Genomic DNA, 144,179 nt, shown 5'->3' with positions numbered 1-144,179 from the left:
TGAAGTCTTAAAGTTGCCAATGTTGGACACTTCTGTTTTATAGGATCATGAGTTAGTTGACCAATCAGAGGGTTAATGGACACTGTTACCCCCAGGAAGAGACCCTCCCAAGTTGGCTGGTGCTTCTGGATCCAGATGTAATGGGACAGCAATTCCAAGCCATCTTCTGGCCCACACATCTGGATGACTGCAAGTTAGGGAAGACCACAGTTGCTTTCCCTTGCCCAGATGGCCTTTCCAAACTACTCTCTTTGAGTCTTTTTAATCTGCCTTTCTCATTTTGCTCTGTGGGTGTGATGAGCTTCATCTATTACATAAGGCAAATCTAAGAGTGTTGAAATGCTGGGCCTCATAGCTGATGGGGAGGGATTAAACCATCTCTACAGACACCTTGGAAACAGGTGTTTGCTTCTATGCAGTTAGCCAATAAGCTGGCAAGGGCCAGGTTGATCCATAGCACAACCCTAAATCCTGAGTGCCCTGGAGCTCTTTGTGGAGTGATGTTGGATCAAGAGGGCAAGAACTGCCAGGGGGTGTTGAACTGTCTCCAGGGAAGTAGCATGGAAATGTAATCATGTTCTCTTTTGTAATTGACACCACACACTGTTTTCTTTCCAGCACGGTAGTCACCGAAGCTGGTTGGATCCAAGACATCTTCACATGGCACCATTCTTCTGCATCTTGTCTTTGGCCTCCTCCAGTGGTCTCTAGGAATGCAGTTGACCTTGGTTTCTTTGCCAAGCTAGGTTGGCCCTTGCAGAATTTTGCTCTGCGATTTTTGAACCATACCTGTGATGGGGCCAAGAAGGGTTGGGGGAAAAAATGATACCTGGATTAAGAACTATGGAAATTCTCCATTGTAAGAAAAAGTTATTTGCAGTTACGGAATTGTAATGTGTGAACACGGAAAGTGGAATTAAATCAAAGGAAATTCCTGCCTTGTAGAAAGAAACTTAGCAGCAGAGGTGAAAACATTCTGGATCAACTATTTCATTATTATTTTTCGAAGTGTATACAGATAGTCCTCAACGTACAATCACAATTGGACCAGAATCTCCATTACTAAGAAAGTGGTTGTTAAGTGTGCCCAATTCTACAAATGTTTTTGCCATGGTTGTTAAGTGAATCATATGGTCATTACGTAAAGTCAACCTCCCCCATTGCTTTTGTTTTTGGAAGCCAACAGGGAAGGTCATGAATGGTGATCCTATAACCCTAGAACATGGCAACCATTGGCAGCCAATTGCCAAGAACTACATTGTGATCATGTAACTATGGGGCTGCTGTGACAGTCATAAGTATGAGGACTGGTTGTAAGTCATTTTGTTCTGTGCTGTTGTAACTTCAAATGGTCAATAAAGGAATGGCTGTATGTCAAGGACTACCACTATATCACTGCTGTCTATAAGGATTTGTCTTGATGATAAAAATGATTAGGGGAGTGGAGGATAAAACATATAAAGAACGGATGGTGGAACTGGGTATGTCTAATCTGATGAAGAGAAGGACTAGGGGAGACATGAGAGGAGTGTTCCAATGTCTCAGGGGCTGCCACAAAGAAGAGGCAGTCAAGCTATTCTCCAAAGCTCCTGAGGGAAGGACAAGAAGCAATGAGTGGAAACTAATCAAGGAGAGAAGCAACTTAGAACTAAGGACGAATTTCCTGGCAGAACAATTAACCTGTGGAACAACTTGCCTCCAGAAGTTGTGAATGCTCCAACACTGGAAGTTTTTAAGAAGAGATTGGATAACCATTTATCTGAAGTGGTGTAGGGTTTCCTGCCTAAGCAGGGGGTTGGACTAGAAGACCTCCAAGGTCCCTTCCAACTGTTATTCTATTCTGTTCTGTTCTGTTCTGCTATGCTATGCTATGCTATGCTCTACTCTATTCTACTGTTCTACGTGTTTCTTTCTCTCCTCTTTGACTACATGACAGTACAAGGAGCTTGCCCCACACTACCCACATAATCAAATAGTTAAAATAGGTGAGGAAAGCAGAAATACACCCAGATGCAATGTATTTCTTTATTACCCAAGAAAAACAGACACACCTTAAATAGGTTGGAAAGAATCTGTATTTTATGGGTGGTGTAGGACAGTGTTTCCCCACCTTGGCCACTTCCAGATAGGTAAACCTCAAATCCCAGAATTCCACAGCCAGTGTAGCCAGTGATGAGAATTCTGGGTGTAGCAGACATCACCTCTTAAATTTGCCATTGTTGGGAAATGCTAGTGTGGGACTTTGGGAAACAAGGTAACTCTTAATGCAATAGTGTACTTTTTCCTTTCTTATTAAGAAAACATGTCTCTAACATGCTCGTTTCTTTTAATTATGCAAATTATGCCAAATATACTTTCCAATGCACAACTCTTTATAAAATTTACACTTTAAATGCAGTTACCCATAATGGACAGTTGCTAATGCCCAATTTTACTAGTCATGTTTCATCACCTAATTCAATGTTTCTCAACTTCAGCAACATTAAGAAGTGTGGACTTCAACTCCCAGAATTCCACACCCAGAATTTGAGGAACTGAAGTCCACAGCTGTTAAAGTTATTAAGGTTGAGAAACACTGCCCTAATTTATACTACAGTACTCTATATTAGGGGTCTCCAACCTTGGCAACTTTAAGCCTGGAGGACTTCAACTCCCAGAATCCCTGCTCTATATGAAAGTTTGAAGATAGGAAAGCAGACACTAGGGGGCGCTGTACGCTGCAGACTGCTACCTAAAACACTGAGGGTCCTTGGGGCTGTCTGAGCTTGGTTTTCTTGCACACGTTTCACTACCCAAACTAGTTTTTGGGTAATGCAACATCTGCAAGAACACAATCAAGCTCTCAGAACCCCAAGGACCCCTTCATTTCAATCCAGAGCTACAAATGAAGTATTAGTATTATTAGCACTAGTGAAGTATTAGTACCACTCTTGGGCACCATATTACAAAAAAGATGTTGAGACTTTGGAAAAAGTCCAGAGAAGAGCAGCTAAGATGCTCAAAAGCCTGAATACCAAAACATGGAGAACGATTGCAGGATTTGGGTTTGGCGAGGCTAAAGAATTAGGGGTGACACGATAGCAGTCTTCCAGTATTGGAGGGACTGCCATAAAGAAGAAGGGGTGAAATTATTCTCCAAAGCACCAGAGAGGGCAGGACAAGAAACAGTGGTTGGAAACTAATCAAAGAAGAAGCAACCTGGAATTCAGGAGAAACTTCCTAACAGTGAGGACAATTGACCAGTGGAACAGCTTGCCACCAGAAATCGTGGGCGCTCCAACACTGGAGGTTTTTAAGAAAAGACTAGACGGACACTTATATAAAATAGTATAGGTTCTCCTAGTTGAGCAGTGGGGTGGACTAGAAGACCTCCAAGGTCCTTTCCAACTCTATTCTATAAATATTCTTCTTTATCAGTATCTACAACATTGTCTTAGCAGATGTTATTATGTCATCCTTTAAAGAGCATTCATAGACTTCTTTTCACATTCCTAATTAAAATGTGACCAAAGGTGGATTATTGTTCTAATACACATGCATGGAAATACATACATGGTTATGTGGGACGGTATGTGTCCATTGCTAATCACACATGCCCAACAGGGAAGTATAGCCAAGTGGTTTTGTATGGCACTGGAGTGCAATCAAATTAATTGAGATTAAACTTTCCTGAGTGTGCAATGAATATTAACACACGCAGGAAAGTTGTTAAACTCTCCAGTTGTTAAGCTGAACAGCCAGTTGTTAAACTCTCTTCCCTGGGTACAAGAAAACATATTACACCATAAAGAAGAGCAAAATTGCAGGTAATAAAATAAGGGTACATAGCATGTCCATGGATAAGAGTATTACGAAAGATAAGGGTATTACGAAAGATAAGGGTATTATGAAACATCCAAGAATGGTCTCTGTCATAAATTGTGAAAACTTGAAAAATATGACGCCAACACTAGAGAGTGTAAAAAGTCAAACCATTAATTAAGTGGTTTCTACATTTCCATTTATGAGGATGGGCAAATCCACTCGGTCTCTGGCAAAACTGGTGCCCAAATTGTGACAAAGATAATTCAAAATAATGGAATGGGATGGATAAGTTCCATTCGAATCATGACCACTTCTCATTAGGGGTGCAGGAGAAATTTTACTTAAATTTACATTCAGCTGCCAAGATTTGAATTCTGTGGTTTTGGGGTAAACATGAACTGAAATTTAGTTACTTGTTGAAGTTATGTTTTCTCCAAATTTTGTTCTGCAATTCGTTTTACAATCAAAAGATAACATATCTTGGGAAATGTCTTCCCCCAAAATCAAAGAAATCCTTAGCCAAAAATTATTTAACTCATAGGAAGGGCAAGAGGCAAAACAAGAGTCAAACCCAAGTGTTCAGCAGGTTCTGACCAGTTCTGGAGAACTGGTAGCGAAAATTTTGAGTAGTTTGGAGAACCAGCAAATACCACCTCTGACTGGCCCCGCCCCCATTTATTCTCTGCCTCCCACTGAGTCCCAGCTGATCGGCTGGGTCTTCTTTGGTTGCCCTGCACAAAAGAATGGAGCTGGAAAGCAGGGTAGTGGGGTGGGGTGGGAATGGGATTTTGCAGTAACTTTCCCCCAGGAGTGGGGTGGGAATGGAAATTTTACAGTATCCTTCCCCTGCCACGCCCATCAAGCCATGCCCACCAAGCCACACCCACCAAACCACACCCTGTCCACCAAGCCATGCCCACAGAACCGTTATTTAAAATTTTTGAATTCCACCACTGGTCAAACCCGCATGTTGGGAAATTTCTCCTTAGTTCTAGGTTAGTTCTCCCCTTGATTAATTTCCATCCATCGCTTGTCCTGCTTTCAGGTGCTTTGCAGATTGTAATCCATTGGAGCACATTGTACCAGGAGATCTATGCTTGTCAGCTGAATCTTTGTTAGGGAAATTTGATAACAGCAATAACAAAATGAAATCCACAAAAACCTTTGCAATAAAAATCTGTTACCTTGAAAAGCTTATGGTGACTCGAAACAGAAGCAATACCGTATAGCAGTGTTTTTCAACCTTGGCAGCTTGAAGATGTGTGGACTTCAGCTGCCAGAATTCAAGGCTGGCTGGCTGGGGAATTCTAGGAGTTGAAGTCCTCACACCTTCAAGCTGCCAAGGTTGAAAAACACTGCGTGTAGAGGCTGGAGAGAAATGAGAATCTATTCTACAACATCCATCTGGAAGGGTTACAAAGGCTCACCTGAATCCGTGCTTCAGGTAGATTGGCAACCATGGCCAGGCGCTCCCTAGTGTTCACATCTGGGTAATGGGTTTCTTTGAAAGTGTTCTCCAGCGCTTCCAGCTGTTCTTCAGTGAAAGCTGTACGGCTCCTCCGCCGTTTCTGGGGGACTCCATAGGGCAGGCCCAGCAACAGGGCTGTGTGTTTGGAGAACAGAGGAAGGGAAGGGTCATCATAGGTGACTTTTTGTTGGAATATATTGTTGGACTGTATTTTTGTGCAACAACTACAGTAATATTCAGTCAGTAGATGGCAGTGTTTACAAGTTTGGATCTATACTCTATTCTTCTAAGAAGAGCTTCCTATTTCAAAAGATCCAAAACAGTTAAGCAGTAAAGCACATGGTGACTGTACACTTTGTTTGATCTGTGGTTCTATATATAAACATTTCTAACACTTGTATCTCCCCAATTCATTCAAAGTCAAACCTAAAGCCAAAATAGGGAACCTTCTCTTCAGATCTGAAAGTATTCTGTCAGTTTTGCTGGCAAATACCTGTAGCTCTGGTGTAGGCTGAGGATGAAGGTTTGTTCTCTGAGCTTGTTGGTTGGTTTACGAACATTCCATTATCAGGCTAGATAACATCTTCAGTGGACTTTAATTTAAACTCTGCTGAAGATGTTATCTAGCCTGATAACAAAATGGAGTTTAGTTTAAATTACCTAGCCTGGTAACAAAATGTTAGGAACCCAACCCACAAGCTCGGAGAACAAACCTTCACCTTTATTCTGTCAGTGCCAAACGAGGAGCAAGATAAGATTTGATAAACAGCCACCCCTTTTCTGCTCATCCCCTCCAAAGAGGCATCCACCAAGGGGTCAAAGACATCAAAATAGCAGATATAACTGAACAATAAAAGCATTGCCTCTTTTTGACGTCTGTTATGTGCATCACGCATATGTAAAAAGAGGCGGGGCTTTGATCACCCAGTTGTGCTCAATGTTTTGACATCATTCACACCTTTATTTATTTAAAACATTGATGCAGCCGCCCATCTTTTAATCAACTCTCTGTGGCTCCCCATCAAAATACATAAAATCACATTAAACTATACTAGTAGTCCTTGACTTACAACCGTTTGTTTAGTGACTGTTCCAAGTTACAACAACACTGAAAAAAAGTGACTTACTACCGTTTTTCACACTTAGTACCACTGTGATTCCCTTAACAACTGTAGCAAGAAGATGGTAAAAGGGAGCAAGATACGGTTAACTATTGTCTCTCTTAGCAACAGAAATTTTGGGTTCAATTGTAGTCGTAAGTCAAGGACTACTATAAAACAATCTAAATGTGGGAAAAGAAGAGGTGGAGGCTGGGACTGAAGTCAAGAATTAGCCTGCAGTCATTACATTCCCATTAGCAATCCAAGGGAGGGAAGGAGGGAGGGAGGGAGGGAGGGAGGGAGGGAGGAAGGAAGGAAGGAAGGAAGGAAGGAAGGAAGGAAGGAAGGAAGGAAGGAAGGAAGGAAGGAACGAAGGAAGGAAGGAAGGAAGGAAGGAAGGAAGGAAGGAAGGAAGGAAGGAAAATGGTGCCAAATCAAAGGGAGACTATCCTTGTGAAATTTGTGAAGTGCTGGCAGGGGAGAGGAAAGACTGAACCTTTGTCATTCCTGTTTTAAGAAAACTATTCATTATGTTAGAAATTAAACTTAAATTATAGATAAGGACAGAGAGGTGGTATTCAGCAGGTTCTGACCAGTTCTGGAGAACCGATAGCGGAAATTTTGAGTAGTTTGGAGAATTGGCCAATACCACCTCTTCCTGGCCCCGCCCCCATCTATTCTCTGCCTCCCGAGTCCCAGCTGATTGGCTGGGTCTTCTTTGGTTGCCCTGCACAGGACAACGGAGCTGGAAAGCAGGTTAGTGGGGTGGGGAGGGAATGGGGATTTTGCAGTATGCTTCCCCTGCCATGCCCACAAAGCCATGCCCACAAAGCCATGCCACCCCCACCAAGCCACCCCCACAGAACCAGTAGTAAAAAAAATTGAATCCCACCACTGTAAGGACAGTGATGGTTGAACAAGGTATGAAGGGCAGTAATTGGACAGTAGCTGTGTGATCCTCTCCTGGCCAGCCTGACAGACAGAATCTCTCACCTGATAAATGGTCTGACACGAGGACCTCACGGAAAGCAGAAGGCTGTGTTCCAGCCACCAAAGTCAAGGCACAACCCTCTGATGTTGGTGGAGGGTGCTGCAAGATGCATCCCAGGGATGGGAAGGCAAGAAGTGGGTGAGCAATGGCTCCACAAAGGTAGTGCATCGTGTCTGCTCTCTTTGCTTGGAGGAGGTAAAAAAGAGAAGACAAGAAAGAGGTGAAAAAGACCCCCAAGGTCCCTTCCATCTCATTCATTCGAAGAAAGTTTCTAAGAAAATATATTGTCCCAAAGGTGCTTTTTCAAAAGTCAACCGGACTTCCTTTGCTTTTTCATGAAGATGTTTCACTTCTCATCCAAGAAGCTTCTTCAGTTCTTCAGATGTTCTTCAGAACTGAAGAAGCTTCTTGAACGAGAAGGAAAAACCAAGAGAGTCCAGTTGCCTTTTGAAAAAGCACCTTTGGGACAACCATGACCTGGATGACTGAGAATCTCCATAGATACATGAAAATATATTGTTACAAGTTGATCAACACTCTTTCTTACGTCATTCTCGGGGCTGGGGGCCAGGGGAGACCTGGAGAGAGGATGGTGGACATAACTAAGCAATATACTGTACATTTTTAAAAGTCCACAGACACGCAAAATAATGGTGCACGATCTGAGGGACAAAACAAATCAGGAAGAACTGAATAATGTATGTACAACCCAAAGGACAGAGGGGAAGGGGGGCATGATTAAAACCTTTAAATATATTAAAGGTGTGAATAAAGTTCTAGAAGTCAGTATTTCTAATGTTAAGGAAAAATAAAGAACACAGGGGCGTAATCTCAAACTGACAGGAAGGAGGTTCAAAAGTAACGTTAGAAAATGGTATTCAGCAGGTTCTGTCCAGTTCTGGAGAACCGGTAGCGGAAATTTTGAGTAGTGTGGAGAACCGGACAAATACCACTTCTGACTGGCTCCGCTCCCATCTATTCGCTGCCTCCCGAATCCCAGCTGATCGGCTGGGTCTTCTTTTGTTGCCTTGCACAGGAGAATGGAGCTGGAAAGCAGGTTAGTGGGGTGGGAAGGGAATGGAGATTTTACAGTATCCTCCTTCCCCTGCCACACTCACCAAGCCACGCCCAAAGAACCGGTAGTAAAATTTTTGAATCCCACCACTGATTACTTCACAGAAAAAAGTAGTGGAAGCTTGGAACCGACTTCCAGCGGAGGCAGTGGGTCAATCATCAGTAACTGAGTTTAAACATGCTAGGGATAAACACATATCTATCATCCAACAAAAAAAAATAAAAATAAATAAACCATAAATATAATAATTAAAAATAAAAACTAATAAATTAAAAAAGAAAAAAACAAAACCCTCAAAGGGCAGACTCAATGGACTTCTAGGTCTTCTTCTGCCATCAGTTGTTTATATTTTATTTATTTTATTTTATTTATTTATTTATTTTTGTCAATTGCTTACAAGATAATAGGTATAAGTAAAAACATAGTTATAAATACATGGATACATATAAGAAAAATAAAAGAAACAATAGGACAGGGACGGTAGGCACGTTGGTGCGCTTATGCACGCACCCTACAGATCTCTTAGGAAAGGGGTGAGGTCAATAGTAGACAGTCTAAGGTTAAAGTTTTTGGGGTTTGGAGAAGAAACCACAGAGTCAGGTAGAGTATTCCAGACATTGAACACTCTGTTGCTGAAGTCGTATTTCCTGCAATCAAGTTTGGTGCGATTAACCTTGAGTTTGTATCTATTGTGTGCTCTTGTGTATGGCACCTTTTTTAATCCCTTGTGGGTTGTTTCTGTGTGACTTTTTTGACCCTTTTGCAGATCCTTCTGCTGTAGGCCTTTCTCGACTGCCAGGTTGAACTGCTCTTCTGCATTGCAACCCTCCCAAGTTAAGACTGTCAGAAAGCCGTCCCACCATGCAGTCAGCTGTCGCGCAAGTCAATGCAAGCCAAATCAATTTTGCATTCTGTCTTTCGACGATATTGGAATCCAGGAAGCATACATCACTTTAACGCTGCTACAACTGAGGGCGAACTTAAACCTGTGTGACTCATGCCTAGGGACAAAAATGACAGCAGGTTGTTTGATCGCAGGTAATGTGTTAGTGTTATCAACTCCATAAGTTATTGATTGATTTTCTTTGATTGCACCTTGTCACAATCAATTTGATTCTCGGCATTTGCACAATGCAGGTAGTCTTCAACTTATGACCACAATTGGGCCCTAACTGACAGGACCCACAACATACCTTCAGAGGTGGTATTCAGCAGATTCTGACCAGTTCTGGAGAACCGGTTAGCGGAAATTTTGAATAGTTCGGAGAACCGGCAAATAGCACCTCTGACTGGAGATTTTACAGTATCCTTCCCCTGCCATGCCCACCATGCCACACCCACAGAACCGGTAGTAAAAAAAAAAATGCATCCCATCACTGCATACCCTGCCTTCTCACCCTGTGGATGTAATGGGATGGATGTATTAGTGGAGAAACTGTCCTTCAAACAAACCATATTATCTTCTTCTATATATAAAAAAGCGAAATACCACTCACGCATCATCACAAAAACTGCAGAACTGTAAAGCCTACAAACTTGAAATTTGGCATGTATGTTCCTCTTGCCTTCTAAGTGGTCACTAAGAAAGGATTTTTCGAAATGACCATCAGAGCATTAGTATTTCATATATTATTATTAACACGCTCTGATGCTAAGGTGTTTTACTCCCCTTCCCCACCTGAAAAGAAATCTGTTCCAAATGCAAAACACAAGCAGAGGAGTTTCAGTTTTTTTTCACAGCACCAAGCAGCTTTAGTACAGAATAGTTGAGCTGAGCCACGCCCAGGCTTCTTGCTGTCTCCTTCTTGTTCACACAGCATATATTTTTCAGTTTCCAAACAGCCCTCAACTCTCTCACACACTGACAGGACACTAGCAGATGAATACCGATGGATGCTGGTAGGCAGAGGCAGAATTTTTCCCCCCTTATTTTCCTCCCCAAAAACTAAGCCCGACCACATAGTTTCGTAGTGAAGCACGGGTATCAAGCTAGCAGTTTAATATAATGCCCTAACTCACCCAACACATTAAAATAACAGCTGGCTTCCTACATCTTAGTTAACTAAACCGAGTCAGCCTCACATTAGCTCAGTTGAGCCTGTTGCCTGAACATCCCCCCAGAGACATCTCACATTTGACATGGTACATTCTCACTAGTAATGTAAGATATCTGGCTTTCACTAAGCCAGCACACCCCTAAAGAAAACAGCCCTGATATCCCATATCAATGGCCAGGGGATGTTCTAAGGATGCTCAAAATGAGTAGGGAGAAAATGGCCAAACCACATTTATTATAGCCAAGGAAATTTTCTTCCAAACTTTGACCTCATCATAATGTAGCATAATTTCCATTATTATTATTAGTTTATACAAAGTCCAAGCTAGGAAGGTTTGTCTACAAATTGGGCACAATGTGGAAAGCGCAGGATAAATCCAAGCAGTGCCATGGGGAAAGGGCTGTTAAGATAAAAGCAGAATAAACAGAAGGTGCCCTTAAATAAAGCAGGCGTGAAAAATGGGAAGAAATGTAACATAGTTTGCTTTGTATAATACAGGGGTCCCCAAACTTGACAACTTTAAGACTTGTGGACTTCAACTCCCAGAATTCTATGCTTCAGCTCCCAGAAAGCTCTGCTGGCTGGAGAATTCTGGGAGTTGAAGTCCACAAGTCTTAAAGTTGCCAAGTTTGGAGACCCCTGTATAATACAAGACAGTTCTTGACTTACGACCACAATTGACCCCAAAATTTATGTTGCTAAGTTAGGCAGTTGTTAAGTGAATTTGTCCCATTTTAAGACCTTCCTTGCAATGGTTGTTAAGTGAATCCTCACAGTTCTTAAGTTAGTAACACGGTTGTTAAATGAATCTGGCTTCCCAATGGACTTTGCTTGTCAGAAGGTCGCAAAAGCTGATCCCAGGACCCTGGGACTCTGTAACTGTCATAAATAAGAGTCAGTTGACAAGCATCTGAATTTTAACCACATGACCATGGGGATGCTGCAGTGGTCATAAGTGTCAAATGGCCATTACACGAACTGTTGTAAGTAAAGGACTGCTTGTATTCTTAACCCAAATTTTGAGCTGGTACAAGGTACTACATCATTAACTACTTGCTTAGCTTTACAAAACATCCCAAACCCTAAGTTCTCACCAAGATTAGCACTAGCCAAACGCAACATACATGTGAATGCATCTGCTAGATTTATATTTAAATGATTCCCTGTGTTGTGCAGGGAATACAACCAATGCTATCAGTTTGGGGCGTAGGAGGAAAGGAAGACCATTTCACCTCTTATGCTAAGAAAACTTTGTGTGTTCAGGCAAATTAGTGCGTCAAGCCCATCTGCAAAAGTCTAGAGTCTAAAATCAACAAACTGCACCACTAAACAAATCAAATTTCTCTGAATTTGGCAAGTTGTGCTTATATAGAATAGAATAGAATAGAATAGAATAGAATAGAATAGAACAGAACAGAACAGAACAGAACAGAACAGAATAGAATAGAATAGAATAGAATAGAATAGAATAGAATAGAATAGAATAGAATTCTTTATTGGCCAAGTGTGATTGGACACACAAGGAATTTGTCTTGGTGCAAATGCTCTCAGTGTCCATAAAAGAAAAGATACATTCATCAAGAGTCAAGAATCATCAGGCACAGCACTTAATAATAGTCATAGGGTACAATAAATTCAGAAGTCTTACCCTTGTCACACCCATATTACCTACCAGCTCCAAGATCTCTTCTTTACTCTTTCAGCTTTGTAGACCTGATGGCAATTCCTCTTCTCTTCTGCTATTTAACCACTTTGGGATGGAGGAAAACAATATATGTCCATCTACGGCCCCCACCCCCCACCCCCCACCTCCCACTACAATCTCATTCCCCACCTGCTCAGGCCACATCCAAGAGGAACATAACCAAAGCCGGATTAAAAAGTGTATTTTTGTTTTCCTCCCTGGGAGTGGGGTTGGGAGGGTGTGGGGATTTGAGGAAGCTTAAGTGGAGCTCAGGGACATGTGTGCCTGTGTCCATGGGTCCATTTTGTTCACCATTCACAAAGTGGATTAATTTTTCAGGGTGTGTGTGTAAAAAGATGTCCAGAGTTGAAAGGCTGTGGCTTCCCTGCTCTCTTTGACCCTCCAAGCGAGCCTTGGCTTCTGGCTTCTCTACTAAGCGATCATTAATTTCCAAACAAAATAGAATGGAAAAACCAAGGCACCTTTCAATGATATGAAAAAAGGTTTCTCAAGGTTGAAATCTTAATTTGCCTAACCCAGAAACTTTTAACATTTTGAAGACAAAGCTGGAAAAACCTTTAAGGAAAGGTAGCCAACCAATTAAGAGAGCCAGAAGATGAAAGACTGAAATGACCCAAGGGAGGTCCTTTCTTAAGCCGAACAGGACAACACACTGGGGCCAACTAGCCACAGACAATTCACCTCTCTTAAGTGCCTTCGAGTTGTGAGTCACTCCAAAAATGGTCTTCTTTCCTTCCTCATTCCTTCATTCACCCAGTTTTGGTTGCCACGGTATAAAAAAGATGTTGAGACTCTAGAAAAGAGTGCAGAGAAGATCAACAAAGATGATTAGGAGACTAGAGTCTACGAAGAACAGTTGCTGGAATTGGGTATGCCTGGTTTAATGAAGAGAAGGACTAGGAGTGATATGATAGCAGTGTTCCGATTTCTCAGGGGCTGCCAGAAAGAAGAGGGGGGTCAAGCTATTCTCCAAAGCACCTGAGGGCAGGACAAGAAGCAATGGGTGGAAACTAATCAAGGAGAGAAGCAACTTAAAACTAAGAAGAAACTTCTGATGGTTAGAACAATGAATTAGTGGAATGACTTGATTCCAGAATTTGTGGGTGCTCCAACTTTGGAGGTTTTTAAGAAGATACTGGACAACCATTTGTCTGAAATAGTATGTCATGCCCCTGTTGGAATCTGATTCTGAGGGGGAGGTAGAACAACTGACAGGGAGTGGGACTGTGGCTCTGGTGGCTGTGGAAGAAACTGGGGAAGGGTGAAGTCCAGCTGGGCAGAGCAGGGGACAGGTAGAGCAAGGCAGAAGGAATTCAGAGGAAGACCCAGGCCCACCCCCTGTCATGCCTCTGGTGGAGACTGACTCTGAGGAGGAACAGCCAACAGGGAGTGGGAGTGTGGCTCCAGAGGTGGTGGAGGAGGCTGGGGAAGGGCAGAGGCCAGCTGAGCAGTCAGAAGAGGATCCAGGCCCATCCCCTATCCATCCTAGGGCACATAGGGAGGAGAGGATCAGGGAAAAGCAAGGTCTACTTGGGAGGAGATTACCATGATCCTTCTCATGGCTTGCAGCTGGGAGCTATGTGTATAAGTTTGTAACTGCGTAGTCAGAATTGCTGGAGTCAAATTTAGTGCTTCCTTTGAATGAGGTTTATCTTTGCTGGCGTTCTTCCCATGGACTCTCCCCAGTTATCTTCCTGGAATGTATGATTAATTATCTTGGCTTGCTTCGGAACTCAATGCGGTTTGTTTTTGGTTTCCTTTTGCCTCATTATTTACTTTTATGACTTTAAACTGTGCCTAATAAAACAGTGAAGTTAAGTTGAAGGCATTACCGGACTTTAATGTATGTTTTGGGTTTTGGGTTATTTTGGGAGACTATGGGTCATCACACCCCCTCTCCATCCTAGGGCACACAGGGAGGAACGGAGAAGGGAGCAACATGAGTTACGTGGCTTACTGGGGAGGAAAGGGCCCTGGTTCCCTTCATTAGCTGCAGCTGGGAACACAGTGTTTAAAAAGGCAAGCTACACACAGCAAAGTTGCTGGAAGCAAACTGTGAGTTATCTTGGCTTGTCGAGGCTTATCTGGGTTCCTGGCATCTTCCCAACTGTGTGTGTTTTGTTGGCCTTCAAAGTCTGCAATTCCTTATCCTGCCCTGTCCAGTTAATTGCTGCAGCATGGTTTGTGTGGATTTTTATTTACAGTTTATATGTACTTTGTTGCAGTGGTCCCCAACCTTTTTTGTACCAGGGACCGGTTTCAAGCAGAAAATTTTTTCAAGGACCGGGGAGAAGAGAAGGAGGCTTCGCTCTCTCGCTGCTCCACCATCCAAGGAAGAAACTGCTTCAAAGAAGCGGGGGCTTTCCTGTCGCCGCAGCTATTCGGCGCCTGCTTTCACCCACTCCCACCCCGCCTGCGCGCTGCATGCTTCAATCCACAGTGTCCTCTGCCTGCCTGCCTGCCTGCCTTAGTTTCTGGTTGTTTGGGAGCAGCTTCGCTGAGAATAATAACTATTCGCCTCTTTTACTCAGCCGAAGCTGTTCCGATTCAACCATTAACGAAGGCAGGCAGGCAGAACGGAGCACTGCGGGCGGGCGGACGGACGGGGTGGGGTGGGGAGAAACGGGCGCTCGGGAAGCTGCGGCGACAGGAAAAGCCCCCCCGCTGCTTCTTTGAAGCAGTTTCTTCCTGGGCTGGTGGAGGAGCGAGAGAGCGACTGAGAGAGCTGACCCAGAGAGAAGGACAGGCTCGGTTGCTTCCTCCTCCCCTTCTTTCATTTGTGTCCTTGATCCCCGATCCCAGCAGCATTCACCGAAGGTGAAGAAAGCCGCCATTTTTTTAAAAAAAAAATTCTTTTGCGGCCCAGTAGAGAGTGCTCCACGGCCCGGCCGGTCCGCGGCCCGGTGGTTGAGGACCCCTGCTTTGTTGGACTGAATTTCCTCCACTTAAAGACTGTTCTTGGTACCTGGACACTGGGGGCAAAGTTGGAGGTATTACTTATGTGACTATGTTGCCTTTGTGTCATGCCCCGGAACATCTCATAGTATAGGATCTCCTGCTTGAGCAGAAGGATGGACTAGAAGACATCCACAGTCCCTTCCAACTCTGTTATTCTGATTATTTTCAGGTCAGCCATTCATCAATCAAGCAACAACGCTATTTCCTCCACCGCCATTCAATTAACCAGTTTATGATCAACCTTATCTCTTGCAGTCTCGTTCTACTTCCCTCATCTTTGCCATTACAACTGCATTTGCTCACAACAAATACCCCCACTGTGTGAGTTTTTGCTTGCTGATCATCGCTTTGAGGGATCAGTCAATTTTTATTTGGTTCAGGGCTGACTGATTGATTCTGCAGTCCATGGAATTCTTAGTAACCACCTCCAAATCCATAATTGGAAGAGGTTTATCTTCTTTCTCTTGCTGTTTTTCAATGACCAATTTTCACAGCCAGGGGTTACTATTGGAAAGGCCATTGCTTTAACTATTCTGATCTGTGTTGTTATTGCCTTCTTCAATAGTGCTAATCTCCTATTTATTTCTCCAAGACGCCATCCGTCTTCATTCTACAGCAGAAGAAAATTAAACTTCAGGTAGTCCTCCACTTACAACCGCAACTGAGCCCAGAATTTCTGTTGCTAAGCGAGACGGTTGTTAAGAGAGTTTTGCCCCCATTTTATGTCCTTTCTTGCCACAGTTGTTAAGTAAATCACTGCAGCTGTTAAGTTAGTAATATGATTGTTAATTGAATCTGGCTTCCTCGTTGACTTTGCTGGTCAGGAAGTTCCAAAAATTGATCACAGGACCTTGGGACACAGCAACCTTCATAAAGATAAGTTGGTTGGCTCAGCCAATCTCATCGTACACATATTGTACTCTGACAATACAGGTTGATTGACTGGTTGGTTGCCAAGCATCTGAATTTTGATCACATCACCCTGGGGAAGCTGCAAGGATCATAAGTGTGAAAAATGGCCATAAGTCATTCTTTTCAGTGCCATTGTAACTTCAAACAGTCACTAATCAAATGGTTATAAGTCAAGGACTGCCTTTATCTGCCATTGTCCCAAAGGGACATTTTTCAAGAGGCAACTGGACTTTCTGTTTTTTCTTTGAAGACATTTCGCTTCTCATCCAAGAAGCTTCTTCAGCTCTGGTTTCAGCAACCCCCCTGTACCCCGTTTTGGTTGCCATAGGCACCATGGGCTGGTCCTTTGCTATTTCCAGGCTGGCCCTGTGGGCCGGATTTGGCCCATGGGCCTTGAGTTTGACACCCCTGGTCTAGTTGTTAGGGCACCAGCTTAGAAACCAGAAATTGTGAATTCTAGTATCGTCTTAGGGATGACCGAGAATCTCCACAGATAGGAGATGGTGAGTTTTAGTCCCCTCTTAGGATACGAAAGCTGGCTGGGTGGCTTTGGGCCACCTACACTATCTATATGGTAAAATACAGAACCCAATACTCCTTAGAAATTGGAAAGTTGAATGAATAATTTCCAAATATTTGATAGCTGGATGTAATTATGATTTATGATTTATTGATGAAATCATCATATAAATCATACTTGCAATGTCCTACCTGTCAATGAATACTTCACTTCAACCATAAAACACAAGAGCACACAATAGATACAAACTCAAGTTAACCGCACCAAACTTGATTGCAGGAATCTCAGCAATAGAGTGGTCAATGTCTGAATACTACACTCGTAGTTTCTTCCCAAACCCCAAAACTTTAACCTAGACTGCTACTTGACCTCCCCTTTCCTAAGAGGTCGACGGCAAGCACACGTGCCACCGCCCTGTCCTATTGTTTCTCTTATTCTTCTTTATTTTCTTATATGTACCATTTCATGTATTCACAACTATGTTACACTTATACTTATTATCTTGAACATCAAATCAAAAATAAATAAATAAATAAATAAATAAAAAATAAATAAATAAATAATAAAAAAAAAATAACCCAGCAATATTCAGGTTTTCCCCAAATTAGAAGCAAACTTTTTCCTACTCATTCCCTCAGGTCCTTAATCTTCCTTATCCCATTGGCCAAGGGAATATTGCATTTAGAGGGAATAGTTACTGGGGAGGGGGAAATGAGTTATTTGCTGTGTTAAGAGGATGCGACAAGCAGACAAAGGGTTTAAGGAGAAGACTTGAGCTGAGCTGGAATGACCCAAGTGCAAACCTTTTTTTGCAGGGGAGCTCCCCCCTCCCCCACACACACACCAGATGTCACACACAGCTGTGAAGTCCCATCTGAGATCTGGAGACCGAGAACTATTAATTATCTAAAGCCTTTTTCAAACAGATGCCCTCCGTGTGTATGGCTGGGGTGATGGAAATGATAGCCCAATTGATCTGGAAGCCCTTTGCTTCAGAAAGGATGAGTGAGTGGACCAGAAGTCTCCTTGTTTACAAGGCAAAATAGTTGCAAGATTGAAGAATGCTTCGGAGGCTTTGCATATGGGCATCTGTCTAAATCCACTCCCCAGAGTGTAAAAGTCAGGTAATACTCAATTTCAAGTTTGTAACCCAGAGTTGAAGTTAATAGAAGCTCTTCGGCTTGTAATATATGAAAGCTGGCTGTGTGATGACCCGGAGTGTATCAGAAATATAACAAAAAACAAAACATAAATAAAGGTCCCTTAATGCCTTCAACTTGGTTTCACTGTTTAATTGTTCATAGTTGAAGATTAAACTATTTTCAAAATAATATTCCAAACGAAAGAAACACAGTTCAAATTCAAAGAGCCGATAACGAAGCAAAAACCAAAAACATAAAGTTCCACGACAGACCAGGATAAATAATTGCCAAGTTCAGGAAGATAACCAGGTACAGTCCATTGGAAGAACGCCAAACAAGATAAACCTCCTCTAGGAATAAAACACTAATTTGTCTCCAGCATTTCTTAGCACGCAAGTCCAGACTCTTATTCAGTTGTCACACCTGCAGCCCATAAGGAGGATCAAGGCCCTCTCCTCCCCAGTAGACCACGTCTCTCCCTTATCCTCTCCTCCCTGTGTGCCCTAGGATGGATAGGGGATGGGCCTGGGTCCTCCTCTGACTGCCCAGCTAGCCTCTGCCCTTCCCCAGCCTCCTCCACAACCTTCGGAGCCACACTTCCACTCCCTGATGGCTGTTCCTCTTCTTCCTCAGAGTCAGTCTCCACCAGGGGCATGACAGGCTGGGTGACTTTGGGCCACCTAAGAAGAACTAAAAGCCCTGCAAGCCCTAAGGAACGACAGCAGCATAATCATACTTCCACCTATATGGTGAAATACAATATCCAATATTCCTTGTAATATATGTGGTGGGGTGATAGTTCTCAAGTTACAACCTTCTCTCCTCCTCACTTTTCTTTCCCTCTCCGTCCTATTCTTTCCCATTGCGTCCTACTATTTGTTTTTGTACTTTTGTATTTTATTCTATAATCTAATCATCTAATAAAATATTATTAAAAAACCCCACGATCATTTGAAGTTACAATGTCACCCCAAAAAGTGACTTTTGACCCGTCATCAAACTTACAACCATCGCAGCATCCCCTTGGTCACGTAAGTGCAACTCAGTCGCCTGGCAACTGGTATGTACAGGTTATCCTTGATTTACAACACTTCGTTTAGTGACCACCCGAAGTTGCAATGGCGCTGAAAAAAGTGGCTTATAACCGTTTTTCACAGTTACATACATTGCAGCATCCCCATGGTCACGTGATCAAAATTCAGAGAATAGAATAGGAATAGGAATAGGAATAGGAATAGGAACAGGAACAGGAACAGGAACAGGAACAAGAACAAGAACAAGAACAAGAACAAGAACAATAGAATAGAATAGAATAGAATAGAATAGAATAGAATAGAATAGAATAGAATAGAATAGAATAGAATAGAATAGAATAGAATAGAATAGGAATAGGAATACAATAGAATAGAATAGATTAGAATAGAATAGATTAGAATAGAATAGAATAGAATAGAATAGAATAGAATAGAATAGAATAGAATAGAATAGAATAGGAATGAGAATAGAATAGAATAGAATAGAATAGAATAGAATAGAATAGAATAGAATAGGAATGAGAATAGAATAGAATAGAATAGGATAGGATAGGATAGGATAGGATAGGATAGGATAGGAATAAGAATAGGAATAGGAATAGGAATAGGAATAGGAATAGGAATGAGAATAGAATAGAGTAGAATAGAATAGAATAGAATAGAATAGAATAGAATAGAATAGAATAGAATAGAATAGAATAGAATAGAATAGAATAGAACAGAACAGAACAGGAACAGGAACAGGAACAGGAACAGGAATAGGAATAGGAATAGGAATAGAATAGGAATAGGAATGAGAATAGAATAGAATAGAATAGGAATGAGAATAGAATAGAATAGAATAGGATAGGATAGGATAGGAATAAGAATAGGAATAGGAATAGGAATAGGAATGAGAATAGAATAGAATAGAATAGAATAGAATAGAATAGAATAGAATAGAATAGAATAGAATAGAATAGAACAGAACAGGAATAGGAATAGGAATAGGAATAGGAATAGGAATAGAATAGGAATAGGAATAGAATAGGAATAGGAATAGAAATGAGAATAGAATAGAATAGGAATAGGAATAGGAATAGGAATAGGAATGAGAATAGGATAGGATAGGATAGGATAGGAATAGGAATAGGAATAGGAATAGGAATGAGAATAGAATAGAGTAGAGTAGAGTAGAGTAGAGTAGAGTAGAGTAGAATAGAATAGAATAGAATAGAATAGAATAGAATAGAATAGGAATAGGAATAGGAATGAAGAATAGAATAGAATAGAATAGAATAGAATAGAATAGAATAGAATAGAATAGGACAGGACAGGACAGGACAGGAATAGGAATAGGAATAGGAATAGGAATAGGAATAGAATAGGAATAGGAATAGGAATAGGAATAGGAATAGGAATAGGAATAGGAATAGGAATAGGAATAGGAATAGAATAGGAATAGGAATAGAGTAGGGTAGAATAGAATAGAATAGAACAGAACAGAACAGAACAGAACAGAACAGAACAGAACAGAATAGAATAGAATAGAATAGAATAGAATAGAATAGAATAGGAATAGGAATAGGAATAGAATAGAATAGGAATAGGAATAGAATAGGAATAGAATAGGAATAGGAATAGGAATAGGAATAGAATAGGAATAGAATAGGAATAGAATAGGAATAGGAATAGGAATAGGAATGAGAATAGGATAGGATAGGATAGGATAGGACAGGACAGGACAGGACAGGACAGGACAGGAATAGGAATAGGAATAGGAATAGGAATAGGAATAGGAATAGGAATAGGAATAGGAATAGGAATAGGAATAGGAATAGGAATAGGAATAGAAGGAATAAGAATAGAATAGAATAGGAATAGGAATAGGAATAGAGTAGGGTAGAATAGAACAGAACAGAACAGAACAGAACAGAAAGGAATAGGAATAGGAATAGGAATAGGAATAGAATAGGAATAGGAATAGGAATAGGAATAGAAATAGGATAGAATTTTTTTATTGGCCAAGTGTGATTGGACACACAAGGAATTTGTCTTTGGTGCAACTCACAGATTTGTGACGGTTGCAGAGTCCCAGGGGGTCATGTGATCAACTTTTGCAACCTTCAGATAAGCAAAGTCAGTGGGGAAGCCAGATTCACTTAGCAATCATTTCACTAATTTAACAACTGCAGTGATTCACTTAACAATGGTGGCAAGAAAGGTCGTAAAATGGGGGGAAACTCACTTAACAACTGTCTCACTTATCAACAGAAATTTGGGGCTCAGTTGTAGTCATAAGTCAAGGACTGTATTTACTCCACTTGTAGTATCCTGGGGTTATCCGATTGCCAATTGTGAGTTTCCACATTAGCTTCCAACAGGCAAAGTCAGTGGGGGGAAGCTGGAGTCGCTTAACAACCAAATGATTCACTTAACAGCTGCAATTATTTGCTTACCCATCATGGGCAAAAAGGTCGTAAAAAAATCAGACATTTCACTTAACAACTGTCTGTCAGCATTCCAAGTAATGCACCCATAGAAAGCAGAACTCCAAGGCAGGTAGATTCCTCAAGGAACAATTTATTGAATACATCATATTGGCACAACTGATGAAAACCGACTCTGAAAGTTCCCGCTGTTTTCACCAGATTATAAAGTGAAAGTTTCCCCTTCCCCCAAGTCATCAATCACATTGTCCAATAGAGATGCTGGCCGGTTGCTTGGTTACTCCACTCCTCCTCTCCTCAGCACCTGTTGGAATGTCCTTGGTTCCCACAGGAAAACTTTTTGACTCCCAACCCTGCAGCTATCTATCTCCCCTGTCCCTGTCCCTTCTTCTTCCTTATGGCAACCCTGAAGCCTCCAAGATGGCTTCCACCAGATTCGCTTCAGGGTTGACACCGTCTTCTTTAGCAAACAAAATTCTAGGCCCAATTGTGATTGTAAGTTGAGGACAACCTCTATATAAAATTAGCCAAGCTGATAGAATAAGACACCAAGTTACTAACATCCTATGCACAAGCAAACCACCCAAAAGCAACTTGCACAAAGAAGAACTAAAAGCCCTACAAGCCCTAAGGAACGACAGCAGCATAATCATACTTCCAGCAGATAAAGGTAATGCCACAGTAGTAATGGATAGAAAAGACTACAAAACAAAATTGACAGACCTACTCCAAGACTCCACATACAAACCCATAAACACGGACCCAACCACATATCTGGAAAAAATAACCAAGAAGAAAATTATAACCAGCCACATGAGCAAAGAGATTCAACAGACGATCATCGCAAGAGAAAAATCTTCCAGATGCCCCAAACTATACGGCCTCCCAAAAATACACAAAGAAGGCATACCTCTCAGACCCATAGTCAGCTCCAGAGGAGCACCACTACAAAACCTAGCTAAACACTTAGCAAAGCAGCTACAGCCCCATGCTGAAGCAACAGCTTCACACGTACAAAACTCATACCACCTCTTGGAAATGATCAAAGTTCTACACATGGAACAAGAAGATCTGCTTGTAAGTTTCAACGTGGTTTCACTATTCACTCAAGTCCTGATAAAAGAAACTCTTGAAATCATAAAAAATAAATACCAACCAGCTAAACACCTCATGGAACTAGCAGAACACTGCTTAACCAACACATATTTCATATACAAAGGACAAAGATACAAACAAATTGAAGGAGCCCCTATGGGATCACCACTGTCACCCGTCATTGCAAACCTGTTCATGGAAGAATTTGAATCCAGAGCCCTAGCCAATGCCACCCACAAACCCAAACTATGGTTAAGATACATCGATGATACATTTGTTATTTGGCCCCATGGAAAAGAAAACCTAAACAATTTCCTAACACACCTAAACAGCACAAACCCCAAAATCAAATTCACCATGGAAACGGAAACAAACGAACAACTACCATTCCTGGATGTACTAATCTACAAAAAAATAGATGGCACACTAGGACACACCATATACTAGAAGAAAACACACACCAACTGCTACCTCAACGCCCAATCCCACCACCACCCAGCACAGATAAACTCCGTGGCCAAAACACTAATTGCTAGAACCAAACGCCTGGCAGACAAGACACACATAAAGACTGAACTATGCACCCTGACTAAAGTACTGACAGCCAACGGCTTCCACAAAAGCAAAATCACCGGCTTGATTCACAAAAACACACTGAGACATAATGGAGACCTAGAAGATGAACAAGACCTATGGAACAGCTGTCCTGCCCTACATAAGAGGTACTACAGACAAAATCAGTAAGATACTACACAGGCATCACATCAAGACTGCCTTCAAAACAGACAGAAAAATAGCAGCCATCCTAAGAAACCCCAAAGATAAAATTGACCTGGAAAACCAAGGCATACATGAAGTCCCCTGTGCATCATGCCCTGCCACATACATTGGACAGACCAATAGAAGAATAAGTACCTGCCTGGATGAACACAAAAATTCAGTAAAAAAGCTGGAACACACTTCCTCACTAGTCCAACACATGAAAGCAACAGGTCATAGCATCGACTTCAATGGCACCAAAACCCTAACCACTATAGAAAACCCCAGCCACAGAATTATTAGAGAAGCCATAGAGATTGAAAAAAGACCTGAAAGCATGAATAGAAGAGATGACTCCACCAGACTGTCAATTATCTGGAAGCCTGCACTCTCAAACAAAAAAATCTCCACACCACAAGCCAGGCAAACACCTGGGCACAAACAGACCCCCCCTGATACCTCCAGCTCAAACACACCCCAACAAGGCACCCAGATGAAACCTAGCTTCCTAATAAATGATAGCCGTCCATTTACTCGGAGCCAAGTCGCACTAAAAGCCTCCAATATAGGAAACACAATGTTGCCAGCCAATCAAGACAAAAAAAAAAAAAAAGCCACAAAACAGACAGATTATATTAGAAACACCAATCAAGCAGAACACAGCAAACTGCAAGACCAATTAAACACAGACCAAGACTCCCAACCAATCAGGATGAAGAAAAAACCATTCTGGCACAGCAGTAGGCTAGCCCCAAATTTAAAACAGAAACGGCTGTGAAAGTCTGACTCACAGACGAACACAATACAGAAGCCTGATGATGGCAGATGAGATTCTGCCGAAACGTTGCTACAACTTTAAAAGCACAACTATAATGACATGGAAAAATACCCGAACAAAGCTGAATACCATACATGTAAGTACCCGCGAAAACTTAAGAAAACAATTAGCCAATTGTATCCACCACCCAAGAACCATCCAATTTTGGGTAACTAATAGAAAGAAATTTTAAAACATGGGTGCAAATTTGCAATACATAGGAGGGAAAACAAAAACAGACTGCAGATGTTCAAAGGCCTTCTTTTTGCAGATCTTACACTGTTTATTTTATTTAGTTTAGTAGGCATGCATGAGAAAACAAGCATAAGTATGAACATAACATATAAACATATAAGTATAAACAGGTATAAGTATATACATAATAAATGAATAGGAATAAATGGGAACAGTAGGACAGGGACAGTAGGCACGCTGGTGTGCTAATACACGCCCCCTTACAGACCTCTTAGGAATGGAGTGATGTCCACGGTAGACAGTTTAAGGTTAAAGTTTTGGGGGTTTGAGGATGTAACAACAAGCGTCGGGTAGTAAGTTCCAGGCATTGACCACTCTGTTGCTGAAGTCATATTTTCTGCAATTGAGTTTGGAGCGGTTTACTTTGAGTTTGTATCTGTTGTTTGCCCGTGTATTATTGTGGTTGAAGCTGAAGTAGTCATTGACATGTACGATGTTGTAGCAGACAATTTTGTATACTAAACTTAAATCAGACCGTAAGTGGCGTAGTTCTAAGTTGTCTATGTCCAACATTTCAAGCCTAGTGGCATAAGGTACTCTATATATGGTTCTGGAGCAGAGGTGGTATTCAGCAGGTTCCGACCAGTTCTGGAGAACCAGTAGCAGAAATTTTGAGTAGTTCAGAGAACTGGCAAATTCCACCTCTGACTGGCGCCGCCCCCATTTATTCTCTGCCTCCCGAGTCCCAGCTGATTGGCTGGGTCTTTTTTTTGTTGCCCTGCACAGGAGAATGGAGCTGGAAAGAAGGTTAGTGGGATAGGGGATTTTACAGATACAGATAATCAGAGTTGGAAGGGACCTTGTAGGTCATCTAATCCAACCCCCCGCCCAAGCGGGAGGCCTACACCATTTCTGACAAATGGCAGTCCAATCTCTTCTTGAAAGTCTCAACTGATGGCGCTCCCACAATTTCCGAGGGCAAGCTGTTCCATTGGTTGATTGTTCTCACTGTCAGAAAGTTTCTCCTTGTTTCCAGGTTAAATCTCTCCTTGTTCAGTTTCCATCCATTATTCCTTGTCTGGCCTACAGGCACTTTAGAAAATAGCTTGACCCCTTCCTCCCTGTGGCAGCCCCTCAAATATTGGAAGACTGCTATCATGTCTCCCCTGGTCCTTCTCTTTCCTAGACTAGCCAAGCCCAGTTCCTGCAACTGTTCATTGTATGTTTTAGCCTCCAGTCCCCTAATCATCCTGGTTGCTCTTCTCTGTACTTTTTCTAGAGTCTCAACATCTTTTTATAATGTGGTGAACAAAACTGGATGCAGTACTCTAGGTGTGGTCTTACTAAGGCTTTATAGAGTGGTATTAGTACTTCCTTGATTTTGACTGTATCCCTCTGTTAATGCAATTTAGGATTGCATTAGCTTTTGGCGGCTGCACACTGCTGGCTCATATTTAGCTGGTTGTCCACTAAGACTCCAAGATCCCTCTCACATTACTGCTATTGAGCCTGGTTTCACCCAGTCTATATGTGTACTTTTGGTTTTCTTGCCTAAGTGTAAGACTTTACTTTTCTCTATATTGAATTTCATTTTATAAGATATGGCCCAGTGTTCTAGTCTGTCAAGATCCATCTGGATCTTGAGCCTATCTTCTTGGGTGTTAGCGATTCCTGCCAGCTTAGTATCATCTGCAAATTTGGTAAGTTGCCCTTCTATTCCCTCATCTAAGTCGTTAATGAAGATATTGAAGAGTACTGGGCCTAAGACGGAACCTTGTGGCACTCCACTGCTTACTTCCCTCCATGTAGACTTAGACCCATCAAGGACTACTCGTTGAGTACGGTTTGCCAGCCAGTTGCGAATCCATCTAGTGGTGGTGCTATCTATTCCACTTTTTTCTAGCTTACTAAGAAGTAGGTTGTGGTCTACTTTATCGAATGCCTTGCTGAAATCTAAATATATTATGTCCACAGTATTTTGCTGGTCTACTAATTTTGTCACTGTGTTGAAGAATGAAATAAAATTGGTTTGGCATGATCTGCTTTTAACAAACCCATGGTAGTTATTACTTTACTTGTTTCTAGATGTTGGCAGATCTGTATTTTTATTATCTTTTCCAGTATCTTCCCGGGTATTGATGTTAGGATTGGTCTATAGTTTCCTGGATCTGTTTTTTTCCCCTTTTTTGAAGATGGGAACCACATCAGCTCTTTTCCAGTCCTCTGGTAGTTCCCCAGTGCTCCAGGATATTTGAAAGATATGGTGCAGTAGTTCTGAGATGACCTCTGCTAGCTCCTTTAAAACTCTGGGATATAATCCATCAGGCCCCGGTGATTTGTTTTCATCAAGATCAGACAGGTGTTCGCTTACTATTTTTTTGTTTATTTTAACTTTTATTTCTGGTCTGTCTTTTACAGTTATGTTTTTGGTGGGTTGAACTATAGTTTCTTTTTGTGTGAAGACAGATGCAAAGAATGAGTTAAGCAGTTCTGCTTGCTCTCTGTTGCCTGTTAGTTCCTTGCCATCTTCTCTCTTTAGTGGACTGACTGTTTCCTTGATTTTTTTCTTGTTATTTATATGTTGGAAGAAACTTTTTGACTTTTGTTGCAAGTCTTTGTTCGTTCTGAGCCTTTGCTATCCTGACTTCATCTTTGCAGATTCTGGCTATCTGCTGATATTCTGCCTTAGTTGTATGTCCTTCTTTCCATTTTTTGTACTTGTCCTTTTTTTCTTTCAATTTGCCAAAGAGATCTTTGTGTACCATGCTGGTTTCTTCTTGGATTTCTTGTTTTTCTTTCTCAGTGGTATGGTGCTGGTCTGGGCTTCTATGATCATACTTTTTAGAGTTTCCCAAGATTCTTGAGTTGTTTTCCCCTTTAGGATTTTCATCCATGGAATCTTTCCCAAGTTCTCTCTGAGTTTATTGAAGTCAGCTCTTTTAAAATCCAAGATTCTGGTGTCATTATGTTCTGTTGCTTGTGTTTGTGTTATGTTGAATTCTAGTATGACATGGTCACTCTCACCCAAGGTTCCTGCAGTTTCAACTCCCTTTATCACTTCTTCTCTGTTTGTAAGAATTAAGTCCAGTATGGCTGTCCCTCTAGTTTCACCCTCTACCTTTTGGACAACAAAGTTGTCAGCTAGGTTGGTTAGGAACTTATTTGATTTCTCACTTGGTGCAGAGTTAGTTTTCCAATTGATATCAGGATAATTGAAGTCTCCCATTACTATTGTTGTGTTTCCTGCATATGTTTGTTAGTTGGCTGGCAAAAAGGACCTCTATTTTTTCTGCTTGATTGGGTGACCTATAATATACGCCTATGGCCATGTCATTCTTTTTTTCTTTTATATTGACCCATATGCATTCTAGGAGGTTTTCATCTTTGGTTTCATGCATTTTTGTAGCAATATAGTGGTCCTTTACATACAGTGCAACTCCACCTCCTCTTTTATGGGGTCTGGTTTTTGTTTTTTAATAGTTTGTATCCTTCTACCAGTATATTCCAGTTATGGGTTTCATCCCACCAAGTTTCTGTTATTCCAACTATATCATATTTACCTTCATGTATTCGTAGTTCGAGTTCACCCTGCTTGTTCCCCAGACTTTGTGCATTTGTATATAGGCACTTGAGATCTTTATGTCTGACAATGTGTTTCCTGTCTACATAACCTGTGTTGTGCCTGCCTGCCCCTACTTTCTTGCCACCTGTTTGATTAGTGCACATGGTATGGTACTCACTATTAAGTGCTTTGTTTTGGTTGGCATCAAGGTTGATAACCTTACCTGCACAAACATCTATTTTGCATGCACTGGTATCCTTATCAGTTTTAGGTTGCTGGGGACAGAGATGTTCTGAATCCATTAATTCTCTATCCCCGTTGTTCAGTTTAAATGTTTATCCAGGAAATCTGTGAATTTAATGCCAAGTAACTCAGTCCCTTTCTTTGATGGATGCAAACCATCTCTTTTGTACAGTTTTTCATTGGACCAGCTGCAGACATCATGACTAATAAAACCAAAGCCTTCCCTTTTACACCACTCCTTTAGCCACACATTGAACTCTGCTACACGCTGCCCTTTCCATTTTTCTTCCAGTAACCTTCCTCAGCCACGCCCACCAAGCCACGCCCACAGAACCGGTAGTAAAAAAAAAATTGAATCCCACACTGTTCTGGAGGTAAATAATGTTCACTTCCATCTTTGGAGGGAATCAGAACTGATCTCCTATTGCCCACATTTACCAAGTCAACATCTTCCTCAATTCCGCTCATTTGATTCATGATTGGGAGATGCTCTTACATGAGAAGCATCATCCAGGGCTCATTAGCTCTACCCTTGCTCCCCAGCCGCTGCCGCCTCCTCCTCCTCCTCCTCCTCCTCCACTAGGAGACCCACCCCAGTGTGGGGCTGAAGAGCCCCTGCCAGGCAGCATTCACGGGACGTCTGTGTGGTTTACTGCTCTCCCAAGAGCTCTGGAGCCCCGGGGTCAGAGGTGACGGCAGATGATCGATGCAGCCTTTTGAAAGGTCACTTCAACTCCACTGAGTTCCCACCTTTTGACAGCCGAAGCAAATGAGAGGAGGGGATAATGGACAGTCAAAGGAATGGGGGTCTTTGTGGCCCAAGTATTGATCAGGAATTGGGGAGCTGCTGGACAGGCAATGCTAAGCAGACTCCAGTGATGGGGCATCATTCTTTGCCTTTGTACAAAATACGGGGCTGGGGGTGGGGGGAGATGTCACCCAAATCTTTTTACCCCTCCATTCTTACTTGATCCCCATTCTCAGGGGGAAAGAAAGATTAAGTCAACAAAACGCCTCTTCACTGGAAGAACAAAGTCAACATTGGTGACTTGCTACCAAAATCTTTATTGGACACAAAGCAAGGACCAACAGAATGAGGAGATCAGATTAGTGACTGGTGAAGACATGGCTTGCTTAATCAGAGTTTATTGAGCCAGCCACAATGGCCTCAGTGCCCATGGTTCACAAATCTTAATGGCCAGATTCACACATCAGATCCAGATGAACTAGCCAAACTACCTAAGAAGTTAGCATCTGTTAAAACAGAGATCTCCAAACTTGGCAACTTCAAGACTTGTGGACTTCAACTCCCAGAATTCTCCAGCCAGCTATGAGTTGAAGTCCACAAGTCTTAAAGTTGCCAAGTTTGGAGATCTCTGTGTTAAACCAACCTGTATGTTCTTTAATTGCTGATAAGGATAGTTAATCAGGTACAGGTATTCCTCATCTTATGACCGTGCCGGCCGCTCCACTACCCTTTTCTCCAGTGGTGGTATTCAAATTTTCTTTACTACAGGTTCTGTGGGTGTGGCTTGGTGGGCGTGGTGTGGCTTGTCCAAGGCACTTGGACATAAAAAAAAATTTAAGTGTGGCTTGGTGGGCGTGGCAAGGGAAGGATACTGTAAAATCCCCATTCCCTCCCCACCCACTAACCTACTTTCCAGCTCCTTTCTCCTGTGCAGGGTAACCAAAGAAGATCCAGCCGATCAGCTGGGACTTGGGAGGCAACAAATAGATGGGGGGGGGGGCAACCAGAGGTGGTATTTGTCAGTTTTCTGAACTACTCAAAATTTCCGCTACCTGTTCTCCAGAACCTGTCAGAACTGGCTGAATACCACCTCTGCTTTTCTCCACTGCAGTGCAGTGCCCAAGAACTACTTTGATGCGGGGAGGTAATTTAACCGGTTTGCCGAAGTGGTGCAAACCAGCTGAATCCCACCACTGGGTTTACCTCAGCAAAATGGGCGAGTGTCAGCCCTGCCTCAGCTTGAGCCTTTAAGTAAGAATGATCCTTGACTCCATTTAGTGAGAAAGGGTTTGCTAAAGGTCAAGCAGAATACAATAAAGCAAAACTTAAGTTTGCATGCCAAAATCTCCAAGTTTAACCTTCTCTCCTAAGTCGCTTCCCATTGCTGGTCTCCCCTTGTCCAATCATATTCAAATGAAAAGTTTTGGGAATGGTCTCTTCAATTGTGGGCTACCTGGCATGCAGCTGCATGCCATTCCCAGCTGTCTTATAACCTTTAAATTGTATCTCCAGAAGGCAGAACTTTCCCCCCTCCCATCCAGCTTCTTCCCCCCCCCCCCAAATTCCTGGCAGACTGGCATCAAGTGAATGCAAAGTGCAGGCATGAGGTGGCAATTCAGATAACCGAGTCTAAAGCGGGAACTCATCCAGAGGCATAATATAATGGGCTGCCTGCCTCAGGAGAGACCCACTGATTGAAACTGATAATCCAAGATCCATATTTTTGCCATGCAGAACTATGCATTTTTGGATTTGGATTTGGATTTTCCTCAATAAATAGACAAGTATAATCAACGACACTCATGTAATTGGGGTTTCATCTAGTTTTAGGACTTGTGTGGAGCGCAAATCACATGTTAGATCATATTTATGCAGAAATATTGACAATTCAAAAGGGTTCACAAACTGTAATTGAGTTTGCCAATCAAACTTGATATGGACAAGCGGCAGGATTATCTTGCCTTCCCACACCCTCCATCTTTCGACTGTATAACCAGAACAGCAAGCCTTTCACAACACTAGTCCAAAGTTTCAGTTTGCCTGATGAGAGTGACTGAAACCAAACTTTAATGCAGCCATGAAGACCAGAAAAATGGGACCATTTGTCCTTTCTTGGTAATCCCATGACAAGTTTATGGAGGCAAGGTGGACCAATATACCCTCTGGATAAAATAAGCACCTTCTGTCTATTTAGTAGTTAAGCTTTTTACTCAGGGACAAGGCCTAGCAACATCACGGACATCACCAAAGTACAAATTGCTTTTGACACATCTGTCAATAGCTCAGCGGGGCACCCAAACAGTCACACATCCTTCGCCCTTCCCAAATTTGTCCTGAATGAAGCTCAGCACCTTGATCAATAACTGGGACAATAAGGTTTAGGGAGGGGGGGGGCAATCAGGCACTTGGACAAAAAAAAAACATGTTAAAGCGAGTTAAAGCAACAGCTTCTTCGTTGTGAGGATCAAGCAGTGTTGCCTCACCTCTGACCTTCCCCCACAAAGTCAGTGCAGGCAACAACTGTCACCCAAGTAGCACACCAGCCTGCATATTAGCTTCATGGCAGTTAGGGGAAGCAGGACGGACACCATGGACAGGGTGAACAGTGGCAATCCCACCCCACACACAACACACACACACCAGAGCCCCGGACTGTTCACTAAATTAGTTAGCGTAATGGTTAAGGTGTTGGCCTAGAAACCAGGAGATGGTGAGTTCTAGTCCCCTCTCAGGCATAAAAGCCAGCTGGGTGACTTTGGGCCAATCATCAGGAAACTGTGAGTTCTAGTCCCAACTCAGCATGAAACCTGGCTGGGTGGTTTTGTGCCATTACCTCACAGGGTTGTTGTTGTGGGGAAACTAGAAGGAAGGAGAATTAGATAAGTCCACTGCCTTATTTATGAAAACAATAAAGGTGGGATAAATGAGATAAATGGTTAAGTCTATATTTCAGAAGCAAGGAGTTATCTATTAAAGCAGGGGCCCTCAACCTTTTGGGGTGGTTCCAGGGGTGGGATTCTACCAGTTCGCATCTATTCGCTAGAACTGGTTGTTAACATTCTAAGCAGTTTGGAGAACCGGTTGTTAGAAGAAATTACTGGCCTAATCCTGTAAGGAAGGCAGGAAGGAAACATTCTGGTGTTGCTTACAGAAACTGCCTCTCCGTTAACCCTTATTACATTCTTGGCAGGACTAGACTTCCTGTCTCTGGAACTTCTCTGGACTTTTTTTCCCCTCCTTTGCTAGTACTTTGCTTGTGTGGAGTGACCATTCAAAGTTACAATGGCACTGAAAAAAGTGACTTATGACCGTTTTTCACACTTACGACTGTTGCAGCATCCCCAGTCATGAGAGGCCAGGTGAAGAGATGGTGCCTCGATGTGAGTGATATTGAGTTGGCCATGCCCAGCCAATAACATGACCACCAAGCCATGTCTACCCAGTCATATGATCACCAAGCCACGCCTACCAACTAAGCCACGCCCACAGAACCGGTTATTAAAAAAATTGAATCCCACTCCTGAGCAGTTCCATAGAGTTTTCCTGCAGACTGGGGTGGGGTGTTTCATTTGCTGTCTGAATCCCATGGATGGGGCTTGTTTACGTGGCCGTTTCTGGCATGGCAGGGCCAAGTAATGATCCACAGACTGGAGTTGGGGACCCCTGTATTAAAGCATAAGAGAGCTTTCTTTGCTATTGTCCCCGCCCTATAAATATCTTGTCCTCCATTTGTAGCCTTTTGGAAGAGTGTGAAGACTTAGCTTTGCCAACTAGTGAGAACTGAGGAGTGGCACACAACCCTGGGGTGACTTGGTGGCTTGAGGGTGCTCTCTCCAGCATTCAACTTACCTTTTTTATTCTTATTTTATTCTTCACTTTGTTTTAATTCTGTTTCTCATTCTCTTTTTCATATAATTTTATAGTTTGTTATCTATGAACAGCCCACTTGGACAGTGAGGCAATGTCTAAATTTGATAAACAAGTATAAATAAAAAACACTGATCAGCTAATCAGAGTTTAGTTCATTGTATTGTCAAAGCTTTTGAATTCGCAGCCACCAAATATGGCAATAGCCACCCATTTATTTTGAAATAGGCGCAATTCATGGAGGACTGGGCCATTGCTGATGGATAATTTTGCTGGCTCTTTCCAACCAATCAACCGCTAGAATCATATTATTATTTTATATGCCAGTGGCCAAGGACTTTCCTGAGAATAGCTAATTAGACACTGTGAGAATCCACATAATGCTAAATTCAGCAGCTTTTTGGTGTGGTCCAGCAGGACTATTAGACACACTCCACCTCGTTTGTTGCAACATTGTCAGATGCCAATCATACTCTCTACTTTGAGATCAAAGCTGGATGCACTTTTACAGCAGAGATCTATTTTCTGTGATATCTTGGGATATAATGAATCCATGAAAGATTCATTACCAGTAAGAATGACAGTTCCTAGTTGCTTCTCAAACCCACATCAAATGGATCATGATATTCAATCCTCTAGAATTATTTTGCTAGAATATTCAGGAATGCCTGCAGGACCAGACCCAGAGAAATTAAGGGCCCTTAGGAGCAGGTGGGCTCACAAATGCAGGAGGAACAGACAAACCTTGAATTTGGAAGTTAACAGAGATCCTGTTTACTATTGAGAGACAGGCACTTTGTGGCCAACACTTGAGAATCCCCTCAAATACGCTGCCAAATTTCACAGGCACAAGAGCTAAAAAATGTGATGCGGTCTCCTCTTGCCGTTAAATGGGAAACTCAATACTAATAGTTGTGTAAACCCTTTAAAACACATATATACACCTCCCAAATACCACTGTCAAGCTCTTGCCAATAGAAAGCAAGATCACCCCAAAGTTTATTTCAAAAAGATGTACTGGAAGAGGATAGGAGAACATTACAGAAACATCAGCCACTGGATTGCTTTCACATTCAAACCCAATTTATCTCCCAGGCTGCTGCGGTAGAGACTGTTTCAACCTCTTGTTCAAGATCTCAGTGTGAATGAGGAGAAAGATCTGTGACTCTGTTCAGGTACAGGTAGTCCTCGAACTTATGACCACAATTGAGCCCAAAATTTCTGTTGTTAAGTGAGGCATTTGTTAAGTGAGTTTTGCCCCATTTCTACTACCTTTCTTGCCAGAGTTTGTTAAGTAAATCACTGTAGTTGACAAGCTAGTAACACAGTTGTTAAATGAATCTGGCTACCCCATTGACTTTGCTTGTGAGAAGATTGCAAAAGGTGATCACATGACCCTGGGACACAGCAACAGTCGTAAGTATGAACCAGTTGTCAAGCCTCTGAATTTTGATCACATGATCACGGGGATGCTATGACGGTGGTAACTGTGAAAAACAGTCATAAGTCACATTTTTCAGTGCCATTGTAACTTTGAATGGTCACTAAAACAACTGTTGTTAAGTCAAGGACTACCTGTACTTGAAACGTTGGGTATCATTATAATCATGTTTTCTTCAAAGTTGAATAAAATGGAGGATCCCTCACATGAGACATAGAAATTCACCCAGTATCTATCTATATTTGCACACCTTAAAATTTCTCAAATCTATTTTCTTTAACAAACGTTCTCCCGCCTATCTATCCATCTGCTAGATTTTTATCTATATAGATATACACATACGCAAATTGCACTTGTCCACTCTATTTCCCCATCACACAAAACCACATTTAATTTCTAATTGTGGAGTTGCTCTGCACAACCATAATTCACCGCGACTTAACACTCACGGGGAGAAGCAGCTTCAGTAGATGAACAAATCCCAAACATTCAGTGAAAATAACTACATTGGGTTTGGAGCACAAACATCTGATTAACGATAATTTTAAAAGTTACCCCCTTTTGAAATAGTCCACCCAAATCCTAGCCCTGCAACCCTCACAATCACGCTATGTAGGGATGTCATATTTTGCTTTATTAAAAAAAAATAAAAAACAGTATTAACAGGTATACAGTTGTACGTATACAAAGTCTACAGTTTTATTACTGTACAGTGTTACAATCAGAGAAGAGTTGCAGCCCGAATGGCTGGGTTGGCGGGGGGAGAGATCCCGTTTTTCTTAAGTCTAAACTACTCAGGAGTCATTTCAAATCTTGCCTGTGAAGGAAGAGCAAAGGGCAGGCTCTGGTTGGTGAGCAGCAAACATCAAAATGATAGCAGAAAGGGGGGGGGAAGAGATTAACCATCATTGTCTAGGGAACTTCCATTCTTGGAGGTTAGGGAGCTTTTGAGCTCTCTAATAATGATGGATGAATCTGTATTAATCCTGGTACAAGCTTGTAGTGCAAATACGTTCCTTTGGTTAAATAGATCATCTGCTCACCCCAAGGGTCTTCCTTTCCTTCAACCATTACCTTTATTCTTATGCCAAGTAAACACATGCATATCTGAGCAAGAAGATGGATTCAACCACCATCTTTTAAAGTACCAAAGCAAGGATTGCTTAGAAGTTCTGCTTTTCCCATGTATTTGTCGTATTTATTTATCTGTCACATCTATAAAACATACTCGTTGCAAAGCTTTGCTGCCTGTCTCTGTGTTTATGGGATCTCTGGTAGTGTTCAACCAGATCTCAAGGTAGGATTCACTGCCTGGACCAAGGCTGTCCAACCTTGACTACTTTAAGACTTGTGGATTTCAACTTGTGGGGAATTCTGGGAGTGGAAGTCCACAAGTTTTATAGTCGTCAAGGTTGGAAAAACACTGGCCCAGATCCAATAGGAACATGAATTTCCTGGCATTTTAAAATGCTCCCACTGGCCTTCAGAGTGTAATATACTCTTGCAGGGAAAATCTTGCCTACTTTTTCCCAGGAAAAGTTTTGACAGGTTTGTGCGTGTCTTGCTTTCCAAACCCACTGGGGCTTAAAATGCACCAGTGCTGTCAAAAAAGAAATGTATAGTTTCCCACCTTCCATCAGGCAGGATTCATACACCACCAATCTGAAGGGTGGTTAAATGAGGCACCTCATTTTCACTGACTGTCATGTCAGAAAAGATTAGCATGATGTAAAAATTGACAGCTAAGGCCCAACGGAGCCTTTGTGCAGACATGCCTGAAACACATAGCCCTTCTAGAGGCCAGTCCCTGTTGAGAATTGGCTACCCACACAGCACCCAATAGCCCTAACTCGACCACCAACATAGGTACCCAACATACACTGTACAATACTTAAGTTGGAGACAAATCCCTCCCAAGGGATGCCTTCCACAAACTCCAGGAATGGGCTACCTTGGAACAAGGTAAGTAAAGAGTGCTCCTTAGGCGCCTGTTGAATAAAAAGAGGAGACCTTTGACAAAACAAAGGAACCGTGTTGCTAGTCATCATATAATGAAAATGTCAATTGCGGGCACTCTTCCTTCACAACCAGAGTTGCCTAATGCCTACCTGTGGGAAGCTGTTTACAAAGCGTGACAGCAATCCCAGCAAATGAACATTATCCTTTTTTTTGTGTGGGGGGGGGGGGCTGCCTCCAATGCTGAGAAGCACAGAAAAGCCTGCACTGTTATTAGCAGGATCCTCTCACATCCCCATTGCTTGTGAGAAAACAGGTGAGGCAGGCGTGAGAGCTCTCCGCAGGACAACAGAATTTATTCCACATCTTTATATTTTAACAACTCAGTGGCCAAAGCGAGAGATTTTGTACACAACTGGCTCAACTGGCAACTACAAAAAGCCATTGGAGATTAAAAGAAAAAAAAAAGCCCCCGGAAGGTCTTACTACGAAATATTCAAGTTTAACCAGAGGAAGAATTTGGGAGCAAGTTAGGAATTTTCCTCATCACTTCTCCCTCCCAATTTGAGTAACAGCCCTTTGAAAATGTGATCAATGCCAAACACGATCCTGCCTCTTTTATCCTTGTTTGCAGGAAACAGAACCTAGTTTTCAAGCCAGAAAGGCTAAAGTCCTACCCCAGCCAAAGGCAGAAGCAGCTAGTTTGAATAACTCCTGAGCAGGGAGGGATGTGGGGTCAGGGGGCAGTTTTGCCCCCTCAGTAGTTTCAATGAAATGCTATCAGCAGCCCAGACCAAGCCACCTGGACTGTTTCCTGCAGTTTGGTAGCAGCTTGTCACTTGGGAGCATCTCTGGTCTCTAACAGTCAAGACCCAAGCAGGAAAGCGCTGCTGGAGTCACGGCCCGAGGCCTGAAATCCCCAACTTTCTATAGCTTTATTTTTCTGCCAGTGATCTCCTCTGCAAGGCACACCTCTCCCTTTCCTGTGTTTCAGTACAGCTTCTTTGAGCCAGGTTCCTTCCACCTGGGCAACCCTGATCCTACCTTCCCTCCCTCAACTGAAGCCAGCATCTCTTCATCATCTCTTCAGCTTGCTTTCTTGACACAGCAGGGTCCGTGATCACCTTCTCTGCCATTCTTGTATAGCCCAAGACCAACCGCAAGACCCCAAATTAAATTAAAAAAAATGTAAATTACAGCTAGCTTTCAAAGTCCATAAATAGGAGAGGGGAAGAGGGAATAGTGGAACTCAGTGCCTTTTGAAGTCACTCCCATCTTCTATGATGAGACTATCTCCAAACCTTTCCCCACCACAGGGATGGCTGACCTTCTTGGGTCACAATGCATTTTGCCTCGACTACAATGCCTGGCATGCAGACACGGCCCGTCACTTTGCCAGCGAAAGGAGTTGCTTGCTCCCAATTCCTCGGGACACCTGTGAACCGAGAGGGGAAAAGTCTGGGGAGGGTCTGCTGCCGGCTACAGGCGTGTCTCTGCAGGCTTCATTATTGTCCTGTGACAAAAATGCAAAGGAGAACAGCAGCAGCATAAAGGTGGATCATCGCTTCACTTTAGCGTCTTCCTTGATCTTCCAGATCATCAACTCCATGCAGGCTCGGGCATCCTCACTGGAGTCATGACCTTCCACTGTGAGCAAACAGAAAAATAAGAAGCCATTCATTTACTTGTTTCGTGGGCTTATAGGTCCACCTGGGACTCTGGTTAGCGTACAGCAGAAAACAAGCAAACCCCCAAAATAAACACATGACACTAAAAGGCACACCCAATATATAAAATGGCACCAGACTTGATCATAAAAGGAGCAAAAGAGAACTCCATTCAACCGAACTCAAATACCTGGGGAGGGACACAGATTTTAAACAACTTTTCTAAAAGGGCGAGGACTTTGGGGCTCTGCCATATGGGAGGGAGGGGGAATTAGCTTTTAAACTGCCCAATTGTCTCCAAGTTAAGAAGACTAATACATTAGGTAGACTTTAAAAACCTTTGTTTTTCAAAATGCAGCAAATTTTATCGCAGTGGTCGTTAAGTGAGTTACCAAAGTTGTTAAGTGAACTGCACGGTTATTAAGAGAACACACTGATCGTTAAGCATATCCATTGTCCACAATGGGCATTTTTTTGTTGGAAACTGGAAACAAACACTGGTTTCCAGCAAAAAAAAATAAAATACTGTAAGTTGCAGTCAGGTGATTGCTGCAAACAACTAACAACAGCAACAGTAATAGCACATAGACTTATATACTACTTTCACAGTGCTTTACCGCCCTCTCTAAGTGGTTCACAGAGTCAGCATATGGCCCCAACAATCTGGGTCCTCATTTTGTGCCCCCAAATCTTACCACTATCCTGGATGATGCGCTTGAGGTAATCCGCCATCAAAGTACGCAATGCCCTCTTGTAAGGCAAACCCAGGCGGTGAGGGAAGACGACGGCTGTGTCCACCACCGTAGAGTGGATAAGCTAGGAGGGGAAGGAAGAAGAACATCTATTGAATTCTTCTTTATATTCTTTCTTTCCTTTCAGACTTTTAATTATGGTTCAAAGAAGTGCATCTTAAAAAGATCGGACAGAGAAGGCAGTGGGTTTGAAGGGGGATTTACCCATAAACTAGCCACGGCCATCATTTCGGGTGAAGGGCGTACATAAAACAGGTGTGTGTTTCCGTGCAACATTTACCTTTAGTGCAAACAAGTCACTTTCTAAACTATGGCCGATCAGGATAGTTTCTGTGCTGAACATACTCAAGAGAACCGCCTGGACATCCCGAAGAGTTATCGATGCATTTTCCAGATCTGCCTCTGTGACACCAGAAAACCTGCCAAGGAAAGGTTGGTATCATATAGTGGGGTGTTTAAAAAAAAAATTCTGCTGCTTTTCAGACATATGGTTACCACCCCTCACATGTGCAATTGTAGGCTAACTCCTGCTCAGAGAACCTCCTCCCTTTTCTTTCACAAAATCTCTTGACCGAAATGGACCCTGGTTTCTTTTTGGTAGCACTCTGAGGATGGCTAAAAACAGAAGCCATGCTTCCCCACCATTTTCTTTTGGGAAATAGATAAAAACTGTAACAAGGGCAGCAATGTAGAAACAACACAAATTCAACTTCCCCTTGAAATCCAGCACTGCATTACCCGTATGTGTCACAAGGCCCTCTGACATATCTCAATGTTACATGTTTGCAAATGTCGCCACAAAAAGTGCTCCCACCCCTGTCCTTATTGGAAAGAACAAAGTTCAGAGCAGTAACTCAGAAAGAAACACAAAAAGCAGGTTCCTCCATAGGAAAAATACTCAGCCCACATTTCTCGGGGCAATGTGATCTCCAATGGTTTGGGAGTAAAAATAATTTTTTTTCTGATTCACAAATCAGGACAAGTAGAGAACAAGGCAATGAATCTGAAATTCAAACGTAAAAGTCACCTGCTAAAACTCTGAAAAGAAAGCCACAGGGAGGAAGTTAGGAAGTTAGCCTAAGATGAGTGGGTGGGACTGACTCCTGCTGTTAGCCTAACTTCCTCCAGGTGGCTTTCTTTTCAGAGTTTCAGCAGGCAACTCTAAAGATGCAGATACTTAGCAGGTACTCTGGCCACTCAACTGCTGCCACTGTCACCAAACCCACGGATTTTTGTTAACGATCCTCATGCTTTTCCATACTTTGTGGGCCCTCACCGAGTGTTGTAATCCACAATTCTGGAGTCTGGCTTGACAAAGGTATCGTAGATCACTTTCAGGTCTGAGTTGATCACAGTGACGCGCGTCAGCTCTAAACCTTGCTTAGTGTAACACTGCAGAAGATGAGATACGAGAGTCACAAAAGAAATCTCAACAGCCTTGTTTTTACTTAGAAAACCCTTTCTACATTACCCAAACTCTTCATTAAAGCGATCAAAGTTGTTTCCATACGAATACAGTATATTGGATTAAATACACATTCCTGATGAAAGATGAAACCCTTAACATTATTCTGTATGCGCAGCCAACCTACCATTTCACAATCCAAGGCGTAGATGCCAGGATGACCATCTGCCCTTGGCAACTTTTCAAACGTCTTCACAAAACCTTCCAGACTTTCCTTCCGGCCATCATGGACATGTTGCTAAAGGTAAGAATGGAGGAGAATTAAAGAGGTGTTAAAAAAGCAATTCCTGGACAAATTTGATCAGGTCGCCAATCTTGCCCACTTTTAGCTAGCAGACTGGTGGTCTTGCAAAATGCCAACCTGAGTAAACATAATATTGGATATAAAGGTTCCTTTTTTTATGGTGGATGGACAGAAGACTGAAAACTGACTTGCTCCATAACACAGAATCAAAAGATTAATAACAATTACAAGGGTGAAAGAGAATACCCTTACTTTGTTGTAGCGTTAAAAAAAACTTGACAGAAGTTTTCAAGAACATCCAAAGGAACAACACAGAAAATAAAAAATGAATTTGGACATTTAAAATGTATTTGGACAGTAATCTTTTCAGATTACTGAACAGCAAAACTGTGATGTCTCAGGGGGAGAATAGGATGTATTCTACCATTTAGGGCATGTCAAAATTTTCAACTTTCAATTTCCAAACATTAGGGGTCTCAAAAGTTATGACACGCCTTGGGGATTGTAAAGATATTTTGGTTACTTTAACATAATTTAGATGTGCTTGGTCAGTAACTACATAAATATCGTACTTTTTTCACATTTTGTTTCATTTGTATGATGCAGAAAAGGAACCTTGATGGTAGGCCTAATATTCCATTATCTTTACAGTGGAAAAGGCTATCTTGAAAATGGACAGCTTTACAGAAGCGTCAGTTTGAGCCCAAAAACATTTCACACATCCCTAGAGAAGTCTGGACTAAAATCTCTGGAGAGGAAAAAGATTTGATCCCGTTTAGTTTCCTCACAAGTCAATTACTATGTCGCTCTAAAGGCACTGAGCCACAGTCTTTCTCACAGATGGCGGAGAAGCCCATATCCTCAAGGAATGCAGCAGCCTTGGGCCTGAACAGAATCCTTCTCCCACCACCAGTTTCTCTTGTTCTCTGTCATGGAAAGTCCTGTTGGGGTAATCATACTGGGACCAGGGTTACTATGTAATTACGATATACTCTGAATGATAGCTTTGGGATGGGGTGGTGGTGGGAAGAACACGTGCTAGCAACATGATCCAGCTGAAGAAAAGCACCCACAGTCCTAGGCTGCATCAACCAAAGCCTAGTATTAAGATGAAGAGAAGCCTTTAGATCACACTTAGAGCACCAGGTTGATATTGTAGGAAGGGCTTTGTTAACTTGGAATATGTTCAGGTCAGAGGAACTTAGATAATACCAGCCCTGGAAGAAAAAAAACTTATGAGGTGGTATTGAATATGCCTTGTCTAGACTCTTGCACTGAGCACATGGTTGGATTAGATAACCTCAAAGATCCCTCCCAGACCTTATATTGTGTGATTCTTTCTATTCCTATCCTTTCTGTTTTGGGGGGAGTATTAACTTGATTGAGACAGCAGCATTGTCCTCGGTAGTCAGTGCCCCGTTCTGAGCTTCTATCTCAAGGTCTTACGAAAAAAATTCATGGGTGATCAGTGTGCTGAAGATTAACAAGTCACAATGACTAATTGGATGAAATTAATATTCATGGTGGAAAAACAGGAAATAGTTTTGATATAATGGGCCTGCGTATCTCCAATTGTTTCTAGCAACCCAGTATGTTTGAACAGCTCCTCTCTATTAAATGCTGCCATCTTGTGGGACTGAAGCAGTGTGCCTTCTCTGTCTCTGCCTATGGGACAGCATTCCCAGAGTGATACGGATGGCACCCTCTCCTGGAAAGCCCTTAAAACCAGCATTTGTTCATGGGCCTGGATTTAATGTGTGTATTGATGTACTTGTGGGGTCCCGTTGTTATCTGTTGACATTTGGATGGTTTTCGTTTGGGCCGCTTGTTTGCTGGATTTTGTAGGCCACCCAAAGTCTAATGTGCAGGGGTATCCAACCTTGGCAGCTTTCAGACTTGTAGATTTTAACTCCCATGCTGGCTGAGGAATTCTGGGAGTTGAATCCACAAATCTTCAAAATTGCCAAGGTTGAACGTCCCTGGTCTAATGGATTTGACCGCTATCACAAATTTAATAATAAATTAAATATTTTTGTCCTATTACTACAGAGAATGGCTGATAGAAGGGGCCATGTTTTTTCCCGAGCCAAAGTAAGATTGAAAAGCATCTCCAAAGCATCTTCCAGGAAACAGAGATCAAAGTGGCAAAGCTGCCACTGTACTCAGAGAGAAGGTGTTCCACTTCACCTTATACTTCATGGTTTGACCAAACATGGTTACATACTTTTGCAACTTGGCATCCGAGTGAACCTACGGCTCCCGAACAACAGCTGTAATGTGTTTCCCAGCCACCTGGCACTGCAAAAGAGAAAACTGCTAAGTGGGAAATCCTCACTGTACACAACCACCAAAAATTAAGCAAAAACTAGTCTGATTGACATATTCTTGATTTTAATACTAACACAATTCCTTTCTATCAAACTACTTGGGGAAGGTTATGTTTAAAATTATTACTTATAATGAAGATGCAGGCTAGGAAAATGATGCTAAAGGAAAAAGAAAGCAAACAGTAATATGAACAATTACATAACAAACACAGAAAGCTAAGATAGACTTACTTATGAAATATTTGTGAGCTATATCATTTAAATAATCCCTAAAAGGATTACAGACTAGTTCTTGGTAGAGTGGGGTTCAACGACAATTGGTCCAAGGTGATTCTGATGAACTGAATCCCACTTTGTCTCCACCACAAACCTAATTATGTTTATTGTCTTTCAATTGTGTCCCGATGCTTCTTATGTAAGACAACAATAACCTTGCATGTTTTAAAGTGCTCTGAATGAATATTTATTTATTTGGGTTTTTTTTTTCTAAATGTTTGCAAATATTTGCTACTTGTTATTTGAGCTTCATGGAAGCCCCCTTGATATAAACAGTCTGAGGGAACAAATAATGCCAAAATGTGATGTCTGTGGAGATTCACTTCATCCAGGTCATAGTTGTCTCAAAGGTGCTTTGAGTAACTGGACTGTTTTTTGAGGAAGAAAAAGATCTTTTACTTCTCATCCAAAAAACTTCATCAATGGTGACTGGACTGGCGGTGTGTGTGTGTGTGTGTGTGTGTGTGGAATCCTATCCTTCCATCTTATCCTTCCATCTCCATCATCATTCAGTCACAATGGATGAAGCTTCTTGGATGAGAAGCGAAATGTCGTCTTCTTTCTCAAAAAACAGTCCACCTGCCTTTTGAAAAAGCACCTTTGAGCCAAAACGTGATGCTTCTCTCATTTTTTCATTGGCCTCCAATATCCAACACACAACCTGACTATGTGACATTACTACTAGAGGATAAACTCATGGCCATGAGCAGAGATCTAAAACATAGTTGTCCGACCTCTCAAAGCACATTGCAAAATGTTATCTGTGCATAACCTCACAGGTTTCTTGTGAGAATTAAAATCAATGTTGTGCACTTTGAATTCCATTGGAAAAAGAATATACTTTTTTAAAAAAATGTAAACTATTACCTCTTTGCTTGCGCAATCTCCCCCAGTGATGGATGCATTCTTCTTTACGGACACAATTTCCAGAAGGAGATACCATGTATTCTGTGCCACAACGACAACAAATCCTGCAAGAACCTTACAGAAGAAAAAGGAGTGTGTTAAAAACATAGATTTTTGGCACTCAGTCCATTCTCATATACCTACCTAAAATAATATTTTTTTAAAAAAATTCTTCTAGTTTCTCCCAATGAGATAAAGGGATCATGCTGTTTGGGAGTTCATCAGAACAGGATCCCCTCAAACTCATCTGCAAGCGTGACTGTACTGATTGTATGAAATGATATCTGAAGGGCCAATGGCTATTTTCCTCTCATCTATGAACTGTTTCTAACCAATATTCAAACATTGCATTGGTTGGTTTTTTTCCAACCCATCAAAAATGCAAGTCTCTCATTAGGCAAGCTGTTAGTATTAGTTTACTTTACTTTATTGCACCTCATACAACAAAATCAAACACCATCTTCAGTGCACATCATGACCATGACCATGAAAATAAACACAAACACACATCCTTCACCCTTCACACACTGAACCAGAAACCCCTGACACCACACCAACACTGCACTATACAGCAGAATTCAAAAGAGCTACTGCCCTGGGATAGAAGCTGTTTTTCAGCCTATTTGTCCTTGTTTTTATTATTCTGTACCGTCTGCCAGATGGTAATAGTTCAAAAAAAGGGTGCCCGGGTTGAGAAGGATCTTTGAGAATGTTTTGAACTTTCTTAAGGCAGCAGGAGCTATAAAGCTCTTCCAAAGAGGGGAGAAGGGAACCAATGATCTTCTGGGCAATGACATTAACCCTCTGGAGTGCTTTCCTATCTGCCATGGTGCAACTGGCAAACCATACAGAGGTGCAGTATGTTAAAATGCTCTCTATGGTGCAGTGGTAGAAGGTCACCAACGGTTTTTCATTCAGTTGTTGTTTCTGAAAAGTCTCAGGTAATATAATCTCTGCTGGGCCCTTTTGACCAGGGCTGCAATGTGGGCATCCCAGGTCAGGTCCTCTTTTAGGGTAATACTCAGAAACTTAAAACTGGCCACTTGCTCCACTCAGTCTCCATTGATAAGTAAGGGCTGGATGTCTGATCTGTTCCTTCTATAATCCACTATAAGCTCCTTGGTCTTATTGGTGTTGAGGACCAAATTATTGTCTCCACACCACGAAAGCAACCGGTCTACCTCATCTCGGTAGGCAGGCTCATCCCCCCAGGAAATAAGTCCCACCACTGTTGTATCATCTGCAAATTTAGCAATAGTATTACTAGAGTGGGTGGGAATGCAGTCATGCACATAAAGAGTATAGAGTAAGGGACTCAATACGCAACCCTGTGGTGTGCCAGTGTTAAGAATAAGGGCTGAACAGGTATGATTACCTAATCTGACCCTCTGTGAGCGGCCAGACAGGAAATCCATAATCCAAAGGCAGATTGAATAAGAAAGGCCAAGGTCCAGAAGTTTAGACACTAGTCTATGTGGAAGAATTGTGTTAAACGCAGAACTAAAATCCACAAAAAGCATCCTCACATAGCCCCCCGGGTTCTAGACCAATTTCTCAAAGCACTTCATGATGATAGGGGTGAGTGCCACTGGTCTGTAATCATTGAGGTTATTGATAGGGAAAGAGTAGGTATGTTAAAGAGATTCAGCCGCTTGCCACCTTGTGGTATGAGGAACAATTGTATCAAGGACTGAGAAATAACGAAAGAAATCAAGTACAGGTAGTCCTTAACTTGCAACTACAATTGGGACTGAATATACATTGCTAAGCAAATTATTTGTTAAGTGAGCTGCACCTCTTTTTCCTACCTTTTTTACCATGTTAAGCAAATTACTGTAGTTAAGTGAATTATGTGGTCATTAAACGATCCAGCTTCCCCCTCTGATGCCACTAGTTGGAAGCTGGCTGGGAAAGTTACAAATGATCCCAGAATGCGGCAATCTTCATAAATACATGCCTGTTGCCAAGTGCCTGAATCTAGTTCACATGACTGTGGGGATGCTGAGAGAGTTGTTAAGTATGACAACTGGTCTTAATAAGTCACGTGTTTCAGTGCTGTTGTAGCTTTGAATAGTCATTAAATGAATGGTTGTAAGTCGAGAGCCACCTGTTGTTCACACCTTAACTGAATAATTAAAACACACTTTCGACATCAACATCTACTTTTATTCTGGATTAAAGTTTTGTTTTTCTTGGCAGAAAAAAGTTTGCAGTAATTTAGCTTAGGAAGACCTAAGCGGGTATTACCTCAATCAGGGTAACCCTAATATAAAAAGGTCTACCCAAAAGACTGAAATCTATGAAAACAAGACAGTTCTGTTTTGTCCCTGCAGGATATACAAACTGAAGCCTCAGAGCCGCATATGGCCCCATAAGCTTTGGCTATGGCTCCTGGGGTAATTTTAACTGCTGCAAAAGCATGATTTTTAACATGAAAGAAGGGGAAGATTATTAAATACCCAGCGAGGAATCGCATTGCTGTATTTCATCAATTCACCCCCTGACCTTCATCCTTGTTTGTTCTGACCATGGTTACTCTTAAGACTGTACCTTATCACCCCAACACCAACATTATCCCCTTCCCTAAATTAGGTATCTGTGCTATAAACCTAAGCCTACCATACAGGCTCCCCAATGACTGGAACATTCTTTCTGAAAACACACACACACGCACACACACACCAATTACAGTTCAGCTTTTTACAAGCTTGAACAACCCAACACCACCTTTCTCTGACCTGATGGCATGAACAGAGGGAACTGCTATAGGTTTGGGAACTGGATCTGTTCACCTGGTCTACTGACATCTGCTATTATGACTGACAGCGGCTTTTTGTGGTATTTGGGAGAAGCCTATTGTGTCGCCTACTTCAGATCTTTAATGAGGAGTAGCTGCAACCTCGCCGGGGTCCTTGGGCCTCCATCAGATGGATTTGCTCCCAAGATCCAAGTACCAACCTTGAAGGCCTTCTGGGGTAATCAATCTACTAGACTTTGAGGTGGCATTTTATGATTGTTAAACAGACAGAGAGACGGACCACTACCTCCGAAATGTGTCCTTGGACAAAGGGCACCATAGATCACCCATCTCTTCTTCACTTAAAGGGACTTATGGCTTAACAATTGCTCAAAGTTACAATGGACTCCCCCAAAGCCATTTATGACCTGTTTTCGGAGTTACAGCAGCTGCACCCATCCCTACATTCATATGACTGTATTTTGGGTGTTGGCAACCAACTCACTTTTATTTTGCAGCAACTATGATTTGTGATATTTTTGCTGGTTTCTGTGAAAAAACACTCATTGGGGAAAACTGATTTGCTTAATGAATGTGGCATTCACTTCATGCCCACAGCATTCATTTAACGGCCGCTGCAAAAACGATACGGGTAGGCCTCAACTTACAACTGTTCATTTTGTAACCGTTCAGTTACTATGGCACCAGAAAAAGTGACTTATGACCATTTTTCACACTTACGACTGTTGCAGCAGCCCCACAGTCATGTGATCAAAATCTGAATGCTTGACAACTAGCATGTACTTCTGGTGGTTGCTGTGTTCCGGAGTCACACGATCATCTTTTGAGATCTTCTGATAAACAAAGTCATTGGGGAAGCCAGATTCCCTTAACAACAGTGTTATTAACTTAACAACTGCGGTGATTCACTTAACTGTAGCAAAAGAAAGGTCATAAAATGGGGCAAAATGCACTTAACAAATGTCTTGCTTGGCAACAGAAATTTTGGGCTCAATTATGTTCATAAGCCAAGGATTACCTGTATAAAAATATTGAGTGCAATCACATGATAACCTCTACTTTTGACTTCAATGACTTACAACCATAATTCTAGGCTCAGTTATGGTTGTAAGTTGAGGACTTCTTATAGTTCCTTTGACTGCACCTCTGGAATTGCTTAGCAATTCAAGAGAAGAACTGCAGGACTAGTCTAAACATCTTGAAGCCTAGGCAGGGAAGCAAACTTACAAACAGGACAGCCATCTGTAATCTCCTCCTGCTTTTCCCTCCTATGTATTCCAACCACCATACTCCTCATTAGGTCCAGAGGATTTGCATGGACACACAACACTCCAGACAAGGATCCACTGGACCACAATGGACAGCACAACATGTTCATCACTAGCATTACTCTGCATTTTTCAGTCATATTTGGTGCAAAGGGGAACACACTGCTCATCCCAGTTTGGTGCTGCAGTTCTGCATGAACCCATTCAAATATGACTTCTGTTATATAAGTCACAAATGACAAAAGGATTAAAATATTCTCACGATTTAGCACAGGAAGAGAGGGCCTACATGCCAAAAAAAATAAAATAATATCTATAGTAGGAAGCTTCAGAATATCTGCCAACTGATTTGCTTGGGTTCATTAGTCAGAAATTTGACAATATGTTTAAAAACTCATTAAAGATCCCCATCCACAAGCATCTCAGAGTAGATGTCTGTTTTGAAGGGAACAAGCTGGCTGTGGGTTCCTTTTCTGGCCTCCATTTTTCCTCCCATTAAACAGAACATTTGAATGGTTCTCAGAGTCAGAAATTCTCCAGTCCAGCAGAACTCACCATCTGTCAATTTCTTCTCTTCCGCAGCAAAGACAAAAGCCCGCCCAGGTCTCTCGGGAGAGGGTAACGGATAGCCATGCTCCTTCAACTCATCCTCTGTCAGCACATATTCTTTGAGCCTTCGGTACAAGGTAGCTCCTGAGAATGACAAAGGTTAGGAAATGTTTATCTAGCCATTTTCCCTAGCTATTTTCAGACCAATACCACACACACACACACACACACACACACGGAAATATTCAGGGTAGCTTACGCAGCAACAAAATGATAATTGCAGTTAAAGCAGCATAAAACCAAAGCAAAGGCAGATCTAAGCACTGGGGGGTTAGGGGAAGGGGCGAGAAGTAGGGGAAATGCTGAGAAGGAACGCCAGGCAGTTCTTTCCACAAAGACCATTATAAGAGCAATCCAGCTGGACTAGGCCAAGGCCTATGCTAGTTCAGTATTTTGTTTCTTATGGTGGTCATTTCCTCTGGGGTGATAAAGACATAACCTTCTTGGACTTCCGGTGGCATTTCTGTCGAGGATGGACAGAGACCGCGATCGTGCGCGGCTTCAATCTGTGTTTACCCTGTTGGAGGGGTCCCTATGGGACTGAACCATCAGACCCACCTCGGAGGGGTGGGGGAAGAGGGGGAGACCACCAGCTGGGTTGAGGGGAGCCGCATCTTCCCTCCCTGGCTTGGTATACTCCCCTGGAAGACAGGGAGAAGTGGCAGTTTTAATGACTGCCCTGAAGACGGGAAGCTACCGGGACCTAAGTGTGTGCTAGAGAGGTTAAGTGGTGAACGGCGTTTATCCAGACAAGAGAAGCTGAACCTTTTATTTTAATAACCCTGAAAAGCAGAAAGAAAGATTCCTCACTTGAGAGTACAACAGCAGCGAACAGAAAACAAGAGGACAATATAAGGTAAATAAAAATCTGGATTACAAAAGAGCTATAATGAAATTAAGGACGGAATTGGGAATAATATACAGAACCTGGCATTAATAAGGCATTGGATAAAATGCTGAACTTGCTTGGAATTGATTATACTTTAAAAAAAAAAGCCAATGGTTGAAATGCTTGAAAATTAACATTAATATAATGGGAAAAAAAGGGGGGGGAAAAAACTTTGAAAAATGGAAGTGATATAGAGCACCACCTAATGGTACAAGGCATTTTTTCCTGGATGACTTTATGGAAAATTACTGGTCTGTTAAATGTGTGAATGAGAAAAGACATGAAATAAAAGACATAACAAGAACCCCGGAAGCTTAAAAGAAAAAGGGGGAGATTTCAGCAAGAGGACAAAGGAAGGCCATATCTTGGGACTGTTGGGGGTTGACTGTGCAAAGGAAACAGAAGGACCAATAAGGAAAAGAGATATAAATGGAGTCTCTTGGCAAGGATTACAATTAACTTTAATAAAGTAAAGAATAACACAATTGATTAAAAAATGGAAGAAGCAAGCAAAAAATTTAAGTTGGAACTGTAAAAGAAATGATAAAAGAAATAAGGGGTCTATTGGACACACTGGCAGAAAAAGTAATGCAATTTACAGCAAAACAAAGGAATTCTAGAGAGGAGGAGCCAAAAGTAGAGGAAAACAGCCAAGATGGACATGAAAATTCAGGCATTGCCAAAAGGCACAAAAGGAACTAAAACTAAGACATTGGCGACAGAGATAATAAATAAAAGAGAAAAAGCTCTCAAGAGTAACCAAAAGAAGAAGAAGCTGTACAAGAAGAAATTTCAAAAAAAGAGAAAAGGAAAGGGGGGGAAGGAAAGATGGGGGACTGGCAGATGGAAATAAATGTAATATTAGAGGAAAAAAGAGGGATAAAGAGGAAAGGCCAGGAAAACTTAGCAAAGGGAAAGCTGGCTAAAACAAGGCCGAGAGATTTAGAGATAAGGGTTAGATATAGCATAAAAGGGGGACACCACATGGGAATGTATCTTTGTGTTTTCTATTAGAAATGTAGACTGGGGAGATTTGAAGTTTATAACTTATTGGGAATTACCTTAAGATTATTAGATAATTATAGATGAGAAAAATGAAAATGGAGTGAGTGATATTAAGAGGTTCTATTATTAATCCTTTCTTTTATATATATATATATATATATATATATATATATATATATATATATATATATATATACACACATACATACATATATATACATATATATACATATATATACATGTATGGTGTTCGGCTTGGTTCGAGTATTTTCCCGTCATTGTAGTTCTTTTAAAGTTGTAGCAACGTTTCAGCAGAATCTCATCTGCCATCATCAGGCTTCTGTATTGTGTCCGTCTGTGGGTCAGACTTTTACAGTGGTTTCAGATTTAAATTTGGGGCAGCCTATTGCTGTGCCAGAATGGTTTTTCTTCATCCTGATTGGTTGGGAGTCTTGGTCTGTGTTTATTGGTCTCGGAGTTTGCTGTGTTCTGCTTGATGGGTGTTTCTGATATCTTCTGTCTGTTTTTGGCTCTTTTTGTATCTTGATTGGCTGGCAGCATTGTGTTACTTTAATGGAGGTCTTTAGTGCAGCTTGGCCGGGTAAATGGACGGCTATCATTAGTTAGGAAGCTGGGTTTCATCTGGGTGCCTGGTTGGGGTGTGTTTGAGCTGGAGGTATCAGGGGGATCTGTTTGTGCCCAGGTGTTTGCCTGGCTTGTGGTGTGGAGATTTTTTTGTTTGTGAGTGCAGGCTTCCAAATGATTGACAGCCTGGTGGAATCATCTCTTCTGTTCATGCTTTCTGGTCTTTTTCAATCTCTATGGCTTCTCTGATGACTCTGTGGCTAGGGTTTTCCATAGTGGCCAGGGTTTTGGTGCCATTGAAGTTGATGCTATGACCTGTAGCTTCCATGTGTTGGACTAGTGAGGAAGTGTGTTCCAGCTTTTTGACTGCATTTTTGTGTTCATCCAGGCGGGTACTTATTCTTCTATTGGTCTGTCCAATGTATGTGGCCGGGCATGATGCAATTTCCTAACACACCTAAACAGCGCACACCCCAAAATCAAGTTCACCATGGAAACAGAAACAAACAAACAACTACCATTCCTAGATGTACTAATCTACAAAAAAACAGATGGCACACTAGGACACACCATATACCAGAAGAAAACCCACACCAACCGCTACCTCAACGCCCAATCCCACCACCACCCAGCACAGATAAACTCCGTGGCTAAAACACTAATTACCAGAACCAAACGCCTGGCAGACAAGACACACATTAAGGCTGAACTATGCACCCTGACTAAAGTACTGACAGCCAACGGCTTCCACAAAAGCAAAATCACCAGCTTGATCCACAAAAACACACTGAAACATAATAGAGACCCAGAAGATGAACAGACCTATGGAACAGCTGTCCTGCCCTACATAAGAGGTACTACAGACAAAATTAGTAAGGTACTACACAGACATCACATCAGGACTGCCTTCAAAACAGACAGAAAAATAGCAGCCATCCTTAGCAACCCCAAAGATAAAATTGACCTGGAAAACCAAGGCATATACGAAGTCCCCTGTGCATCATGCCCGGCCACATACATTGGACAGACCAATAGAAGAATAAGTACCCGCCTGGATGAACACAAAAATGCAGTCAAAAAGCTGGAACACACTTCCTCACTAGTCCAACACATGGAAGCTACAGGTCATAGCATCAACTTCAATGGCACCAAAACCCTGGCCACTATGGAAAACCCTAGCCACAGAGTCATCAGAGAAACCATAGAGATTGAAAAAGACCAGAAAGCATGAACAGAAGAGATGATTCCACCAGGCTGTCAATCATTTGGAAGCCTGCACTCACAAACAAAAAATCTCCACACCACAAGCCAGGCAAACACCTGGGCACAAACAGATCCCCCTGATACCTCCAGCTCAAACACACCCCAACCAGGCACCCAGATGAAACCCAGCTTCCTAACTAATGATAGCCGTCCATTTACCCGAAGCCAAGCTGCACTAAAGACCTCCATTAAAGTAAAACAATGCTGCCAGCCAATCAAGATACAAAAGAGCCAAAAACAGACAGAAGATATCAGAAACACCCATCAAGCAGAACACAGCAAACTCCGAGACCAATAAACACAGACCAAGACTCCCAACCAATCAGGATGAAGAAAAAACCATTCTGGCACAGCAATAGGCTGCCCCAAATTTAAATCTGAAACCACTGTAAAAGTCTGACCCACAGACGGACACAATACAGAAGCCTGATGATGGCAGATGAGATTCTGCTGAAACGTTGCTACAACTTTAAAAGAACTACAATGACGTGGGAAAATACCCGAACCAAGCCGAACACCATACATGTAAGTACCCGCGAAAACTTAAGAAAACATATATATACATATATATACATATACATATACATATATATACATATTCTAAAATATGCTAATGACTATTTAAATGATATTAGGAAAACAGAATATGATGACGGGTGAAAATCTGGTATTAATTATGTTTAAAAAGTGTGAATTGGGGTTATATAAATGCTTTTGGTTGAAATTGGTCAAAGGGAAGTAAAAGGGGAAATTAACTCTGTTTTTATTTTTTTTCTTTGTGGTATACATGAAATAGAAAATACAATTGATTATACAAAGGATATGAGAACATAGAAAATATGATGAACTAGAAGGGATTATGTGGGAATGTAAAATATTTATAATGAATGAATTATATTATAATCAAAAGCAGGGGAATGAAAATTTATTAAAATTACATAGGTAAATTTTGGAAACAAAGAAAAAATATGTAATGATTATATCAATATCTCTGGAATAGATATAAGATATATTGTAGATGGGGGGATATACCATGTGGATCCTAAACGTATTAATCTTACTTTACTTTTACTCGTTTTTTCTTTCCCTGACTGTCTAATTATATATTGGTCTTGAGAAAGTTATAGATGATAACAATACATAAAATAGGTGGTAAGCTGAAAATGGAAATAATAGGGGATAAAGAATTGAAAATATATGCGAGGATGAAATGATTTTGATGTTGAATTAATGAATTGAAATATGACAGGGAAATTGATCTAAAGATTAGTCGAATGGATAATAATTTGAAGTGATATTAATTAAGAAAGTGTAACTATGACTGTGTATAAATATTGTAATCTAGAATCACGTTGCTCACATGAAGAGATGTGTAAAAAATAAAAAAACTTTGGAAAAAAAAAGACATATCCCTCTTGTAACTTTGTTCGTCCAATACATGGATTCCAAGACAGAAATAAGTAATCCTGGTAGATCTGTCCTTCATGAATTTAAAGTTACAGGTAGTCCTTCCCTAACAACTGGTTGCTTAGCAATTGTTTGATGGACAGATTTACCCAGTGCTATTTATGACCTGTTTTGAAGTTCTGATGAAGTTCTGATGACCACCCCTCCCCCCTCCGCTAGTGGCCAATCTTGGGTGTTTGGCAACCAGCTCACCTTTACGGCTTTATGTCTGCAGTATCCCATGGTCATGTGGCCATAATTCTCAGCAGTTTTAGCTGCTTTTTTATTTATTTATTTAGCATGTGACATAGAACACATAGATAACAGTATATACGAAGAGCACATAATGCTATGGCAACATAAATTTTGGACTCAATTGTGGTCATAACTTGAGGACTACCCGTATTCTTGCCTTTTCTTGTAAGGAAGGTGTATTCAAGGTTTCAGATTGTTCAATCTGTTTCCTAAGGATCCTTAGCAGAGAATTTTCCTTTTTAACACCACTGAGTTATCCACTTTGAACTGAGCTTTTTTCTCATTTAGTTACGAGACATCTTAGATCCCATCAATGTGTCTGTGGATGTTTGGGTTCCGCACCAAACCTTCATGGTTTTACACAATCCATTATGCAAGTGAAGAATCATGAAGTTCTGACTGCTGATACCAATTCTCTCAGCAAGACAGAATGCATTTGCAAAGACACCACATTCAGAACTTAGGACCATGCAACTTGAAGGATTATTTTTATCCCCACACAGACTTGGAATATCTACCAACCGTTTATGTGATTGATTAAAAAAAGCAACTTGTTTTGCTTCAAAGCTAATGCTTTATCCACATACAAAACTGACACAGATTAGATTATTTACAATTTCTGCAATGTATCATGGAAGGTGTTAACAGAACAACAGGTTTACTTGGGGTTAATTGCATTTTTATCACGAAATGCCCTGCCTACAGGATAAAATCTGGTCTAACTGAAGGGGGACGTTTAGAAGAATCACATGTACCATGCATCAACGAGCCTCTAAAAAGTGACCTCGGCCCATTCTTCTCCACAGCTTTTCTGTGCTTTTTATCGTTTTAAATAGCTCTGAATTGGCTTTCAACACTGATCCTATCAGTTCTCCGATGCTGAAAAACAATCAGCCTACTTTTAAAATCAACCTGGAGGCCTTTAAAACAGACAGAAAGGAATAGAGTTACACCCCACCACAATCACTGTGTGCGATGACAAAAAAGGGGGTAAACCTACCTGTCAGGTCTTCTAGCCGTAAGCTTGTAGAACGATTAAGTGTATAACTGGTCCTGGCTGCCAGTTTCCCTCCTAGCATAGCTTCATGAGAAACCACTTTCCTATTGCTGGCCTCTGGAAGAAAAAGGCAGATGTCAAACTAGAACGTCAGCAAAACATCCTGGGACAACTACAAATAAAACTTCTGAGTCAAAGAAAGTGCTATACAGATCTCTATTCACTGGCTGCTGCTTTAAAAGTCAAAGGCACACACACTACGAATATTAAGCTCAGGAAGAAGTGATAATAAGTACCATCATTATTTTAGGATTTAACATCACATACCCCCTTTGCCAATGTGTTAAATAAGATTTGTAATAGCAGCAGTTTGTGGGCAAGACAATGTATGGCATAATACTACAGTGCAACCAGCTAACTGTGTCTATTTGTACAGACGTTATGGGGCTGGCCAAGAGATGCATTATGAAAGTTTTGCCCACAGAATTATGTCCTGTTGGATTGGTAGGCAGTCTTTTGCCCAGTCTATTGTGCAAGCCTGAAGTGTGTTTTGTTAAGAAGCTCCAAATGTCTAGAAATGGAGGTTTGAGACTGTAAGGAAAGAATAAGATGAAATGTAAAGTAGCAGAGAAACTTCAGCCTGTTAAGTAAGAAGTAAAGTCTAAGTACATACTCTGAACTTCCTGAGAAGGGCTGGGCAACAGAGTCCTCAGCTTCTTCAAAGTGTTTACTGCCACATTCAGGTAGATGTTGCGGCTGGTGCTGCGCTCATACACCACCTTCTCCTCAGCAAGAGCCTGTGAACAGCATTCCCACCATCAGCATTTTTTTTTTTTTAGTTTTAAAATGCAAAATGAAGTTGCTAAGGGGGGAAGGAGCAGTTCCCAGGCTAGGGAGAACATACATACATACATACATACATACATACATACATAGATTGGGTGGCTTCCAATGTCAAGGAGAATGGTCACATATTCATCGACAAGGAGAAGCAGGAAGAAAAAGTTTCTACAAGTAGTCCTCAATTTACAACCATTTGTTTAGTGACTGTTCAAAGTTACAATGGCACTGAAAAGAGTGGCTTATGACCATTCTTCACACTTAAGATCACTGCAGCACGCCCATGGTCACTTGATCAAAATTCAGCCGCTTGGCAATTGACTCACATTTATGATGGTTGCCGTGTCCTGGGGGTCTTTGCAACCTTCTGACAAAATCAAAGGGGTAAGCCAGATTCACTTAACAACTGTGTTATTAATAATGGCAGTGATTCGCTTAACAACTGGGCAAGAAGGGTCATACCATGGGGCAAAACTCCCTTAGCAATGGTTAGCAATGGAAATGCTTAGCAATGGAAATTTTGGGTTCAATTGCAGTCATAATTTGAGGACTACCTGTGTTTGTAACACAGAGAACAGTACTTCTAAAAACAAGGCAAGAAATGTAGACCTGTGATTCTCTTACTATTCAAAAAAAGAAGCTCAACATTGGGCTGGCTGTCCTAAATTTGAACTTGTAAATATGTTTGCTCAGTGAACTTCCAATTTTTTTAAAAGTGATTCAATTCCTCTATGATTTAGGCCTACAGTTAAAGAAGTGCAAACTATAAGAATTGAAAGATGCTCAAGCATCCCTCCTAAGACCCGCAGTGGTGCAATGGTTAGAATGCAATATTGCGGGCTACTTCTACTGACTGCCGGCTGCCAGCAGTTCAGCAGTTTGAATCTCACCAGGCTCAAGGTGGACTCAACTCTTCATCCTTCCGAGATGGGTAAAATGAGGAGCCAGATTGTTGGGGGCAATAGGCTGACTCTGTAACCACTTAGAGAGAGCTATAAGATCACTGTGAAGTGGTATAGAAGTCTTATTGCTATTGCTATCATTACCATTACAAAAACACAAACCTTGTCAAATGCTCCCTGCTGGGAGGGGCAGAACTTCATGCACTCATCAATGAAGAGGTTGAGGTACCTCTGACGGATGTTTGTGGGAACTCTGGCACCGTATTCTGTGGGAATAACTGGCCTTTTCAAGGCGGTGCTCTAGAGAACATGGAAAAGGGAAAAGAAAATAAGCTATTTTGATAGCACAGTTACTACAATGCCTTTCCTGTCTCTGGCTGGTTCTTCTACTAAGCTATATATGAGCTATGAGCCACATGTGGTCCAATGGTCAACCTTCTGCAGTATCCCACAGCCCACAAGATCATACTGCCGAGGTTCATTGGTGAGTCAATCAAATTTGATGTGGTTTTTTTTTTCAAACAACATTCAAAGCAATCGGAATAAAACTTCTCAAAATAGGGGTCCTTGGTACTCTCTCTCGTTTTCTTGCAGATCTTTCATTACATCTGCTAGCACTGCTGATGTTACCTAGTTTGGGTAATGAAACGTCTGCAAGAAAACAACCAAACTCAGAGAGCACCAAGGATCCCTCATTTCAACCCTGAACTATATTCTCTCCTTTATTGAAACTTCCCAAATGATCCAAAATTCTGCTTAGGAATGACTCAAATATCTTTTATATGCAAAGCTGGACGATAAATCCTAGAGGAAACAAAAGGAAGCACAATCTTGAACAAGTGCTTATCTTCAATAGTCTCTGACTTCCAAACGTTAAAGTTAAAGCCTAAAATAATTAAAGGCTAAAATAGCATGCAGGGCAATTTGTTAATTTGAAAAATTAACTATGAACCATATACTGGCAATTCATCACCTGCAGAGTGGGAGTATGTGCTATCCTTTTTGGGACACCTGTGGTAGTTGTTTTAGATGCCATCCCAGTCAGCGTTCGAGCTTTCAATGCTGAAGCATCAAGACCATTGGAAGATGCCACACGTGCAGGTGGAATGATCTTCTTAATATTTCCAGGAACTGAAAGGGTGTGGGCAGAAAAGGACAATATTCAGAAGTAGGGCAAAATTCTGAAACATGTTACAAAGTCTTAGAATTATGTAAGTTATGGAAAGGATGAGGACTGACCTGCCGACTTCTGGTGGACCATTTAGGGCAGAGGTGTCCAACCTTGGTGATTTTAAGGCTTGTGGCCTTCAACTCCCAGAATTCTGGGAGTTGCAGTCTACCAAGTCTTACAGTTGTCAAGGATGGACACACCTGATTTAGGGAGAGTTGAAAAGAAGACTGGAATAAGTGTTGAAACCCTCTGCCAGCCCAGGATTCATTTTCCCCCTTGGCTCTTCAGGGCTGCCACAGCGAAGAAACTCAAGCTGTGGGAATGGGAGGGGGGAGGAAGAGATGGGCTGGGGGATTGTAGCCATAATAAAATTCTTTCTCCTGAGAACCAAGAGTTTTCCCACCAGGTGCAAAGAGGTGGGGTCTCAGACTGAGTGGAGTGACCAGATTGGACCATGTGATGAACTGCCTGGGCAGGGGAGGGAAAACTTTACTTTGAATTAAAGGGAAACCCAAAGGGGGCTCAGAGTCAGCTTTCCCCAGATGTGCCAATATGATGTGCCTAATAAATCTATTCTTTGAGGAACTTGCCTGCCTTGGAATTTTGATGCTGTTGGGCCTAGTACATGGAGCCCTGACACCCACTCCTGCATTTCCCAGAATTCTCTGTCAGCCTTTGCTCATCTTTGCTACTAAATCTGGTAACTGAAGTTCTAAGTCATCTGTAAGGGGCCATGTTAATGCCGGCTGAACTAGTCACACCTTATTCAGATACAGCTGTCACTCAATCAAGGGTACAATAATCATGATCATTTAGTGAGATTTGTTCTGCTCTCGCTCTTCAGGTATCCCAGGTAGGTTATTACTTTACTTCCTGCTTTACATGTTCTTGTTATCCTTTCACTCTGTTTAGTGAAATGTACGAAGTCCGAAAAAGGTCTCAGCATTGATAAGGTGTGAACATGTAAAAACATAAATAAGTACAAAGTTCCCAGCTTGCACATTTGCTACTTATTGCTGGATTAGAGAGAGTGGGGGAAAGAGAGACAAAACAAAAAAGGATACACCAGACTAAAGGCACAAATGGAACGATAAAAGGTGTACTTATCTAGCCATGGGTTAATATTCTTGCCAAACTGATACAAAGAACCTGGTTTCCCTGCAAGGGACTTGCTACCTGGGGAAGGTACAACTAGAGACGGTATACTCGACTCAAAACAGAATTAAAATATACAAATATAAAGAGACATCTACAGACAGCACAGGAGTAGAAGTTAGCTTCATTCCTTTTTCATGACTGAACTGCAAAACTCTGATTATGGGAGCAACATGCCTTTGGGGAGTCTTTACGGAGAGAGGTGTAGCCATCCTCATGGCCTTCCTCCTCTTTCCCCTCAGACCGCTCAGCTGACTCAAGATCCCCCTCAGCAGGTCAAAAGATGAGGATACTCTGCCTTGCTTCTCCTAAAAGAATGAAGAATTCTGCAAGAAAAAAATAAACCAGAAACATTCACTTGCCCAACTTGGAGACTGCTGAAAGAGCCACACTGGGCACATGAGCAACTCGCTTCCTTTCTCCTTTCTGCATAACAATGGAGGTTCTTTGGGGTGCCACAGGAAAGTTTGCGTTCGGCAGGGGCTGCTGTGGCCGCTGCTGGGCCAGCTGTGCTGCCTGCTTCTGCGCTAGCTGAATCCTCTGGTAACAGACCTCTTGGGCAGTTGGGGGCCGGTAAGGCCGGATCACTGGCTTGCTTGGGACTTCCACCTGAAAAGGAAATGGAGGGACATTGGTTTGCGTGATAAAGGAGAAGCTTGCCATGTGTGGAATCTGGATCCATGTATTTCGAATTGGATCAGAATGATTGCGTCAACTCTAAAGCGAACCTGGCTGGGGCCATTTTGGAGGCTTCCCACAGGGTGAAGAAGGGATATGGAGGGGGAACATAGTTAGATGAGGGTTTGTAGCCAAAACAAAATAGTTTCCTGTGGGAACCAAGGACATTCCAAGAGGTGGCTGGACAAAGGAGGAGCACAGTATCCAGGCAACCAGCCAGCCCCTCGAATGGACAATGTGACTGATGGTTTGGGGAAAGGGGGAACTTTCACTTTTTAATCAGGTGAAAACCAGGGGAACTTTCAGAGTCGGTTTTCACCAGCTTGTGCCAACATATCTCCAATAAAATTGTTCTTTGAGGAACTTGTACGCCTTGGAGTTCTGCTTTCTATGGAGTCATTACTTGGAACCCTGACAGATTGGCCTTACCAATCATGAGTATATGATTCACTCATACGAGACAGAACAGAAGCAAAGAGGATTTGAAGACAGTGCAAACAATGTTCCATCTACACATTTCAGGGACATATTTGTCCACCTGTGATGTTTTCATACTGAAGACAGGTGCTGAACCTCGATACACCTTGGCAAAAGGGGTTTGGGAACAGCAGATGTGCTAAGAACTTGCAAATATTTGAATTTCAGAATTTCCAATCCATTTCACAAGAGCACTTTTTCCCCCTCTTGCTCTGCAACAGTGCTTAATGGACAAATGGAAGGAACATGTACAATCGGCTGGAATGTTGTGTGTGGTGACCAAAAAGGCCTGACTTGTGAAAACAAAGAGCCCATTGATGTTCCAGAAAAGAGGCTAATCAAGGTTTGCATACACACACACACACACACAACTAAGACCCAGCAACTAAAATCTCCTTACTTCACTTTTTCTTAAAAAGGTTTGTTTTCAACCCGCAAATCAACAAATATAGAGAACACATTTTCAAGGGCAAGGAAGCTAGAAATAATTTCTGCAAAGAAAAGAATAGTTTAAATAAATGGAACATCTGCAGGTCACATTAACAATCTCAGAAATGAGGTAAATACTCTGAAAAATACTGGTGGTTACCTAAACTACTGTTCTTCACTACTATTTAATCCCAACAGAAGAAAACAAATGACTGATTTGTTCTGAATTCACTTCATTGAAAGGGGGCTTTTTTGTTGTTTTAGAACACATCTAAATCCTGCAATTTTACAACGTAACTGAATTCAGCCAATAGAATGCCAAATCAGCAAGAATGTGCTTCAAATAAACAAACACAAAAATTAAAACCTATCACATACAATACAACTAACTCAAATAGACGAACAGCCACAATCAAAACTTTAACTGGGCAACAGCGTAATAACAAGCATGCCTTAAAAAAAATAAAGCCTAGGGAAAGATCTGTTGTTTTATATGTGGCTTTATTGCCTTTCTAAATTCTTAGCTGCCACGGCAAAGAAGGCCTCTTACTGCACCTTCTCCTAAACAGCTGATGGTACAGAAGCATGCAGCAAGGCCTCCAAAGTTTATGGGGTGAAGCAGCTATTAAGGAAGAAGGGAATTCCCCACTTCTAGATTAGCTGGGATCCTCAATATTTATATGTGAATGTTACATATAAAAACTTAGATTCTCTTTAACGTTCTTCATATCTTACAGCAACAGGAATACAAACAAAATGAAAGGCTACACGTTTAGGATCACCCTGAAAATTGCAAAGCTATTTCTAGAATATCACATACTAGAAACAGTGTTAAGTCAGACAGCTCAAAGATGTCCTGAGTGCTATTGTACCACGTGTCTAAAAACCACAAACACAGAAGTGTACATCCTCAAGGCCTGTGGGAATCCACAGGTACTAGGTTTCAACACTACATTCACAACCTCACATTACTTGGCTGGACATGGAAATATGCCCCCAAAATCTCATCAATAAGAATAGAGATTGGCAAGACTGCATCACAGACAAGCTTCGGATGCCATTACAAGATCTACTTACATGTCCTTGCTTCATTACATGAGAAATCCTTCTTTTCTGTCCAGGAAAGAGTGTGGTTAAACTGTCTTCTGTCAACTTTTCTTCAACCCCTTCCTCTTTTGATAGCTAAAGGAAAGGGAAGAGAGAGAGAAAAAGTAAATTGCCAAATTAGTTGTAGATTTGATATTGGATACTTTTCAAAACAACAAAATCACAAAGCTTATTTTGAAAAGCAGAACAGGTCAGCACTGCCAGCAACAGCTTACAGTGTTTGGGGAGGGGGAAGATATGCTCGTTTTCATAGGGCAAAGAAGAAGAAATGGTCTCTTATATTCTTTGGTAACCACCTTCCAGATATATTGAGATTGAAACTGGCAGGGACTTCTGCACCTGCTGTGGACCCATTTGGAGGACTGGGGAAAATTTATTGCTGAATTTTCTACAGTACTTTTGCAGACAAGCAAATAACTTTATTTGGTCTTCCCTTGCACCTTATGGATCTGTAACCTCTTAATCCAAGAAACTTTGCACATTTTAAAAAAGAATTGCTACTGTAGGATATCAATTTTTAAAAGAAGGATACTTTTAAAAAACAATTCATGTTCGGCCCACTGTACTTGAATACGTGCTGTACATAATTGACACACCCATAATTTCACCAATACAGGTAGCCCTCAACTTACGACCATAACTGAGCCCAAAATTTCCACTGCTGAGCGAGACATTTTTTAAGTGAGTTTTGCTCCATTTGACAACCTATCTTGCCACAGTTGTTAAGTGAATTACTGCAGTTGTTAAGTGAGTAGCTGCAATTGTAAAGTGAATCTGACTCCCCCATTGACTTTGCTTCTCAGAAGGTCGCAAAAGGCAAACGTCATAAATAGGCCGAGCGTCTGAATTTTGATCACGTGACCATGGGCATGCTGCAACAGTCGTAAGTGTGAAAATCAGTCATAGGTCACTTTTTTCAGTACCCTTCTTAACGTCAAATGTTCACTAAACAAATGGTTGTAAATGGAGGATTACCTGTATCACATATTGGAAGAGATTACAGAAGCCACATGAACTTAGGAAATGACTTCCCTAGGTGGTCCAATGGTCTGGCCCAGTTTTTATTCTGACTAGCAGTGATTTTCCAGAACCTCCAGCAGAGAAAGGCCCTTCCCCAACAACTGTCAATTAGACCTTTTTCAAAATGCTAGGATATGAATCTTAAGTCTTTCCACAAGGAGCATTAAGTTCTCTGCCGTCTGAGCTACAGGCTTTTTCAGGAAAGGAAACAGTGAAGCAGCTCTATTGCTTGAGGCAACAGGCTTCTCTCACTCAATGTCTTCCTCTATAATTACACAGTGAAAATATAATTCCTAAAGCATGAGGTATATTAGGCATCAAGCAACAAAACTGCTCCAAACCCCTAAGCAATTCCAAGGGTCTTTGCAAATTTATCTCTAATTCAGTCAATATCCTGCTTGCTACACAAATTACTTTGCAAGCCAAGGGCCAACCATCCTTGAAATGCAAAATTGTTTTATGACCCAATTTCTACTGTTTTTATATACTAAAATATGTTTCTATACATTACAGTTCCTTTAATGACACCTTTGGCTACCTTTTTTCCCCCTGTGGGAACCTATAACACATTACTGCCAGAAAATCCAAACTCACAGAATGTATGGAATGAAAGAGGCCGTCATCATCATCTACTCTAAAGAAACTACCATCACTTAAAAGTGTTCTACAGCTAGTCCTTGACATACAAGCACAATTGAGCCCAAAATTTATGTTGCTCAGTGAGACATTTGTTAAGTGAGTTTTGCCTCATTTTACGACCTTTCTTGCCACAATTGTGCAGTGAATCAATGCAGCTGTTAAGCGAATCTGGCTTCCCCATTTAGGGGTCTTCAAACTTGGCAAGTTTAAGACTTGTGGACTTCAACTCCCAGAATTCCTCCTCCAGTCATGTTAGCTCAGGAATTTTGGGAGTTGAAGTCCACAAGTCTTAAACTTGCCAAGTTTGCAGACCCTTGAGTTTGTTTATCAGAAGGTTTCAAAAGGTGATCACCTGACCCTGGGACACTGCAACTATCATATGAGTCAGTTATGAATTTTGATCATGTGACCATGGGGAGGCTGCAACGGTCATCAGTGTGAAAAATCGCCATAAGTCACATTTTTCAGTGCCATTGTAACTTCAAACGGTCACTAAAACAACTGTTCTAAATCGAGGACTACCTGAAGATGTTCCTTTCATAACACACTCAATATGTCAAATCATTTATATTTTCAGTAAACCTTAAAATTCAAGGGTAGGCCCAGTGACATCACGTTCAGAAATGATTCGATCAAGAGGTATGTTTTTAATTAAACAGGTTGCAGAGCCTGTTAACTCATCAGCCCATCCCAGCATTCTTAGATCTTTACCTGTTTTCCTAGTCTGCCTTTGTCTTCTGTTTTGACATCGGTGGATTCATTAAATATCCGAAGGCACTCCTCCATTGGGTCAGTCTCAAAATCCAAATCCTTCTCTAGGCCAGAATAATCAATCTCATCGTCAGAAGAGGAGGAAGAGGAAGCAGGAGGAGGAGCCTGGGATAACTTGAGTTTCTTAACGTTTGCCATCCCATTGTCACAGGGCAAAGAGAAGTCAGCATCATCTCTGTCTGAGTCTGAACTCACATCAGGCAACGGAAGAAGAGGCTGGCCCACCTGCTCCTCCTCTCCACTCTCATCACCAAAGAGATCAACATGGCTCAGGGACCGCTGTTTAACCTTGCGTTTAACCTCCTTCTTGGCCTGAGAGTTGATCAATGTTTCCTTAGACCTTTTCAAGGCAGGTTGTTTGTCTTTTCTCTTATTGTGTTCAGTTCCACTAGAGATTTGGGGCTTCCTTTTCAACTCTACAGGCTGGAACTTGCTATCTTTCCTACTAGTCCCTGATTTTTCAGTAGCGGTAGCTTTGCTGACATTTTTGTTCTTGCCAGAGTTCTCCTCCTTAATTTCAGGTGTAATCACAGATTTTGGCTTATTGAGCTTCAGTGCATGCCTATCAACGTGGGACTTGCATGGTTTCTCCTTACTCCTTTCCCCATTTTTGTGCTGTGCCTTCACATTCATCTTCTCCTTGTCCCCTGTTTTATCTTGATTTTTCTTACCGTGCACCTTGCGGTCATCCTCCTTTTTCTTTTTCAACTTATCCTTTGATGCCACTTTGTTCTTTTCCTTTGCTTTCGCATCTCGGTTAGAAGGCACTTTGACCAACTTGGCATTTTTCTCCACTAAATCTTTGACAGCAGTTCTCTGAGGGCTCTCAATGTCTCCCATGTCATACTGCACGGCAGTCTCTTTCATTTGTCGGGAACTGGTATCTATTTGTGGGGCTCCCTTTTCTTTGGCTGCACCCAATTTGCTTTCTGAACCTCCTTTAGATTTAAGGGGGATGGTAGAAGCTTCGTAGCATTCATCCTCCGAGTCAGAGAACCGGGCGATGGGCTCATCGTTGCTTGTTTCGTCACAATATTTCTTGAATGAAGGAGAATATGCCTCCTCGTGATCAACTTCTCTCTTCCGCTTGGTCCCCTTCTGTTCTTTAGCTTTGCTCAACAGCCTGGCAGAATAATTTGAAAGAGGATCATATTCTAAATCTGTTGAAGGCTTGGAGTTGTCAATTATGTATTTTCTATTTGCAACAGGGCTGCTGTACTTCTTCGGCTGAGTGACCACAGTGGGAACATATTCCAGTGAGCTACCCTTGAATTTTGTATTGTTGAAGGAGTCCAAAGTATATTTGTTAGACTGACTAGAAGCAGCCACTGCAAGAGGAGTAGGATTGTAATCATTACCACTGTTTGCATTATAACTGCCTGGACTATACTCCAGAGAACTGAATGGACTGGATGTTGCTAATCCAGCAGCCTTAGAAGCAAGTAAAGGGGGTTCAGATGAACCATACTCTTTAGTTGTCTCCAGCAGCTCTTCATACTTCTTTTGCTCACGTTCAACTTCATTCTTGGCAGCTTCAATTGCCTTGTCAAACAGCTCAAGCTCCAGAATTCCAGAGGCTGACGAGACAATATTTTCCAAAGTGCCATTGCTGTCTTGTGCCACAGGTTTGGGAAGTTCTGGGTTGTAGGGGTCATAACCAGACCCTGGAAAAGGAAGAAAAACAAGATTAGCATCAACCATTCCCAGAATACCCATCAAATCCCAATTATAAAAACGCATTCGATTATAAAAAATGAGAAGGCAAAGAATCAACTGCCATATGGCCCTCAGAATGGTCTGCATCAGCAACCATTCCTGTTAGGTCAGCCAGCCTCACTGCATAAAGGTATGGCTGAAGACACGTTTGTGTTTTCTCCCTCTTTTCTTTAGACTTGGGACACAAATCCCTGCTGTAACATGAATATGCTGGAATTTCTTATCTAAATTTGAAATTGCTTCAACAGTGAGATGGGCGGCATGTACATTTTCATTATAAATGAACAACTTTTCAGATCTTTCCTCCTATCTTTCCTCCTATCTAAAATTGATAATATGCAACTTCAACACCCCATATATAAGACAGTCTTATACAAAGTCTTTGGTCTCAAGCAAAGAACTTAGGATGGGTTAGCACTGTGTAGTATTTCACATTGGCTTGTGAAAATAATGGAAAGTTTCAATTACTTGATCTTGAAGAAAGTGAGGAATTGTAACTAGGTATACCATGTTTCTAACAGGATCCAGGAGTAAATCTCAGCTAATCGGATTATCATGTTCCTATGGGAGATCCTAATACTAACATAACTAACAGTGATAGAAGATAAATCTATTACAGAGAAACTAGTCCTCCAAACAGTAACAGAAGAACTGCACTCAAAAGCAGGACATGAATTAGCACACACCAATAATGAGGCTATGGTCCAAAATGAGAGAGAAAACCACAGGACTATTGCAAGAAAGCTGAAGGAATGTTAGCCAACAAAAACCAGTCAGCAAACAAGGACTGGAAGAGCATGTTTCATTTGGAGCACAAATGAAAAGGAGACAAGCAAAAGTCATTTTCACTGCCAGTTCATGGTAAACGAGCGCCATGAACTTTTTTAAAAAGAAGAAATGTGCTTTTAATTTCTAACTGAATACCCGATGTGGGGGAAAATATAGGAGAGTTCTACCATCTCTTTCATATCATATTTCTACCTGATAATTCCAACATTTTACAGTAGAAAGAAAAATGTAGATTCACACAATGCAGTTGAGTTCTGTATTTAGCTTAGGGAGGCTGCTTTGATAAGAGTTAAGAGAGGTTTCATAAACATTCACGGAGAAAGTTCACCTACAGCCATTAGCCATGATAGTTCAGAAGTCTCACTATCATTTCAGACCCTCTTCCTTAGCCACATGTGCAAAGAGAAAAGATAAGACTGGGAAGAAAGTTGCACAACGCCCTCTGATACATGCCACCACTATATGAGCAGCACTATTGCTAAATTGTTTAAAAATGTTCAGGACTATAGGAGACAGGAACAGACCGACCTTGCATTGTGAGAAAGGAATAGCTTAGCAATAGGAATTGAGCCCCATCTCATCTAACTAATGTCTTTGGAAATATTAGCAAAGACTCCTCAGAACAAGCTGAAATAGGGCATCTATTACAAGAAAAGTTCTAGGGGAAAAAATATTGCTTAAAAAAAGCTATATCCAACTCCTTTCTTAAAAAAATCAGCTTCTTGTTTGTCACTTTTTCTTCCCCTCTTGAAAACTAAAGATAAGACCACTGTAGACAAATGTACCTCCACACCCAAAAGTACAATCTTCTTCTACTCTTCCTCCAGACCATATTTATGAATAAATCAACACGTGGAAGTTATTCAAACTTCAAAGCTTAAAATGTTGTTTTGAGCAGGTCTAAGCATTTGTGAGAGCCAGGAAAACTACACAGCCTTTTTTAGGCAGTCGTCAGGAGTCAAAAACAGACTGAAATGTGCACAGAAATACATTTATGGCTACCTCAAGCTCTGTAGCACCTCAAAAAGATTTTATTGAAACTGCAACTCAAAAATTACTTTAGAAACCCTTGCAAGTTTCACTCCTCCAAAATCTGCATTTAAACACATGGTAAGGTTTTGAATCTTTCTTGAACATCTGCAGTTCAAAACTTAACATGTCTATAATTAGTAAAGAAAGACCTTTATATGCACAGAGTACTTGAACGTTGGTCAAACCAGATCTCAAAACCTACAAAAGGGTTATTTTAGTAGCCTATTTTTTTTAAAAACTTAAGCATTTCTTAAGCAGTTAAAAGTTTCAGATTAACAAGTATTGGAAAAGTCCATTTTCTGTCTGAATTTCTGAAAAACTGCCATCACTGACAATAGATCAAATCTATAAGAATAGACTTCATATAAGGAAGCTTTTCATGTTCCTAAAGTTAGCCAGTGTCATTGGGAAAAGCTCAGGAAAATAATACTATCTGTACAAATGTCACTTTAAATTCTGGATACGTTCGTTCATTGAATAAATACCTACCAAGACCCAAAATGCATAAACATTTCACAACTCGGATCATTTCCTTCCATACCATATTTGCCATGTAACATTTTAACCACTTAATGCAATTTTAATTGCTCAGACAATAAATACTGTTCTGCTATTAAAAGCTGAAAGGGGAAGACTGAAAAATATAAGTAATATTTTCTTTTCTACCTAAGACAACTAGATGATGCTATTTAATTGATTTCTAAACTCTTCCTAAATATTTTAATATATAAGTCCAGAATGACTTAAAAGGCAACACGTTAACCAATGTTTTGGACACAGGTGGCAAAAAAGAGCTAAATAGCCCACCAATGTATAAAACTAAGCAGCTCTTTGGTAAGACGGTTTCAATGGTACAGCAAGTATGTAAAAAGACTGCCACAATGTTATTTCTTTCTGACATATAAAAGGCAAAATAATCATTGGACAAAAGTTTTCTTTTCTCTTTTTACCTGGGTTCTCATGCACAGACAGACAATGGAGGTACTTGTTCATACTTTCATCCAAAGGTCTCTTCCCCTTTTAAATGTCTTCTTTGCACTCTACAGCCATCCTAACACACCAAGCTATCAAAACACGCCCTACTGTACAACTGCCAAGTCTTGGACAGCAAAGATTGTTCAAGGCTGCAGGACAGCAGACAGGAAGCTTGTTAGTCCCACCTTCCCATACACTGCTGTTAAAAAGGTACTTCCCTCTTAAACGGCCCCAGTGTTGTTTTTTTTAAGTAGTTCACATTCAGAACAAGCACCTCACATACACCAAATCTCCAAATGTATAGTAGATAAATTTCCACATTATAAACTATATAGTTTAAAACTACTTGGAAGTTGCACCTGATTCATAACACAGCAACTATGTATATCCTAGCACCTGCTATCAGAAGCACATTACGCCTTTGTGAAAGGCCCTCCACTAGATCCTTATAGGCTTATAGAAGCAATTTAAAGTGCTGGTTTGATATAAAAAGAAGCATGGCATCTAGATACCCCCAGGACTGCATACTCCAACCAAGATAGCTCCAGCCAATGCTGCATTTCAGGACAAACAAATAGCCCCAATTTTCCAGGAAGGGAGGGGACTGAACATAGAAAGTGCTATTTCTCAATGACATCACCCATTCTTTGGAATACCACCTCGTTTTCATTTAGGAAAATGTTGAAAACTGAATTCTTTCTAAGTGTGTTTGTGCTTTAAGATGGCATCATGTGTGTTAAATGCATTGAGCTGACTGGTTGGGAATAATTAACTGAAGGCATTTATGCACTGTTATTGTCTTATTTGCATTGTTTTAACTGAGTTTATGGTTATTTTATAATTTACCATGGGTATTTTTTTTTTTTGTATTCTTTTGTATTCTTATGTTAACCACTGAGAGTTATATTTGAATTGCAGTGGCATATAAATAGAATAGCAAGACTCACTGAGTATAACTTAGGTTAGCATGTATTTATGAATTACCCAATTACTAAAATGTGACCACTGTACACATCTTTGGAAAGGGGAAAGCACCAGACATCGGCAGTCAGTCTGATACTGATACCTGGGACAACAAAGAATAGATCATAAAGTGATCAATTGGAAATAGAAACCACTCAAATAGCTTAACAAAATGGCTACCAGCTAGATCAGAGGTCTCCATACTTGGCAACTTTAAGACTTGTGGACTTCAGCTATGCTGGCTGGAGAATTCTGAGAGTTGAAGTCCACAAGTCGCCAAGTTTGGGGACCCCTGAGCTAGATGAAAGCTGAGGAGAACCAAAGCAGCTGGCCTCTCAACAATACCAGCTCAACCCCTAAGATCTTCAATTGAGGTCTTGCTCACTCTGTTGCTGATGCAAAATGTCCAAAGGATTGTCCCCTAGCAAGGGCTTTCTTGTTTATGATGTCACTGGCTATGGAAATACAATGATAATAATTTCCATTTCTTGGTATTTGGTCTAAGCTGGGCCTAGAACTCATGGTCTCCCAGTTTCTAGCTTGATGTCATGCACTACCAAATTCTCCAGTTTTAATAGTTAACCTCGATCAAATATAACAATTTTATATTCCTTTATTTTATTTTTAACAAACTTGATCTATAATCCTTGCAAATACAGTACTGTCCTAGAACTTTTCATTTTTCTTTCTTCCTTCTCGCAAAATCCTTCAAAATTTTAACAAGTCCCTTTCTAAGTCCAATAAAGGGAAGTCATCCAGGTTGTTTTTTTGGTTTGTTATTTGTATATCCCTTTTAAGGCATCAGCCACTTTCACTGGTATATTCAATGTAACATTTTTCCATATCATTCTTGGAGTCTGTCATTTTTAAATACTCATTCAGCTTAGTCTCAGTCTTGTCCAGAAAAGCTTCCTCCTCTTCTCTAATATTTTTAAAATAAATCTTTGAGGATAAAAAGTACTTAATGGCAATGTACAATATCACCAAATATATTATGATGCACAACAATTAAGACAATGCACATATCAAATTAAAAAGAAATACATCATATAGGTAGTCTCAACTTACAACCATTTATTTAGTGACCATTCGAATTTACAATAGCGCTCACAAAAATGGTTTATGACCATTTTCACACTTATAACTGGTGCAGCATCCCCATGGTCACATGACCAAAATTCATGCAATTGGCAACTGGCATGTATTTATGAAGTCCTAAATTCATATGATCCCCATTTGTAACCTTCCCAGCTGGTTTTCAACAAGCAAAGTCAATGGGAAAATCCAGATTTAGCAATAGCAATAGCATTTAGACTTATATACTGCTTCACAGTGCTTTACAACTCTAAGCTGTTTACAGAGTCAGTATATTGCCCCTCAACAATCTGGGTTCTCATTTTACCGACCTTGGAACGATGGAAAGCTGAGACAACCCTGAGCTGCTCAGAATTAAACTCCTGGAGTGAGCAGGGAGTTTGCCTGCAGTACTGCATTCTAACCACTGCGCCACTACAATTCTTCATTTACTTAACCACATGATTCACTTAACAACTGAAGAGATTTGCTTATCTACTGTGCCAAAAAATGTTGTAAAATGGAGTTCAACTCACTTAACTATCTTGCTTAGCAGTGGAGATTTTGGACTCAGTTGTGGTCATAAATCAAGGATTACCTGTATAATCTCGCAGGAAGAATCTTATAGCCAGATTACATCTGCATAGTTTGAAGAAACAAACATATACACTCTACTCTGCCCATAAATATTACCTACGAAGTTCTTTCCCCACCAATTTAATTTTAAAAACTGTTTAAAATAAAACCAAAGGTGTAAGGAATATCTTATCAATTCATCTTCTTGGAAACTGGTGTTTGGTAACTGGCCACGTATAACACAGCAGCAATTTCATGGAAAAAACAAGCCTCTGTGGCAGCCATCTAGCAAGCAAGCTGGCAACTTCTTTTAGAATAGAATAGAGCTGGAAGGGACCTTGGAGGTCTTCTAGTCCAGCCCCCTCCTCAAGCAGGAGAACCTATACCATTTCAGATAAGTGACTGTCTAGTCCAGGGCTGTCAAACTCCCGGCCTGGATGCATCACACGCTGCCCACAGCCACGCCTGGTTTAAGTGAAGGGGAAAAACATCCCGACATGTAACATGACAGCACCGTGACATGTGACACCCCTGGTCTGGTCTCTTCTTAAAAACCTCCAGTGATAGAGTGCCCATGATTTTTGAAGGCAAGTCGTTCCACTGGTTAATTGTCTAGTAAGGAAATTCCTGCTTAGTTCTAGGTTGCTTCTCCCCTTGATTAGTTTCCAACTAATGTTTCTTGTCCTCTGGTGCTTTGGAGCATAATGTCACCCCCTCTTCTTTGTGGCAGCCCCTCAAATACTGAAAGACTGCTATCACCCCTAATTCTTCTGTTCTCTAGACCAGGGGTCTCCAACCTTAGCAACTTTAAGCCTGATGGACTTCAACTCCCAGAAATCCCCAGCCAGGTTTGCTGGCTAAGGAATTCTGGGACTTGGAAGTCCTCCAGGCTTAAAGTTGCCAAGGTTGGAGACCCCTGCTCTAGACTAGCCAAATTTTCAAAATCTTGCACGATCACTGGCTTAAACCGAAGCAGAGAAGGAGAGTGGCCTTTTTTTACTTTTGCCCATCTGCATCAGGCAACACATAGCCAGGGGACGAACCTTTCCCCAAATGCAGAGAGGCTTCCTTTAAATTTACCAGGCCATTCCCAAAGCTAACTGACCACGCCCACATTTCGTGACACCGGATTCCCACATATTAGGGCCTTGCTAGGAAACAGCCTGGTACAAACAAAGCAACCGTGGATCCAGAAGGCGCCGGTGACAGGCGGCAAGCGACACACACAAACACACACACCAGGACAAGCTTTTTTTTTTTTTTTAAATAAACCCTCTTGAATTGGTTACAATAACTTACGAACGTACACATTATTTTTTTTCTTCTTCTTCCCGCAGATGCGATATGGGAGTCAGGGAGGAGGAGGAAGAGGAGGAGGAGAAGGCGTAATTCCCCTGGGGGAGGCTTCGTTCCGCCCACCCCCGTTCAGGAGAGCTGCTCCACGCGTGTCAATGGCTGCTCCCGACTACCTCCCCCCTCCCCCCAATGGGGTATGAGCGACTTTGCTCCGGAAGGAAGGCTCTCCGTTGCTTTCCTCCCATCCCAAGCCCTCTCGGGAAATTCCCTCACACCCTTAACAAGGCTTCTTCTCCTTCTCCAGATCAGGGAGAGGAAGAAGCCTCGCCTCAGGGATACCCACCGACCGCAGCCCATCCCACGAAACAGGGTGGGGTTCTAAAGCCGGCGGTTACTGTAATAGAGAGGACAGGGGATTTCTTTAATGTAAGAAAAGCCAGTCACGTCCACGCCGCCTTTATCCCACGCGAGACAGGGACGCCGACGCTTTTCGTCCCCTTCCCGAGTTCAAAAGCGCCACGGAGCACGGATAGTAGGGCCTTTTCCGCGGTTGGAGGGGAGGTCACCACGCCGTCCGATTACCTCCGACTGTGGCGGGGCGCCTGCTGGGACCAGACAGAGCCAAAAGGCGTCGAGGCGGTATAGGGCCATCGGTGGTGTGTTGGGCCCCGGGCGGGTGTCTGAAGTGACAGTAGGGCCTCCCGCAGGCCTGCCCGTAGGGACATTCGATGCCGCGGAAGAAGCCGCTCGAGCAGAGCATCCCGGCGTTGCATGAGGAGAAGAAAAGCAGGTCGCGGAATACCCCAACCGTCGCTTCTCCTCAGCTGATTTTTCGCAGCTTTAGGCTGCGGCCATCTTCCTTTCGGGCAAGAAAGTATCGTTCCCAAGTTATTGGCGCATGCGCAGAGTCAGATCGACGAAAGAAGCCAGCCCTGCCGTCTCCACTAAGGGCAAGACGTAGGGAGAAAAGAACAAGGTAGCCATTTTACTTAAAGGAAAAGAAGCCGAGTCTCAAAGGCGCATGATCTGCGGAGACGTCGGCTGTGACTTTAAAGGCAGAGGTCAAAGGTGTGCGCCACGGGATAGACGCTGAAAGTTTCGCCGCCATCTTAGTTAAGGACAACAGAAGGAATGCGCGTTCGCCATTGGATAAAATAGGGCAGGTCCCTTCCGGGTTTCGCATGGCAACACAGCTGGCTTGCTTTAAGATGGCCATGAAGGTGCCTGCTCAAAAATGTCTGTAGTGTAGTAGTAGACTATGAAAAGAAATGCATTGATATACAGATTTTAGAATAAAGCAAGAATTCAAAATTTAGCACTTTTCCTTATAGTCAAGACAAAAGGCCCAAATAATAAAGTTGGCAAAGCTGAATTTGAACTTCCATCACTGCATCCTTAAATGCATGCCGGCTTGGGAATTCTGAGAGTTTGCGTCTTAAAATTGCCATGGTTGTGCATTGTTAAATGGGCTTTTTCCCCAGGAGAAACTCGGCCCAGGAGACAGTCCAACTCACAAGCAATTAGGAAAGTAGACAGATGCTGTTAAGCATATAAGGAAGACATGGAAATTGGATACCGGCCTTTCATTTGATCCTTACAACTGGTAGCAAAAGCTGAAAGCCCACTGAGAACATCAAGATTGATTTTCCTGCTTTTATTATTGCAAAAGGAACATCTAACAGGAACCCCTTGCAGTATTACATGTACAGTCTGCTGAAATTGAATGGGCAATTTACATAGAATGTGGATTTAAATACGCATTTTCATGCAATATGCTGAGTTGTGATGTAGTTTGCTTTGTATGTGGATAGTGTTCTGTGAAGCCTCAATTATCATTTAGCTGCAAGTTGTGTAAAACCATCAATCCTAGGACAGTTATTAAAAAAAATTATTGTAAAAAAGGGTTATATTTTGTAAGATTCTCCAGTGAGCTAAAGGAGACAAATCAATCAATTAGTTTCCGTTAGCTCACTGGAATCTTACAAAATATAATTTATATACAGGGTATGTTCAAAAAAGATATATGCAGCAATATATGATGCATATTACATTAAAGACAAAGCTTTGACCACATAGTTGTGGCTGCCACCTTGACTTTTCTGACCACCTTGCAGACATTTCCTACTTACATGAGAATCCTCTTCTTTTTTCCCCCCAGGAATTTTGTCCAATGGAACCTATGCCCAGGATAACAAGATTTAAAGACTACTACTGTAGATAACCAGAGGCTGCAGCTGTGATTCGAACTGCCTTTTCTAGATCTGGCATATTCCAGAATGTTCAGATACAGCTTCTTGGATTACTCAACATGGAAATGCCAATGGGATTGTTACTTTTGAATTCTAGGATATGACCCCAATGTATCTAGGAGACACCAGATTAGAAAAAGTTGAGACATGCCAATTCTGATAGGTAACTTGGGCTCTTTAAAATGATGCTCATTGGCCCATTTTAGTAAATAATAAAATAACAACTAGAAGTGAATTTCTGGTAAAGTGCCCCTTGCCTTATAAGCAAAAAAAATCCCCTACAAATACCTCTATGATTTGAAAATTTTCATTTTAATGTTTTGATGTATTTATTATTAGCAATCCCCTAGGATTGAGGCAGTGAATATTCACATATAAAACTCCCTTTTTTTTTTACAACCCTATAATCCCTTAATTCAGGGCAGAGTTGGGGTGACTGGGTGGAGCTGAGCATTTACTGGCTGGATGCCCTTCCTGATGCCTACATGGAGTTCACAGCAGCAATTTTCTCTGCAACCTGAGAAACATCTGCTGCTACCTAGGACTGAATTCTCAGCTTCCAAGTGGGAGGAGAGCATCTTCACCAATTAGGCTACCACATCAACTCAGCAAATATGTCACATATATTATCTCTTCAAACACACAAGCATGTTAAATCTCTTCTCACACACAGGTTAAAGTTTTTGTTCATTTTATTTAAAAATAGAACAGAGAAAATACACGCAAAAATGGTGCACCAAATTTCAGTGCTTATTATTAAAAATACAGATTTGGAGAAAATGAAAATAACTCCTTCTCAACTCAAACACAGCACACAACAGCATGCAACAGATACACTGATCAAAATACAGAGATGGGTTTTAAAGCAGAGGGTCCACTACAGCATAAACGTGTACATAATCATGTAAAATAAATGCATCTGAAAAACCGTTTTCATCACTTTCCATTAGCAATCACCATAGAGGTTCTGGGATTGTAAACCTTTAAAAATCATGGCATTCTGGCAGAGGTGGGGGTTCTTGGCAAGAAGTTTATTTCCTACATATATTATTTTCCCTCTTCCTGTAGCCAGTATCTTGGCAGAGGAGACTATCAATTATAAATGCATGGGGGAAAGAATGAAGAGGGGTCTCTTTTGTTCTAATAAAAAAATACTGTAGCATCTCCACCAAAATCAGAATTCTCCTCTAAAACTTTGGAAGTGCAACATGATTTGATTTCTTCCTACAAAAATACCCATGTTCCAGCAGTAAGCGCAAGCTTTCATTATTATTTCAAAAGAAAGAAAATATACTGTACTTTCCTTTAATAAAATACCAGTCTGATTACATATTGTAAAAGAGGAAGGTTGGATCCTTTTTAAATATATCAATTTCTCTATCTATAAAACAAAAAAATCAATTGCCTATGGACATGTATGGGATAAGGTATTTACTCTACTTCACTCCTGGAGCACATCAGAAATCTATATAGGCACCCAAAACTTCTAGAGCAGAAGTTATTCAAGCAAAAGACGACATTAATCTCATTTCTATTTTCCTACGGTACCAGGACACAAAAACAATGGTTTTAAAAAGTTATGCAAATGCATATTCTTCTTCAATAATAGGAAAGCCTTCCTTATGTCAAGAGCAATCTGGAACCAATTATCAAACACATTGGTGAACTCTATGCTGGATATCCAGATTGCTTTCATTTGGTTTCTTGCAATGGACAGTTGGATTAATTTCATTGGCTACAGTGCCTCTTTCCAATACTATAAATTCTGCCATTGCTTTTGACCACTGGAAATCTATAAGGCCTAGGATCAATGGGGCCCTGAGTTCAAATAAATAAGGGGGGGGGGGCAGTGCATCCTGGAATCAGTCCATGGAACAGCATTTGAAGACACAAGATTTAATGCTCCTCCAGGTGGATTCCTATTTCAAGTTGAAGCGGCTGAATGTTATTTCCTAAGCTACTTTGTATACATTCTTCTCTCCCCAGTTACCATTTCACTTACCTCAACTGCTTTGTTACCCCAATCTGTCTCAATCCAACAATTCTCAACCACTTCCTCCCTTCCTAGACTGAGAAGTTTAGAAGCTGGAGTCCAACCCAAGTGAAAGATTGCTGTCAAAGCAAAGCTGGCTGAGGAATTCTGGGATTTGAAGTCCACAAGTCTTAAAGTGCCCAAGGTTGGAGACCCCTGGCCTAAGTTACAAGTAGTCCTCAACTTACAATCATTTCTCTAGTAACTGTTTAAGTTTACAATTGTATTGGAAAAAATGGCTTATGATCGGTCCTCACAATTACAACCACTGCAGCATTCCAGGCGGTCATGTAATCACCATCCGGGTGCTTGGCAACCGGCTCGTATTTATGAGCATTGCAGCATCCCTGGGTCATGTGATCCTCATTTGCCACCTTCCTAGCTGGGTTCTGACGAGCAAAGTCAATGGGGAAGCCAGCAGGCATGCTCACAAGGGACCATGTGGTGTCTCGCTGAACCCCAGTGATTCCCTTAATAACCATAGCCAAAAAAAGTGGTAAAATGTCCATTTAAGGGGCGCCTCACTTAAATGTCCACACCACTCAACGAAGAATTATCCCGTTCCAATTGTGGTTGTAAGTGGAGGCCTACCTGTACAGTACAGTCCTTGACTTACAACCACAATTCAGCCCAAAATTTATGTTGCAAAATGAGGCGATTCTTAAGTGAATTTTGGTCCATTTTACCACCTTTCTCGCCACCGTTGTTAAGTGAATCGCTGCAGTTGTTAAATTAGTAACACAATTGTTAATTGAATCTGGCTTCCCCATTGATTTTAGTGGTCAGAAGGTCGCAACAGGGAGACCCCATGACCCTGGGACTCTGCAACCATCATAAATATGATTTCAGTTGCCAAGCATCTGAATTTTGATCACATAACCATGGGGATGCTGCAACAGTTGTCAGTGGGGAAAAACGGTCATAAGCCGCTTCTCTCAGGGTTGTTTTAACTTTGAACAGTCACTAAATGAACTGTTAAGTCGAGAACTCCCTGTACTGCCAAGGACAAGACTTGTTAATATGGCAACATCTGTTCCCTTCTGCTTCCCAGTTCCTTCTATTGCTATCCCTTGAAATAGCTAAATCAGGGGTCTCCAAGCTTGGCAACTTTAAGCCTGGCGGGCTTCAACTGCTAGAATTCCCCAGCCAGCAAAGCTGGCTGGGGAATTCTGGGAGTTCAAGCCCGCCAGGCTTAAAGTTGCCAAGCTTGGAGACCCCTGATCTAAATGTTACTTCTCCCCATATCTCATTATTCTATTCCTTATTTGCAAGGCAGAGGATGGTGACTGCATGGCTTATTCTCAAAATGCAAGTGCCAAGACAGCCTTGTCTGCATAAATGGATTTACATTTTCAAGAAGCAGCAGAGCACCGAAACAAATCAAAGATGCTTTTATATAAGAGCCAATTCTCACCAAGTCAAAAGCAGATAGCCTGATTCTAGAACAGCAGCTTCACACCAGCTACGCCTTATGGGTGCCAGAAGCCGCCAGAAAAATCAACCCTGATTTCACAATACATCTACTTTGCATTTAATACAGAGCCATCGCTGAAATTCTTTCATAATGGCTGCATTCCTTTTTTTCCACCGTAAATCTGGAGCTTTGTGTCCTCGAATGCCTGCTCAGGCCTGCTTCCTGCCTAGCATTGTTGAGACACCTGACAGCTTGCAAAGAACCATCATCACCAAAAGCATCAAAGCTTCCATTTTTAAACAAGGAACACACACACACACACACACACACACACACACGCTTGCCTGGTGTACAGCTGTGCAGAGCAGTTGCCACAGCCCCATGAAAGTGAGAAAAAGTGCTTTTAGGTGTCCTGAGTCGTACTAAAAATCCCATTCTTTTTTCAGCTTTAATTCATCCATGTGCCAACCAGTCATACAATAAAACTTTACCACTGGTCTCCTACATTCTATCGTAAAAGGAATAAATACATATTTTATAAAAACCATAAACACATACACACGCTCACACCCTGAAATAGATACACCCGTAGAAACAGGTCCTCATCTTTTTTTTTAACCTTACGTAAAGTTGACCTGGGAGAAAAAAAATATATATTTACATACAATATCAGGTCAAAAAGTTAGTTACCAACACCCAATTTCCCTGTGGGGGGGAAAAACAATCACCTCTCACTTTTGCTGCAGTTCTAGTGTCAAAGGGCCTACGTCAACTTGAACATTTCCCCCCAAAATAGTTTGCAAACGATCAATTTAGGATGGGGAGATGGAAAGATGGAAAGCCATGATTTCGTATGGTTTGTCGTTAGCCTTGATAGCTAAAGAGGGATCCTCCTTATTCAGAGGCAAGTTAATTCTGATTATCAAATGCAAAGAGGCCAAAGGCATAGAGAGCAGTTTTCACCCTGCTCTCTTTCTAAATACGAAGAGTCAATAGTTTCTTCTTTATCAATAGGTTGGCCAAAAAGAGAGGCTTAAAGCTAAGTGAAACTTGAAGAAAGTACTTTCTTTTCCTGAGGGCTACAATTAATGAGGAAATCAGCATTCTCATTATAATAGGGAAGAGTTGGGCTGAACAGTTCCAACAATATCAAACACAGACCTTGGAATAATGCAGAGGTGTCCAATCTGGGCAATTTTAAGACCTGTGGACTTCAACTCCCAGAATTCTCCAGGCTGAGGAAAGTGAACCACGGGTCTTAAAAGTTGCCAAGGTTGCACACCCCTGGAATAAAGTCTCTTTGCAGCTGGGAAACCGAGGCAAAGTGATGGTGGGACTATCTCTTTGACCAAGGGCTAGGAAATCATCGGTTAGCCCCTGACTGAGAGCCACATGGGGGCCTTTTTTCCAAAGGAACATCAACAAAGTTTAATCACGTCTGCTTGACTGGTTTCCACAAATCCTGCCACCCTCAGCCTGGGTGGAATGGGAATGTGCATAGAGGCTACAGCTTGGAAGCAAGCAGGGAGAGGGATTGGTACAGTAATCAAAATGCCCACCAAGCACAAGAAGGAGCTTTTTTTTTCTGAAATAAGGCATATTAAACCATAACCAGAAGTGATGGGAAAACCAAGTTTCTGAATCAAAAAAATGCCTCTGAAATTGTACCCGATCTCTCCCTAGAGGCCAGGTCTGGGAAGGGCAAAAAACAAGGTGGCATGCCCCCTTTAAGGGGCAGGGCTGTCAGAGGCGGGGCTGCCAGGGGCGGGGCTTCCGGCCAAGCTGCTGCCAGCTGAGTCAGTAGGAGAGGCTCTGTAGCAGTCAGATCGTCGGACCATGCCAGGCTGGAAAGCTGGGTGGCGGCGGGCATGCTTGGTCAGGTGGTCGCTCCGCATAAATCGCTTCTCGCAGAGTGGGCAGGCAAAGCGCTTCTCGCCGGTGTGGGTGCGGAAGTGGCGGGCTAACTCATCAGAGCGTGCAAATCTCTTCTGGCAGCCAGCCCAATTGCATGGGAATGGACGCTCACCTGCAAGGAGAAAAGAAGGCGGGAAGAGAGTGGGGGGAGAGAGAGATGGTTATTTTGGTCATTCTCAGGAGCTGGTGGTAATAGAGCCTCCATATGCAGAAGCAATCTATCTCCGAAGACCCGATTTTTAAATAGGCAACAGTCCCCGATGCCTCTGCCTAGCTGTGGCTGGAAACAAGACACTAGAAGAAACCCCCTAAGGCAATAATGCTTAACAAGTTAAATGGAAGCATCATCCCGAAGGCGAATAATTATAATACAATCCAAACAGAAATCCTAAATGACAATGAAAAGCTTCAGTGAGTTAATAAGTTTGCTGCCCCATAAGCCCTTAATTCTTTATTTCCTCTTCATCCTAATAGAACCCAGAGGAATTTAGAGGGAGGGAAGCAAATTAAACATCCCAAGCAGGAATTACAAACTTGAAGGACAAAAATCACTTTAAAAAACCAATATCAGCACAAAGAGTCCTGGTCACTTAGTGATCATCTGAAGTTCCAACGGACCTACCTGGGTAGTATTTACAACCCAAATTCAAAATCCCAAGAGATGCACCTACATTCCCTGGCAGTCATGTGACCATACTTTGGGGCCTTGGCAACAGAGCCTCTTTATTATTTATCTATCTATTTGTTTGTATGTTTGTATTCTGCCTTTAATGCTTTCACAAACAATTTAAGGCAGTGAATATATCCAACATACAATCCTCCTCCCTTTTTCCCCTCACCAGCAGCCCTGTGAGGTAGGTTGGCCTGAGAGTGACTGGCCTAATACGGCTGCTTCCAGCACCCTATAGTGGCATGATTGTGTTTTATGATGGTTTTGCCAAAAAGCAACATTTATGTCTTCAGTTTTCAGCAAAACCATGCCCTAGCAAACCATTGGATTGCTTAGCAACCATGGATTCGCTTAATCAGAACTGCAAAAAGGTCATAAAATCTGGTTGGTCACATGACAGACCTGCTTAATGACTGTCATGTATTACTGTTGAGATGGGCAGGCTTCATTACAGTCGTTAACATGAGTATTATCTGTATCAAGAAAGCTTATTAAAGAACTTATGCCCTGAAGTACCGTGTTTCTCCAACAATACGGCCTCCCCCAATAGGAAGTTCCAGCATGTTTTATAGGCATAAAATGAAATTAAGCCCCTCCCCCCAAATTAAGGCCTATATTAAACATGCAAAATGGGAGGGAATGGCGGGGGGGGGCTTGCCGTTAGGAAGTACTTTTGTTGCATACCCAGATATGGTGCTGCCTGCATTGACCTCGGCGTTGGTGGGGCACTTCGTATTGGGAGACCTTCCGCCACCGTTGCTTTCCCTTCTCCCCGTGGTGCCACGGCATTTAGAGCAATGCCGCGGCGTTTGGCGCAGCCACGCGGTGTTTGGCGCAGCCATGCGGTGTTTGGCGGCCACACGTGGGCCAGTCAGGGCTCCTCCCTGCAACAGAGACCGGCAAAGACACTCGGCTTCAGGAGCTCCTGTTGCCGCCTTCCCGGCCATCGTTCGAAGGCAAAGCCCATTCTTTTAAAAACGACACCCTACTACCGATGCGACAAAGCCTCCCCTGCCCGAGAGGGCAGCCCAACCCCATGTGGGGAGGCGAATCTCCTGGGGCCGCAATGCAGGATCGGCCCACCCCGGGAGAAGTGCCCAGCTGCCATCCCTGCCTGGCGATGGGCAGAGCGCGAAGAGCTTCACCTGGGGTGGCCAGCGCAGCTGACAGGCGGGCCCTCCTGCCCGGCGGCGGAGCTCTTGCCAAGGCAGTGAGCGGCTCCCCGCCGGGCCCTCTGCTCATCCCGCCAGGGCCACGCTGGAGCTGGGCAGGCTGGGCAGAGCCGGGAAAGCGAGCCGCAGGTGCGCGCCCACCTGCCAAGCGAAAGAGCCGGGCCAACCCGAGCTTGGCTTCCCAAGTCCCTTCAGCCTGAACCCGAAGGGGCCACCGGGAGAGGCTGCCCGAGGCAGTGATAGCGCCCACCCGTCCACGGACAAGGAGGTGAGGCGACAGCAGTACTGCTTCCCTGGCTGGCAGGTCCAGCAGAGAGAGCCCGAAGCCGCCCGTCCTTTCCACCCCTTGCCCAGCCCATCCCCGTCCCCACGCATCTCCAAACGCACCAGCAGCTCCAAACGCTGTAGCGGCACGGGCATCGGCACTCACTCAGCGCGGCTCAGCTCGGAGCAGGACGCGGCGCGGGCCGTCACCTTGCCTCCCTGTTCATGGATGGGTGGGCGCTATCACTGCCTCGGGCGGCCTCTCCCGGTGGCCCCTTCGGTGTTGGGCTCGAGGGACTTGGGAAGGAAGCCAAACTCAGGTCGGCCCGGCTCTTTTGCTTGGCAGGCGGGCGCACACCCACGGCTCGCTTTCCCGGCTCTGCCCAGCCTGCCCGGCTCTGGCACAGCCCTGGCGGGATGAACGGAGGGCCTAGCAGGGAGGCGCTCGCTGCCTTGGCGAGAGCTCCGCCGCCGGGCAGGAGGGCCCGCCTGTCAGCTGCACTGGGCTCCCCAGGCAAAGCTCTTCGCGCTCTGCCCGCCGCCAGGCAGGGATGGCGGCTGGGCACTTCTCCCGGGGTGGGCCGATCCTGCGCTGTGGGCCCAGGAGATTCGCCTCCCTACATGGGGTTGGGCTGCCCTCTCGGGCAGGGGAGGCTTTGTCGTACCGGTAGTATGGCATCATTTTTGAAAGAATGGGCTTTGCTTTCAAACGATGCCCGGGAAGGCGGCGACAGGAGCGCCTGAAGCCGAGTGTCTCTGCTGGGCTCCGGTTACAGGGAGGAGCCCTAGCCGGCCCCGTGTGGCTGCGCCAAATCCCGCGTGGCTGCGGCAAACGCCACAGTGTTGCTCTAAACGCTGCGGCAGCACGGGGAGAAGGGAAAGCAACGGTGGCAGAAGGTCTCCCGATACGAAATGCCCCACCAACGCCGAGGTCAACATCCAAGCCGTCGCCACCCGCCCAAGGATGCAAGGGGGAGGGAATTAAGTCACCCCCGAAAAGACGGCCTAGCTGTTTTTTCGGGGGTTAAAAAAATAAATAAGGCCCGGCCTTATTTTGTGAGAAACATGGTAGTTGGCTGAACATTTATTTGTTTGTTTGTTTATTTATTTGATTTGTCAATCGCTTACAAGATAATAGGTATTAGTAAGAATACAGGAAATAGGTATGAATGGGGACAATAGGACAGGGACGGTAGGCACCATTGTGCACTTATGCACGTCATGGGTGAGGACGAAGGGACAGTTCTGTCACTGAGATGCTGTCACTCAGAACAGCCTTTCTCAAATTTGGCAACTTGGAGATGATTGGACTTCAACTTCCAGAATTCCCCAGCCTGCACCTTCAATTCTGGGAGTTGAAGTGCACTCACCTTACAGTTCCTGAGGTTGAGAAACACTGGTTTCAAGAATCAAGTCAGCACAGGCATAAGTTCACAGAAAAGTTTGGGGCTTCAAGAGAGATTCTACACCAGGGGTGTCAAACTCGCCACCCATGGGCGGATGCAACACGCACTGGCCACGCCCACCCCGGTTTAGTGAAGGGAGAAAAAGTTGTGACATGTCATGTGACTACATGTCATCATGAGTTTGACACCCCTGTTCTACACTGTGAGATGCAAGTCTGACATCAGAAAAACGGCAAAATTGCGAGATAGCAAGCAGTCACAATTAAAAGATGAAATTTTCCTTTCTTCGGGGCACAGAAGTATATTGAACTTTTCAGACGATACGGAACAATATCAGAGAACTTTGCTACAACTTAAATGCTTTGAATTTTGTGCCTAGCTGCAATATTACTCCTTTTCACATACATGTAGTCCTCAACTTATGACCACAATTTTGATCACAATTTCCACTGCTAAGCAAGGTAGTTTGAAGTGAATTGCACCCAATTTTATGACTTTTTAGCCACAGTTGTTCAGTTAATCACTGCAGTTCAGTGAATTACCCAGTTGTGAAGAGATTCAGCTTTCCCCCGTTGCCTTTGTTTGTTGGAAGCCAGCTGAGAAGACCGAAATGACCCCAGGATGTTGCAACCATTTTATATACATGTCAGTTGCCAAGCCCTCAAATTTTGATCCTGTTCTGTGAGGATGCTGCAATGGTCATAAATACAAGGACTAGTTGTAACTTGCTTTTTTCAGTGCTGTTGTAACTTTGAAAGGTCACTAAATGACCTGTTGTAACTCGAGGATTCATTGTAATGGGGAGAAACAGATTTATTTAAATGCCTAGATCCCTTTCTAACATGCTTGCACTGGTCCTTCAGTATTATCACTATAGCACATCACTGTTCCAATAATAACCTGAAAATCAGCATTAATTTATCTAAGTCTCTGTTTGTCCTCCTTTGGATCTCTGGAGGAATCCAGGATAAAAAAGAAAAGTGTCCAATTATCCAAGGCACAAACAGCTTTATTACTGTTCCTGTTACGGTATTAACATGATTAAAAGGGATGCTGGCAATAATTCAGCACAACCTTCCATTGGCCCCTAATCTTAGCCCTTTAAAAGAAGAGGTTCTTTGAGCCCTAAAGCATTTCAGTGGAGCTTATTCTTATATACTATAAGCTTTGTATCACACTTTTATTTGTACAATTCAAGGCAGTGTAGCTAATGGTCTCGTCTTCTATTTCTCTAAACAGTGTTTTTCAACCTTTGCAATTTAAGACGTATGGACTCCCAGAATTCTCCAACTGGCTAGGGAATTCTGGGCACTGAAGCCCACATGTCTTAAGATTGCTGAGATTGAGAAACATGGCTCTAAAACAACAACCCTATGAAGTGTGTTTTGAAAAATGGAGAATCCTTCAAATCTGCTCCTGTTAGCTTCACAGCGTTACCCTGTCTTAATAATGTACTAACATCTAAATAAATACCTTTCTGATGAGTAGTGTTGAGTGTGTATGCTTAAAAGTTTGCATTTTTCCTTAAGGTCTTTTTGTTATTAATTAAAAAACAATAAAAAATTTAAATTGTGTGTGTGTATGTCTGTGTGTATGTAAAAGTTTCTTCACTATAGTGATTAAGGCACCGACCTAGGAACAGGAGACTGTGGGTTCTAGTCCTGCTTGAATGCTAGCTAGGTGACTTTTGGCAAATCACCCGGAGATGGTGAGTTCTAGTCCTGCCATAGGTTCTAAAACTACGAGTACTAAAACCAGCTATATGACCTTAGGCCAATTACTAGGAGACTGTGAGTTCTAGTCCCATGTCAGGCATGAAAAGCCAGCTGGGTGACTTGGCAGCCATTCTCTTTCAGGCAGTGGTGGGAATTCAGTTTTTTTTTACTACTGGTTCTGTGGGTGTGGCAGGGGAAGGATGCTGTAAAATCTCCAGTCAGAGGTGTATTTTCCGGTTCTCTGAACTACTCAAAATTTCTGCTACCGGTTCTCCAGAACTGGATAAAACCTGCTGAATACCACCTCTGCTCTCAGCCCAACTAACCTCACAGGTTTGTTGTATAGAAAATAGGATGAATAAGGAATATTAAGTATGTTTGCCACCTCAAATTACTTAAAAAGTAATAAAGATGGGATAAAAATCTAGTAAACAACAAATTAATACAAGTGTGGTCCCTTTAGTTGTTTGGTTTTGCAGACAGGTCCTCAGATGTGAGTTACCAGAAGAAGCAGGTGATGGATCTTTTCTGATCAGTCAGGACCATTTTTTGAGCAGTAAACATTAAAGACCACTGAAGCAAAGGCTACACCTGAGAAATGCAATATATTTCATTTCTCAATCCCAGAAATCTGGTTCTTAAGGAAAGAGATTGCTGGTTTTCATTTGTAAGTGCCCATGACCAGGACACAATGGATGAATTGCAAAAGGAACTTGAGATGATTAGAAGAAACTTGCTAAAAAGACAGGACAAAAATAGAGAATATAGTGTGCTCTCACAAGGAGTAACGTACAGGAGAGGTCCCCAATCTCCAGGCCGCAGCCTGTTCAGAACCAGTCTCCACAGGGAGCAGGTGAGCAGGTGCATGCAAAGCTCTTCATGTGAGCAGCAGCCGCTTGCATTCATGCACAAATATCCCCTCACGCGAGCAGGCTGCCATCTTGCGCTCCCTTCACACGAATAGCAGCTGCTTGGCCTTGCATGCGAAGCTCCCCTCACACAAATGGAGCTGCGTGCACTCCCAAACACTTGCCTACCACTCACAATTTGATAATAATTGATAATAAGAAAGAACTGGAGAAGATAACAAAACAGAAAGACCTGCAAATAGAAGTAGAAAGACAGTGGCAAAAGGAAGCAAAGGTGGTACCAATGGTCATAGGCACGGCTTGGGTGCAATCCCAAAACAACTGGAGCACCACTTGAACATCATTGGCATTGACAAAACCACCATCAATTACAAAAGGCATCTTTACTCAAGAATAGCTCACATTCTGCCACAATGTCTTCAATAGCATCAAACATCTCCACTTGCCTATCGCATGTCCTTGGGAAGGCCTCATTAGATGGACAAATCCAGTCTTAACATCTGGCTAGCTGTATGACGAGCCGTAATAAATCTTTTTAAAGTTGTAAGCAAAATTTGACATGGGGCCATGGATCCCTTAACTTCATACATACATACTCTTGTCATTTTAGGCTTTTAATAAAATCTCGGGGGGGGGGGGCAGGGTGGACGGGTCTTGAACTTCATAGATAAATGAAATAAAATTGCATCTGGCTTCTTTCATTATGTCCACGTGGTTGTCTTCAGGGATTAGTACCATCCACAACAGTGTCTTGGCTGATGCCATCTAGTCTTCCATTTCTGGTTTCCCTTCTTCAATGAGATACCCGAAATATTTTTAAAGGTTTCCTTCTACTGTATATGGTTGGTTCAGTTTGGAAGACATTGATGGCAGCTTTGCTAGATACACAACCTTTCTGGTTTGGCAGCCACCTGTCTGAAATGATATAGGATTTTCTGCTTGAGTAGCGGGTTGGACTAGAAGACCTCCAAGATCCCTTCCATCTCTGATATGTTCAAGGAGTGAAATTCACAGTGGATTTTCAGTGGATTTGAAATGTCTATTTATAGGGATCCATACTGGTAGAGAAGTTTGCACAAAAATTAATGGGCCACAGCCCCAGAGGCAAACAGGTACCTGGAGTAACTGGCTATGATTATGATGGTAGTGATGCTAAATTTTCTTCTTCCTCCAAACCAGGGGTGTGATCTATGGACCCTTTATGACCTTGGCTCAGGAATTCTGGGAGTTGAAGTTCACAGGTCATAAGAGGGGCGTAGTTCTCCACCCCTGCTCTAAGTCAACTTTAGGCTCCAAAGGTAAGAGACAAATGCCTACATAGTTATAGGGAGTTTCCTTCCAGAGATAAATATTTGTTTTTATTGCCACTGGAGGGAGAGGGACAAAAAAAGGAAAATTATTTATGATGCTAATCAACAGAATCAGAATGATTATTTATAACCCAAATAACTAAAGTGCTCCCACACTGAGGCAGCTGTATCATAACCCCAAAAGCTATCAAATCAAGCTACCATTTTCATTAAGATGTTCTTGCCATGTTATCAGGCACGTAGTGGGCTCCAAATTCTTATGTTATCATAAGAATTCAGTAGCATATTCATACCGACATCATTATTCCCAACATTATTATATGTACCAAAGACAAGAAGGCAGTCTTGAAAGTCACAATATGGTTAAGAATGTAGATCATGCTTGCAGTGAATCAACAATATATGTTGCCATGCACACTGGAAACGGCACTGAACTAAGTGAAAATGGTTTCTATTATAATGGCAGAAATCTGAACTTTGAAAGAAGAAAACAGCCTTGAGTGGTGTTTTTTAATGGAATAATAAAATGAAAGCAAATAGGTTTGAATAATTATTATCTAAGAATATGGAGCAAATACAGGTAGTCCTCAAATTACGACCACAATTAAGCCCAAAATGTATGTTGTTAAGCGAGAAATTTGTTAAGTGAGTTTTGCCCCATTTTACCACTTTTCTTAACAAATTTGTTAAGTGAATCACTGCAGTTATTTAATTAGTAATACAATTATAAAGTGAATCTGGTTTCCCCATTGAATTTGCTTGTCAGTAGTCACAAAAGGTGATCACATGACCCAGGGACACTGCAACTGTCATAAATGTGGCTCAGTAGCCAAGCATCTGAATTTTGATCACATGTCCAAGGGTTTGCTGGAACAATCATAAGAGTGAAAAATGATCATAAGTCACTTTTTTCAGGGCCATTGTAACTTCGAATGGTCACTAAACGAACTGCTGTAAGTAGAGGACAACATGGCTAGACTTTGTCCAAAGATATCAATCATTGTTGACATCCAAGAAGCTTTCTACAGAAGAGAAACAGCAGATGAAGAACTATGGTTAACATATGAGGATTTATTAATACAAGATAAGGAAGAAATTAAGATAAAAATAAAAGAACTATTAGAAACAGATGGACACTCTTCAATGGTTTTCTTATAATCAGTTGTAATAATATGTGGCAGACTTTGGGAGACAGGAAGAGAAGCTGCTTAGAGAACAGTGAGATAAGAGATGGAATAGCCCATGGCTGTATAATGGGCGGAAAAAGAACTAAGAAGAAACTTGCCCTAGTTTCTCAGGCTGCAAAGGAGATGGGAAAGATATGTACCTTCAGACTTAAAAGATTCTATTAATGTAGCCTTGCAATAAAGCAGAATTAGCTCATCTGGTCATGTTTAGTCTACCTGGTAAGGCTGACATCAAATGAAGGAGAGATTTATTAGTTACCTTACTTGTTTGGTCAGCAAACAAATTTAATAAAATAAATAAAAATAAACAGCCCTTAAACTTTGCTGAAGATCTGTAGAGATTCTCAGCCATCCAGGTTATGGTTGTCCCAAAGGTGCTTTTTCAGGAAATGACTGGACTTTCTTGTTTTTAGTTTTTGAAGACATTTCACTTCTCATCCAAGAAGCTTCTTCAGCTGTGACAGGATAGTGGGGAATGGAAGGATTGGAAGAATAAAGAAGAATCTGGATGAATGAGAATCTCTATAGACTTTTAACTACACAATTTGGGATGAACACCCTTTGAATGGTGTGGGAGTAGAAATGGATTTCCAGAGGGAAAATGGCAGACTACAGGAACCAAGAGCACTACTCAGGTGACCCTGAGGACACAGATAAACCTCCAAGTGCTTCAAGGACCCTCTAAAAGGATGCTTATGACCAGCTGTCTGCAAGGAATATAAATCTTTCCATTCCTCACCATCCTGTCTGAGCTGAAGAAGCTTCTTGAATGAGAAGCAAAATGTCTTCAACAGAAAAAACAAGAAAGTCCAATTGAAAAAGCACCTTTGGGACTCAGCTGAAGACACTCGAAAACCAAGACACAAGTTCAGAGAACGAACCTTCACCCTCATCCTACACCCAAGCTACAGATATTCATCACTATTGCAGAAAGAAATATTATGGATAAAGGGAAAATCAGACTTGAGAACAAAAGAACTGAATCTGAAATAGAATTATGTACGAACGATGATTATATAATAGCCAACGTACAAACTGTCACTAAGATTTGAACAGATGAAAGGCTGTATGATGAAATGGGCTACAAATTTTGGTTCAATACAAACATGGATCTGTGGCAAAAACTGTGGGGAACTAGGATTACATTTTTGTTGTGCTGTAATTTAAAAGAGAACTTTTATAAAATGATGTACCAAGGCTATGTAATACAGTGGTGCCCAAATAGTTGGGGGCTACTGTATTACCTAGCATTGGTACATCACTTTTAAAAAGTTCTTTTTAAATTATAGCACAAATATATTCATAAATGTACTGGTACCATAGAGAAAGTCCATGGACCAGAGGGGGCATGGTTTTGCATGCTGCCTGCATCCGGTGGATGGGGCTTCGCTTGTTTGCGTGGACCAGTTGCTGGCATTCCATGGGCTGGTGTTGGTCCATGGACCCAGGGTTGGGACCCGATGTAATATCTGGGGATTTGGGGAGTTGAAGTCCAAACATCTTAGTCACCAAGGTTGAGAAAGACTGTGTAAACCACTGAAAAATGGAGACTCCTGACTTCAAGATATCCAAGGAGAAGACAGGAAGCCCTCCCTGGAAGATTTAGCAGATTGTGTAACTGGTTATTATTCCTTTCAGATTCGTTAAGTAGTGGTAGTCAATAGTCAAACCTAAGAAAAATAGGGGGTAGCTTGAAACACTGTGCTTGTTAAAGGTTTAATGTTAGCTTTTAATGAAAGATTTGATGGGCACCAAAAGCAGTGACATAAAGAGAACATAAAGAGACACAGTTCCCTTTAATTATGCTTGTGGGAGGTTTTGCAGGGGGGTCCCTATGGGAGAAGGTTGGCCTCAAGCAGCAGATGGTGGATCTTATGTGACTAGACAGGACTTTTTTTTTTTTTTTAATTTGAGCACCAAAAGGAAAAAAAGGAAAAGAAAGACAGAGCAATGGAGAAGGATGATCAGAATAAAAGGAAAAGAAGCATCTGCTAATGTGGAAATGCAATGCAAGTAAATTTTTCTCAGGGAAAAAGATGGGTTCCTACATAAGGAGATCTCTACATAGAATTCCTTTGATTACATGCCTTAGTTTAATTTTCAAAAAGCAGTTCCTGGCTTCCATTTGCGTACTTATTTATTTTATTTATTTAATAAATTAATATGCCATCCATCCATCAAAGTGACTCTTCCTAGCTTTGAGGATTTTTTTTCTCATTTTTTTTTCTTAAACTTTTAACAATTTAACAGTTGTTTGTATTTGATGGTCCTTGTGCTTCAAGGGGAAAAAAGGCAAAGAAAGTTCATCCAAGCTGGGCCTACGCTATGCAGGAATGGGAGTTCTTCGTCCTCTCATTTATTTATTTTAGATTTTTTTAGCCAGCCTTTATTATTTTTATAAATAACTCAAGGCAGCAAACGTGCAAAATACTCCTTCCTTCTCCTATTTTCCTCATAACAACCCTGTGAGGTAACATGGGTTGAGCGAATGTTTGGTCTAAAGTCACCAACTAGCTTTCATGCCTAAGGTGGAACTAGAACTCACAGTCTCCTGATGTTTGGCTCAAACTGTCTTTTATGCCTAAGACTGGACTAAAACTTGCTATTTTCTCTCTGTAGAGATTTTCAGACATCCAGATCATGGTTGTCCCAAAGGTGCTTTTTTCAGAAGGCAACTGGACTCCCTTGTTTTTTCTTTTGAAGACGTTTCGCCTCTCATCCAAGAAGCTTCTTCTGACAGGATATTAGGGATTCCCCACTATCTTGTCAGAGCTGAAGAAGCTTCTTGGATGAGAAGTGAAACATCTTTGAAAGAAAAAACAAGGGAGTCCAGTTGCCTCCTGAAAAAAGCACCTTTGGGATTGCTATCTTCTGATTTCCATCTTGATGCCTTAGCCATTTCCATCTTGGTGCCTTAGCCATTACACCAAACTGGCTTTATACCAATGGTGTCTCCTGGCTTGCCCCGTGAACATTGCTGCAACATCAGAAGTTGCCTACAATACAATCCTAGTTGGGTTTGACTTGCCAAAGGGTCAACACCAATTGTCACCATTAATCTAGTCAGTCAGTTTGCCTTGCCTTGATATAAATGAATAAGTGGCAATTGGAGAAACCGTGCATTGAATAAAAATTCAAGCTCTCAGATATGGAGAAGGGTTTATTGACCCATCCAGTAAACATCTGACACTTTTTAGGCATAGCAGGTAGCAGTTAAGTCTTCAATTTACAACCATTTGAGATTACCATGGCACTGAAAAAAGTGACTTGTCCTCATATTTACAACTGTTGCAGCACCCCATGGTCATTTGATCAAAATTCAGGTGCTTGGTAACTACTGTAGCATGTATTCACAATGGTTGCAGATTCCCAGTGTCAAGTTATCACTATTTGCAACCCAGCTTTCGACAAAGTAAATAGGTGAAGCTGGATTTGCTTAACAACTACATGATTCGCTTAACAATTGAAGTGATTCAGTTAACAACTGTGGCAAATAAGATCATAAAATAGATGTTACTCATTTAACAACTGTCTTGCTTAGCAATGGAAATTCTGGTCCTAATTGTGGTCATAAGTTAAGGACTACCCCAGAGGTGGTATTCAGCAGGTTCTGACCAGTTCTGGAGAACCGGTAGCGGAAATTTTGAGTAGTTTGGAGAACCGGCAAATACCATCTCTCTGGAGATTTTACAGTATCCTTCCCCTGCCACGCCCACAGAACTGATAGTAAAAAATTTTGAATCCCACCACTGGACTACCCATATCTAAATAGATGTATGGAGAAATCTTTAAAGATTAAAGATGTGTGATGTTGAAGGATGTAACAAAACTCTGGAATTTGACTGTAAGAAATAAGGATTTACCACACATGGGTGGAGGCTAAAAGAATAATGTTGAGAAATTGGGTATTTTCCAGTATTATTCCAGATGTTAAAGATTGGCTTTTGAAATATGTAATTTATCCATTCTGGAGAAAGGCAGTATTTTCCACTAATCAAAAGATTAAGCAAATTCTTCCATGGTTAGGAAGGATTTAGGATAATTTTAAAGTAACATTTTGTATCTGATTACTATAATATTATGTGGTACTTTAGTAAACCAGTAACTGTAAGCTTAATATATAAGACACACCTTTTTTGTTTGTTTCTCTCTCGCTTTTCTTTTTCTGGTTTTATATTTGTAAAGGATTGCTTAACAAAACTTTGTTATTGTGGTGTGAATAGCTATTTTACCTATATTTTATCCTCTTATAAAATAATGAATGCAAAGAAACCCTCCCAGATTATCATCAATCAGATAGAGATTTCCTAGTACAAGGAAGAAAGTTGGGGAAACAAAAACGTGTTTTATAATGTAACACAATATGTGGAAAAAGTTGAAAAGTGGGGTTGCAAGTTTTTAGGACGATTAAGAAAAAGACCAGCACCATGAAGAAAAGTTAACCTTCATTTATTGTACAACCCACTGAAAGAAAATTTCTTTTTGAAGTTTTCTTTTGAAGGAGAAGAAAGAGGATTTTGGTGGATAGAGCATGAAAATTCTACTTAACTTTACAGATGTAAAAAAAACTCTGTGGAAATCAATAGCAGAGGATGAAGGAGGAGCAAAGCCAAGCCCACATTTGGCCCCAATAGTTGTTTTTTTATTATTTTTTCAATTGTTTGTTTCTATCCCGCCCTTATTATTTTGTACAAATAACTCAAGGCCCTGAACATATCCAGCACATCTTTCTCGTGCTATTTTCCCCAAAACAACAATGCTGTGAGGTGGGCTGGGCTGAAAGAGAGAGTATGAGAGTGACTGGCCCGAAGTCACCCAGCCAGCTTTCATGGTTAAGGCAGGACTTGAACTCAGAGTCTCCTGCTTTCTAGCCTGGTGTCTTAACCACTAGATCAAACTGGCATTCTTTTAGTCCTGGAACTAAACGTCTATTTCTTACACATAGAAATCCACTTTTCCACTGAACTTTCTGCAACTCAGCAGTTTAATGTAAGGAAGGGAGGCCCCTTGCCTGGTCCTGATTGCTGTTATTAAATCACAGGGCGTACATTTTGTTCCCCTCTCCTCGCCTTCTGCCCAAATTACATCTGCAAAGACCTCGTTTCAATCTCCAACCGAGGACAATTTCACTAGGGGACAAGATCAGTTTTAAATTTGAACAACAGGATATAGTTACAAAGACCAAAGCACCAAATGACTTCACAGCCTTCAATTATGTTACATGAGAACCAGCTTGAGGTAAGGATTGTGAGTTCTAGTCCTGTTTTAGGCATGAAAGCTGGCTGGGTGACTTTAGGCCCAGGCGACTGTGATTTGATTTTGATTTTTTTATTTGTATCCTACCTTTATTATTTTTACAAATAACTGAAGGCAGCAAACATCCAACACATCTTCCTCCTCCTATTTGCCCCACAATAACAATGCTGTGAGGAGGGTTGGGCTGAGAGAGAATGACAGGCCGAAAGTCACCCAGCTGGCTTTTATGCCAAACATGACTCTCAAGTGTCTCACTTTCTAGCCTGGTGCCTTAACCATTACACCAAACTGGGTTTCTAGTTCTAGGCTTGCCTTAGCCATGAAAGTCTCCTGGGTAATTGAGCCAATTTGGGCTGCCTTAGGCATGACAGCTGGCTGGGTACTTCAATCAATCTCTCTCAGCCCAATCCATTTCATAGGCTTGTTGAGGGGAAAATAAGAGGAGGGATGAGTATTAAGTATGTTTGTTGCCTCGAGTTACTTCTCTAAAGTAGTAAAGGTGGGATAATAATCAAATAAATGTAGGCATGACAGGCACACACATCTATGACTCTATTGCATGCCAGCAACCTTGAAACAGCTGGAATAATACATTTTTGCTGGATTTACTGCCCACTGCAAGCTTCAGAGGATTTGACTTTCTCCGCTTAACAGTCTTCCATTTATACCCAGTACTCTACTGCCCAGGGTCTTTATGTCCCCACAATACTGTCCTTTGGCTTTCTTCTAAAAGTTAGGGGGGGGAAATCATGTCCAAATCTTTGCACGAGGAACAGGTCTGTACAAGTGGCAGGCTGCTGCAAGACCCTGTATGCTTAACAGCTTGTAAATGTATTCATGTGCCAGCTTCAGCAAGTTCAGAGAAACCACCAACTTTAAACACGATAGCATCTGGGCAAAGAAAGCCTCTCCCACACTGTTTTTTTTTTTTTTTAAATCAAGCTTTTATGCCTTTGCCTACACAATCCTGCCAGCTGCTTAACCCAACTATCCGCCCACCAGAGGATTAAGGGCACCAAACATACTTGACACAAAACAAGCAGCCGAGGTTTCTCCTGGCACATTGAAAGGATCCCTGCTATCAAAATTCATCCTTTCCCTCCCCCCCTCCCCATCTCCTTTTACACCCACAGATGGATAAACACTGCCCACATTAGAAATATAGGAAGATCACAGCGAGGCATCTTGGGAGTTGTAGTTGCAGAGTGGCAAACAGGGCCAGGTTGGGAAGAATGGCCCTAGAGAGTCCTCCTTTAAACCCACCCCATTAGTGAAGGGTCTCACCAGCCAGCTTGCCTTCTGCACAACTCCAGAAGTGTGGTGGGGAGACAAACAAAGCAGTAAATAGTAGCCTCTAGTGAACTCACCCAGGCCACAGGCATTTAACACTTCTGCACTGACTCTGTACCAGGTTTTGGAAGGTGTGGTCCCTGAGAAATAAACCCCACCAAGTTAGCATCCTCTACAAGATGGCATCAATTCATTTGCTGGCCCTCCCACCGCCCCCTGCAAAAGTAGGGCAACTTTGAGCAAGGTCTTCTGAAGGTCATCAGTGGATTTCCACCTTGAGGGGTGGTTTGAACCAACTCCTCCTCTTCCCAGCCCCAAATCCACACTTCAGGTTACAGTGGGCCTTTCATTCAGGGCCCGGCTTAGCCAAGATGGATATTTTTCTTGGGAGTGAGTTGCCAAGAACACTGCAAAGAGGTGGCCCCAAATAATAATCTAGCTGGCAGATGGCTTGCTCTTCTTGGCACAATTGAAACTCTTTTTATGCTTTTTATCTGCTCTCTTTTGCGATCTGCTTTGCGCTGGCATCGGCAAGGCAGAGGCGCGACCCTTTGGCAGACACACCCACGCGGCTTCTTGCGCTCGCGCGTTGCTCCACCCACCCCCGGCTGCAGCGACAATTGCACCACCCTTTGTGACCCTCTTAAATTGGGAGGTGGGGAAGCCGTGCAGGGAGAAGAGGCTCTGGATCCACGGGGAACAATCCAGAGCTAGATTCCCCCGCTCCGCCCCGGGATTAAATTCCAACGGGGAGGCCCCCATTCCATCAGGCCACCCCGGATGGCCACTCCTCCCTCTCTTTCTCTCTCCGACCGTCCGGCGTAGGCAGCAGAGACCAGGCTCTGCCAACAAGAGTGGGCGAGATTTGAGCAGCCATCTCCAAGGGAACCTTTCCGAAGAGGCGGGGGCTCTAAGCGAGCCAGAAAGACCCTCCCCGTTTCCTTGTCGGGGAGCGGGGCGCAACAGGAAGGCAGAGTATGCAATTGGAAGCGCCCTAGTAAAGGCAACACCTCCAGGGCGCGCCTGTAATTCCTTCTAGGGTAGCCTGCTTTGGAACGCAGAGGCTCTACTGCGCCATCGGCGCGCCATCACCTGCGAGTGCCCTCAGGCTAAAGACCCGCGCCGATCAGGAGGGGTCGGCCAAAGTCTCCCCTGCCTCCCTCCTCCCAATCCACTTTCGCTTTCGAGCTGCCCGGCCAAGCACGTGGGGCCAGCAAGGATCCCATGGGGCGGGGGACGGCATCTTTCTTTCCTTGCCGGGGGAGGGGAGGGGGAAGAGGAATCAAGAGAGGGTGGGAGGCGAAAGCTTGCAGGTCCCCGTCCTCCCCGCCACGTCCCCCGAGCTTGAGAAGCAAGGGTGGTTAGGAAAGCGACCAGCCCTGCGAAACGCCTCCCTCCGGACCGAGAGGAAATCCGTGCGCCAAAGCCGAGAGAGGCGCGGTCACCACGTGGGTGGAGACTGAGCGGGGGGGGTGAGGAAGCGGGAATGGGGGGATGGGGTGGCCGCGAGGGCTCGAAGGATGAGGACTGAGAGGCGTTGGGGGAAGCGGTCCTGGAGGACTTCAAGGCACCCCCGTCGGGGGTCTCCACCGGGAGCAACAGGGGAGGAGGGACGCAGGATCCAATCCAGGGCACGGTTTGGCTTGGCTAGGTTAGGCTCTTACCGGTGTGCGTCCTGAGATGCGCCTTCAGATGCGAGGATTTGCCGTAGACCTTAATGCAGCCTTGGAAAGGGCACTGGTGCCTTTTGGCCGGGGAGATGGCCGAGAGGCTGGCGGGGCTGTCTGCGCCGGCTCTTCGGGGAAGCTCCCCCGCCTGCGGCAGGACCGGGACGCCGCTTCGCAGCTCGCTCCCTCCGGGCGATGAGGAGCAGCTCCCGCTGCTGTCCGAAAGCGCAGAGCCGGGGCGGCCCGGGTGACAGGCGCTGGGGAGGGAAGGGGGACGCCCTCCTCGCTCTTCTTTGACGCTGATGAGGCCGGAGGCCGGGTGGATCAAGGCCCCGCTGGAGATGGACATCAGGCACTCGGCGGCCAGATAATCCAAGCCTGACATGACGCGTCTCCAGAAGCGGGGAAGACGTCGTCGGGAGGCGCCTCTTTGGAAAACGGCTCCGGCCGGCTTCCCAAGCCAAGATCGGACGCCCGGCCTCCCGATACAGCGGCTGGCTACACGGACGCGACTGCCTCGCCCTGGCGCAACGTGGAGACGGAAGGAAGGGTGGGGGAAAAGAGAGACGCCTGCCTGGTCTCCGCCCAGCCGAGGAGCGTCAGGTTGGAGGGCAGCCGAGGCTGTGACCCTCCTCCCCGCCGAGTCTCCACCTTCCTAAGCGGGGGGGAAGAGCCGAGCGGGTGGCTTCGGGGGAGGAGAACGTCGGTTTAGGGCTGCTCAGCCTGGGCTGCAAACATTAAAAAATAAAAATAAAAAATCCGGACGAGCGCAGGAGGGCGCTGGAGATGCGCTCTGGGGTTGCTTGGTGGAAGCGAAAATCCCCATTCAAGGCTGTTATATTTTCCTAATTGGCTAAAATAATTCCTCTTTAAGGCTTGCAGGTGGTCTTCAAAATTGGAATGGTGGCGTCACGAAATTATAATACAATGGAGCTGGAAGGGACCCTGGAGGTCTTCTAGTCCAGCCCCCTGCTCAAGCAGGAGAATGTTTGCAATTGTAAATGCTTTAGGGGATAATTCGGTTGGATTGCAAAGGGACACGTGTCATAGAATTTATTTATTAAATTTGTTTGCTGCCTATCCACGTGGGGTTATCAAAAAGTGAGTTGGAAGGTACTTCGGAGATCATCTGGGAGAGAGAAATGACTTAGAAATGAACTATCGTACGATAGTGTTTTTCACCTTGACAACTTTAAAGATGGGTGGACTTTTAACTCCCAGAATTCCCTAGCCAGAGTGCTGGCTGGGGACTTCTGCAAGTTGAACTTCACCCATCTTAAAGTGGCCAGGGTTGAAAAATATTGCATTGCCTACAGGATTATCTCTATTTAATAGAATCAGGCAATATTAATTGCAATTCTAACCATGTTGTTGTAGCTGGGTGTTCATTTGCGATGTGGCTGTTTTATTTTGAAGTAAGGTGCTTACAGAAGATGGAAACGTTGAATTCCTTTCTGAGAAAAAAAGGTGTGTATTGTAAGTATTGAAATAAGAGCACAAGCCCACTGTGCATATCTCTGGAACTAGAGAACTCAGTAACACCCATTCATTTGTGGACTCTGAGAATGATTTCTCCTGGTTATTTATTTACTTAAAATATGTGTATGGCCACCCAACTCAAATCAAACCGATCTTGAGCAGCTTACAAGACAAATCTAACAAAAGATAAGGAAACGAATATAAAACCACAATACAAAAACCTCCACAATAGTGAAAGAATTTAAACTAATCTGGCTGTGGTGCAGAAAATAGGAGGAGGAAGGAGTACAGATCGTCCTCAAGTTACAACCACAATTGAGCCCAACATGTCTGTTGCTAAGTAAGACAGTTTTTAAGTGAATTTTGTCCCATTTTACATCATGTTTTGCCACAGTTGTTAAGTTAATCATTGCAGCTGTTGTTAGTAACATGGTAGCTTCCCCATTGATGTTGTTTTTCAGAAGATCATAAAAAATGTTCCTGGGACTCAGCAACCATCATAAATACATGCCCACTGCCAAGCGTCCAAATTTGGGTCATGTGATCTAGGGACGCTGCAAATGTAAGTGTGGAAAATGGTCATAAGTCACTTTTTTCAGTTCAGTAGTAACTTTGAACAGTCACTAAAGGAATAGTTGTAAGTCAAGGACTACCTGTATTAGGTATGTTTGCCGTCTTGTTGTTTATTAAAAAATAAATAAAGGCTGGATGAAAATTAAACGAATAAATAACTCCCAAACAGCAACAACATAGAGTTGAGGTGCTAACTTTTCCCCAAAGGCCTGGAAAAAGAGCCAAATCTTGACTGCATTTCTAAAGACAAGCAGGACCCAGGTCATTCTATGGAATAGGGGCCACCACAGTCATGCCTCCTGGACCCAGAGGGCTCTGTCCTTCTCAGAGCATGTGGAGCAGGCAACATCCTGGGGAAAAAAGCCCACCTAACTGGGAACTGGAAACTAAAACATATGAAGAACAGTTGCTGGAATTGGGTATGCCTAGTTTCATGAAGAGAAGGACTAGGGGAGACATGAGAGGAGTGTTCCAATATCTCAGGGGCTGACACAAAGAAGAGGGAGTCAAGCTATTCTCCAAAGCTCCTGAAGGCTGGATAAGAAGCAATGGGTGGAAACTAATCAAGGAGAGAAGCAACTTAGAACTAAGGAGAAATTTCCTGACAGAACAATTACCATATTTTTGCACTATAAGAACAGTGATGGGATTCAAAAAATTTTTACTACTGGTTCTGAGGGTGTGGCTTGGTGGGCATGGCAGGGGAAGGTTACTGTAAAGTCCCCATTCCCTCCCCACCCCACTAACCTGCTTTCCAGCCCCATTCTCCTGTGCAGGGCAACCAAAGAAGACCCAGCCAATCAGCTGGGACTCGGGAGGCAGAGAATAGATGGGGGCGGGGCCAGTCAGAGGTGGGATTTGCCGGTTCTTTAAACTACTCGAAATTTCCGCTACCGGTTCTCCAGAACTGGTCAGAACCTGCTGAATGCCACTTCTGTATAAGACACTCTGGAACTTAAGACGCTTTTGGGGAGGAAAAAAAAAAAAAAAAGTCTGCCTCTGCCTCCCAGCATCCATCTGTATTCATCTGGCTAACATCCTTGCAGCAAACAGCAAACAGCCTGGTCAGCTTCATCACGTTATTGCGGCCTGATTCAGCACAAGCAGCTGATTGGCAGTTGGATCAGCCTCCCAGAATACTGCCGATCAACTGTTCCAGACAGCGGAGATTGCTGCCACTGATTGCAACCACTGCCGATCACCGCCACCGACTGCTGCCATTCGGCAGCAATAATCAGCAGTGATCGGCAGTGGCGGCAATAGCGGCGATCCCCACCTCCCAGAACAGCTGATCAGTGGTGTTCTGGGAAGCCGATCCAACCACCAATCAGCTGTTTGGCTATGAAGGCTCCAGTGTTTCCCAGCAGCGGCAGTGACAGGCGGTGGTGAATGCCACACCCACACCAACCCCCTCCCCCCAATATTTGCTCCATAGGATGCACAATTTCCACCCAATTTGGAGGGGGGGTAAGTGCATCTTATGGAGCAAAAAATATGGTAATCACTGGAACAACTTGCTTCCAGAAGTTGTAATTGCTCCAGCACTGGAAGTTTTAAAGAAGAGATTGGATAACCATTTGTCTGAAGTGGTGTAGCGTTTCCTGCCTAAGCAGGGGATTGCACTAGAAGACCTCCAAGGTCCCTTCCAACTCTGTTATTCTATTTCTATTTCTATGCCCTGTAAGGGCCTTAAAGGTGGTAATCTTAAATTACACTTGGAGGCTAAAACTGGCAGCTGGTGGATCTCACAGAGTGCGGCGTCATCACAAGAAATGCCCATCATTATCCATGTCTCTGCATTTGGGTCCAATAATTGTAGTCCTCAAGGACAGCCCTATGTAGAGCATATTGCAGTAAGGGACTAAGGTGATGTGGTGGAATGTAGTCTGGAGTCCCAGAGGGGAGGAGCTGCTTTCCAGAGGGCAAAGAGGCAGCAGAATTTGGGAAGTTTGATTGCAGAAAGAGGGTTAAGCGGCTCCTCACTAGCTTTTCCCAGAGTAATACATAGAATATTAGAGTTGGAAGTTTCTACTCCAACCCCCTGCTCGAGCAGGAGATCCTATATCATTTCAGGCAAATGGTTTTCCAGACTCTTCTTAAAAGCCTCCAGTGATGGAGCACCCACAACTTTTGAAGGCAAACTATTCCACTGGTTGATTGCTCTCGCCATTAGAACATTTCTCCTAGGTTGGTTCTCTCCTTGATTAGTTTCCAACCACTGTTTCTTGTCATGCCTTCTGGTGCTTTGGAAAATACTTCGAGTATAGCTGTAGTTATGTAAATGCTTGCTTTAGTCTGTCAAGATTCTGTCTATAGGTGAAGAACAATAAAGGAAACATCTCTTAAGCAGCATCCGCATGCTGATTCTTCGGACTTGACAGGTGGTGGGTGGACTTGTTTCCTGTTGCTGCAGTTTCAAGCATCCCATTGGCCTCCCACCAGCTGTTTACCCCCAGGGTACCTATTTATCTGGTCTGCAGGTAAGAGAATGATCAGTATGTCTCCATTGCTATCTTATTGGCGAGTAGAATGTTTAAAGTATTTAGGTGCTCACTTTTTATGATTTGGGTTCCTTAACAGAAAAAAAATCTGTCCTCTCCAGATATCCAAGGGTCTTGAAACCTTGTCCCTAGAGGGCCATGTGCCTGTTCAGAAAACCCCCTTATTGAGCAGGCTATACATAATCGCTGCTGTTGTCAATTTTGGATATGCTAAGCTCCAAAACTATATTTGCAAAGAGGATAAAAGGACATAGAGTGGCGTCTAACACTATTGATTTCCTTGGTGCTTGTGCTGTTGGAGCTGACAGCGGGCAGTGATCCTATCAGAAATAAAGGAGCCTGCACAAGATCCACTTAGACTCATAGATGCTTCACCATAGAGGTGTCCAACCTTGGCAACATTAAGACTTTGTGAACTTCAACTCACAGAATTCCTGAGCCAGTCATCCTGGCTGGAGAATTCTGGGAGTTGAAGTCCACAGAGTCTTAATGTTGCCAAGTTTGGGGACTTCTGCTGTAGGCCATTAAATCAGTTGACAAAACAATATTCCTAGAAAATCAAAATAATCCAAGCAGAAAACTGCACCCCCGCCCCCAAAAAACCACCCTCATACAAATTGACTTGTTAGTTACTCCTTGCTAGCAAAACCCAGGCAGAAGATAGCTGGTTGCAGTGCTTTCTTATTTGGAAATTGCTGATTGACAACAGAAAACAAGCTGGCCTGGTTTTTGCTAGCAGGCAAGAAACAAAGATGCTTTCACAGTCACCGAGAATGTTCAGTGATGTCACTGTGCTAGCTCTACCTGCGGTGGCTTTACAAGGAGGGGCTTGCAAAGTGATACCAGTTGCGGGACAGGACCATTTGTACAGCCTGCTTGTGTCTATAAAAGTGAGTTAACTATTTCCATGATCATATAGTATGTGATGTTTAAACCCCGCGCACCAATTGTGCCTACCGTCCCTGTCCTATTGTTTATTATTTTTCTTATAAGTATCTATCTCATGTATTCAAAACTATTTATTCTTGTACCTGTATTTTGTAAGTGATTGACAAATCAAATAAATATTAACATACTGAGATAACAATTGGGCTTATGTGGGGTCTTTGGTGCTCTTTGAGCTTGGTTGTTTTCTTGCAGGCATTTTTTTTTTTTTTTTGCTTAACAATCCCATAATATTTTTTTTGTCAAACATGTACAAGATAACAAGTATAAGTATGAACATAAACAGGAACAAAGGAAGTAAATACAGATAAATGGGGACAGTAAGACAGGGACGGTAGCAGAGGTGGTATTCATCAGGTTCTGACCAGTTCTGGAGAACCGGTAGCAGAAATTTTGAGTAGTTCGGAGAAGCGGCAAATACCCGCTCTGACTGACCCCACCTCCATCTATTCTCTGACTCCTAAGTCCCAGCTGCCACGCCCACCAAGCCACACCCACAGAACCAGTAGTAAAAAAAATTGAATTCCACGGTAGGCACGCTGGTGCGCTTATGCACACCCCTGTTAAGGAGCTCTTAGGAATGGGGTGAGGTCCACAGTAGACAATCTGAGGTTGAAGCTGTGAGGGGTTGAGGCTGTAACAACGGAATTGAGTAGAGTTGAATATTCCAGGCATTGACCACTCTGTTGCTGAAGTCGTATTTTCTGCACTTTGAGTTTGGAGCGGTTTACCTTGAGTTTGTCTCAGTTGTTTGCCCATGTATTATTGTGATTGAGGCTGAAGAAGTTGTTGACAGGCAAGATGTTATAGCAGACAATTTTGTGAACTATGCTTAGATTGGACCACAGGTGGTGCAGTTCCAGATTGTCCAGGCCCAAAATGTCAAGCCTTGGAGGCATAGGGGATTCTATTGTGAGTGGAGGAGTGGAGTACTTTATTACTCAACTAGGTAATTTCGTCAATGCTGGAAGGAAGTAGGGTTTGCTCTAACCCTACTCCTTCTAGCACTGATGATGTTACCTAGTTGGGTTAATGAAATGACTGCAAAAAAACCCAACTCAAAGAGCACCAAGGACCCCATAGTTCAACCGTGAGCTACAAATATCTTCTACTATTAGTTGGGTTTTTATAAAACAATTAATTGCAAACTATTATAGATGAATCTAGCATATTGAGTGAATCATTGGTGAGAGTCATTGGTATTCAGTTGTCTGACTGAGAAAGAAAAAATGAAATGGAGTTGGGAAGATATTGGTTAATGTAAGCTGTGAAAGCTTTGGGTATGCCAAAATCTAAAGTCATTCCCAAATTGTCATTTTTGTGATAGAAGAAAATGTATGGTGAAGAAGCCCATTAGCTGTTTTTAAATAAAATGAAATAAAACTGAATTCAGTTTTTGTCTTAGAATTGTCCACTATTTCTGGAGTGTAATCTCTATCACAGCATTCAAAACCTAAACATGATTTCCAACCTAGGGAAAGTAGATATAAGTAGTCCTTGAATTACGACCACCATCAGAATTTCCATTGCTAAGCATAGGGATTGTTAAGTGAGTCATGCCCAGTTTTTTGGCCGTTTTTTGTCACAATTAAGTAAACCACTACCATTGTTCAGTAAACCACAAAGTCATTAAGTGAACCTGACTTTGTCTTGTCTTTGCTTGTGAGAAACTGGCTAAGAAGGTCACTAATGGTGATTACATATCCGTGTTGTTGCAACCGCCAGAAACACCTGCTGGTTGTAACCATGTGAGATGCTGTAAATGGTCGTAAGTGTGAGAACTGGTCGTAAGTCACTTCAATGCTGTTGTAACTTTGACGACTAAACAAATGACTGGAAATCAAGGACTATCTGTACTACTCCTGCTTTAAGGAGAAATGCCTGATTTCTCCTTAACTAACCAAATTGTTTTTAATATTGTTTTTAACTATGTCTCCTTTATGAGTTTTTTTTTTCTTTTTTTGTAAACCATCCGGAGTCACTTCAGGGGAGAGATGGTGTAAAAATTTGATAAATATGTGTGGAATATAAATGGCTAAAAAGAAGACAGAATTTCACTAAAGTCTAAAGCCTAAGAAATAAAATAATGGGTGGTGCAGATTTCATTTTCCCTTGCTGTTTTTTCTCTGTGAAATTGCTCCACGTTTCTTTACAGAGAACTCAAAGAGCTGAACAGTTTTTCCCTCTAGGTGGCGGTGGAAACCTTATGCAAACCAAACAAATAACTCCTCGTTTTTTCTCATTTCATGTGAAAAGAAAAGCTGGAACTCTACTGTATAAACCAACGGGAAATAGTTTCCCGCTTTTTAGACAGCATAAAATGTGCCACACTCGAGTGGAAAAGGGGATCCGGGCTGGAGAAGAAGGAAATGCACTTTCACCAAAGATTAACAGATGTAGGAAGACATAAAAATGACCCCATGAAAAGATGCCAGGCTTTGAATTACCACACTGGCAATGGAGGATCTGAATGGGATTTACACGTGACCCACAGCATCTGCCAGAACTCACTGTACAAATTGGAGAAAGTATCCTTCACTCAAGTGGTGGGATTCAAATTTTTTTTTTTTGCTACCGGTTCTGTGGGCGTGGCAGGGGAAGGAGACTTTAAAATATCCAGTCAGAGGGTTGGTATTTGACGGTTCTCCGAACTACTCAAAATTTCCACTACCGGTTCTCCAGAACTGGTCAGAACCTGCTGAATCCCACCTCTGCTTCCCTCAGTGTGATTGTGACCAGCTGTAAGTTGAGGGCAAATACTGATCCAATATCTGATATTTTTTTTTTTCATATAAACACTGCTTCAATGGTTAAATGGCCTAGTCCATTTAAATGGCTTAGTGATGGCTAATCTTTTTGTCGTTGCATGCCGAAAATGCACGCACATGTGCCTGCACCCATAATGCAATGCACGTGCGACCCACCCTGTACGTAAGTAAGAAGCGAGTGGAAACTGAGAAGGTTCAACAATTATTTCCGGATGCCGCCAACACCGTGCAAGACAAGATGGCAGCTTTTCATAGCACCGCGTGTTGATCAGATGCAGGGCTGGCTCCATTCATTGCGCTCCTCCAGCTGGAACTATAGCGCTGTGGGCTTCCCTTCACCATCCCAGCCTCCCTGAATTTCCCAGGCATAGGATGACAAAGGGAAAGCTACAGAGCCAAGCAGGGTAGCGGGTGGGTATCCTTCAGGGTCATAATTCAAGGGAACCGGATCTCATTGGAAGACCTGTGTCAACAAGAGAAGAGAATCAAGGAATGAGTGCTGAGAGAAAAGAGAGTGGCAGTGGGGTAATTAAGGACCTAGAAAACAGGGGAAGAGAATTTTTCAGGATCTTGTGCATTGGGGGGTGGGGGAAGGGGGGGGAGAGAGAAAAATCAGAACATTTAATCATGGGGATGTGTGTATGGTCGTAAGTGTGAAAAATGGTCGTAAGTTGCTTTTTTCAGTACCATTGTAACTTTGAACGATTCCTGAAGTGAATTGTTGTAAATTGAGGACGACTTATATAACACCCTAACTTAACACCAGAGGGACGTGATGGCTCAGTGGCTAAGACACTCAGCTGTCAATCAGAAAAGTCGGCAGTTTGGCGGTTCGAATCCCTAGCACCACTTAACAGGGTGAACTCCTATTCCTTGTCCCAGCTTCTGCCAACCTAGCAATTCAAAAGCATGTAGAAATGCAAGTAGAAAAATAGGGACCACTTTGGTGGGAAGGTAACAGCGTTCCATGCACCTTTGGCGTTTAGTCATAGTGGCCACATGACCACGGAGATGTCTTTGGACAGTGCTGGCTCTTCAGCTTTGTAACGGAGATGAGCATTGCCCCCTAGAGTCAGGAACAATAGCACGTATGTGCGAAGGGAACCTTTACCTTTATTTAACTTAACATCTGCAGTGATTCACTTTAACAGCTATGGCAAAAAAAGGCCATAAAATGGGCCAAAGCTCACTTAACAACTGTCTCACTCGGGCTCAATTGTACTGTAAGTCAAGGACTAACTGTCTATTTTGTGAGTTAGTTATGTGACGCCTTGCTCTTCTTTTCCATTAGATCTTTTTTTTTTAATCCAGTGTTTGGTTATGATAGTTTTTTTATATTGCTTTTCTTGCAGTCAGCTAGCCAGTATTATGTATTCAAGATGGGCAGCCATACAACTTTTCTAAATAAACAAGACATACAGAGAAGAACTTGGCATGGCTGAGCACAGCCTGCAGGAGTTCGACATCCTCATTTTGTTGAAAGTGGCCAAGGACACTTTCAGTGTAACGCTGTGGCTTTTTCAAACAAGGTTTGCTAAATAAACACAAACTCTAATGTAGGAACTTTGATGCCCTGCAAATGGCACCTTTCTCCCATGTTAAAATCATTAGAATAGAATTGGGCCAGAGAAGATCAAATATCTTCTTACAAATAATCCTTGATTGACGACCACAATTGGGTCCTGAACCTCCGTCACTGAGGCATGCCCAATTTTATGACCTTAATCTTACACAATTTTATGCCCTCGACCTTAGCTTACGACCCTTACATATGATTGTGATTTGAGATGTTCAGACTTCTGAAAAGCCAAGTCAGTTGGGGAAGCCAGATTAATTTAATGACCACAGGATTCATTTAACAAGTGCAATAATTTGCTTAATGGTGATAATAAAAGTGCTAAATAAAATCTAGTCCAGCTGTAGGAAGACTTGTTTGTCAATCACACCATTTAGTGATCAAAATTCTGGTCCCAATTGTGGTCGTGAGTCAAGTATGAGCTATATTAGTCCCATCAACAAATATATTGCAGTATTGTTAGATTAATTTCTTTTATGCCCTTTCTAAGAATTCCCTGAGTGGAATTTGCCTTTTTCACAACTGTTACAGGCTGAGACTACCTTTTCATGCAATTATTCTCCATTTTCCCGAGATCTCTTTCTTGTTCCCGAGATCTCTTTCCTATGTCCATAAGCCCGGATGGAAAAACAGCTTCTTCCACTAAGTGCATCCAATGATTCTGGATCAATTACTATCCATCAACCCAATTTAATTCATTGGCTTATTATGGGGGTGACAATCTCAACCTCCCAGATAAGGCTGCCCAGAGTCACTATACAGAGGCTGTATAAATTTGTTGAATAAAATAAATAATCAGTAAAACAATTAGTAATCAAAGTAACATGCAACACTAAGGATTTTTGCCCCCAGCTGTAGCATTTTACTCCGTTTGCATTTTGTTCCACGCACTGAGCTACATTTACCTCATGAATGCTCATTGCAGGCCTTCCAGACCCATTTTAAAAAGAGTCTTTTAAAGTTTTGCAGTGCCTCTTTAATCTTCCTAAATGCTTTGTGGCATCTCTTTTCTTCTTCTGCAGATCAAAGGTCCTGTTGCTTCTCTCCCAGGAACCGTCCTAGGGCTGTCCCCCTCGTGCTCGGCTTTCACCCCGAGCTACGATAATGTCTGTGAGAATTCGGTGACCTTGCAAAGGAAGGAAAGATAAAGGGATTTTATCCAGGGCTAGGTGCTGCTAATGCTGTTTTACAAACATGTGACCTGAGATGTCCGAGATCCTAAGCTTTCCTTTTTATTCCCTTGTTCATTAAGCTTCTAGTCCACGTTTAGCTGAAAGCATTTGCTTCAAGGTGACCAACAGTGCCTGAATCCTTTAAAGCCCAAAGGGCTGTCAGAGTAAAATGTTAGTGAGTTCCTTATCTGAGGTAAATCATCTTCATGCCTGCAAAGTCAAAGGAGAAGCCAGATTCACTTAGCAACCACATTACTAATTTAAGAACTGCAGTGATCCACTTAACAAATGTGGTGAGAAAAGTCATAAAATGAGGCAAAACTTAAATTTCTCACATAGCAACATAAATTTTAGGATCACCTGTGGTCGTAAGTTGACAGTTGAGAGTAAATCGTCTGGGTGCTCAGAACTTTAATTTTTCTAGTATAGAGAATTTTAGTCTTTTCCCCAGCCCCTTTTTAACTAAAACAATCTATGTGTTTTTGGATGTTCTGTGGATACGTTTTCATAACATGCTTCCCTGTGGTTTGGTTAACCATGATTGATGAAACTAACCCCCTTTTCTGGATTTATGTAACATGATCTACGCTTGGCTAATTGGTGGCTCAGTTTTTAGGGAGACCATAAACAGTGTTTGTCTATGAAAGAGCCTCTCTCTTTTTCTATCTAGTTTGCAGTGAGATGTTAATAGACAATCTAATTTTAATATAATTGAGAATAGACATAAATAAATAAACAGAAAAGAAGGATGGAAAAATACAGCCAGATACAGATGGATTTTCAAAGATGGAAGAAATGTTGTTTAATAGGTCCTAAGAAGAGATAGGACAACCATTTGTCTGAAATGAAGTCCACAAGTCTTAAAGTTGCCAAGTTTGGAGACCCCTGTTCTAGTCTAATGAAAAGACAGACTAGGGGAGACATGATAACACTGTTCCAATATTTGAAAGGCTCCTGCAAAGACAAGGAGGATTAAACTATTTTTCAAAGCACCAACAGGCAAGACAAGAAACAATGGTTGGAAACTAATCAAGGAGAGAAGCAAGCTAGAACTGAGGAGAACTTTCCTAAACTGTGAGAGCAATCAACCAATGGAACAACTTGCCTTGTGGGTTGTGGGTGCCCCATCGCTGGAGGCTTTCAAAAAGAGACCGGACCACCATTTGTCTGAAATGATATAGGGTCTCCTGCTTGAGCAGGGGGTTGGACTAGAAGACCTCCGAGATCCCTTCCAATTCTGTTATTCTATATTCTAGCAAGGATCACTATTAAGAGAAAATAAATAAAAAGAGAAGATAATTTCCATGTAAGCCACACTGGAGGAAAGGCAGGCTGCCAATCTAACAAATAATAAGTAATCACCCAGGAGCACAAATAAAGAAGGTGCTACAATTTCTCCTTACACACCACAGAAAATGTCGGGCTTTTCAGTGGCTCCTTTCTGCTCCCTCATTCTAAAACTAAGGGCAAGGCGGGGGTGTCCCTGATCAGGAATAGCTTACCACTTTTACTGAGCCTCTGAATTCAAGGAAAGTTCCTCCTGGCAACGTCTGGGCACTTCTTGTCCGCCTTGGATGCTTTGGGGCTCCCCTTCACTTCTTCCTCTCTGCTCTTCTTTCTTCGGGGCGGCCGAAGACGGATTTGTGTGTGATCCTTTTATACCATGGCCCTTCATATGATGAGCACGTGAAAATCCCAAGTGATGGAAGGAATAGCAGTTGGGGAGAAAGTTTTTTTTTTTTTTTAAATTCCACTTAAGAGGATTTAATTCAGGGTGGGTTTGGGGCTGAGGTTTTTTTGGTTGTTTTTCTTTTACAGATCCCATGATCAGCCTACAAGGGGTCCCATGACTCAAGTATGCAGCTGTAATACTCAAAGAGTCTTTTCTTTGTGGCAGAGAGCTCCCCTGTCTCCTTATCCTTCCCACAGGAGGCCTGACCCCCTCCCAATTAATAAAATAATAAAAAAATAGGACTCCCTGGGCTCATTCCTGTCCAGAAACAAAAGAAAGAATAATAACCGTCAGAAAAATAATTCTTTATAAAGGTCTATGGCCTACAGAACTAGTGTGGCCATTCCGAGTTTGTGATCCAGCAGATTTGGGGTTACAAGTAATCCTCAACTCACACGATTCGCTTAGTGACCGATTGAAATTACAACAGCACTTAAAAAGTAAAGTATGACCAATCCTCACCCTTATGACCATTGAAGCATCCCTGCACTTACATGATCACGGATGCATGTCAACCAGTATGTGTTTGCAATGATTGCTGCTTTCTGGGTCATGTATTTATCCTTTGCAACCTTCCTAGCCAGCTTCCAAGAAGCAGTCAATGGAGGCCTGGTTTATTTAATATGTGATTTACTTAACAACTGCAGTGATTTGCTTAATGGTGGCATAGAAGTTCTTTCAATTGGGTGTGACTCAGTGGTGGGTTTCAGCCAGTTCGCACCACTTTGGGAGAACCGGTTGTTAACTTTCTGAGCAGTTTTGTGAACTGGTTGTTGGAAGATATCATTAGGGCAGAGAACCGGTTGTTAAATTATTTGAATCCCACCACGGGTGTGACTCAACGACTGCCTTGCTTAGCAACAAAAATTTTGGTCCTGATTGTGATTGCAAGTCAAGGATTTCCTGCATTAGAGAAAGAGGATGCTGCTTGATAACTGGATGGTTATTATGGGTTAATCACAGCAGGGTGGGTGGGTGTTGGCCTACCTAAGGTATTCCCCTTCCCCAGCCATTCAGGCCAAGGAGGGTGGGACTGTTCCACACGTCTAGGAAACCTCAGTCACAAAGTGGTGCCTGTATCACATCCATTTTAAGGGTGAATATGTAGAGGTTCCAACACCGGAAGTTTTTAAGAAGAGATTAGACAACCACTTGTCTGAAATGGTAGAGGGCAGGGGTGTCAAACTCACATCATCATGGCAGCTATATGTCTGAGCAGGGGGTTGGACTAGAAGGCCTCCAAGATCCCTTCCAACTCTGTCATTCTGTTCTGTTCAGTCATGAATTCGGTTTTAAAATCTTCCAAAGCTGTTCAGTGGTGGGTTGCGTTTTTAGTCTCCTTTTGAAAACAAGGAAATTATTGTCCCCCAGCCCAGTTTCCTGTGGCCAGCAAGCTCACGCCAGCCATTCTCCCTTCCTCCTGCTTTTTTTTTCCAACAGGAAGCTGGGTTCTCTTAGGAGGATAAAAATACATGTCTCTTTGGCACAACCCTTGTTTTCTCTCACGGGATTAAGTTGCTCCAGGCTGTTCCATCAGCTTTGCGAATCAAGAGGCTCTCGGGGACAAGTGGGAAACTTACCCAAGGAAGAGCAAAAGGGAGGGAAAAATTCTTTTCATCCTCATTCACTCCCCAGGGGAAGTGGGCTTGAAAGTGGCTGGTAAAAAGGAGGAAGGAACGTGTATTTTTCTTATATGAATCCATTTCATGTATTCATAACTATGTTTATACTTATACCTATTATCTTGTGATTGACAAATCAAATAAATAAATAAAAATGTCTGCCCTTCTTTTTCTTTGTTCTTCCTTCTTTACACCTTTGACTGGTGTAAAAAAAAAAAAAAAACTTGTGGTATAAGCACAGCCCTGCAAGGGAGATCACCCTGTGATCTTTACAGATCAAACCGAGAGGTGAACTTGTTCTAGCTGCAGACTAGATTTGCAAGACACACAAAACTTTGGTTTGTTTGGTGATGGTTTTACTGGCCAAACTTACAGGAGACTGGGTTTATGCAACAGGCTTAGCAATACATTTCCTGTCAACGAGAACAATTAACCAGTGGAACAACTTGCCTCTTGAGGTTTTCAAGAAAAGATTGGACAACCCACTTGTCTGAAATGGTTTAGGGTAGGGTTGTCAAACTCATGTTGCCATGGCGGCGTCACGTGACATTATCGGGACTTTCCCCCCTTCACTAAACGGGCATGGGCGTGGCCAGCACGTGACGCATCCAGCCCATGGATGCCAGGAGTTTGACAGCCCTGGTATAGGATTTCCTGCCTGACCAGGGGGTTGGACTACCTTTTGGATCTCAGGGACCACCAAACTCATAATTTTAAATCCCGCGAACCACTAATATGAATTTTGACTGATGGTGGCTTGCTGACGTTGGTAGGAAAAGTCGGTCCCATATTCCAGAGCTGCAGGAGTCACAGGACTGGTTATCCCGGAGCAGCTGCTCCTCCACCCGGGTGCACCGGCCTGCCATGGACTGGAGCAGCTGCTCCGGGATGACCAAAGGGCCAGTCCTGTGACTACTGCAGCTCTGGAATATGGGACTGACTTTCCCACCCTCAGCAAACCACCCTGGGGCGGATTTCCTTCCCCCGCCATTGGTCTTACCTTCCAGTTCCAGCTTGCGTGGCTCTACTCAAGGTAAGGTTTGCACTCGGCCGAAGGGTGGGGGCCAGTGGGTGGCGGGCCAGGTGAGCAGTGCAGCCTTGTGTTCCCACGCAGCCTGGATTAATTGCTTTGCGGGGGGGGACATTTCTCTGCGGACCACCAAAATTTTCTGGCAGATCACCAGTGGTCCCCAGCCCACCTGTTGGTGACCACTGGACTAGAAGACCTCCAAGGTCCCTTCTAACTCTGTAACAGTTATTCCGTTATAAATAATGGTTTATGAAACACAAAAGCTGATGTGGTGCCCCACGCCAAACCAAATAAAACCATTTGAGACTATAATGTGATATTTAAACCCAGTTAGTCTTCTTATGTCTGCTCCAGTTAACGTTCTGCACATAAGCTCTTGATGTTTCTTGTTAGTTCAGGCCAACAGCATCCATAGAACAGGTTTTTTTTTTAAGTAGATAATGGCTGTACCTCACCCTTTTATATTCACTCTTTTTTGATACCTCATGGATGTCCCTGTTTTGTGGATACCACAGCCACATTTCCACTCCCACCTGAAGCACATGTTCACTTAGTTCCCAAAGTATTAAAATTCCCATACACCATTTTGGGGGGAGTTGCTGCAAGTTGAGCATATTTTCTTCCTGGATTTAATGCGTTTCATCTGATGTTCGTGGTGCATGTTGCTTTTATTGTGTTATGTTTCCTGCCTTTAAAAGTTTATCCTTTGTTCAGTAATTGAACCTCTCTTAGCAGAATATAATTACTCGAATTGTGAAGTTACTAAAAAAAAAATCTATCTATATTCTATTCAAGCTCTCATTCTGTTTTATCTGTTTGTATCCTCAAGTTAGCTGAAATAGTGAACAATTATGCGGAACAATTTTTGAATCAAGGTACCTAAAATGTGTGAATTGAAAGAACGAGTAAAAAAGCCGGGAGCCATGACTTCTGTGGAATTGAAGCTTCCATGATATTCAGTCCCGTTTTATTGACAAAGTTGTGGTTGTTGCAGTGTCTCTACTGTCAATTGATCGTGTTATCCGATATTCCCTACCCTCCTCCCACAAGCAAAGTCAATGGGGAAGCCAGCAGGAAATCAGAAGTCACTCCTGCTCCCAAGTGATTTTTTTTGTTCACCCTTTTTCATTCTGTTTCTTTAGTTAGGAAAGTAAATATTGACTTATTATTATTAACATTAATTTGCCAACACAATGACTTCCGGTTTATGATACATACTGTTCTTAGAGGATCACTAGTCTGCACACGCAAATAAGCCCATGGAGCCAGGGGTTCCCAACCCTCGGTTCGTGGATAGGCACCGGGCCGTGGCATGCCAGAAACCGGACCATGCAAACAAGTGAAGCCCCATCCACAGGATGCATGCAGCATGTGAAACCACACCCCCAGGGGTGGGATCCAACTGGCATAACAACCGGTTTGGGGAGCATGCGCATGTGTGTCAAACGCGCACTGTATGTGCGTGTGCGCTACCGGCTCTGGCAAGCATTTACCTTCTCCAGCTGACAAGCGGCACTCAGCTGTGCCGCGCAAAGCAGCTGAGAAGGAAAACACGGCCACTAAAGGGCAGCCTACAGCAGCGATGGCAAACCTTTATGTTGTGGTGTGATGAAAACGTGTGTGCCGGCACTCACAATGCAACCCAACCCCCACACATACGCGTTCAATACCCCTGATCCGCCCCCTTACCTGCACTGTGCATACGTGTGCCTTCCAGCTGATTTTTGGCCAGTTTGAGGCTGTTTTCACCCTCCCGGAGGCTCAAGGGAAGCCTCAAGGGAAGGCTCAAGGTATTTCCGGAAGGCCCATTTTTCAGCCTCCGGAGGGCCTCTGGAGCCTGTTTGAGGCCATTTTCGCCTTCCCAGAGGCTCGAGGGAAGCCTCTGGATGCTGACAATGGGCCCGTTTTGGCACTTCCAGTATTTTTGGAAGGCCCATTTTTTGGCCTTCCTCCGGAGGGCGAAAATGGCCTTTCTCGAGCCTCCGGAGGGCGAAAATGGCCTCAAACGGCCCCAAAATTAGCTGGGAGGCATGCGCATGTGCAGCGCAGGTAAGTTTGGCTGGAGCTCGCGTGCCTGCACAAATGGCTCTGTGTGCCACTTGTGGCACGCATGCCATAGGTTCGCCATCATGGGCCTAGAGCCTGGGCAGGCGGGAGGGCCAAACAGCAGACCACAACCTCATCTCAGCGAACCGGTTCAGTGTCAGCTGCTCTTCGGAGCTACCGGTTCTATAGAACCAGACCAAACCGGTGGGATCCCACCCCTGCACATCCCCTCTGGTCCAAGGAAAATCTTCTCTCCACGGAACCGGTCCCTGGTACCTAAAAGGTGTGGGGGGGCATTGCATTAAGCCATTTAAGGGGCTTTCTATTTGAAATTCGGCTATAGATGGAGGGAGGTAAAGAAACAGAGAAAAGGATTTAACAGGGAAGCTTGTACACAGTAATTCACACTTGCACTAAAGCTGCCCCAAAGTAAGAGCAGTATGGCTGGCTGGGGGATTCTGGGAATTGAAGTCCACAAGTCTTAAAGTCACCAAGGTTGAGAAACACTGTCCTAAAAAAAAAAAAATGAAGTACCATTACAGGAATTCTGGGACTGTCTATTTCCTGACCTACACACTTCCACAAACTTCCAACTCATTCATCCTATCCAGTTCTCCCAGAAACATTTAGTGGGAAACGCATGTGGATCTTTCATTTTTTTTTTTTTTGTTTTGTTTATTCCTCTTTCAAAATGAATGAATGGAGAATTCTTCCCTTACTTCCCACCCCGACCTCTCCCCATTGCCTGAATACCCAGAATTAAGTAAAGTGTAATCCATTCCTCGGGGACATCTGGAGGGGACAGGATATGGAATATTAAAACAATAGTATCTAGGAGTTGTGATGAAGCTGGTAAATGACTCCCCCGACCCCCCCAAAAAAATGCCGAGATGCATAGAACAGCCTTGCTGCATTCCACACACAGTTCTTTTGCAGGCTTCCAGGTGAAAAAATCCAGGTGGTTGTTATCCATCCTCAACCCCCGGGGAAATCTGAATGAAATTCAATTGTCCTTCAAGGGCTGCAAGTGGGCTGGACAGCCAAACTGAAGCAAGCCGTTTTTGGCCAGCATGCAAGGTGCTTTGCCTCCCGCCCCACCCTGCCTATATGGCTTATTGCTATCAATGGGTCACCACACGGCGTGTTAAGGAAACGGGATCTGAAACAGGAAGTGAGGAGATGGATGGAGGCCACAAGAGGATAGCCCTGATGGAGATGTTCACGGTTTAGAACAGTCTGCAACGCTCGAGTCCTTTGGAGTCCCGCGAGGAAGTGCAATTAGACTCCCGTCTCAGGCCCCTCTTCAGCCATGGCAGCAGCTGGAAATGAGAACAGCTGGAAAGGGCCCTCGGCGATGGGGGAAGAACCGCCGGCAGAGACTCAAGAGCTCTGCGCAGGCTAAGCCTGCCAGAGAGGAGGGATGAATAGAACGACTCCCGTTTTGCAGATGGGGAACATGGCGCTCGCAGCATCGGTGGCCTTCTCCTTCGAAAGCCACCAATGCTTCCCCCGTTTCCCCAGGCCCAGTCAAGGCAGGCGGTCCTTGCCAGAAGCTCAGGCAGGTGGAGTTGCATTAACCAGACAGATCTTGTGAGATGAACTTGCGTAAGCGCTCCAGGTACTGGCTGTAGAGTTCAATGTCGTTGTGGCCAGCTCCTTCCACCCAGAGGGGCTCCACTGCCTTCGGGCAGCGCTCGTAAAGGGCCAAGCCGTGAGAGAAGTCGATCACCTCGTCTTCGGTGCCATGAATGAACAGCACGGGGGAAGTGATGCGAGACACCTTGTCTATGCTGCGGAAGAGAGAGGGACACAAAAAAAAAACGTGATGGCAGATGATTGCAGTGTTTCTCATGTACGGGCTAGGGAATTCTGGGAGTTGAAGTCCACACATCTCAAAAGTGGCCAAGGTTGAGAAACACTCAAAATAGAGCAGGGGTGAGATTCAACTGGTGTTACTACCGGTTTGGTGACCACGTTTTGCGCGCGCATGCGCGCTTTGCAGATAAGCGCTGAGCATGGGTGCGCAGCATTTGAAAAACTGCTTTTTTACTGCTTTTTCAACCTCAGCTGGGCTGTGCAAAAGAGCTGAGGCTGAAAAAGCAGGAAATAAAGGACAGATAAAAGCCTGGTGGATGAGTGGGCCAAACAGCAGCAGACACAGAACCGGTTCTGTGTCTGCTGCTCTTCAGAGCTACCGGTTCCATAGAGCTGGGCAGAACCAGTAGCATCCCACCCATGGAATAAGAGCCTGGAGACCGGACAGCCATCTGTCAGAAATGGCATAGGGCAGGGGTGTTAAACTCGCAGCCTGTGTGCTGGATGTGTCGCATACTGGCCCCGCCCACGCCTGGTTTAGCAAAGGAGAAAAAAGTCACAAAACGTCATGTGACGACTCCGTGACGACGCGAGTTTGACACCCCTGGTGTAGGTTCTCCTGCTAGGGCGGAGGTTGGACTAGATGACCTACAAGTTCCCTTCCAACTCTGTTATTCTGTTCTGTTAAGAGCCTCTCTTCTCCAGGGAGGAAGGGGATCTGCCCTGCAGCATTACCCTGAAAGAGGAGCCGGATAGTTCTGCATGCTTTACTCACTGAGCAACAGGTAGAGATCAGTAGTTTAAATTCTGTAAAACCCCAACAGCCAAAATCTTCATTGGAATTTACAGACAACCCATACTGAAATATGGAAACAAAAATTAAATGGCTGAAATCAGAGATTGCTAATACCATGGGGTTTGCAATTGTTTTACGCAGGAGTCGATTTCAACCAGAAAGAGGCGCAACGTTAAGTCTTTTTTTTTAAATTAAAATTAACTTTTCTGGGGTTGATTTAGGGGATTTTCAGAGGCAAAATGAGCAGCTTATGTCTTGCTAAAAGCTCAAGGCATCTATTTCTCTGCTTTAAAAAAAAAAAAAAAGCAAAATGATGCAGCCCCTCATTAGGACACACGCAGTCTGCTGGGACACTCACGTCATTACAATCTAAGACAGGGGTGTCCAACCTTGGCAACTTTAAGACTTGTGGACTTCAACTCCCAGAGTTCCTCAGCCAGCAAAGCTGGCTGAGGAACTCTGGGAATTGAAGTCCACAAGTCTTAAAGTTGCCAAGGTTGGACACCCCTGATCTAAGACCTAAGATTTTTTTTTTTACTGAACATGTGCAAAGGGTGTGTCCTTTTGACCCATAAATGGCGCTCCATTGGTCAGTTACAGCCTCTTGCTTAAAACACGAAATAGGCCCCTTTTGTCAGGAGAAAAATCGGGTTACATAAGATTCCTGATTGCCAGGGAAGAGATTATCTGTGCAAATGAGCACAAGTCCCTCTAATGTTAAGTCTCTCTTTCTGAATTACAAGCAAGCAACGTGCTTTGAAAGTGAACGTGTTCTAAATGGACGATAGGTAGTCTTCACTTCACAGCCATTCATTTAGTGACTATTCAAAGTTACAGCAGCACTGAAAAAGGTGATGTCAACTAAAAAAAATATATATATTTCTTTGGTCGTTTCAGTTGTCAGCAGAAAGGGAGGGAGAGGGGGGGGAAGCAGTGCATTCCTTAAATGCTTGAGATAATCGCTTTGGCAACCAAAGCTTCTGACTGCAAAATTATTACTGGAGAGCATGATTGATAACTCTTGGCTATGCATGTGTCTCAGTGGAAAATGTACATCCAGGGGGGTGGGGAGAAGACCAGGGTCAAGGGAGAAATGAATGATGTATTTTAGTATCAGCTGCACCCAGCTAACACCAACATGGCCACTCCTAATAAATCAATCTTTTTTAGATGCAGCTAGAGACCTATGATTTCAATGGGGGTGCATGTTGGAGTCCTAACAGACTTATGACCGGTCTTCGGCCTTATGACCGTCGCAGCATCCCCAAAAATCACATGATCAAAATTCAGGCACTTGGCAACTGGCGTGTTGCAACGTCCCGTGGTCATGTGATCACCTTGTCAATGCTGAAGCTGGCCTGACTGAAGCCATCTTGGAGGCTTCGATGTTGCCACATTGGTGCTGAGGGATGGGGGGGGTGGGGGGGGAATAGAGATAGCTGGGGGTTTTGTCGCCAAAACAAAATAGTTTCCCCTGAGAACCAAGGACATTCCCACTGGTGGCTGAAAAGAGGAAGAGTGAAGTTTCCAAGCAACCGGACAGACAGCACCTTGATTGGACCATGTGGCTGACTGTTTGGGAAAGGGGGAAAAAAAACTTTACTTTTAATTAGGTGACATCAAACTGACTCTAAACTAATTTCTCTGCTCCAACCAGAGGTCTATCTGGGGTCCTGAACCCCCAGGCAGCGGAAGAACTCAAGGAAGTTGGCAGAATGGAGAAAAAAGGAGAAGATGTGGCAGGTGCTAGAGGTGGGGTCCTGGAAATCCTGCAGACCCCCTCAGATACCAAGTGGGTGGTGGAAGCAGTGGTAGAGATCGAGCACCAAGTGGGTGCCTGGCCAAAAGTCCACAGCGAGTGGCTGGCCGCCGGGGACCTGTACCGAGCAGAGGAGGACTTCAGATGCTGAGTCTTGTCCCAAGAACTGGTGAGGGACCATCCAGTAACCTCAACCAGGGAGTCAGTTTTCACCAGTCTGTGCCAATATGATATATCCAATAAACCTGTTCTTTGAGGAGCCTGCTTGCCTCGGAGTTCTGTTTGCTATGGGTGTATTATTTGGAACCCTGACAAACCCCGACACAGACTAAAACATACGAAGAATGGTTACAGGATCTGGGCATTGGCTAGTCTAGTGAAGAGAAGGACCAGGGGAGACATGATAGCAGTCTTTCAATATTTGAGGGGCTGCCACAGAGAGGAAGGGGGTCAAGCTATTTTCTAAAGCACCTGTCGGCCAGACAAGGAACAATGGATGGAAACTGAACAAGGAGAGATTCAACCTGGAAACAAGGAGAAACTTTCTGACAGTGAGAACAATCAACCCATGGAACAGAAGTTGCCCTCGGAAGTTGTGGGAGCACCATCACTTGAGACTTTCAAGAAGAGATTGGACTCCCATCTGTCAGAAATGGTGTAGGGTCTCCTGCTTGGGCGGGGGTTGGACTAGATGACCTACAAGCTCCCTTCCAACTCTGATTATCTGTTTAATCTGTTTAAACACCTTTTGTGAACTTGCCAGATGGCTTCTGACATGCAAAGTCAATGGGAAAAGTTAAATTTGCTTAATGACTTGATTCCCTTAACAACTGCAGGGATTTGCTTAACAACGATGGCGAAAAAGGTCATAAAATTGGGAATGACTCACTTAACTCACCATCTTGCCTAACCACAGAAATTCTGGTTCCAGTTGTGACTGTAATTTGAGGATTACCTGTACTGCATAGTACATCAAATTTGAAATAACCAAACAAATACTGAGCTACTACTTCTATTTGTAACTAAAAGTAAGCGGAGCAGCATCTACGCCAGGCGTCTCCGAACTTGGCAACTTTAAGATTTGTGGATTTCAACTCCCAGGATTCCATGCTGGCTGAAGAATTCTGGGAGTTGAAGTCCACAAGTCTTAAAGTTGCCAATTTTGGCGACTCCTGATGTATACACAGGAAGCTCTCACTGAAAAGCTTTTTGGAGTTGCATTGAGTAATAAATTATCTGCTGTGAACTCTGCACTGGCGACAGGAAGAGCATCCGGCCGGTAAACACTCAGCTCCATTCAGTTGCCCCGACTCCACCCCGATGGAAGGGATTACGAGGTCACTTAAAAAATAGACAAAAAAATTAAAATGGCAGGATGGACTTTTCAATAATCATGCTTCCGACAAAAAAGAAGTTAAAAGATTTGGAGGGAGGGGGACAGGAAAGCCAAAATCCAGCAGACTCCAATAGTAAATTTTAATTGTACATGTGCCCCTCCTTGGCTGACCTCCACACCCACATTCCTGCTTTCTCAAGGACTTACTTTGGGAAAGCATCAAAGCAGTAGGTCTTTTTGGTTTCTGGGAAGGCAACGCGCATGCCCGATGTTAAAGGTGAATGCAAGATGACAGCGGCGCACTCATAGCGGGAGGCCAGGTCGACTGTGGGCACCGTCCCAATGCTTTGCCCATAGAGGATGATGTTCTCGGGACTGATCCCATATCTGTACAGAGAGAGAGAGAGAGGAAAAAAACCCAAAGAGGTGCCATTGCAAGGTAAATTACATCTTTTATGTTCCTTAGGTACTGCTTGAAGAAGTACAGTTTGTACAAGGGATGGAATTTGCTCTCTGCGGGTGTACAAACTTGGTTTCCAAAGGAAACTTTGACAGGCTGATGCTATTTGGGGCTTTTCCTCATGACTGAGGAAAGGAACAACCTCACTTGAAGGCAATCCAGCCCCAAAGAGATGCTGGAATGAACAGGGCACCCCAGCTTGTCTATGTCTCCTGATGATGAGCTGCCAGAAGGCATCTAGCCTCTCACTCAGTCCTAAAGGAGTGGAAGGGTCGGCTGGCTGAACCATGATGTGAAACATTTATTTTCCTCTTCCCCATCACTTCTGTATCCACCCACCCCAATCTCCCTGGCCCTGAAAAACATTTTGCTTCCTCCTGCTTAACTCTGTCCTTTTCTGGATAAATGGGCACATTTTCAAACTCGGCACGAGGCAGCAGCTGCCAATTATTTTGTAAGAAAACATAGAATTGATAGAAGAGAGTATTTGTAGCTCGGGGCTGATGCTCTCTGAGCTTGGTTTTTTTTCTTGCAGACATTTCATTAACAAACCAGGTAGCATCATCACTGCCAGTGGAGCTACTAGCTACTAGCACTGATGATGTTACCTTGTTTGGTAATGAAACGTCTGCAAGAAAACAACCAAGCTCAGACAGCACTAAGGGAGCCACCATAGAGAGAATTGTCAGCCTTACTCAGTAGATCAGACAGGAAACACAGCCAGAGGAGCTAATTCTACTTCATTGTAGAGCTATACTAGCAGACCCTTGCAGGTGTAAAAATACAATTCTCCCACCATCTCCTTTACACCCTGAGGGCTCCTTCTCAGCCTCTTGTCTCACCCTCTATCCAGCTGCAGGCTGTCTCTCATCTGATTATTCCCTAGGTACCACCTCTAAGACCAGTCTCTCAAGGTCATTCCCACATACCATGTTTCCCCAAAAATAAGACCCTGTCTTTTTTTTTTTTTTTTTTGGCACCAAAAAAAAGCACCAGGTCTTATTTTCGGGGGATGTCATCCACTGACTAACCTCGATTGCATTCATCACCCCTGCTCTCCTTTTTGCTGTCAGAGGCCTTCGGGAACTTCTTCTTCTGCGGCCGGCAAGGCTTTCCTGAAGGCCTCTGCAGCCGATAACAGAGCTCCGGATTGATCTGGGGCTCTGTTATCAACTCCAGAGGCCTTTAGGAAAGGCTTGGTAGCTGCAGAAGAAATGGGCTGGCAAGGCAGGTGTTGGGGTGTGCCTGGATACAACTGTCCATAGGTAAGTAGTAGGGCAGTTCCACCTCCCGCATTCCCACCCCAGCTTAATTTTTACCTGTGCACTCTGGAGTGGGCGGAATCTTAATTAGGGCTTATTTTTTTTGGGGGGGTAGGGCTTATATTGAGCACATGTGTAACACTCAAGCTAGGACTTACTTTCAGGGTACGTCATATTTTTTGGGAAAAGAGGGGACAAATATATAATTCTGAAGATATTTCAGGGCTCTAAGAAGCCAGTATAGTACTAGAGGCTGCTGCTCACTTAGCAGCACTGTTAACTTCTTGTTTTTGCTGTTTTTATGTTAAAAAAAAAACAGAGGAAAGAGGAAACCTGGTGGGAACCAAAACAGGTGTCCACAGTCACACTGATAGCTCCAGGGACTATTTTGGGCACTACGGTAGGCAACGAACAAGTACAGCTTTTCTTTCATTTGTCTATTTATGCTTAATGGACAACATATCTATCCATCTTTCTTGGCCTCAAAAACTGAGAATGGAGCCTCTATTTAGGAAGTATCCGATTTCTGAACAAACATTAAGGAGGAGGCCTCTGAATGCCCTTGCTGGAAGCTGATGGATCGATCAGTCAATCCGGACACTGTTATGAAAAATCCTGGAGCTTTTCAAACAAACAAAAGGCTGGTGCTGCTTTTCCTCACCGTGTGCGTAAGGCCTGCCAGGCTGCGTCGACATCAGCATAGAGGTTCTTCTCTGAAGGTTTCCCTGTGCTGGCACCGTAGCCTGAATAGTCGTAAGAAAAGATGTTGCAGCTAATCCGGGTGCCCAGGCTGATGTAGAAGCTGCACATCTGGCCCAGATCCACGGCGTTGCCGTGTGAGAAGAGAACGGTGAACCTGGAACAGAAGGAAGGACTCAGACAGAAGCAGTGGGATACCTGATCCTCAGGTGCACCAAAACCGGCTACTGAAGGTCTACTTCTTTGCAGGACAGAGCGCATCACTTCAGAATGTAAATAGTCCTTGACTTACAACAGTTCATTTAGTGACCATTCCAAGTTACAAAGGCACTGAAAAAACAACAACTTATGACCATTTTTCACTGTTACAACCTTTGTAACATCCCCGTGGTCCCATGATCAAAATCAAGATGCTTGGCAGCTGGTTCCTACTTATGACTGTTGCATTGTCCCAAGGTCATGTGATCTCCCTTTTGAGACCTTCTGACAAGCAAAGTCAATGGGGAAGCCAGATCCACTTAACAACCGGGCTTACCAACTTATCAACTAATGATTCACTTAACTATGGTGGCAAGAAAGATTGCAAAATCGTTGCAAAACCCATTTAATAAATGTCTCACTTCACAGCAGAACATTTGCGCTCAATTGGTAGTCGTAAATTGAGGACTCCCTGTACAAATATTTAGGGTACGTCTATGTTCTAATGTCAGCCTATATTAAAACTCTCACTCCTCCCTACAAGTAGAAAGTAGCCCAATTGTCAGGAGGTTGGGGGGAGAGGTAGAAGAGATTGGTGAAGAATCCTTCTCCTCATTAAATAAGAGTTGGAAACTCATATTTATAACGCCGTGTTTTGTTTTTTTAACATGAGGATGCCATTTTAAACGCCTCCGTGTTTCTGAAAATACAGAAGTGGTTCGGCCTCCTTCCTTCTTAAGTCCTTACCATCTCATTTTGCCCTGGATCCAGGCTCATTTCATATGGCCTCTTCCATGCAAAGGTTTAAAACTCTAGGCCAGGGGTATCCAACCTTGGCAACTTTAAGACTTGTGGACTTCAACTCCCAGAATTCCAGCTTTGCTGGCTGAGGAATTCTGGGAGTTGAAGTCCACAAGTCTTAAAGTTGCCAAGGTTGGACACCCCTGCTCTAGGTTATGTGTGAAATATGCTTGCATCGGGGTGGGCTTCAAAAATTTTAGCAACTGGTTCTCTGCCCAGTTTCTGGGTGGGAGTGGCCAGTCAACTTCCTGCACCATGGCGGTGGAGGGGCGTTTTCGCCCTCCCCGCGCTCTGGGGACTTTTCTCGAGCCTCGGGGAAGGCGAAAATGGCTTCCCCAGGCTCCGGAGGCCTCTGGTGTTTTTCACCCTCCCCGAGCCTCCATACGGGCCCTGTATTTACCTGGCATCCAAAACGGGCCGTGTGGAGACTCCTGGGAGAGGAGGGGAGGGGTGGGCTGAGCCAACTAGGGGTGGGATTTGCCGGTTCGCCAAACCAGCCATAAAATTAGCTACCGGTTAGCTAAGGGATCGCCTGAATCGGGCTTGATTATGACTTGCTATGCTTGTAAAAAAAAAGTTGTAAACCTCACAATATAATCAAGTGGCAACTTCTGAGACTGGTCATTTCGAACAACACAGAGGAAGAATGGATTATGCAGTGTCACACTTTTTTTTCCTGTAGCCCACCTCTGTACAAACACGGCACATAGGTAGTCCTTGCCTCACAACTGTTTGTTTAATAGCCATTTATAACGGCACTGAAAAAAGTGACTTAAGGTCCTTGAAGTACTGTAATAATGCCTGTTGCAGAATCTCCACAGTCATGGGATCAAAATCTGATCACTTGGAACCTGGCATGGTTTTAGATGCTTACAGTGTCTTGGGATCATGTGATTGCCATTTGCACCCTTCCCAGCCGACTTCCAACAAGCAAAGTTGATGGCGGAAGCTGGATTTGCTTAAGGACCACGTGATTCACATAAGAACTGCAGTGCTTTGCATAACAACTGTGGCAAGAAAAGATAATGAAAATGAGTGCAACTCAATTGATTTTTGCTTATCAATGGAAATTCTGATCCCAATTGTGGTCATAAGTCGAGGACTATCTATAGTGGAATCAGATGAGACACAGCATAGTCCATGTCACCTTGGGGAGCTCAGAGGCGCTATTTTCAAACACTTATCCAGAATTTAAAACATAGGCACAATTTTCCCTTTCTGCAGAAATCTAAAGAATCGCAGAGAAGTTTAGCATCACTAATTTATTACAAACAGATGGATGAAGTCTTAAATATGACACTTTCACCTTCAATGGCAGTTTTACATAAATGAGTCCTTGGGGGTCATTTGGAGATTTATTACTGTTTTTACTCCTCACATAGAAGATGGGAGACTAAAGTATCAGAATTTCTACAGATCCCACCAATGTCTATAAAGTAAATATTGTCATCATCCTTTCCACACACTTCCTGCTGCAGGAAGAAATACAAGCAAGAATTTAATTTTCTTCTCTCAAACTTATATCACTACAGTGATCGTCCATCCTTTACTATAAAGAACAGTTGTTTTTATTTCGGAAAGCTGACTTTTGGATGTATTTCTTTTGCAAGCACTCACTTTTGTCCTTTATTGGGGTCCTTTAACATTTACGATACAAATGGCTTCATTTAATGCACAGTCTCTCACAGTCGTGTGAAAAGTATGGGAATCGAATTCCCCCCCCCCCCACCCCCCACCCCCCCCCCCCCCCCCCCCCCCCCCCCCCCCCCCAAACACCCCCCCAAACAAAAAAAAAAAAAAAAACCCCCAACCCCCCCCCCCCCCCCCCCACACCAACAAAAAAAAAACCACACCAAAAAAAAAAAAAACACCAAAAAAAAAAAAATGGTCCTTTTAATATAAATTTCCGTATACCGATTTTAGATAATTTTATTAGAATGTGTGTTTTGTAAAGCTTTTCTCAGTTTTGCTCTTGACTTTTCCATTGTAAAGCAAAGTTACAAACACAAACATGCTTATGAATATTATTTTGTGAAATTCTTCCAGATTTGCACCCTTTTTGGATTTATCCTTTGTTTTTTCCAGGAAAATAGGGTTGCCCTAACCCTATTCTACATAATGGGGAGGAAAGGACAAAATTAAATAAGGCCATCTAAAATAGGAAAACATTTCTCTTGGCATTTGTATGATCATTTGGCACACAATGAGAGATTTGATCTTATACAGGGAAATTTTTTCAATCTGCAAAATCCCAAAGATACCCAGGATCCCCAAGATCCTAGGAATAATAGGGCAAAATGGGTTTAAAGAGAGACACTCAGCTGTTTTGGACATGAAAAATATGTTCGTTTGTTTTTTCATTGTTGAGAATTTACGGCTTGACTCCAGTCCTGCATCAACAATGGAGGAGAACAGAGACAGATTCCCATACAAAGAAGACCGGAAACTGTGACCAGGGAACACCCTTATATACAATTACCAGCCATCTGTCAAACTAAGGAAAGAGGCTGCTCACACCCCATGTCCAGGCCTCAACCAAGTCCTCCAGCCTAACCAACTGGCCTTAGTGGCTGAAGAGATGCCTTGATTTTCTGGCAAATGATCTTTTTATGGTTGTTCCACAATTATGTCCTAAGGCTCAAGGAGTCAGCCCTTAAAGGGTTCCTCTTGAACACTTTTCAAGGGTGATGTATATGAAATTTTGGCAAGTTTAAGATGCGTGGAGGGCGGAGTTGGCGTCGCGACGATACGGCATGCGATCTTGGAGGTCTGAGATCGCTGCCGATATCTTTGCTCCTGGACGGTCCAAGTGGATCTAAACTGTCCCGAAGAGACGGTGAATGTAAAGAGCGCATCCTGTCGATCCCAGGGATATCGCAAAGTCCCTGGTAGATCCAGGAGAAGCTCTTTTTGCCAGCGGCAAAGAGGCAGCCATTAAAGCTGCTGAAGTTGGGACAGCTCCGAAACGAAAGAGAACGAAAGAGAAAGTGTGCCGGTTTGGTGAGAACTTTTCTTTATTTAAAGATTTGAGAGGACACCCTAAGGGAAAGAAAGAATCTGTAAAAGTTTTTTTGACAGAAGTGAATAAGCGGCGATTTTAAACAGGAATGTCAAAGTAATATTTTTATTTTATTTTCTTATTGCTGATGATCCTATATTTCGAAACTGGACTGGTTTTTTCCTTTTTTTAAAATCTACTCTTTTCTTTCCCCTTTTTGATTTTATAATATATTAAGCCAGAGACTCCCTTTTAGTCTTTTTTTAAAAATATATTTTCTTCCTTTTTTAATCAATTCTTATTATACTCTGCCGGAAAAGGAGGGGGAAAGTGAAAGCTAAAGAAACTTTGTAACACTATCAACTAGAGGCTTGGAAATACTCTACTTTTCCTTTGACCAGACAAAGCTGAGAAAGAATTGAGACTTTTTTTCAAGGACACTGCTTGTTTGATAAGATAGAGGGAAGAGCATGGGAGAGTATTATTGCAGGTGCTCTTCTGGGTTTCTATCAACAGCTGGAGTCTGGTGTTGAAACCTAGGGGAAAAAAAGGTGATATGTTTTTGGAGAAGAGAGTTATAATAAGAGCCTTGGATAATTAAACAAAGTGCAGTGTGCTCTTTTTACTTTTTCTAAGTTGTGCTATCCCTCCTCACTAGCTTTATTTTATTTCATCTTTTTTTTTTTTTTTGCAATAGCTATTTGGATCTTTGGCTTTGTTGGAGCTTGTCTTTGTTTTTCTTTTTTTTCCTTTGGAAGTCCAATCTCTACGCTTGCTTTTTATCTTAAAGGGAAAGCTTTAATATTAATGTTTCCTTTTTCTTAAGGGAATAGCCTTTTTTTCTCCTTTCCTGGTATTTTTGTTTTTTCATCTACCTTTCTGGTTTATTTTTATGTACTCTTTTCTATTTGAGACCTCTCAATTGGATTAAGGTGTTGAAGAACCTGAAGAATTTTTCCTTTTCTTTCTTTCTTTCTTTCTTCTTTTTCAAGCCTTTTTCTGCATCTAACCACCGATTGGATTAAGGTATACAACAACCTGAAGAAATTTTGTCCTCTTTTTCTTTTCTTTTTCTTCTTTTTTTATCATTACTATTTGGCTTCTTTTTTCTACTATTTTTACTTCAAACTACAATTGGTTATTTCACAATTGGATTAAGGTTTAGAAGAACCTGAAGATTTTGAACTGCTTAAAATGAGTAGGAAACTAACAGCTCCTGATTCTTCAACTTCTACTTCCTCCTCTCCACCATCTGGAGGACAACGTTCAATACAGACAATGTTAAAGCAAGAAAAAGAACAAGAAAAAGTGACTCTGCAGATGATTATGCAAGGAATTCAAAATATTCAAGCAAGATCAGAGAATATTGAAAAGAGAATAGAGAACATTGAACAAAGAACAGAGAACATTGAACAAAGAACAGAGAACATTGAACAAAGAACAGGGAAAACCGATGAAAAAGTGGAGAACATCCAACAAATGATGTTGAAGTATGATGAGAGATTCTAAAAAATTGAAGAAGATAAACAAAGAGACAAGAAGATTGGAGATATTGATAATAGATTAACAGTGGTTGAACAGGATAAAAGTGGTATGTTGAGATGGGAGATGGATAGATCAGAATTCTATCTTAGATTCCAAAACGCAGAGGAAGAAAAAGGACAAAACTTATCTGAGATAATGATAGAAATACTGGCTGAAGCTTTGGAAATAACTCAAGAGAAGATGATGGATGGAATAGATGAGGTTTATCGAGTTTTCACAAGATATGCGATGAGAAATAGCTTACCAAGAGAAGTTCACATTAGATTTACAAAGAAAGCCATTAAAACGCAAATATTGCAAGTGGAAAAAGAGAAAACATTGAAATATAAAGACAAGGAGATTGTGGTTTTGAAACAAATACCCAGAAGAGTGAGAGAGATGAGAAGAGAAGAGAATACCGATTCCTGACTAAAATGCTACTTAAAAAAGAGGTGAATTATAGATGGCTGATTCCAGAAGGTTAATGTTCACATGGCAAGAACAGAGACATAGAATTGACTCAATTGAGAAAATTGAATTATTTTATACAGAATTTTTTGGAGGGAAAGAGGAAGAAGCAGAAAAAGAGATCTCACTAATTGAATTCCAAGAGGACTGCCAAATGGTGACTGAAAAAGAAGAAGGCGCAGTAGGTGGAAAAGTGGAAGCCAAAGAAGAACGTGAACTAAGATCTACGAGAGCTGCTAAACTTAACTACAAAATATAACCATGGAAGAGAAAAAATTGATTACAATTAATATAAATGGACTTAACTCAGCTGTTAAAAGAAGGAAAACCTTTCATAAATTAGAGAAATTAAAATTTGATATAATTTGTCTACAAGAAATACATATTAAAAAACAATATGAACAATTGTTGATGCAGCCAAAATTAGGGAAAATATTTACTTCCTTGACACAATGTAAGAAAAGAGAAGTGGTTTTATATATTAAAGAGACCACCCCAGAAAAATTGATTTATACCGATGATGATGGAAGAATACTAATGGTGGAAATAATGGACAATAATACGAAAACACTCCTGATTGCAATCTATCTCTGAATGACAAACAAGAATTCTACAAAAAATTACATATGAAAATAATTGAACTGGACTATGCTAATATAGTTATGATGGGAGATTTTAATGGAATTGTAGGCAATAAATTGGACTATACAGCACAGAAAACAATAAAGCAAAACAGAAAGACTCTCCCTAAATCTTTTTTTAAAATGGTAGATGAAATAAACTTAAAAGATACATGGAGAGAAAGAAATGCTAAAACTAAACAATACACCTTCTATTCAAATAGACACTTATCATGGTCCAGAATAGATATGATATGGATGTCAACAGAATTAATAACTAATATTCAATAAATAAATATTGAAACAAGTACTTGGGCAGATCACAATCCAATGACAATTAAATGGAAAGGACAAAAAAGATCTAGATGGACGTTAAATAATACTATTTTAAAGGAAAAAGACTTCACACAGTGGATGGAGAAAGAATTGGCTTTTTTCTTTAGAGAAAACAAAAAAGAAGATACATCAATTCAGAATGTATGGGATACAATGAAGGCATATGTTAGAGGCTTGATAATAGACTATACAAGGAAAAGGAATACTATGAAAAGACTAGCCTCTAAGGCCTTAGAGGATGAGTATAAAAGACTTGAAAAAGAGCTACAGAAAATGCCACAGAAAAAGGATATCAAGCTAAAAATGGATATAATTAAACATAAAATGGGTCAAATAGAAAAAGAAGAATTAGCACAGAAAATTAAAGGTGCTAAACAGAACTACTTTGAAGACGCAAACAAACCAGGTAGATGGTTAGCATACAAATTGAGAAAGGAGAAAGAATCAAGGAAAATATTGCAATTAATAGATGACCAAGGCCAAGTTTGCTATGGTAGTAAAGAGAAGAAGGAAATCATTCGAGACTTCTATGGGAAATTATATATGCAAGAGAATATTGATGAGGAAAGAGTTAAACAGTACTTACAGAATGCTAATTTACCTCAGATACCTAAAGAGATTGAAACAATGTTAGAAAGCAATATAACGATGATGGAGTTAACTGAAGCACCCAAGAAGCAAAATAATGGAAAGGCACCAGGCACAGAATTTAACAAAACATTACAAGAATTGTTGAATCTTCCATTGCTAGAAGTTATGAATGAAGTTATGTTAAAGAAGATACCTAAATCATGGTCAGAAGCCTATATTACACTTATTCCAAAAGAGGAGGCCGATCCATTACAAATTAAGAACTATAGACCCATTTCTCTACTAAATGCAGATTATAAAATTTTTGCTTCAATATTGGCAGAAAGACTTAAAAATATTTAAATAATTTTATTCATCCTGATCAAAATGGATTTCTGCCAAAGAGACAAATTAAAGATAATATGAGAGTAATCTTGGACACCTTGGAATACTATGAGGCACATCCTGAAAAACAAATGGCTCTGATATTTCTAGATGCACAGAAGGCATTTGATAATGTGAATTGGCGATTCATGTTATTACTGTTGGAACAGATGGGTTTTGCTAGAAAATTTATTCAAGCAATAGAAGCTATATACTATAAGCACATGGCAAAGGTAATGATAGAGGGAGAACTGACAGACTCTATCAATATAAGAAAAGGAACAAGACAAGGGTGCCCACTATCACCTTTGTTGTTTGTGTTAACTTTGGAAGTGCTAAACAGAAATATTAGAGATGAAAAGAATATAAAAGGAATGAAAATCAAAAAGGAAGAATTTAAGCTGCAAGCATTTGCAGATGATCTGGTTTTCATCTTAGAAGACCCTTTAGAAACAGCATCAAAATTGATAGAAAAGATAGGGACATATGGAAAGGTGGCTGGTTTGAAAATAAATAAAGATAAGACAAAGATCTTGACAAAGAATATGCTATTAAGACAAAAGGAAGAATTCGCAGACCTATTGAAAATTCAGGTCACGAATAAGATTAAGTACTTGGGGATATATTTGACAGCAAGATGTAGTGCATTAAAAGAGAATAATTATATCAAACTTAAACAGCAGATAGCGCTAGATCTGGCGAAATGGGAAAATTTACAACTGTCACTAATAGGGAGAATTTCAACAATCAAGATGAATATATTACCCAGAATTTTATATTTGTTTCAAACAATTCCAATTAGGCTTGGAAAAGATTACTTTGAAGATTTAAATAAAATTGTGTTGAAATATATATGGCAAGGTAAGAAAGCGAGAATACAGTTAAAACTTTTGCAAGATGCTAGAATTAGAGGAGGATTTGGTTTGCCTAATTGGGAGTTGTACTATCAAGCTACAAATCTGATGTGGGTTAGGCAGGGTCCCAACCGGTTACGGCGCTGGTTCGCGCCATCTTTTTGGTAGTCTTCGTGAGCTTTCGAAAGCTCACGGGCGTCAAAAGATGGGCGCCACCCGTGAGCTTTCGGTGAAAGCCATTTCTACCAAAAGCTCAACCACGATTTTGAAAAGTGCTCGGTGAGTCACGGAAGCACTTTCGTCAAGCGCGCCAGGATGCGTACCGGGCGCGCCAGCTGATGCGGAACCGGGCGCGCATCAAAGGTTGGGGATCCCTGGGTTAAGGAATGGATAACACTAAGAAATACTAGATTGTTGACATTAGAAGGACATGATTTGTTGTTGGGGTGGCATGCTTTTTTATGGTAGAAAGGAACTAAAACACAGGGGTATTTTAGAAGACATTATATACGGGAGTCTCTGTGGTTAAACTGGGAGAAGATTAAAAGACAATGTTATTTGAAAATTCCAGTCTGGTTATCGACTATTGAATCATTTTCTTATCCTGTAATACACAAAAAGGAACAAACAGCTAGATATGGTGAAATATTGAATGAAAAGGGTGAACTCAAATCTATACAAAAGCTAGAGGAACAAGGTATAAAGATGAATTGGTTTTCATATGCGCAAATACATTCAAGGTATGATAAAGATTCTAAAATGGAAGGTTTCTATGATAAATTGACTGATTTAGATGAGATTTTGACAGGTACTGATGAAAAGGTGATTAAAAAATTGTATGGATATTTATTAGAAATTAAACTAGAAGAACAACAAGTTAAAGAAACTATGATTGCTTGGGGGAAGAATTTTGGATATGGGATCGATTTAGAGAAATGGCAAAAATTGTGGTCTCAAAATTATGAAATGACAATGTCAACAGCATATAAAGAAAATTTGTATAAGATGTTTTGCAGGTGGCATTTCCCCTGACAAGAATAGCATAAATCTGAAAAATGTTGGAAATGTCATCAGACACTTGGCTCATAATACCATATGTGGTGGACTTGTGCGGATGCTAAAAAATACTGGACTAAAATCCACATGTGGTTGGAAAAAATGACAAAAAAACATATAGACTTGAAACCAGAGATATTTTTATTGGGAATTTTACCTGAAATATATAGTAAAGACTTGAAATATCTGATTGTAAATGTATTAACAGGGCTAGGATTGTATTTGCCAAAAACTGGAAAAATGAGAAAATACCATCACAGGAGGAAATCATTAAGAAAATATTGGAATGTGCTGAAATGAGTAGATTGACATTTGAAATTAGAGAACAAGAGGATAAACAATTTTATAAAATCTGGGATCTATTCTATCAATGGTTAGACAATAAAATACAGTAATGAAATATGTAGACTCTTAGAAAATAATAAATATATAAAGATGTATTTCTTTCTTATATCTACAAAATGATTTTAGGATAGATTTGGGATGATAATATGAACTGTTATAAAACAAACTAAGTAAATTATGATTATCTTGTAAAACATGAATGAATAAAAGTATAGTCAAATGATTGATTAATAATGATACTAAGGTATTTAATTTTTGATTGAAAATACGAGATTATATGCAATGTAATTGTAATTGAAGACTACGAAATGGAAGCACAAAACAATTTGTAAACCAACCGGCACACTGTATGTACACATATGGAAGATGGCTTGATGTTTTTATGTTTTGTTTGTTTATGTTTGTTTTTAAAAACCAATAAAAACTTAAATTAAAAAAAAAGATAAGTAATAAAGAAAAAAAGATGCGTGGACTTCAAATCCCAGAGTTCCTAGACTTGAAGTCCACACATCTTAAACTTGCCAAGTTGAGAAACACTGGAAAGGAAAGGCCCACCCAGGACAGAACCTCCTCCGTTTATTAAATCTCATTTCAACTTAACCACATGCAGGCAACTTCAACATAAATATCCTATTTAGAAAGAGAAGCTGCTACTTTTGAGGATATTTTCTGATTGCTCTGATTTTACGTTACGGTTGCTAAAAAAAATAAATTGAATTCTGGGATGCCTGGTTAAAGGCCATGTTATTCTTTCCATTTCTAAAATCATTTATAAGTGCTTTTAGAAACTTTATATTGCCTGTTCAGGGGTTCGATTTATGGTGGGGGGTTTTCCCCTCATCGTATATTTATTATTATGGTTCGTCTCACAGTTAGCCAGAATGGATTTGGCATTTTTATCTACCTGTCAAGTCCTTCCCAAGGACCTCAGAATCATTATTTATTAGTATCACAATCCTTGCTAATGCTGATGCTGATTTTTCTTGGTTTTATTGCCCCGTGTCTCATTCTTCATGTTTCATAATATCTAGAAATCAGCAAATAGATGGGAAGTAAACAATCATAAATATAATAGTAACCTTTTTTTAATATACATTTATCTTCCAGTTACTGTGTCCAACCTATCCAGACTCTCTTTGCCAGTTCAGTTCTGGTTTTGCTTACCTGGAAACACCTTCCCCTCGAGTCAGTAAAATTTACTTCTAGGTAAATCTGTAAAGGAGCCTGCACAGCTATGATCACAATTGAGCCCAACATTTTTGTTGCTAAGCAAGATAGTTATTAAGTGACTCATGCCCCTTTTTGCCACAATTGTTAAGGGAATCATGTGGTTGCATTTATTTTCTTTTCAGAAGCTGTCCCAAAGGTGCTTTTTCAGGAGGCAACTGGACTTTCTTATTCTTTCTTTGAAGACGTCTCACTTCTCACCCAAGAAGCTTCTTCAGCTCTGACTGGATGGTGGGGAATGGAAGGATTTATATTCCTTGCAGACAGCTGGTCATTTGTATTCTTTTTTTTAGAGTCATTGAGGCCACTTGGAGATTTATCTGGGTTCGCAGGGTCACCTGAGTAGTGCAAATGGGTGTGGAGCCTTCTTGGAACTGCTGAAAGGACTGGGTTGTAAACTGGAGATAGATAGAAGACAGAGAGAAGACAGAGAGAAGATAGAGAGATAGAGAGATAGAAGACCTCTGGCTTGAAAGAGGGGTTAAAGAGGCCATCTATGTCAAAACTGAACAGCCTTCTCTCAACAGATGGGGGGCAGGATACGACATCATCTATCTCCAGTCTACAACAAGTCTTTTCAGCAGATCCAAGAAGGCTCCACACCCATTTGCACCACTCAGGTGACCCTGAGGACACAGGTGGCCTCAACGGCTCTCTAAAAGGATGCAAATGAATCCTTCCATTCCCCACCACCCCAGTCAGAGCTGAAGAAGCTTCTTGGATGAGAAACAAAATGTCTTCAAAGAAAAGAACAAGAAAGTCCATTTGCCTCTTGAAAAAAAGCACCTTTGGGACAACCATGATCTGGATGACTGAGAATCTCCCTAGGCCTGCAACGGGACACTGCAACGATTGTAAATCCGTGCCAGTTGCCAAGCACCTGAATTTTAATCATGGAACGCTGCAAGGGTTAAATGAGAATTGACAATAAGTTGTTGTTTTTTCAGTGCCACTGCAACTTTGAACTGCCACCAAACAAACGGTTGTAAGTGGAGGATTGCTTGCATGCTTGTATTGGTAATAAATGGGAGGGAAAGCAAGTTGAGCTGCAAAAGTTTGAAGCAGAGGGTAAAACTTCCCACTTGCAGCTCACATGTTCTAAGTACGTCACCCGTGCTCGATTCCCTTGAGAACTGGGCCCTGGTGACCCCCAGCAGCCAGGCCCCAATCTTATTTAATTAAACTTTGATAATTTTCACCGCACGGAATAAACACTGGGACTCTTCTGGCAAAATTAAGCCTGACATGTTAAGCTCTCAAGGGGCTTAATTCCTGCACCTATGAAGGTTTGTTTTGTTTTTTACACTGTCATGGAAACAGACTACAAAGGTGCGGGGGGGCCAATCTCCTTGAGCTTTCCAGTTGTCTGAGCAACCTCTATTTTTTAAAAAAATGAGGTGGTGGAGGGGCAGTGGGGGGAGAGGTCACAAGCTCCTTTCAGTTCCAAGCTTATGATTATCCGGAGGCACCTGCAACATAGCAAGAATTTATACACCAAACGACAGCCCCAGATTAACTCAATTAAGCAGCTTTGAGCAAGGCTGATGTTCTTAACTTCGTTGTTTAACTGTGCTTAGTCAATTCAGTCTTTCCCCCCCCTCCCCCTCCCCCAAATGTCACCAACAATGATCGCTGGCTCAAACTATCACCTTAACAGAGGACCTGCCAGCCTGTTTCTTCAATAACAGAAGGACTGGTGCCCTCAGCCTAGCAAAGGAATGCTGGGCCTCCCACAATTCCGTGAGAACGGCTTCGGAAACTGAGATGGAATCCCTGAAAATTCACATTTAGCATCCTGACCTCTAACAAGGACTTGCTGAAACTCTAGAAAGAGTGCAGAGAAGAGCAACAAAGATGATTAGGAGACTGGAGGTTAAAACATATGAAGAACAGTTACAGGAATTGGGTATGTCCAATCTGATGAAGAGAAGGACTAGGGGAGACATGATAGCAATGTTCTGATATCTCAGGGGCTGCCACAGAGAAGAGGGAGTCAAGCTATTCTTCAAAGCACCTGAGGGCAGGACAAGAAACAATGGGTGGAAACTAATCAAGGAGAGAAGCAACTTAGAACTAAGGAGAAATTTCTTGATAGTTAGAACAATTGATCAGTGGAACAATTTGCCTCCAGAAGTTGTAAATGCTCCAACACTGGAAGTTTTTAAGAAGAGATTGGACAACCATTTGTTTGAGATGATATAGGTTTTCCTGCTTGAGCAGGGGGTTGGACTAGAAGACCTCCAAGGTCCCTTCCAATTCTGTTATTCCATTAGTCTGACTTGCACAGTTCTACAGGTGGTCCTCGACTTACAACCACAACTGAGCCCCAAATTTCCATCGCTAAGCAAGACAGTTGTTAAATGACTTTTTGCTGCATTGTTCAATCTTTCTTGCCACCATTGTTAAGTGAATCACTGCCATTTTTTAAAATAGTAACAATAATATAAGCGAATCTGACTTCCTCATTAACTTTGTCAGGAGGTGGCAAAAGGTGATCACATGACTCCGGGACACCGCAAGGTCATAAATACATGCCAGTTGCCAAGTGTTGAATATTGATCATGTGACCATGGGAATGCTGCAACAGTTTGAAAACTGGGTCATCACCAGCTTTTTTCAGTGTTGTTGTTAAGTTGCACTCGCCACTAAAGGGGTTGGAGACCCCCGCTAGGGATCTCCAACCTTCGCCACTTTAAGACTTGTGGACTTCAACTCCCAGAATTCCTCAGCTGGGAGTTGAAGTCCACAAGTCTTAAAGTGGCCAAAGTTGGAGACCCTTGCTCTAAACAAATGTTTGTTCAGTGATGGACATAAACCCAACATCCCAGACACCGCACTGCCACTGCCACACCTCTTTTCCGATGTGCTCACCTGGCGCCAGGTACGCAGCGGACGTACATGCAACTCACTCGGTTCCCTCGGCTGCTTTTGGTAAGGAACACCTCGACGGTGTCCAGTTCTCGTTGGGTGTATTGGAAATCGGCCCGGTCCGTCAAATGAAGCTTCCAGCGAGCCATGGGGCCACCCCGGGCGGAGGCGCTGCTGGCGGTGCCCGCAGGCTCTGGCTCTGGGACAATTGTATAGGTGGGGTCTGGAGGTAGGAAGGCCAGCTTGGCAGCGATTCGACTAGGGCACGGTGGGCAGCAGAAGAGGCAGCAGAGTTCACTGACCGTCAGCCCATTCATGGCCGCGGGTGGAATCAAGGGGAGGGACTATGGGGCACAGGGTAATAATATTCAGGGAAGGAGTCCCACAAGCAGGCAATCCAACCAGTTAAGGAAATATTTCAGCCTCCAGTGAAATACAGCAAGTCTTTAGCACATGTCCTCTCAGAACAGCCATATCCGAGGGGTCCTGCATTCCAGCATAGAGAATCTTGAAGTGTCTCTCTGCACATGAGTTTCGCTGCACAGGATCCTAAAAAAAAAACAAAAGAGGAAATTAATTTTTCCCCCCCATCAAGGAGATCCAATAAAGACAATGGGAATGGTCGGAGTTTATTGATTTCAGGGGATCTTCTTACTGGATATGCCCCTCGTTTCATCTGGAGGCAAGTTTAGGCTGCTTACATAGTGAAATAAGCTCACAAAGTGAAATCTAATCCAATACAAGTAGTCCTCAGCTTACAACCGTTCGTTTACTGACGGTTCAAAGTCACAGCTTCCTGGGGTCATGGGATCAAACTCGGACGCTTGGCAACTGGCATGTATTTATGACGATTGCAATGTGCCGGGGGTCATGTGATCACTTTTTGTGACCTTCTGAAAACAAAGCCAAAGGGGAAGCCAGATTCACTTAACATCCATGTTACTAATTTAACAACTGCATTGATTCACTTAACAACTGTGGCAAGAAAGGTTGCAAAATGGAACCTTTAGGGCTCAATTGTAGTCGTAAGTTGAGGACCAGCTGTATTTCCCAACCGTAGCCATTATTAAGATCTGTGGGCATTTTTAAGATGTGTTGCTGGCTGAGGTATTCTGGGAATTGAAGTCCACACATCTTAAAATAGTTAAAGTTGGGAAACAGTTATCTAATCTAGTGTCATCAAATACTCTGTGGAAGCCCAGCCAGTTGTCACAGCAGCCCCAGGATTGGTCCAGCAAAATTCAGGTGCAAAATGCCATATTTCAATGGTATGATTTGGGAGTTTTGGAGTCTTAATGGAAGATATGACAGCTGTTTGCCTCCTACTTCCATTCCACGCTTTACTTAACCTCTAGAAGAAGAAAAAAAAAACCAATAAAACTTTCTAAAGAAAACCAATCCTAACTTTTCTTTGGAAGGGGAAGATACTGAAGCTGAAACCCAAATAGCCTGGCCACCAAAGGAGAAGAGATGATTTGTGGGCAAAGACGCTGATATTGGGAAAGACTGAAGGTAAAAGGAGAAGGGGGCGGCAGAGGATCAGCTGGTTAGATAGAGTCATCAACGCAATGAACATGAATTTGGGCAAACTCTGGGAGGGAGCGGAAGACAAGAGAGCCTGGCCTGCCGTGGTCCATGGCGTTGTGAAGCGTCAGACATAACTTAGCGACTGAACAGCAACAAATAAACAGTTCAACCATCTATTGATATCATCTGTGGTCTCCTAGTTCCTTCTAAGTCAAGTTCAGAGGTGTTCTATATCAGTGGTTCCCCAGTCTTTCTGGCTTGGTGGGGCATTTGCACACGCGTGTGAGCATCCAATGCTCACACAAACGGAGCTTTGCGCCTGGAAGTGGGTCATGGCCCATGGGTTGGGACCCCTGTCCTATATGCAGGGGTGGGATTCAAATTTTTAAACAACTGGTTCTGTGGGCGTGGCTAGTTGGGCGTGGCCATGTCACTGGGTAGGCGTGGGTTTTTTGCAGCAAAACCCTCCCCCCTCATTTTTGGGCTTTCTGGGCCTCAGGGAAGCCTCGGGGGGGGGGCATTTTTGCTCCCAGAAGGCTCCCCTGGGGCCCAGGAAGGCAAAAAATGGAGCGCAGGGTGTGTGTGTGCAGCGCACCACCCCCTCCATTTTTTGGCTTTCTGGGCCTCAGGGAAGCCCCCTAGGCGAAGCAGTAAGATGAGGAAGGGACTCCTGGCACAGCTGATTATAGGAACAACTGATGGTCGGGAGGGGGAAAAAAATACCTTGAGGAGTGACTGGGCAAGGAAGAACCCAGTCAGCGATGTTGGGCATGTGCGCGATGTTGCACATGCACGATAAGGACTGACTGGGCGTGGAGGGGAGGGGAGGGCAGAGAGGGGCGGGGCCAGCCAGGGGAACGATTTGCCGGTTCTCCAAACTGCGCAAAATCATAACAACCGGTTCTATAGAACCAGTCTGAACCAATAGAATCCCACCCATGGCTATATGATCTTGAGATTCCTTGTGATTCTTATTCAGTGATAAGAAAGCAGCTTAGAGCAGTAGGAGTAACATAGGACTTGGAATACTCAACTGTTCACTGGCCCTTTAAAACATGCCTACCCATAAACTTTCACACAGAAATCAGCCTCATTAATAACCTTCTCAAAATGTTGATCATCCTACCTAACAAGAGAGCAAGGAGGGGGTTAACATGTACAAGTGTTCACTCATTCCTGATTTGCAGCCATTAATTTATCACACACATATGAATGATTAACCAAAACATTGATATGAACACGTCCATACAATTTCCGCTAATAGAAATATCATAAAGGAAAGGGGCTTTTTCTATGAAAGCTGAACACAATATAAGGTGGAAGATTAGATCACAACATTAACTGAACTTGCAGAAATGGCACCGTTGATTAGTTTAGTTGGGGGCGTGGAATAATAAAATACTTTTTTAAAAAAAACCAGGAACCCTTGTATGGATTTTTTGCTGAAAGAAGGAAAAATGAATGGATGATTATGGGATTTGAGAATTAAAATGAGGAGAAGAAGTTAAGGAAATGTTTAACATGACAATGACTACCGTATATGCCGGCGTATAAGACGACCCGGCGTATAAGACGACCCCCCAACATTTCCACTCAAAATATAGTTTGTTATATACTCGCCCCCTCTTCCGCACGCCTTCCACTTTTGCACTTTTTTTTTTTTTTTTGAGGCACTTTTGTCTACCGTGGAAGCGAATCCCGTGAAGCTGAAAGGAGCAGCCAGCCTTCTCCCAGCTCCAAAGGAAACGAGGCTCGCACCGCCCGGGCTCCGCTGAGGTATCCGTCTGGGGCTGTCAGGAGTTGTTACCGCTGGCGCGGCTCCAGTCCCGCGTTGCCTTGGGAAGGGAAAGGCAAAAAGGAAGAACCGCGGCGGCGCTTTGCAATGGCAGCAACGGCTCCTGGTTTTGCCTTTCCCTTCCCGAGGCAACGCGGGACTGGAGCCGCGCCAGCGGTAACAACTCCTGACAGCCCCAGCCGGATACCTCAGCGGAGCTCGGGCGGTGCGAGCCTCGTTTCCTTGGGAGCTGGGAGAAGGCTGGCTGCTCCTTTCGGCTTCACGGGATTCGTTTCCACGGTGCGCAAAAGTGCCTCAGCCGCAGTGCTTCCCAATTACTATTTGCCGGCGTATAAGACGACCCGGCATATAAGACGACCCCCCCAATTGGAGGCATCTTTTTCAGGGCAAAAAAGTCGTCTTATACGCCGGCAAATACGGTAGATAGAAGGGCAGAAGGCATTATTGTATGTTCTTCTCTTTTTTTCTTTTCGGTTTTCTTTTCTATTATTTTCTGTCTTTATTCTTGTTTGTGTTGTGTTAACATTGTGTTAACCAATAGAACAGCTTGCCTTCGGAAGTTGTGGCAGCTTCATCACTGGAGAGTTTCAAGAAGAGATTAGACTGCCATTTGTCAGAAATGGTGTAGGGTCTCCTGCTTGGGCAGGAGGTTGGACTAGATGATCTACAAGGTCCCTTCCAACTCTGTTAATCTCTTAACTCTGATAAATCTGTTGTGTGCTTTACAGCATTACATTGAAAATGTGGGTGTATATACAAAGCTGATCAGAACAAAATTGACCATATTGTATTTTCATCTTAGGGTTTAAATTAGAAGGAATTTATGGGGTGTGGAATCTCCAACCCAGATTAAATCTAGCTTAATCTAAATTTAGCAGACCTACAATAACCTTTGTTCTGGCAGCATTCACACCTCATGTAAAGAGACCCTATGCCTTGTTTACCTTTCGTGTAATGTCTTAAGTTAAAGACATTAAGTTGTATGATCCCAGCCAACAGCGGTTTTTTAAAATTTATTTACAGTATATCCCACTTTTATTATTTTAATAAATAACTCAAGGTAGCGAATATATCCAACACAACTTCCTCCTTCTATTTTCCTCACAACAACCACCCGTGTGGTGGGTTGGGCTAAGCAAGAGTGACTGGCCCAAAGTTACCTAGCCAGCTTTTATGAAGTAAAGCAAGTTTCATGGAAACTGTGAATCCAACCAGCCAGAGGCCAATCATATGAACATCATATAACCCAGGGTATGTTACTGTTACTTGTCTTAGAATTAGCAAGAGGCCGTCCAAGCCATCCTAAAGGTGCCTTTTCTAACTGAAAAAAGCTTCTTGGATGAGAAATGTTTTCAAAGAAAAAAAAATCAACAAAGTCCAGTTCCTTTTCGGGGAAAAAAAAACACTTTTGGGACAACCATGACCTGTATGATAATAAATCTCCATAAACATCAAGGCCTCCAGCTGAATTTCCTGTTCAGTGCCAGACTGATAATAAATCCAAATAATTAACATTTTGTTTTCACCACATTCAATACAGAAAAGTTTTCCACCCCTCTAATTCTATACTTGATTTGTTCCTAATGTGAGATTTTTATTTTTTTTACTTTTGACTTCTGACTGGGCCAAAGAGTAAGATATAAATGTAGAACCATCACAGTACTGCATCAATGTCCACTACAAACAATGATATCAAAATCATGACTCAGAGGTCATTATCAAAACTCTCTAATCAGGACTGGAAATAAATATTTCAAGGAAAAAGCCCTTATAATTTGGGTTTAGTATGATTCATTCAGAAAAAAGATTGATAGCACAAGCCTTGCAACAAGTACTTTGGCCTCCCAATCTGAACTTTATATGCCAGCATATGGAAACCACCAGTGTTTTCCTTGGCTTCCTTGACTTTTTGGTAAAGAAGAGAGAAAATTTGTCTTATGCTACAGCTACTAGGTTTATTAATCATCATGACGCCACTCTCATAGGCAAGACAGCTTGCAAATTTTACATCATGTCCATGATAAGCATATAATCATTTGCATGATGACGTCATGTGGCAGATCATTAATTCTTTCCAAAGACTTCTATGCAACCTTGATGGTGGTACAACCAACTCACAGAATATCCCTCCCCCAACTCCTATGAATAATGTAACTACACCTGTTCTTCACCCAGGCAGGATCCAATACACTCCTTCCTGATCACCTTGGTAACATTAATATTGATAACATTCTCAATCTTGGTAACATTAAGATGAGTGGACTTCAACTCCCAGAATTCCCCAGCCAGCATGGCTGGCTGGGGAATTCTGGGAGTTGAAGTCCACCTAATCTTAACCTGGCCAAGATTGAGAAATACCTAAAATTATCTACAATATTTTTTTTTTTAAAAAAAGGAGTAGGAGGACACTACCAATCTGCTTGCTTTGAAAAAAATAAAAATAACAATAGCAGCAGCAACTGAATTTCTGCAAGTGTTTGCAACTGTGAAGCTTCTACCTACAATCATGTAGCTTAAAATAAGGCTGCATCCACCCATCTCTCTTGCATCAGCTTCAGAGCCTCCAAAGCCAATCCAAACCCCACATTGCTTGTGCCATACTTATACCCAGCGGCCACACGAATATCATTAACAGAACACTACAGCTCCCCCTCAGCACTCCATGAGTCATTGGAAAGCAAAATGGACCCACAACACATTTTAACCAGTGGTCTTCTCCCTCTACACAAAGTCCCCAACCACCTCCCCTTCAGTTGCATACTCCAAAAGCCCCCCTCCACACATACTACCTTATCCTACCCATTATCTGCAGCCAGCACTACCTCTAAGAATGTCAAGCAGGCCTTTTGCTCTAGGGTACTTTCCAAGCGTGCCTAACTTTATCCCATTATCCCAAACTCTTCTTGCTGGGGATCATGGGCACTGTAGTTGAGATGCTTTGAAAAGGCTCGGGGGTGGGGGGGTGTCAATGCAGAAACCGCAAAATCCACCCCGTCAGTCAGTTAGAACCTACCATGAACAGCGATCAAGAGAGGTTTTCTCCCGAGTAAGCACCCCTGGCGTAAACCCCGCGCGTTTTCACGGTTAGCATGGTCAAGCGGACGCTCTCGCAAAACTGTTCGTGGCTGGAAACGGAGCCCAGTCCACGAAGGGTGGGAATTGTGGCAATCCGAGCGCAATTCTCTCCAACGGTCCGGATTGACAGCGAAAGATTCTTTACGGAAGGGACAAAACGAACGTGCGGAGAACGGAGGTCGTAGCGGCATATGACATCATCGGAGCTGTCACTACACACACACAAACATGTACACGAGAAATAACTAGGGTACTTTGGGGAGCCGGGCACCCCCAGATCTCCTCCCGAGCAGCCCTGCAAACACGCTCCCCAGCCAGCCACGGCAAGACCATCCCCCCCCACACTCCCTTTGGCGTAAATAAAGGCAAGAGGTCGGTCGTCAGCCCGGGAGAACCGAGTAACACACCTCCCCTTGCAAAAAGGGGGAGACCCAAAACACACACGCGAGCCCCGGACGTCAGATACCACCGCACCGGTCCGGAATACGGGAGAAATCCGCCCGGCAAGCGCTGAAGCCGCCGCCCGCCGCCCCGGCTCGATGCTCTCCAGGGATGGAGAGGCGGCGCGCATCCGCGCCCGGACGCCCCAAACTCTCCCTTTGCCAGCGTGGAAGGCAGCCAGCCAGCAAGGCAGGCAGACCCCGCGAGGCTCCTGAGCCTGCCGCCCCGTCCGTCCGTCCGTCCCGCCCGTAGTCACCCGCGCCTGCCCGCTGGTCCGCGGTTGCCAGCGGGGTTCCCCCGTCGCCTTGGGCGCGCACCGGCTCCTCGAAGGGCAGCTGGCGAGTCTCTCTCCCTTCGGCGGGCAGGTGGGCTGTCCTCCGTTCCCCTCTGCTGTTGGCCGACCCTCTCAGCCGCCAAGCCGTCGTCCGGCCCGGATCTGTTGTTTCCCGGCTCCCGCTTGGGTGCTCCAACCGGGCGCCCCTGCGCTCCGCATTACGCGTCGGGCCTGCAAGTTGGAACGAGCGGCCGCTGCTGCGCCGGGCCTCCCACCCTCTGGCGTCTCTGCCTCCTCCTCCTCCTCCCCCTCCTCCCGGGGAGGCGGATGTGACAGCGCGACGCCAGCGCTGGAAATGACGACACCCGGCCCGGGTGGGGCTTTGAGGAGGCAGAAATGGTGGGGAGGGTCTCCAGGGGAGACGAGGGGAGCTGAGATCGCTAAGCCGCGCTGAGCATGGGCGCCAGTCGGACGAGCAGGAAAAGGCGTCGGAGACCCTGTTGGTGTGGCTTGCAGAGCCATGGCTTAGAGCAGAGTTTCTCAAAATGGGGTCCCCACAGGACTTTTGGGTGGGGGGGGCTCCTCCGGGACTCACGACCCTCTCACGGGTCCGCGAAATCAAAACGATTTAC

At 42.6% G+C, this 144,179-nt stretch overlaps 4 protein-coding genes and 2 long non-coding RNA genes across 10 annotated transcripts in view; 1 reads left to right on the top strand and 5 right to left on the bottom strand.

Moving 5' to 3' along the window:
* LOC148133530 (diencephalon/mesencephalon homeobox protein 1-A-like) overlaps positions 1 to 12,258 on the bottom strand; it is a 14,076-nt gene extending 1,818 nt beyond the window's left edge. Inside the window, exons 1-4 of the mRNA XM_087954362.1 lie at positions 12,168 to 12,258; positions 7,366 to 7,548; positions 5,232 to 5,407; positions 1 to 789 (exon numbers count right to left, since the gene is read on the bottom strand). The exon at positions 1 to 789 is cut by the window's left edge and continues 1,818 nt beyond it. Of these exons, the coding sequence (XP_087810488.1) occupies positions 412 to 789; positions 5,232 to 5,407; positions 7,366 to 7,531 (720 nt within the window). The 5' untranslated portion in view covers positions 7,532 to 7,548; positions 12,168 to 12,258 and the 3' untranslated portion in view covers positions 1 to 411. The remainder of the gene's footprint in view (positions 790 to 5,231; positions 5,408 to 7,365; positions 7,549 to 12,167) is intronic.
* A 22,277-nt stretch (positions 12,259 to 34,535) lies between these two features.
* REXO1 (RNA exonuclease 1 homolog) lies at positions 34,536 to 73,099 on the bottom strand. The gene is made up of 16 exons (XM_026681125.2): positions 72,783 to 73,099; positions 63,720 to 65,443; positions 61,320 to 61,424; positions 59,021 to 59,267; positions 57,306 to 57,463; positions 56,495 to 56,632; positions 55,264 to 55,387; positions 54,594 to 54,707; positions 48,097 to 48,234; positions 43,477 to 43,590; positions 42,231 to 42,304; positions 39,890 to 40,000; positions 39,574 to 39,689; positions 38,578 to 38,716; positions 38,241 to 38,361; positions 34,536 to 37,525 (listed from the first exon to the last, which is right to left on the bottom strand). Exons 1-16 carry the CDS (start codon positions 72,958 to 72,960, stop codon positions 37,437 to 37,439), a joined length of 3,690 nt encoding a protein of 1,229 aa, XP_026536910.2. The 5' UTR covers positions 72,961 to 73,099; the 3' UTR covers positions 34,536 to 37,436.
* Positions 73,100 to 75,123: 2,024 nt separating this feature from the next.
* Positions 75,124 to 97,190, bottom strand: KLF16 (KLF transcription factor 16). Of its 2 annotated transcripts, XR_015746951.1 has the most exons (3): positions 96,613 to 97,190; positions 77,697 to 79,921; positions 75,124 to 77,604 (listed from the first exon to the last, which is right to left on the bottom strand). XR_015746951.1 is itself a non-coding variant. In XM_026681078.2 (2 exons), exons 1-2 carry the CDS (start codon positions 96,998 to 97,000, stop codon positions 79,623 to 79,625), a joined length of 687 nt encoding a protein of 228 aa, XP_026536863.1. In that variant the 5' UTR covers positions 97,001 to 97,190; the 3' UTR covers positions 75,124 to 79,622. The 2 variants fall into 2 exon arrangements, 1 of the variants encoding a protein (XP_026536863.1); XM_026681078.2 differs by having other exon boundaries at positions 75,124 to 79,921.
* Positions 97,191 to 102,666: 5,476 nt separating this feature from the next.
* LOC148133529 (uncharacterized) lies at positions 102,667 to 103,015 on the top strand. Its single transcript, XR_015746956.1, has 2 exons — positions 102,667 to 102,859; positions 102,890 to 103,015. It is a non-coding gene; the product is annotated as an uncharacterized LOC148133529 (long non-coding RNA).
* Positions 103,016 to 104,870: 1,855 nt separating this feature from the next.
* LOC148133528 (uncharacterized) lies at positions 104,871 to 109,280 on the bottom strand. The gene is made up of 3 exons (XR_015746955.1): positions 109,132 to 109,280; positions 107,363 to 107,583; positions 104,871 to 105,344 (listed from the first exon to the last, which is right to left on the bottom strand). It is a non-coding gene; the product is annotated as an uncharacterized LOC148133528 (long non-coding RNA).
* Positions 109,281 to 114,713: 5,433 nt separating this feature from the next.
* Positions 114,714 to 143,889, bottom strand: ABHD17A (abhydrolase domain containing 17A, depalmitoylase). 4 transcript variants are annotated; one of them, XM_026681068.2, is made up of 5 exons: positions 143,591 to 143,889; positions 136,439 to 136,984; positions 122,149 to 122,343; positions 119,973 to 120,152; positions 114,714 to 115,849 (listed from the first exon to the last, which is right to left on the bottom strand). In XM_026681068.2, exons 2-5 carry the CDS (start codon positions 136,750 to 136,752, stop codon positions 115,633 to 115,635), a joined length of 906 nt encoding a protein of 301 aa, XP_026536853.1. In that variant the 5' UTR covers positions 136,753 to 136,984; positions 143,591 to 143,889; the 3' UTR covers positions 114,714 to 115,632. The 4 variants fall into 4 exon arrangements, with proteins under 4 accessions (XP_026536853.1, XP_087808743.1, XP_026536852.1 ...); XM_087952617.1 differs by having other exon boundaries at positions 143,307 to 143,872; XM_026681067.2 differs by having other exon boundaries at positions 143,530 to 143,872.
* Positions 143,890 to 144,179: the final 290 nt, after the last annotated feature.

Source organism: Notechis scutatus, chromosome 1 (assembly GCF_049901735.1).
Source record: "Notechis scutatus isolate UNSWTSFEM ecotype Mainland chromosome 1, rNotScu1.2, whole genome shotgun sequence".
Lineage (NCBI taxonomy): Eukaryota > Metazoa > Chordata > Lepidosauria > Squamata > Elapidae > Notechis > Notechis scutatus.
The sequence above is the reverse complement of the archived record's forward strand: the minus strand, read 5'-3'. Positions and strand labels throughout refer to the sequence as shown.

Excerpts from the sequence above, each read along its gene's own strand:
- REXO1 (XM_026681125.2), bottom strand. The coding sequence starts at position 72,960 with ATGCTCTGCTCGAGCGGCTTCTTCCGCGGCATCGAATGTCCCTACGGG. Across the intron at positions 56,633-57,305 it reads CACATACTCCCACTCTGCAG|AGCACCGCCTTGAAAAGGCC; the intron begins GTGATGAATTGC and ends CATGTTCTCTAG. Across the intron at positions 42,305-43,476 it reads GAGATTGCGCAAGCAAAGAG|TGCCAGGTGGCTGGGAAACA; the intron begins GTAATAGTTTAC and ends TCTCTTTTGCAG.
- KLF16 (XM_026681078.2), bottom strand. The coding sequence starts at position 97,000 with ATGTCAGGCTTGGATTATCTGGCCGCCGAGTGCCTGATGTCCATCTCC. Across the intron at positions 79,922-96,612 it reads GCATCTCAGGACGCACACCG|GTGAGCGTCCATTCCCATGC; the intron begins GTAAGAGCCTAA and ends TTCTCCTTGCAG.
- ABHD17A (XM_026681068.2), bottom strand. The coding sequence starts at position 136,752 with ATGAATGGGCTGACGGTCAGTGAACTCTGCTGCCTCTTCTGCTGCCCA. Across the intron at positions 120,153-122,148 it reads TGGCAGGCCTTACGCACACG|ATATGGGATCAGTCCCGAGA; the intron begins GTGAGGAAAAGC and ends CTCTCTGTACAG. Across the intron at positions 115,850-119,972 it reads TGCTTTGATGCTTTCCCAAA|CATAGACAAGGTGTCTCGCA; the intron begins GTAAGTCCTTGA and ends TCTCTTCCGCAG.